This window comes from Oncorhynchus gorbuscha, linkage group LG05 (genome assembly GCF_021184085.1).
Source record: "Oncorhynchus gorbuscha isolate QuinsamMale2020 ecotype Even-year linkage group LG05, OgorEven_v1.0, whole genome shotgun sequence".
Taxonomy (NCBI): Eukaryota; Metazoa; Chordata; class Actinopteri; order Salmoniformes; family Salmonidae; genus Oncorhynchus; species Oncorhynchus gorbuscha.
The window spans coordinates 43,423,510-43,567,688 of NC_060177.1; the positions used below are offsets into that span (position 1 = coordinate 43,423,510).

The 144,179-nt window shown below is 43.0% G+C and overlaps 4 protein-coding genes and 2 non-coding genes across 7 annotated transcripts in view; 2 read left to right on the forward strand and 4 right to left on the reverse strand.

The window, feature by feature from the left end:
• Window positions 1–18,500: 18,500 nt before the first annotated feature.
• On the reverse strand, window positions 18,501–87,976 carry LOC124035950 (bifunctional glutamate/proline--tRNA ligase-like). Its single transcript, XM_046349931.1, is given in 35 exon segments — window positions 18,501–20,628; window positions 22,222–22,286; window positions 22,636–22,714; window positions 24,201–24,361; window positions 24,775–24,948; window positions 25,121–25,318; window positions 28,708–28,863; window positions 34,530–34,631; window positions 35,662–35,741; window positions 35,976–36,048; window positions 36,278–36,487; window positions 36,863–36,914; window positions 38,406–38,674; window positions 38,956–39,148; window positions 39,150–39,181; window positions 40,113–40,331; window positions 40,523–40,738; window positions 40,997–41,335; window positions 41,644–41,755; window positions 42,081–42,193; window positions 42,748–42,955; window positions 56,865–57,001; window positions 57,373–57,483; window positions 60,312–60,371; window positions 60,611–60,695; window positions 60,933–61,166; window positions 68,265–68,436; window positions 68,550–68,742; window positions 72,015–72,141; window positions 72,274–72,362; window positions 72,567–72,712; window positions 77,464–77,620; window positions 78,322–78,421; window positions 78,681–78,765; window positions 87,760–87,976. Coding segments are annotated over 35 exon segments (4,941 nt in total). The 5' UTR covers window positions 87,803–87,976; the 3' UTR covers window positions 18,501–20,477.
• On the reverse strand, window positions 24,518–24,649 carry LOC124036794. Its single transcript, XR_006839043.1, has one exon. It is a non-coding gene; the product is annotated as a small nucleolar RNA SNORA5 (small nucleolar RNA).
• On the reverse strand, window positions 34,241–34,375 carry LOC124036795. Its single transcript, XR_006839044.1, has one exon. It is a non-coding gene; the product is annotated as a small nucleolar RNA SNORA5 (small nucleolar RNA).
• A 24,135-nt stretch (window positions 87,977–112,111) lies between the features above and the next one.
• On the forward strand, window positions 112,112–118,970 carry spdya (speedy/RINGO cell cycle regulator family member A). Its single transcript, XM_046349936.1, has 7 exons — window positions 112,112–112,674; window positions 113,058–113,370; window positions 113,537–113,595; window positions 117,361–117,446; window positions 117,724–117,895; window positions 118,206–118,560; window positions 118,829–118,970. Exons 2-7 carry the CDS (start codon window positions 113,118–113,120, stop codon window positions 118,888–118,890), a joined length of 987 nt encoding a protein of 328 aa, XP_046205892.1. The 5' UTR covers window positions 112,112–112,674; window positions 113,058–113,117; the 3' UTR covers window positions 118,891–118,970.
• A 483-nt stretch (window positions 118,971–119,453) lies between these two features.
• trmt61b (tRNA methyltransferase 61B) lies at window positions 119,454–134,127 on the reverse strand. Of its 2 annotated transcripts, XM_046349934.1 has the most exons (8): window positions 132,442–134,127; window positions 131,137–132,255; window positions 130,723–130,825; window positions 121,379–121,569; window positions 120,902–120,993; window positions 120,486–120,688; window positions 120,175–120,258; window positions 119,454–119,659 (listed from the first exon to the last, which is right to left on the reverse strand). In XM_046349934.1, the coding sequence occupies exons 2-8, from the start codon at window positions 132,049–132,051 to the stop codon at window positions 119,625–119,627; spliced, it is 1,623 nt and encodes a 540-aa protein (XP_046205890.1). In that variant the 5' UTR covers window positions 132,052–132,255; window positions 132,442–134,127; the 3' UTR covers window positions 119,454–119,624. The 2 variants fall into 2 exon arrangements, with proteins under 2 accessions (XP_046205890.1, XP_046205891.1); XM_046349935.1 differs by having other exon boundaries at window positions 131,137–134,127.
• Window positions 134,128–143,734: 9,607 nt separating this feature from the next.
• The window catches only part of wdr43 (WD repeat domain 43), a 34,896-nt gene continuing 34,451 nt past the window's right edge, over window positions 143,735–144,179 (forward strand). The window contains exon 1 of the mRNA XM_046349933.1: window positions 143,735–143,980. Coding sequence (XP_046205889.1) covers window positions 143,744–143,980 — 237 coding nt within the window. The 5' untranslated portion in view covers window positions 143,735–143,743. The remainder of the gene's footprint in view (window positions 143,981–144,179) is intronic.

The following is a 144,179-nucleotide window of genomic DNA, read 5'->3' on the forward strand; positions in this document are numbered from 1 at the left end:
TTGCTTCAATATGTCCTCCATTGTTCCTGTACCCAAGAAGGCAAAGGTAACTGAATAAAATTACTATCGCCCCACAGCACTCACTTCTGTCATCATGAAGTGCTTTGAGAGGCTAGTCACCTCCACCTTACCCGACACCTTAGACCCACTGTATTTTGCATACCACCCCAATAGACCCACGGATGATGCAATCCCACTGCATTCTGCCCTATCCCATCTGGACAAGAGGAATACGTAAGAATGCTGTTCATTGACTAGCCTTCAACACCATAGTAACCTAAAAGCTCATTATTTAGTTGTGGCCCTGGGTCTGAACCCTGCCCTGTGCAACCGGGTCCTGGACTTCCTGACTGGCCACCCCCAGGTGGTGAAGGTACCACTTTGCTGAACACAAGGGCCCCACAAGGGTGCGTGCTCAGCCCCCTCCTGTACTCCCTGCTCACCTATGACTGCATGGCCACGCACGCCTCCAACTTAATCATTAAGTTTGCAGACGACACAACGGTAGCAGGCCTGATTACCAACAATGACAAGACCGCATACAGGTAGGAGGTGAGGGCCCTGATGGAGTGGTGCCAGGAAAATAACCTCTCTCTCAACATCAACGTCAACAAAACAAAGGAGCTTCTGGAAAACAGCAGAGGGAGCACTTCAGGAAACAGCAGAGGGAGCACGCCCTCATCCACATCAATGAGAAGCTGAAGAAGCTTTCGGTTCTTCAGCTTACACAGCACTGACAATCTGAAATGGTTCACCCACATAAACAGTGTGGTGGAGAAGGCCCTCTTCAAACTCAGGAGGATGAAGAAAGTCGACTTGGCCCCTAGTAACTTATTTTTTTACTTACTGTGTACATAATGTTGCTGCTACTGTCTCTTATGACCGAAAAAAAACTTCTGGACATCAGAAAAGTGATTACTTATCGCGGACTGGAAGAAACTTTTTTTTCCGTTAATTAACGAGTCCGACAAGAAGGATATCCTGCTTTCAGTGGAACAGTCCCAGATCCACTCCTTTTGCGTGAAGAAAAGACGCCGGAAAAGGGGATTCTTCTGAGAAGCCGGAGGCGAGCGAGTAAACTCCCAATGCCTTCCATTCTCCTTGCTTCATAAAATTGATGACCTACTATCAGGATTATCCTACCAACGGGACATTAAACACTGGAACATCTTATGTTTCACCGAGACGTGGCTGAACAAAGAAACTGACAATATAGAGCTGCCGGGATTTTCCATGCACCGGCAGAACAGAGACGCTACCTTTGGCAAGATGAGGGGTGGGGGTGTGTGTCTATTTGTCAATAACAGCTGGTGCGTGATGTCTAATATTAAAGAAGTCTCAAGGTATTGCTCACCTGAGGTAGAGTACCTTGTGATAAGCTGTCGACCACACTATCTATCAAGAGAGTTCTCTTCTGTATTATTCGTAGCCGTCTATTTACCACCACAAAGCTAAGCTGGCACTAAGACTGCGCTCAACCAACTCTATAAGGCAATAAGCAAAGCAGAAAATGCTCACCCAGAAGTGACGCTCCTAGTGGCCAGGAACTTTAATGCAGGCAAACTTAAATCAGTTTGACCAAATATTTACCAGCATGTCACATATGCAACCAAAAATAAATAAATCCTAGACCACCTTTACTCCATATACAGAGATGCATAAAAAGCTCCCCCCCGTCCTCCATTTGGCAAATCTGACCACAATTCAATCTTTCTGATTCCTGTTTACAAGAAAGAGCTAAAGCAGGAAGTACCAGTGACTCGCTCAATACAGAAGTGGTCAGATGACGCGGATGCTACACTACAGGACTGTTTTGCTAGCACAGACTGGAATATGTTCCGGGATTCATCCAATGACATTGAGGAATACACCACCTCAGTTATCGGCTTCATCAATAAGTGCATCAATGACGTCGTCCCCACAGTGACTGTACGTACAGTGGGGAGAACAAGTATTTGATACACTGCCGATTTTGCAGGTTTTCCTACTTACAAAGCATGTAGAGGTCTGTCATTTTTATCATAGGTACACTTCAACTGTGAGAGACGGAATCTAAAACAAAAATCCAGAAAATCACATTGTATGATTTTTAAGCAATTAATTTGCATTTTATTGCATGACATAAGTATTTGATACATCAGAAAAGCAGAATTTAATATTTGGTACAGAAACCTTTGTTTGCAATTACAGAGATCATACGTTTCCTGTAGTTCTTGACATGGTTTGCACACACTGCAGCAGTGATTTTGGCCCACTCCTCCATACAGACCTTCTCCAGATCCTTCAGGTTTCGGGGCTGTCGCTGGGCAATACGGACTTTCAGCTCCCTCCAAAGATTTTCTATTGGGTTCAGGTCTGGAGACTGGCTAGGCCACTCCAGGACCTTGAGATGCTTCTTACGGAGCCACTCCTTAGTTGCCCTGGCTGTGTGTTTCGGGTCGTTGTCATGCTGGAAGACCCAGCCACGACCCATCTTCAATGCTCTTACTGAGGGAAGGAGGTTGTTGGCCAAGATCTTGCGATACATGGCCCCCATCCATCCTCCCCTCAATACGGTGCAGTCGTCCTGTCCCCTTTGCAGAAAAGCATCCCCAAATAATGATGTTTCCACCTTCATGCTTCACGGTTGGGAGGGTGTATTTGGGGTTGTACTCATCCTTCTTCTTCCTCCAAACACGGTGAGTGGAGTTTAGACCAAAAAGCTCTATTTTTGTCTCATCAGACCACATGACCTTCTCCCATTCCTTCTCTGGATCATCCAGATGGTCATTGGCAAACTTCAGATGGGCCTGGACATGCGCTGGCTTGAGCAGGGTGACCTTGCGTGCGCTGCAGGATTTTAATCCATGACGGCGTAGTGTGTTACTAATGGTTTTCTTTGAGACTGTGGTCCCAGCTCTCTTCAGGTCATTGACCAGGTCTTGCCGTGTAGTTCTGGGCTGATCCCTCACCTTCCTCATGATCATTGATGCAAATTAAATACTTAAAAATCATACAATGTGATTTTCTGGATTTTCATTTTAGATTCCGTCTCACAGTTGAAGTGTACCTATGGTAAAAATTACAGACCTTTACATGCTTTGTAAGTAGGAAATCCTGCAAAATCGGCAGTGTATCAAATACTTGTTCTCCCCACTGTATATGAGGCATACAACAATCTCAGCTCTGTAGATTTTGCTGCGAAGAGACAGCATCAATAGATAATTTATTCTGGTATTGTCCCTATGTAGATTGTTTCTGGTCACAGGTTCAGGAATGGTTAAAAAAATCACAACATACACTTAAAATGAACGTTACAAATAGCAGTGTTGGGTGATTTGGAAAGCCATAGTCAGTCAATAAATAATATAATAATACTCGTAGGAAAGGTTTTCATCTTTAGCTCACAATCTCTGGATCTATACAATTAAAAATGTTAAAACATTTGGTAAAACATCACAGCACAATTTAAAAAATATATGGCACAATGAAACCAAACGAGGGTGGTCTATGCTGATAGGTGTGATGGGTTGAGAATGGCTGAGGGTTGGAATTAAAGAGTTTATGTTTGGTAATGTATTATTTTTATGTGAATGCTTTGTATAAAAGTGCCATGTACAGTTGGGCCAAAAAGTATTTAGTCAGCCACCAATTGTGCAAGATCTCCCACTTAAAAAGATGAGAGAGGCCTGTAATTTTCATCATAGGTACACTTCAACTATGACAAACGAAATGAGAAAAAAAATCCAGAAAATCACATTGTAGGATTTTTTATGAATTTATTTGCAAATTATGGTGGAAAATAAGTATTTGGTCACCTACAAACAAGCAATATTTCTGGCTCTCACAGACCTGTAACTTCTTCTTTAAGAGGCTCCTCTGTCCTCCACTCATTACCTGTATTAATGCCACCTGTTTGAACTTGTTATCAGTATAAGTCGCTTTGGATAAAAGCGTCTGCTAAATGGCATATATTATTATTATTATTATTATAAAAGACACCTGTCCACAACCTCAAACAGTCACACTCCAAACTCCACTATGGACAAGACCAAAGAGCTGTCAAAGGACACCAGAAACAAAATTGTAGACCTGCACCAGGCTGGGAAGACTGAATCTGCAATAGGTAAGCAGCTTGGTTTGAAGAAATCAACTGTGGAAATCAATTATTAGGAAATGGAAGACATACAAGACCACTGATAATCTCCGATCAAGGGGCTCCACGCAAGATCTCACCCCGAGGGGTCAAAATGATCACAAGAACGGTGAGCAAAAATCCCAGAACCACATGGGGGTCCTAGTGAATGACCTGCAGAGAGCTGGGACCAAAGTAACAAAGCCTACCATCAGTAACACACTACGCCGCCAGTGACTCAAATCCTGCAGTGCCAGACGTGTCCCCCTGCTTAAGCCAGTACATGTCCAGGCCCGTCTGAAGTTTGCTAGAGAGCATTTGTATGATCCAGAAGAAGATTGGGAGAATGTCATATGGTCAGATGAAACCAAAATATAACTTTTTAGTGTTTGGAGGACAAAGAATGCTGAGTTGCATCCAAAAAACACCATACCTACTGTGAAGCATGGGGGTGGAATCATCATGCTTTGGCGCTGTTTTTCTGCAAAAGGACCAGGACGACGGATCCGTGCAAAGGAAAGAATGAATGGGGCCGTGTATTTTGAGTGAAAACCTCCTTCCACCAGCAAGGGCATTGAAGATGAAACATGGCTGGGTCTTTCAGCATGACAATGATCCCAAATACACCGCCCGGGCAACGAAGGAGTGGCCTAGCCAATTGCATTTCAAGGTCCTGGAGTGGCCTAGCCAGTCTCCAGATCTTAACCCCATAGAAAATCTTTGGAGGGAGTTAAAAGTCCGTGTTGCCCAGCAACGGCCCCAAAACATCACTGCTCTAGAGGAGATCTGCATGGAGGAATGGGCCAAAATACCAGCAACAGTGTGTGAAAACCTTGTGAAGACTTACAGAAAAGGTTTGACCTCTGTCATTGCCAACAAATGGTATATAACAAAGTATTGAGAGAAACTTTTGTTATTGACCAAATACTTATTTTCCACCATAATTTGCAAATAAATTCATAAAAATCCTACAATGTGATTTTCTGGATTTTTTTTCTCATTTTGTCTGTCATAGTTGAAGTGTGCCTATGATAGAAATTACAGGCCTATTACAGGCCTCTCATCTTTTTAAGTGGGAGAACTTGCACAATTGGTGGCTGACTAAATACTTTTTTGCCCCACTGTATGTAAAATGTACAGTTAAGGTCAGAAGTTTACATACACTTAGGTTGGAGTCATTAAAACTTGTTTTTCAACCACTCCACAAATTTCTTGTGAACAAACTATAGTTTTGGCAAGTCGGTTAGGACATCTACTTTGTGCATGACACAAGCAATTTTTCCAACAATTGTTCAAACTCCCTCAAGACGCCAGGACAGCGGAGTCAATCACCACCTTCCGGAGACACCTGAAACCCCACCTCTTTAAGGAATACCTAGGATAGGATAAAGTAATCCTTCTCACCCCCCCCTCCCCCCCCTTAAAATATTTAGATGCACTATTGTAAAGTGGCTGTTCCACTGGATGTCATAAGGTGAATGCACCAATTTGTAAGTCGCTCTGGATAAGAGCGTCTGCTAAATGACTTAAATGTAAATGTAAATGTAATTGTTCACAGACAGATTATTCCACATATAATTCACTGTATCACAATTCGAGTGGAAAAAAATTCCAGAAAATTATGTTATGGCTTTAGAAGCTTCTGAGTTTAAATGTATTTGGCTAAGGTGTATGTAAACTTCCGACTTCAACTGTACATGTAGCAGAAACGCTGAAAATAAATACAAATTTAGTGAGCACAAACTATCCTTCATCGGATTACTTACGATTTCTAGAAAGTGTTTTACTCAATTATTTATATCAATGTTGAGCTGACCTGTGACGTTATGAATTCTAAATAGTAATTGCTATGAGCTAATTCATGGTTTCAGTCAGCCGAGAGTTATCTAAATATTACTGCTTGTGTAACGTCAATATTTCCTCAAGACTACTGTAGCTTACATTTTACAGGTTTGGGTGATTGTGTTTGCTGTTGCTACATCTGTGAATGTCTGAACATTGCATGCAAAAATAAACTTGTCACATTCAGGACATAACTTTGTAAGGACTGTGTTTGTGCAAAATGTTTCTGTGAAAAAACAGTGTGCCTAGTTCAAATGCTGACTGTTGCTGATCGTACGCTCCAGGGACGACTGTAGAATGATCACACCCGTTTGTTGGTACATGTGAAAAGCTTAAACCTTACAATAGGAGTAAAAGCAGTACATTATTTGAGAGTGGTCCGTGTGTATTAGCAGTAGTGATTGGGAGGGTCGTGAGCATTTTAGTTGAAGGAAAAATATGGAGACTAATGAAAGTAACAAAGTGAATGGTAATATTAGTGGCTTTCAGATATCACTCCAATAATGCAATATTTTAGTAATTTGAAGAAGTAAATGTTTCAATACAAGGTCCCATGACGAACAGAGCGATTGAGTCTTGGGGCATTATATTAGAGGCTGCCATCTGGTGTTTGGGTTCGAGATAAGCTTCCTGTGGACAAACAGATAATGTGCCATTGAACTCATACAGGCTGTGAGGGACGCAGCGGGACATTTGGGTATGAATAATTGAATGAGACGTTTTTGACTATTTCCAATTATTATTACTCAAATCTATAGTTTGGGTAGCACCGGTGATTTCAGTAAGTAGGTCATGTCATCTAAAACAATCTGTTTCCATTATGTGGAACTGTGTCCAAAATTGAAGTAGATCCAAGTAAATGCACCAAATTTTTGAAGGACCTAGCAGATTTGTTAAGCAACAGGTTCCGTATTTTGACAAGTTGATGTCACAGGGACAGTCAGTACAGGACATCTGTCAATCCAACAGGTCAAAATTACAAGAAAGGGACTCTGGGATTGTTTACTTTAGAAGGTGCCTTTTCTGCTTAACGCGACAGTATCATCTGATGTGTCTGAAGTATGATTCTGTTTACGCATGGTTATCAATAATTCCTGACCAAGACGCAGTAAACTCGATTATGATTAAGATTTTTTAGGACTGATTAATATGTAGCATATTTATTTTCTTTCTTCCAGGACAGTTTGAGTTTACCAATGATTCTGTATCTCTCCCTTTGAAATGCTTTCTGAGGCAGGTGTCTTGGGAGAACAGTTAGTATAAAGGTACCCGGATCCGGTTGTTCAGGGAGCTCCCAAATTATTTAAGGTCTGGCCAGTTTGTTTTTACCCTACGTTTTACCACACATACCAGCAGCCACATAGAACCCACCTGTTATGAATATTTGTTAGTGGTGTCAATACTGTGTTCGATTTACTGTTTGGTGTATTTTTATTGGGGTTTTAGTGGGGTTTTCCACAGGATAGATAGATGCACATTAGAGGGTACACAAATGACAGTTTCGAAAGTATCTATTGTCCGAGTGTTGGTTGCACACATGGAAATTCTCTTGATAAGAAATACACTGAAAAACCTAAATGTAAACCTGGTACACAGAATATTTGAAATGTCTTTAAATAATGAGTGTTACGTACACCTCTTGGAGGAGGGAACGCAATGCCCTGCTACACTCAACTCCCCATGGGGTGAAAGAAGTATGGGATTGTAAGTGCGGGTAAGGATGACAGAGGCAGAGAATATTATCATTATTTCCATTTCCTGAACACGTTAAATGTGGGGAAAAGGGGCTGGACGGAACCAAAGAAAGTTAAAGTTAAAGAGCCCCCTCTCCTACCTTACCTGCCTACCCACTACTTACCTATTCTTAACGCCACCTGGCGCGCTAACCAAAATAGAGGGGGTGGTCCGCCCAGGTATCTTGCCTAAACACTCCCAAGGTGCCTTCCCCTTCCCCCCTGGAAACAAAAACAGAATAAATCACCAAACTCAGTGAACAACTTGAATAAACCAAAAACACTAAGTCCTATGGCATACACATACCTCTGTAGGACCGGCTACTAAATACTTTACCACAACTTATACAGACCAACAATGAAACACAGTACATACAAAGAAGCTCTCTCGCCTAACAAAGGAACACTGGCTTTTAAAGCTGCAGAAGGAGTCGGTAATTGCAGACAGCTCTATCCCCTGACGAGAGGGCGGGTCAGAGCTCCAATCTGCAATGGGGCCGACCAATCAGCTGCTTGGAGTCCAGGAAGCCATCCTGAACATATACACATACATACAATCCTACAACACAGAAACTGGGGAATGTAACACGCCCACCCCAAAACCTGCAAACTCCCAGTTTGCAACAATAAAAACCATCACGCATCCCCAGTTACTAAACCCGTGCTAGAGCGTCGGTAATCACATTCGCCGAACCCTTCACATAGTCAATCTGTATATTGTATCCTTGTACAATCAGAGCCCAACGCATAAGGCGGCGGTTCTGATTGTACATTTGCCTAAGAAAAACGAAGGATTATGGTCTGTGAAGACCAGTACAGGCAAAGCACTGGAGCCCACAAACACCTAAAAAAACTGTAAGGCTAGCAATAAAGCCAGCGTCTCTGGTGGAGTACCTTGACTGACACGAGTTGAACTTATGGGAGATTTGAAACTGACGGGCCGATCCACTCCCTCTTCATTTTCCTGCAAGAGAACCGCACCCACCCCCACTACACTAGCGTCTACCTCCAACTTAAAAGGTTTGTCAAAGTTGTGGGCTGCAAGCACTGGGACACTACAAAGTAGTGCTTTGGCGGACTCAACAGCATAGTTACAGTCCTGGGACCACTTCAATGGTACTTTGGGACTAAGCAGAGATGTAAGGGGAGCTACGACCATCAAAAAAATCTTAATGGACGTACAATAGTACCCTACCATCCCCAGGAATCTGCGCAACTGGTGGCGAGTCGTGGGAGCAGGAAAAGCAACAATTGCTTCCACTTTGTCAGTTACTGGGCGCACTTGACCTCGTCCCACCTGCTTCCCTAAGTCACAGTAACCTTCCCAAACTCACACTTGGCCAAATTGAGGACTAAAGAAGCATTCTCCAACCGCTGAAACACACTTTTCAAGGTGGTGAGATGATCAGACCAAGTAGACGAATGTATCACCACATCGTCAAGGTAAGCAGTACAATTGGGCACATCTGCAAACACAATGTTAACTAGGCGCCGAAAAGTAGCAGGCGCATTACACTTTCTAAAGGGCATCACGGTGTATTGTACGAAGTAATCAGGCATAACGAAAGCTGAGATGTCAGAAGCTCAAGAAGTCAGAGGCACCTGCCAATAACCTTTTCGCAAATCTAACTTTCTAACGTAAGCAGCAGAGCCAATTCTATCAATGCAGTCATCTAAGCGAGGTAAAGGAAAAGAATCAGACTTTGTAACAGCATTTATGCGACGATAGTCCATACATAAGCGGGACGTACCGTCAGGCTTAGGAAGGAGAATACACGGGGAACTCCAGGAGCTGTTACTAGGTTTTGCCATGTCATTTGATAATAAATAAGCTACCTCACTTTTCATTACCTCCCTTTTCTCAGTGTTAACCCGGGAATGGATGCTGACGTATAGGAGCAGCGTTCCCCACATCCACATCATGTTCCAAGATGGACGTGCGACTTGGAATGCCCTGAAACACATTGAGAAAACTATTTATCAATAGGATAAGATCCTTAGTTTGATCGTTATCCAAATGTTTCATTTGAGAGGGTAACTTTTTCAGCGTCTCTGAATTATATAAGCGTTCACACTGCTGTATCATATGGCGTAACTACAACCCGTCCTCCTTATCCTCTTCTAGGTCCCAGTCTGGCTTCAGCACCACCACAGCCACACTGGAGACGGTGGGATGGACCGGCTTACCTGTGGAACTGTCTGGGGAATCACGCACGTAATATGCTTTCAGCATGTTAACATGACACACATGGGAAGAATGCCCACGATCTGGGGTCTTTATCACATAATTGGTGTCACAGAGTTTCTTTTCCACAAGATATGGCCCAGAAAAACGTGCCGACAGAGATGAGCCAGGGAGCCAGGGATTGGCAACAAAACTAAAACTTGATCCCCCTGGTGCAAAAGATCTACCAAAAGCCTCTTTGTCATAATGTAACTTCATGCACATTTGAGACAAGGAGAGAGACTTTTGGGCTAACGCACATGCGGCGTGCAGTCTCTCCCGCATTTTACTGACATAATCCAGTAAGATAATAATCTCAGCGCTACTGAGTGTAGGAGATAAGATATGCTCCTTCAAAACTTTTAGCGGACCCTGTGGGGTGTGTTCAAATTCAAGGTCAGCAGGGCTGAAACCTGAGGACTCTTGTATTGTTTCCCTGATTGTAAATAGGACAAAGGGCACCCCCTCATTCCAATCGGTACTGGTGTCCATGCAATACTTGCGTAGCATTGCCTTTAGCATCTGATGCCAGCGTCCGAGAGCCCCTTGACTCTCCGGATGATACGGACTGGAGACCTGATGGGAAAGACACAGTGTCTTTACACATTTGAGAACAGTTATGACAAAGTTGGTTCCCTGATCAGTTTGAATTACTTTAGGGAGTTCAAACTTAGAGAAGAACTTCACTAGTGCCTTCACCACAGTCTTAGCCATTATCGTACGGAGAGGGATAGCCTCTGGGTATCGAGTAGCACTGCACATTATTGTTAGTAAGAACTGGTTACCTGACCTGGTTTTTGGCAACGGACCTACACAATCGATTATCACTCGTTCTTACGGTTCCCCGACCACAGGAATCGGGCAGAGCGGCGCTCAAGGAACTGTTTGATTCGCTTTCCCAGTGAGTTGACATACATGATATGTTTCACAAAATTGGACCATGTCATACTTCAAAACTGTCTAGAAAAAATGTTGAAGGACTAGGTTATAAGTCTTCATGATCCCCAAATGTCCGGACCACGTCTAGTCATGGGCGAGTCATAGCAGCTGCTGTCAGAACTGTGTAGGAACAACCATTTGACACACTTCACTCCAGTTACTAACTGTGTTATGACCTGCCCATTTACGCATCAAAACTCCTGCCTCCATAAAGTAGGCAGTCTCCCTAGTCCTTAACCTGTTCAACCTATGGGGGCGCTATGTCATTATTGGATAAAAAGACGTGCTCATTTTAAGCGCAATATTTTGTCACGAAAAGATGCTCGACTATGCATGGAATTGACAGCCTTGGAAAGACAAAACTCTGACGTCTCCAAAACTGCAAAGATATTATCTGTGAGTGCCCCAGAACTAATGCAACAGGCGAAACCAAGATGAAGTTTCATACAGGAAATGGCTGTAAGGTCCATGCGCGTTCCATTTCTTCAGAAGAGAAAGTAAAATGCCACGTTGGATTTTATCATCGATAGATATGTGAAAAACAACTTGAGGATTGATTCTAAACATCGGTTTGCCATGTTTCTGTCGATATTATGGAGTTAATTTGGAAAAAAGTTCACGTTTTAATGACTTAATATATATATATATTTTTTTCCCTCCCCAAATGTGATGAACAAAATGGAGCGATTAGTCGACACAAATAATATTTTTTGTAAAAACGGAACATTTGCTATCTAACAGAGTCTCCTCATTGAAAACATCTGAAGTTCTAAATGATTTTATTTGAATTCTTTTCTGGTTTCAGTGGAAAATGTTGCATGCTGAATGCTAACGCTAAATGCTACATTAGCCATCAATACTGTTACACAAATGCTTGTTTTGCAATGGTTGAGAAGCTTATTTTGAAAATCTGAGATGACAGTGTTGTTAACAAAAGGCTAAGCTTGAGAGCAAATAGATTAATTTCATTTCATTTGCGATTTTCATGAATAGTTAACGTGTGTTAAGCTAATGAGCTTGCGGATAGATTTACACAATCCTGGATACAGGTTTTTTTTCGTAGCTAAACGTGACGCAGAAAACGGAGCGATTTGTCCTAAACAAATAATCTTTCAGGAAAAACTGAACATTTGCTATCTGAGCGTCTCCTCATTGAAAACATCTGAAGTTCTTCAAAGGTAAATTATTTTATTTGAATGCTTTTTTGTTTTTTTGTGGAAAATGTTGCATTTTACATTTACATTTACATTTAAGTCATTTAGCAGACGCTCTTATCCAGAGCGACTTACAAATTGGTGCATTCACCTTATGACATCCAGTGGAACAGTCACTTTACAATAGTGCATCTAAATCTTAAAGGGGGGGGGTGAGAGGGATTACTTATCCTATCCTAGGTATTCCTTAAAGAGGTGGGGTTTCAGGTGTCTCCGGAAGGTGGTGATTGACTCCGCTGTCCTGGCGTCGTGAGGGAGTTTGTTCCACCATTGGGGAGCCAAAGCAGCGAACAGTTTTGACTGGGCTGAGCGGGAACTGTACTTCCTCAGTGGTAGGGAGGCGAGCAGGCCAGAGGTGGATGAACGCAGTGCCCTTGTTTGGGTGTAGGGCCTGATCAGAGCCTGGAGGTACTGAGGTGCCGTTCCCCTCACAGCTCCGTAGGCAAGCACCATGGTCTTGTAGCGGATGCGAGCTTCAACTGGAAGCCAGTGGAGAGAACGGAGGAGCGGGGTGACGTGAGAGAACTTGGGAAGGTTGAACACCAGACGGGCTGCGGCGTTCTGGATGAGTTGAAGGGGTTTAATGGCACAGGCAGGGAGCCCAGCCAACAGCGAGTTGCAGTAATCCAGACGGGAGATGACAAGTGCCTGGATTAGGACCTGCGCCGCTTCCTGTGTGAGGCAGGGTCGTACTCTGCGGATGTTGTAGAGCATGAACCTACAGGAACGGGCCACCGCCTTGATGTTGGTTGAGAACGACAGGGTGTTGTCCAGGATCACGCCAAGGTTCTTAGCGCTCTGGGAGGAGGACACAATGGAGTTGTCAACCGTGATGGCGAGATCATGGAACGGGCAGTCCTTCCCGGGAGGAAGAGCAGCTCCGTCTTGCCGAGGTTCAGCTTGAGGTGGTGATCCGTCATCCACACTGATATGTCTGCCAGACATGCAGAGATGCGATTCGCCACCTGGTCATCAGAAGGGGGAAAGGAGAAGATTAATTGTGTGTCGTCTGCATAGCAATGATAGGAGAGACCATGTGAGGTTATGACAGAGCCAAGTGACTTGGTGTATAGCGAGAATAGGAGAGGGCCTAGAACAGAGCCCTGGGGGACACCAGTGGTGAGAGCGCGTGGTGAGGAGACAGATTCTCGCCACGCCACCTGGTAGGAGCGACCTGTCAGGTAGGACGCAATCCAAGCGTGGGCCGCGCCGGAGATGCCCAACTCGGAGAGGGTGGAGAGGAGGATCTGATGGTTCACAGTATCGAAGGCAGCCGATAGGTCTAGAAGGATGAGTGCAGAGGAGAGAGAGTTAGCTTTAGCAGTGCGGAGCGCCTCCGTGATACAGAGGAGAGCAGTCTCAGTTGAATGACTAGTCTTGATTTCTCCCTAAGAATTAGCCCTCTAACTCCCTGACCCTGTATCTCTGCGGGGAGATCGCCAAGATGATAGTGAGGTATAAGACAATTTGCAAAAATGGTTTCAACTGTGTTATTCTCTTTGACATTTGTCTTCATACAAATGTCTAAGAATATTGGTAATAGTAATAATTTGTCATCCAGACAAACTATTTACTGTATTTCCTGAATCAGAAATGCCCTAAACTAAACTGTTGTTCTGGTCTGTCCTCTCTCGAGGTTATGGCGAAGGTGACCAAAGATGGTGTCAATATGCATGAAAGGATCATTTGATCAAGAACAGTGTGAGCCTCACCCCCTCTAACCGGCTGAAGTAATGGCGACAATGGTGTTCACTATGGTCCTTCACCACTTCTGCCTGAGACCTGAGTCCAAGCCAGCAACCTGTGCACGAACTAAGACACTACCTGAAGAAAATTAAAGAACACCAGAAGAATGAGTGCCTGGAGGGAGGAGTGGTCAACCATGCCCGCAATTGATGTATGCTTGTCCAAAATGGTTTATTTGGTTATCAGGTTAATTGTGGAGGTCTACACACTGCGAAATGTATAGTCATTTAGACAACAAAAAATGCATTAAGATACCGATCTGTCATTAACATGCCACTTGCAACAAAAGCTCCAGCTGATGTCAATGCCATAATTGAAATTGTGTAATGAAGCAAAGGTCTTAAGTTAAAACATTCTACTGCAATGGTTTTATAGGTAAGAGCTATGGAAAGAGTCTACAGATCCCTTGTCTGTATTTTAGATTGTAGAACCCAGAGTGAAGGGTTTGAAAGAATGAAGTTATGGTTTTATGTATTGATTTCACTTACTTTAATAGAAGCTATAATCTAATGCTTACCTTAAAATGTAACGATAATTATCAGTAATAAGAGGGAATGTGAAGGAAAATATGTTTGTGCTTTTCTAATAACCAATTCGACTGGGTTCGTGCAAGTGACTGATTCATCGTGCCTGAGAGGAATCCTCAATATTAGAATAAGCAATTTGGCAGTACACCCAGAACATTGTTTTGAGAACTGAAAGGGGTGTCTCAGTTTCAAGGTCTCAGCTTGGAGAGAAGCCTTGTGAGGTATTGGTCAGTCACATGCATGAAACAAATGTTAATGAGTTTGTTGGAACCTCTCCAGCTTGCTGATAAATTATTAATTTAATATTGACTTCAGGTGTCCCTGATGGTAATTTCCACGACAAGCTGAGACCTCAAGATGTTGTTGCATCCTTTTGTTTACTGGTGATGAATTATGCTGTTTGTTCTCGATAATTCGGTGGTTTGATATAATTCGCTTCAAGGAGTTTCTTTTTTTCAAAGTCGCTGAAATTCTTTGAACGTTTTCTTTTACATCCATCCATTGTTTGGTTTAGGTGACTTGCTCCAATTCCACACAATACTTATGTATTGGTTTTTGAAGCATCGTCAGGTCTGCACCAAGTGCACATTGTTAGTCTAATCAGGATTCACAAAGATTAACTGGTTAGTCCATACTTACCTTATTCTAAAACTCCCTAGTCTAGAACTAATTAATCTGAAGTTAAGCAATGTATCTGAAAACTATTTTTTCAATCTGGATATATTTAAGTAGAATTAGCCTAGTGCAGACCTGACAGTGAAATGCTAACTTACAGGCTCTAACCAATAGTACAAAAAAGGTGTTAGGTGAACAATCGGTAAGTAAAGAAATAAAACAGTAAAAAGACAGGCTATATACAGTAGCGAGGCTATAAAAGTAGTGAGGCTACATACAGACACCGGTTAGTCAGGCTGATTGAGTTAGTATGTACATGTAGACATGGTTAAAGTGACTATGCATATATGATGAACAGAGAGTAGCAGTAGCGTAAAAAAGGGGTTGGCAGGTGGTGGGTGGCAGGACACAATGCAGATAGCAGAGTTAGCCAATGTGCGGGACCACTGGTTGGTCGACCCAATTGGAGGTCGTATGTACATGTAGACATGGTTAAAATGACTATGCATATATAATAAACAGAGTAGCAGCAGCATAAAAAGAGGGTTTGGGGAGGGCACACAATGCAAGTAGTCCGGGTAGCCATTTGATTACTTGTTCAGGAGTCTTATGGCTTGGGGGTAAAAACTGTTGAGAAGCCTTTTTGTCCTAGACTTGGCACTCCAGTACCGTTTGCCATGCGGTAGTAGAGAGAACAGTCCATGACTGGGGTGGCTGGGGTCTTTGACAATTTTTAGGGCCTTCCTCTGACACCGCCTGGTGTAGAGGTCCTGGATGGCAGGCAGCTTAGCCCCAGTGATGTACTGGGCCATACACACTACCCTCTGTAGTGCCTTGCGGTCAGAGGCCGAGCAATTGCCGTACCAGGCAGTGATGCAACCAGTCAGGATAACCTCAATGTTGCAGATGTAGAACCTTTTTGAAGATCTCAGGAACCATGCCAAATCTTTTTAGTTTCCTGAGGAGGAATAGGCTTTGTCGTGCCCTCTTCACGACTGTTTTGGTGTGTTTGGACCATTCTAGTTTGTTGTTGATGTGGACACAGAGGAACTTGAAGCTCTCAACCTGCTCCACTGCAGCTCCGTCGATGAGAATGGGGGTGTGCTCGGTCCTCCTTTTCCTGTAGTCCACAATCATCTCCTTAGTCTTGGTTACGTTGAGGGAGAGGTTGTTATTCTGGCACCACCCGGCCAGGTCTCTGACCTCCACCCTATAGGCCGTCTCGTTGTTGTCGGTGATCAGGCCTACCACTGTTGTGTCGTCTGCAAACTTAATGATGGTGTTGGAGTCGTGCCTGGCCATGCAGTCGTGGGTGAACAGGGAGTACAGGAGGGGACTGAGCATGCACCCCCGGGGAGCTCCAGTGTTGAGGATCAGCGTGGCGGATGTGTTGTTACCTCCCTCACCACCTGGGGGTGGCCCGTCAGGAAGTTCAGGATCCAGTTGCAGAGGGAGGTGTTTAGTCCCAGGATCCTTAGCTTAGTAATGAGCTTTGAGGGTAAGTGTTCCTTTTTTCCAGGTGGGAAAGGGCAGTGTGGAGAGATTGCATCATCTGTGGATCTGTTTGGGCGGTATGCAAATTGGAGTAAGTCTTTGGTTTCTGGGATAATGGTGTTGATGTGAGCCATTACCAGCCTTTCAAAGCACTTCATGGCTACGGACGTGAGTGCTACGGGTCTGTAGTCAATTAGGCAGGTTGCCTTTGTGTTCTTGGGCACAGGGACTATGGTGGTCTGCTTGAAACATGTTTGTATTACAGACTCAATCAGGGACATATTGAAAATGTCAGTGAAGACACCTGCCAGTTGGTCAGCACATGCCCGGAGCACACATCCTGGTAATCTGTCTGGCCCCACAGCCTTGCGTATGTTGGCTACGGAGAGCGTGATCACAGTCGTCCGGAACAACTGATGCTCTCATACGTGCCTCAGTGCTGCTTGCCTCGAAGCGAGCATAGAAGAGATTTAGCTCGTCTGGTAGGCTCGTGTCCCTGGGCAGCTCGCAGCTGTGCTTCCCTTTGTAGTCTGTAATAGTTTGCAAGCCCTGCCACATAAGACGAGCGTCGGAGCAGGTGTAGTATGATTCAATCTTAGCCCTGTATTGACGCTTTGCCTGTTTGATGGTTCGTCGCAGGGCATAGCAGGATTTCTTGTAAGCTTCCGGGTTAGAGTCCCGCACCTTGAAAGTGGCAGTGCATGTAATCCATGGCTTCTGGTTGGGGTATGTACGTACAGTCGCTGTGGGTACAACGTCCTCGATGCACTTATTGATAAAACCAGTGACTGATGTGGTGTACTCCTCAATAACATCGGAAGAATCCCGGAACATGTTCCAGTCTGATAGCAAAACAGTCCAGTAGTTTAGCATCTGCTTCATCTGACCACTTTTTTTATAGACCGAGTCACTGGTGCTTCCTGCTTTAATTTTTGCTTGCAAGTAGGAATCAGGAGGATAGAGTGGTGGTCAGATTTACCAAATGGAGGGCGAGGGAGAGCTTTGTACACACCTGTGTGTGGAGTACAGGTGATCTAGATAGAAATTCGGTTTTACTGATTTAAGTTTCCCTGCATTAAAGTCTCCGGCCACTAGGAGCGCCGCCTCTGGGTAAGTAGTTCTGTTTGCTTATTTCCTTATACAGCTGACAGTGCTGTCTTAGTGCCAACATCAGTCTTTGGTGGTAAATACAGCCACGAAAAGTCTGAATATAAAAAATTAAAAAAACCTCTAGGCAAGTAGTGTGGCGTGCAATTTATCACAATATACTAGACTTCAGGCGAGCAAAATCTAGAACCTTCCTTAGAGTTCATGCACCAGCGGTTTACAAATATACACAGACCACCCCCCTTGTCTTACCGGAGTGTGCTGTTATCTTGCCGGTGCAGCGTATATCCTGCTAGCTGAATATCCATGTCGTCATTCAGCCACGATTCCGTGAAACATAGGATATTACAGTTTTTGATGTCCCGTTGGTAGGATATTCGTGATCGTGCCTCGTCTAATTTATTGTCCAATGATTGCACGTTGGCGAGTAGTATTGACGGTAAAGGCAGCTTTCCCAGTCGCCTTCTCCGGGTCCTGACCAGGCATCCGGCTCTTTGTCCTCTGAACCTGCGTCGCTTCCTCTTGCAAATAGCGGGGATGTCGGCCCTGTGGGGTGTTTGGAGAATATCTTGTGCGTCGTCCTTGTTGTAGAAAAGTCTTTGGCTAATCCAAGGTGAGTAATCGCTGTCCTAATATCCAGCTCTTTTTCGCAGTAAGATATAGTTGCAGAAACATTATGTACAAAATAAGTTACAAATAACGCAAAAATATATATAATAGCACAATTGGTTGGGCACCCGTAAAACTGCTGCCATTTCTTCCGGCGCCATTTTACATGATCTCTGGGAAAGTGGAGTTTCACTTTTCCACACTGACCATAGAACAATGATGTGCACCTGTTTGGACAAGAATCCACACATTTTCATATAAAGTGACCATAATTTACAGATAAAGAAGCACTCAAATGATAACGCATCTCCCCAACAGAAATCACCGGAAACTATACAGTGGAAATTCCCTTTATTATTATAGACAAGTTCTACAATTGCATGAGTTAGAGTAAATCAAAGATTACAGTACAGGTATGTCATAGTACGTATTCCAATTGAATGAGGATGCTAGTATGGACATGAACCTTATGGTGGAACAAAGGTCAGCCATTTTGGTCAGGGAGGTGTTCAACCATGGTTCGCCAGTGCTGTGATAAGTGTAAAATAATGAATTTGAAGAATGTATCTGCACTGTATGTTTGTTAGCTAGCCAGCTTCAGAGGAATGATTCAATACATTTTTCAAATTAACTGCCAATATGACAACATTCCATTCAAACAATGCCGTCAATCCACAGCATGTCTCAAATCAGTTGATGATAGTACTTAAACAAAGTTGTAAATGCAACAAGTATTGATATTGTATCATATAATAACACTCACAGCTTTCCAAGAAAACAAAAATGCAGACATTTATGGTCTTTTTCCATATATATTATAGAGCAGGGCTCGCCAACCATGTTTCCGGAGCGCTACTGTCCAGTAGGTTTTCACTCCAACCCTAATCTAGCGCAACTGATTCAAATAATTAGCTGGTTGATAAACTGAATCCTATTAGTTACAACTGGGGTTGGAGCAAAAACCTACAGGAGGGTGGCTCTCCAGGAATAGTTGGACAGCCCTGTTTTTAGAGGCTATTTATACACAGCATTCACAATAAACCCGTATAAAAACTATACTTATAATTATATTACAATATTTTAAGTTTACAATTCTAATACACAATTTCTGAAATCAAATGCCTTACTTTTATTTTCCTGCATAAGAAAAATCTGGATTATGCCTCTACTGCCATCAATTTCAATTAGACTGGTTTGGATTTCTCCCTGACCAATATAGATGGGGTAAAGAGGTCAATGGAACGCAGACCGTGGGGGAGCACCTTCAAATCTGATCGAACAAAGTGGATATTCATCAAATCCCTCATTATTGATGTATTGTAGCAGGCCCACAATGTGGTTACTAAAAGGCAGATTTGGATATATTTGGATGTTTACGCTGCATAACATTTAGAAGTAGTTCCTTTTCAGCTTTAGAAGAAGTAACTGCTAAATGCTACCTCCCGTTCGTATAAGCTGGTAGCACAGCTAGCATAGAGAAATCGGTGGTGGTAGTCAATTTAACTGAAATCCAGTTGATTATTAATATTTGTTTTACCTCAACAGTGTGAAATACACAATAGCAGCCTAAAAGAAGGAACATTTTGCTGGGGGGCAATGAGAAGAGTTGGGATCTTTTCCCTACGCATTTCCATTGTTTTGGTTGAGATCCATTGACCTCATTACTGCTTCTATGGCTGCTATTTTAACCACATTCTGGAGCTTTGAGGGCTGTTTATGACATAGATCCTATTAAATTACTAGATGGGCTATGAGTATTCCTACGAGTTGGTACACCGGAATAACGAGTCGAAAATCTCCAGGAAACAACCCTCACCACCCCCAATTGCTATGACAGAGAGGGGTCAATGTCAGTTCAGTTAGTGGGGAGGTACTAAAACATCTTGCCTGAGTACAAGGACATCTTTTATACCTGTAAAAGGTCCTGAGATAAGTTAGGGTGGAAGGGAGAAAGGGACAAGACTGTCACCGGGTAAAAAAAACGTGCTTTTTGTGTTACATTTGGGGCAAGTGGGGAGATAAGTTGATTACGGAGAGTGCCTTTCTTTAGTCACTTTCAAGGGGTTGGGCCACCATTGCAACATGGTTAAGGGCTGAAAGAAAGGGAACACACTATGGGGTGTTGACTCGGTATATCTCAATAGTCTGAAGTGACTTCATCTCTGCTCATTCAAAAGAGCATGATGGGGGGGAAACACTCAGAGAATTTCTTGGTTTTCAACAATCTTGTTCTTCACATTTCCCAGACAAAGGAGAAGTGATGAGGAGAGGAAGCCATTTCAGACGATTGAGATACACCCTTCAGGTGTGTATTTAGTAGCTACGGCCAAACAGAGTGTAGTACTGGGCGGCCTCCTTGCCGCTGACGCACATCTGGCCTGGCTGCAGGGGCTTGAGGGGCTTGAAGGGGATACACAGGCTCTTTGCACCCATGGAGGGGGCACCGGGCTCCAGATCCTGGTCCCTGGAGAGGGGGGACAAAGAGACAGGATAGGGAGTTGACAGATTTATTGAGCTTCATTCTACATTTGCTACCGCTTCACTAAGAGACGATAATGCATATTGATGCGATAATAAAAAATTGCAAGACTTGTTATACACATGTACAGCGAGGAGAACAAGTATATGATAACCTGCTAAATCAGCAGTGTTTCCTATTTACAAAGCATGTAGAGGTCTGTAATTTTTTATCATAGGTACACTTCAACTGTGAGTAAAAGTAATTAATTTGCATTTTATTACATGAGATAAGTATTTGATCACCTACCAACCAGTAAGAATTCTGGCTCTCACAGACCTGTTAGTTTTTCTTTAAGAAGCCCCCCTGTTCTCCACTCATTACCTGTATTAACTGCACCTGTTTGAACTCGTTACCTGTATTAAAGACACCTGTCCACACACTCAATCAAACAGACTCCAACCTCTCCACAATGGCCAAGACCAGAGAGCTGTGCAAGGACATCAGGGATACAATTGTAGACCTGCACAAGGCTGGGATGGGCTACAGGACAATAGGCAAGCAGCTTGGTGAGAAGGCAACAACTGTTGGCGCAATTATTAGAAAATGGAAGTAGTTCAAGATGACGGTCAATCACCCTCGGTCTGGGGCTCCATGCAAGATCTCACCTCGTGGGGCATCAATGATCTTGAACTACACGGCAGGACCTGGTCAATGACCTGGTCAATGACCTGAAGAGAGCTGGGTCTCAGCTCCAGACCACAGTCTCAAAGAAAACCATTAGTAACACACTACGCCGTCATGGATTAAAATCCTGCAGCGCACGCAAGGTCCCCCTGCTCAAGCCAGCGCATGTCCAGGCCCATCTGAAGTTTGACAATGACCATCTGGATGATCCAGAGGAGTAATGGGAGAAGGTCTGATGAGACAAAAATATAGCTTTTTGGTCTAAACTCCACTCGCCGTGTTTGGAGGAAGAAGGATGAGTACAACCCCAAAAACACCATCCCAACTGTGAAGCATGGAGGTGAAAACATCATTCTTTGGGGATGCTTTTCTGCAAAGGGGACAGGACGACTGCACCGTATTGAGGGGAGGAGGGATGGGGCCATGTATTGCGAGATCTTGGCCAACAACCTCCTTCCCTCAGTAAGAGCATTGAAGATGGGTCGTGGCTGGGTCAGCTGAAAGTCTGTATTGCCCAGCGACAGCCCCGAAACCTGAAGGACCTGGAAAAGATATGTATGGAGGAGTGGGCCAAAATCCCTGCTGCAGTGTGTGCAAACCTGGTCAAGAACTACAGGAAACATATGATCTCTGTAATTGCAAACAAAGGTTTCTGTACCAAATATTAAGTTCAGCTTTTCTGATGTATCAAATACTTATGTCATGCAAGAAAATGCAAATTCATTACTTGAAAATCATACAATGTTATTTTCTGGGTTTTTGTTTTACATTCGTCTCTCACAGTTGAAGTGTACCTATGATAGAAATTACAGACCTCTACATGCTTTGTAAGTAGGAAAACCTGCAGTGTATCATATATTTGTTCTCCCCAATGTACGTATATATGCATCACGGTCATTGAGAGATACGTACTTGGCAGTGGTCTTCTTGATCCAGTCTTCACACTCGATTTCTCCACAGAAGGGGATCTGGACAATCTGTGGACATCCCCCCCAAAATAAAAATAAAACGGTCAGTGTGTTTGTATTAGTTAAGCCAGCCAGAAGTGAAGAAAACTGACAGGAGTGGGACTGCCCCATTTCCCAAAAAATACTTTATTTTTTCCCCCACTCCTGTCAGTTTTCTTTAGCTTTATTGAAGAGATAGTACAATGTGATATACGGGGAAGGGTGAGTCAAAGGGCAGTGGGCCTGATACGAACCTATGAAGACTCTGGCTTACATGTGTTCCGGGGTGAGCGGCTGTAACCGCTGTACCACACAGGCCATGAAGACTTCATCTCTGATGTAGGTTCAACATATATAACAGATAAACAGTGTAACTCACCATGCCCTGGTCCAGGTCTTTCTGGAACTGTTCCATAGAGTCTGCTACCACCATGTGCTTGTTCAAATCGTCTGATGCCCTGCGACACAGAAATATTTGATATTAGTCCAGTATTCGACAGGTCACACGTGTGTGTGTGTGTGTGGTGTACATTAGCCCCAGTGCAGTAGCTGAGAGAGATACACAGAGACCGAGAGAGACGCACATAAAGAGCGCAAAACCGAGAGCATGTACAGTCGTGGCCAAAAGTTGAGAATGACACATTAATTTCCACAGTTTGCTGCATCAGTGTCTTTAGATATTTTTGGCAGATGTTACTATGAAATACTGAAGAATAATTACAGGCATTTCATAAGTGCCAAAGGCTTTTATTGCCAATTACATGAAGTTGATGCAAAGAGTCAATCTTTGCAGTGTTGACCCTTCATTTTCAAGACCTCTGCAATCCACCCTGGCATGCTGTCAATTAACTTCTGGGCCACATTCTGACTGATGGCAGCCCATTCTTGCATAATCAATGCTTGGAGATTGTCAGAATTTGTGGGGTTTTGTTTGTCCACCCGCATCTTGAGGATTGACCACAAGTTCTCAATGGGATTAAGGTCTGGTGAGTTTCCTGGCCATGGACCCAAAATATCTATGTTTTGTTCCCCGAGCCACTTAGTTATCACTTTTGCCTTATGATAAGGTGGTCCATCATTCTGGAAAAAGCATTGCTGAAAAGGCATCTTCACAAGGTCCTTTGCTGTTGTTCTGGGATGGATTTCCACTTTTCACACCAAAGTACGTCCATCTGTAGGAAACAGAACGCGTCTCCTTCCTGAGTGGTATGACAGCTGCGTGGTCCCATGGTGTTTGTAATTGTGTACTATTGTTTGTACAGATGAACGTGGTACCTTCAGGCATTGGAAATTGCTCCCAAGGATGAACCAGACTTGGAGGTCTACAATTTTTTTCCCCTGAGGTCTTGGCTGATTTCTTTTGATTTTCCCATGATGTCAAGCAAAGAGGTACTGAGTTTGAAGGTAGACCTTGAAATACATTCTCAGGTACACCTCCAATTGACTCAAATGATGTCAATTAGCCTATCAGAATTTTCCAAGCTGTTTAAAGGCACAGTCAACTTCTGACCCACTGGAATTGTGATAGTGAATTATAAGTGAATTATAAGTTAAATAATCTGTCTGTAAACAATTGTTGGAAAAATGACTTGTGTCATGCACAAAGTAGATGTCCTAACCGACTTGCCAAAACTATAGTTTAACAAGAAATTTGTGGAGTTGTTGAAAACTAGTTTTAATGACTCCAATCTAAGTGTATGTATACTTCTGACTTCAACTGTATGTGTGTGAAGCATGTGTATATGCTGATAAGTCTTATAACGTGTGTGTGTGTGTGTGTGTGTGTGTGTGTGTGTGTGTGTGTGTGTGTGTGTGTGTGTGTGTGTGTGTGTGTGTGTGTGTGTGTGTGTGTGTGTGTGTGTGTGTTACCTAGAGGTTGGCCTTGATTTTCGAAAGTGTGTGTCTCCACACTTGTACGAGTGCGTGAATGTACATGCATTCTACCTCTTGAAGAGGTTGGTCTGGATGTCCTCCAGTAGCTGTGTGAGCCTCTTCTCTGTGTCGGCCTCGGGTAGGGTGATCTTCTCCCCCGTGTCTCTCCTCACGGCCACACACTGACCCTGCTTCAGGTCCTTAGGACCCACTTCCAGACGAATGGGCACACCCTTAGAGGGATGGATGGAGAGAGGGAGGGGAATAGAGAGAGAGGGAACAAGAGGGAATGAGCAAGAGAAAAAGAGAGACGGAAATAGAGTGAGACCCTTTCCTTTGATTAGACACTTGATATTGGACTGATGAGAAGTTCAGACCTGAAATCATCTAATTGTCAGTAGTACAAATGTATCCACAGGATCCATGGAGATGGGACAGGAGGCCCATGGACTACAGGTTCACTGTGGCAGTCATTTCGGCCAGTGCGGTCCATTGTAGAGGCACTGAATGACAAGGCTACAAACCCCTAAAAGGGGATTTCTTTTTTTGTGTACGACCCCAGTGGGAATCGAACCCACGACCCTGGCGTTGCTCGAGCCACGCTCTTACAAAGTGACCCAAACATGGCCAGGAGTTGTGGTTTTACCTTGAGCTCCCAGTGGTTGAACTTCCAGCCAGGGGAGTAGTTTTCTCTGAGGTCTGCCTTGACTCGGATCTCTCCCCTCTGCAGCCGAGCCAGGTACTTGGAGCACTGGGCCAAGAGAACCTCTTTCTCAGCCTCGGGCAGGGAGACCGTGATACCACATGGGATGATGATCACCTGAGTTAGAAGAGGAGCAGGAAAAGATGCAGAGTTAAATCAATTTGAATTGGCACTGAATTTACTACATCAACTTGACTCATGCTTATAAGGGTTGTTTTACAAATCTAAATGATTTACTTTTTTCCATCATTATAAATAAGAATTTCCTGGTAAAATAAAAAAAACGTACCTGGAGACATGCGACTTTGGGGGGCAGCACCAGGCCCATGTTGTCACCGTGGACCATGGTGAGCACGCCGAGGGTGCGGGTGGTGATGCCCCACGAGTTCTGATATGCCAGCTGCTTTTCACCTGGCTTCTTGGGGTCCTCGAACACAATCTCAAACATCCGCGAGAAGTTCTGTCCCAAGTGATGGGACGTGGCGCCCTGAGCGGAAGAGAAACATTTAGCTTGGTTGTTTTCTTATTGTTAAAAAGCAGACCTGGGTTAAAATACGGTATAAAATCTTTCAAATATCTATTTTTTCCTTGAGCCTACCTGGAGTGGCAGGTGGGTGGGGTTTGCACTTTGGGAACTTTTCTATATATGTTCATTGCAACAGGTAAGGTCAGTCAAGCACAACTAAAGTATTTGAAATTACATTTGAACCCAGATCTGTAAAAAGGCATGCGAGAGATGTTTCTCCACTGTGTGCTTTAGTTCAACTGCTTAGTACTTGTTGACTCCTTTTGTCTGCTAGATATTTTCCCCCTTTGGTCTGTACATGTCTGAATAAACTTGATAGGTGTAAGCACTCATGTGGAAGGCTCCAGCTATTTTAGAAGAGTTTCCTACATATTGCTTACAAGGGGGCCAGGAAAAGTGGCTTTCATCCAAGGTCCTAGTTTATGTTTGGCTGTTAGAATCTAAAAAATATATGAAGATAGTCTTGCTCACCCTAAATATTCTCCCTAGGCATTTACTCCATAAAATTATAGGGAGCATATAGTGTGTGACTATCCTTATTCATTTTTACATAAGTGTACTACTCTGTTAGTCAGCACTTGTTGACTTCGGCGATGTCATTTACAAAATAGCCTCCAACACTACTCAGCAAATTGGATGCCATCCGTTTTGTAACCAAAGCCACATATAATACCCACCACTGCGACCTGTATGCTCTCGTTGGCTGGCCCTCACTTCATATTCATCACCAGACCCACTGGCTCCAGGTCATCTATACGTTTTTGCTAGGTAAAGCCCCACCTTAGCTCAGCAGGTATATTTCACTGGTCAACCCCAAAGCCAACTCCTCCTTTGGCCGCCTTTCCTTCCAGGTCTCTGCTGCCAATGACTGGAATGAACGGCAAAAATCACTGAAGCTGGAGACCCATATCTCCCTCACTAACTATAAGCACCAGATGTCAGAGCATCTCACAGATGCCTGCACCTGTACATAGCCCATCTGTAAATAGCCCATCCAACTACCTTATCCCCATACTGTTATTTATTTTGCTCCTTTGCAGCCCACTATCTCTACTTGCACATTCATCCTCTGCACATCTATCACTCCAGTGTTTAATTGCTATATTGTAATTATTGCACCACTATGGCCCATTCATTGCCTTACCTCATATGCACACACTGTATATAGACTGTTTGTTTATTCCATGTGTAACTCTGTTGTTTGTGTCGCACTGCTTTGCTTAATCTTGGCCAAGTCGCAGTTGTAAATGAGAACTTGTTCTCAACTAGACTCCTGGTTAAATAAAGGTGAAATAAATAAAGTGTCTGGGTTAGAGTCCCACTCTTTAAAAGTGGCACCTCTACCTTCTATCTCACTGCGGATGTTGACTGTAATCCATGGCTTCTGGTATGTACGTACAGTCAATGTGGGGACGACGTTGTCGAGGCACTTATTAATGAAGCCAATGACAGAAGTGGTGTACTCAATGCCATCGGAAGAATCCCAGGAACATATTCCAGTCTGTTCTAGCAAAACAGTCCTGTAGTTTAGCATCTGACCACTTCCGTATTGAGTGAGTCATTTACTTCCTGCTTTAGTATTTGCTTGTAAGCACAAGTGAGGAGGATAGAGTTATGGTCAGATTTTTCAAATGGAGGGCGAGGGTGAGCTTTGTATGCGTCTCTGTGTGGAGTAAAGGTGGTCTAGAGTTTTTTTCCCCCTGGCTACACATGTAACATGCTGGTAGAAATGAGGTGAAACAGATTTAAGATTGTGTGGCCACTAGGAGCGCCACTTCTGGATGAGAATTTTCTTGTTTATTGCCTTATACAGCTCGTTGAGTGTGGTCTTAGTGCCAGCATAGGTTGAAAGATAATGATAAAATAATTCCACTCTGAAACCTTATAACTGTATGAAATTGATTAGAATCATGAAATTATAATCGTATGTGTGTAGTTTTATCGGAATTAGGTAAAACAATGTATCTGTATAGTGGAAAAACAGACTGTCTGAGCAAGGTGTTGCTTAGGATTTGAACTTGTATGTGGGTGCCTAGGAAAATACCAAAGAACAATTAAAACTGTTTCTACCGACCTGGCTAGGCCTCTGAGGAACCTATGAGAGCATAGGGAGTACTTAAAGGTTTCCCTAATCTCGGGGGAATGGAACTGTCGGCTGGGCAGGGATACACAGTGGTGAGAACTATGGAGATAAATCTCACCTACTGTTTGTGTGAAAGTATGTGCACAACTATGGAATGGATGTCTTTGTATAATGGACTTTAGAATGTTCTCTGAATAAACTGTACTATCTTTTTGCATAAACTGAGTCTTTGACAAATTATTATTAAACCCATGGTCTTACAGATCTCGGGGATTGGTCAGAGCTATTGATTGTCAGTTATTATCATTGGGATTGAAAATTCTCGTAACAGTTTGTTATGGTAAATAGTAGATAAGCTGTAGACCACACTATTTACCAATAGTTTATCACGAGACTACCTCAGGCGAGCAAAACCTTGAGACTTAATTAATATTAAATTTCATGCACCAGCTGTTATTGACAACTAGACACAGGCCGTCACCCCTTGTGTTACATGAGGCAGCTGTATGTTGTCCATGTCGTCGTTCAGCCACGACTAAGATTTTACCGTTTTTAATGTCCCGTTGGTAGGATAGTCTTGATCGGAGCTCATCCAGTTTATTATCCAATAATTGCACGTTGGCCAATTGGACAGATGGTAGAGGTGGCCACTCACCGTCATGGTAGAGGTGACCCACTCACCGTCGGATTTTTACAAGGCACCCCAACCTACATCTCAGTCTCTTCTTCATGTAAATGACAGGGATTTGGGCCTTGTCCGGTCTTTATAAATAAATTAATTTCCGTACGATGTTTTAAAGAAAAAAATATTTGTCCAGTAGGACGCTAGTAATCACTTTTGATATCCAGAGGCTCTTTTCGGTCATAAGAGAGGGTGGCAGAAACATTATGTACAAAATAAGTTACAAATGATACGGGAAAAAAAACACAATATCACAATTGGTTTGGAGACGGTAAAACGGCAGTCATCTCCTCTGATGCCATTATGTGCATCAAGTACGGAAAATGCAGGTAAGACATTCGGCAAAACAAAACGCATGTGCATTTGGTGGACATCGGGCATCAAAGGGCTCTAGCGTATTGTTATTCGTACACCTCTGAACGTAATTTGCAAACCAAGTGCGCACCGATTTTACATGTAGAATCGAGTAAAAAATTGTGAGTCAGACGTCTACAGTGGGTTGTCCCTAAAAACCACTACGCTGAACGATCGGCATACGAACGCTAGATCCACATTCAGTGCGATGTGTGCAAACCTCAAGAGTACCTGGATGGCTCTGCCACTGGCAGAGATGAAGGCCTCCACGGTGGTAGTGTAGTCACCTCCGGCAAACTTCTCCTTCTCAGTCTTCCTGCCCTTTACCACGGGGATGGCCATGAGCTCCTCGTACACCCGCGCATACAGGTCCAGGATCTGTAACACCTGGACACACGCACAGGAGGAGGGACAAGACAAGTCAGTTTTTATTACAAATACTACCATATTCAGAAGGCATGTAACTGGAAAATAATTCTGAAACTGGGAGGTATTAGCTACCCTAACATTAAGTTATCACTGAAATCATCCACCAACAATGTCAATCTCTGTGCAAATGGACAATAATGGTAATTGTATTAGGCCTAATTAACCCTTCACTAAACTCCGCTCTCGAACAGCAATTGTCCAATCAGAGCTTAACAACCGCAACCAACCAACCACTCGGACACGTCAGAAAAAATCCTCACGGCTTCCATGAGCTCTAATGGAGAGACGTGTAAATTGTGGAAAAAGCTTTGTGGACAACTTCATGCAGTCGAACACAAGCAAAATAATGAAGGATGCATATATGTTTGCTCCAAGGTAAGCAACTATGTTAATCTTTTGCATAATGTGTGATATCACAATAGATTAAAAAAAAAATGGCTAGACAAAGTCAGCAACAACTTTAACTTTACACAACTAAGCTAAACATTGCTAACTTAGCTAGCTACCTTGTTAACAACATTAGCTAGCTGGTTAGCTTTGTTAGACTACATGTATCACAAATCTTTAGCTGGCTAATTTCATTCCGCAATGTGTTGATGGGAATCCAAGTCTTCAGTACCCAAATCCAGCTGCTTTACTGTAATATGAGGTTTTGCCAAACCTATCATACATGACCAAATATCAACAGACACCAGGGGTCAAGTTTATCTCACATATACATAAATTATACACAACTTACATAACTCATACATAAGTTAATGTAATCACAAGTACAATGTAGGCAGCAAATGTCTGATTTACACATTTGATTCAGAAGACCACTGAAACAATATAACCCTAACACTATAAATATCTGGATGAATAACATTACATGTATCATCCCGTATCTACAGATAGGGCTCTACAGTGCGGCCATTTTACTTGCATATGTGCTTAAATATTTTACTGTGCAACCTGGAATTTTTATTTAGGAATTCCAGTGCATTTAGAAAAATTAAAGATTCTAGCTTCAACATCTCACAATTTTCATTGTGCTCCTAAATTTGTGCATGCCTATTTAAAAAAAAATAATTAAGGCACACGTGCTCCTTGTAAAAAAAAAAAAAGTCAGCGTAGAGCCCTGTGCAAGATGCAGCTTCCACTAACACCACAGGAGAGATAGCAACCAAATCACCAGAGGATACCGGAGATGATAGTTCAACAAAGGAGGAATTATCTGCACAGGGCCGGCAAGAAAAAAATATATTTAAAAAAATCAGCAGTCCAGCTGGCTTTTCATGCTATCCCACTTTTCTGCATTAAAGTGGACACACTCCAGGTGAAAGTCATTTTTACACATGACAAATACAATCACACCACGGCATCCCTGTAATTCCCATTTGTCCCATACTATGGTAGAGGAACTCATGATTAGGTTTGTAAGCATAGGTACCATCAGCTCTTTGACAGAGAGATTTACTACCAGTAAAGTTGACTTTGTTTGGGCACTTTACTTCCAGAAGCCATGGCTTGGGTTCTCATTACTCTAGACTTTCCTGTCAGGAGATGCCTAAATGGAGGGAGTGGGGGTTGACAACAAAGCCACATGGGAACACTTTGTGCCCAGTGACTTCAGTATACGGTGCTGCTGTCAGCAGCTCAAACTCCAGGTCTATCGTCATTGCCTTGGTCTGCACGGTCTTCTTCCTCTGCATGCTGGTGGCAAGACTGTCAGTCTGCTACCTTGGAGCACAACCTCTTAAAAAGACGAAGTAAGTGGCTGGGAGCAGACACCATGGCGGGTGTTGTTGCTCTGCCATCTTGTATCTTTTTCCAGTGCTTCAGACTGGGAGATCATTATATCACTGTTGTAATATCTTATTTTCATTCAGAACTGTAGAGATACATCTTGGTTGTTGATGCAGAGGAAATGTTGGGAACTCATCCATAGGGTTGGAGGTGGATGGTGGTGGTGCTGTTCTCCAATAGTGGGAGCTGCAAAAGAACAGAGAAAAACAGCTTTTACAAAGCACCAACTTGTTTAAATCATGTATGGTAGAATTCAATTTTTTTCATTGTGTATTTTGTGTTTCCAGAGTACATAGAGGAGCATCCCCAGTTGGAAGAAGAAAAGGAAGGGATGAGCTTAAAGATTCTACTAGCTCAAAAGTATGAGGAAATGGACTAGTATTAAGAAAAAGCATCCATGCTCTTCAGGAAACTCAAACCCCTAACCGGTTAACGCCAGAGTCAGTAAATAACAGCAGTGTCCCCCCAACTTCTTCCAATACTGCACTGGGTTTACTTATGGTCAGTTTAATAACTTGTGCACATTTTTCACATTACCAAATCAGAAACATATCCCCACAGACAACTATCCCCTTGACATACAAGAGTAGATTGGCAGATGCAGTTTGCTTGTGCCGATGAAACTTAAGACAATTTTGATCTGAACGATCTTGGCTTGTACATTTCATATGGATTTACAAAGTGTTAGCACTTTATTCAATGGACTTTATTTTGGACAGGCTCAGTTGTCTGTATGGCCTCACAAGGACAACATCACAGAAAACATGCCAGACAACTACAGGAGAGATTTTCCAACGACCTTTGAAATACTAGATTGCACTGAGTTAAAGATGGAGAAACCAAGCTCATTGCTCCTGCAAAGTAGGCTTGGGTGTAGATATACCAGGGTATTTGGAAATAACCATGGTATGGTTTTTCAATACATTTCAAACTATTTATTTGAAGTTTTAATACATTTTCATATTTGTAGATACTTTCAGTAAATATATGCAGTGAACTTGTTTATCTCTTAACGTATTGCACAACATTGTATTCTTTCACCAGTCACATAATTTTTCATTATGAAGCTTACCAGTAGTCCCCAGTCACATGGTGTTTGTTCACAAGCATACAACTAGGAGACTGGAGCCTTGTGAGTCACTCACTGTTGTGCAGCATGTACCAGGTGATCTAATTACAGCATGGAATTCACAACTAAATGTTTGCCAGCTAGTTAGATATCTTATAACTAAGTTAACTGTATAACATGTGCTAAATGCTTAGCAGTTGTGCATTTGGTTTGTCAATTTATTACCTAGTTAGCCATCTAACTAAGTGGTTAGCTTCTTCAGAAAAAGAGAAAGCTTTCCTTGGTAACAGCAGAGAATCCCCTCCTGGATCAAGAGCCTTGCCGTCTAATATTTATTTTGTGCGTGCAGCAAACTGTTAGTAGAATTTCTTTGTTACTTTTATAACTTTGAGCTGGGTTTCCTGTCCTGCAGTATCCTGTCCCGCAATACTTCAGGTCAGAGACTGTACAAAAAGTTTACAATGAGCTTGTTGGCATTGTTTAAGGGATTTTACATGTATTTGTTAACATAGCTAACCTTCGGATTACTGAGACTCGGTGAAGGTTGAAAACTTCAAAGCCAAACTTATTCCATCTACAAGTCTATCAACACACATAATTATCTTGATAGTATGTGACTGATGTGGCTCATTTGTTTGCATTCACCCTTTAAAATACTTCTCTCTCAGAAATGGATCCTGTGTAAACAGTAACATCGTAGAGCTACTGCAAAATTTGCTTCAATGTGGCTACCTTAAGAGAGGTGATGGGCCTATGGCAGACGAGGGGTTTCTCAATGAGTATGTTTACATGCACAGTGATAATTCAATATTAAACTGACTATGGAAGCAGGCAGATTATGCAATAGTCATGTAAACATCTTACTCTGCTTATCTTGAATAGTCTTAAGGTACAAATCTAAGTAAGCATACGCTGATTAAGTCACATGTTTTCTGAGCCCTCTTTAGAATGATTCGGACATGTAAATAGTTTAAGTGGGCGTTCCAGTGGTGGGTTTGATCTGCGCATTTGCTAGCACCAGCCGAGCTAGCCTCCCTCTTTAGTGTGACTGAAGTGAGTTCGGAACGAATGCATCTTAGAAGTAATTTTCACAAACTTGATATGTCCAAACAGAATCCAATATGCTTCCTGAAAATAACATGGTGGAATGTTTATGTTGGTTGCCAATTGTCTGCATTTATCAGAGTGCCATCAGGTAGCCTGATTTCAGAGTTATTAGGGAAATCGTTCTTCTTGAAAAGAATGTAAACACTTTAATCAAACTATTACATAAATCTGACTATCCACAATAATCATATTATGTGCATGTAACTGAGAAAGACAGAGGAAATTGGCCTTAGACTGAACATTCCTCCCTACAAATACCGAGATGACAAACATTTTGAAGCATAGGGTGCACGTGGAAAGGGAAATAGCCAAAATTAAGAAGTTTAAAGTAGTATCATGTAAGATCCCCAATTCCAGATGAGGAAACATAAAACAAGATATGCTTTGTGGTTAGTATGCTGTCCAACTTCCAGCTACACATTCATCAGTAAATGTAAATGTGTTCACTTTGACACTGTCCTAGGAACATAAGCATGCAAACATGAAGGTGAAAACATGACGACATCTGTTTATGCATACCCTACTGTTTCTGCTGCACACCATAGATTTATGCCAATACAGTAAGTACCTGCCCATGTCTAACATGGGTTTCTTTGATATGTAGCTAACAGTGAAAGATAATGGACTTGCCTAGGTTAATAATACCCTCTTGGTTGGATTGATTACAACATGCATTAGAGATTGTAAACAAGACATTCACGTGTAGCTCACCTATCAGTTGTAACTGCAGTAGACAGGTCTTCTTTTCCGACTCACTTTTGCCTTTGCCACCCCGACCACTGTAATAGGCTTCAATAGGAATCAATCTTCTTGCCTCTTGACTTATGCAACTGTTGTGGCAAGCTTGTAGTGGACATTTTATCTGGGGCTCTCCAGAGGTCCAAGGTGTGGATCAGCCCAACAACATGCGAGCAGTAACCTGTGGAGCTAGCATAGAACAGTATATTTGTTGAAGCGAGGGCGTTGGTTGTTTACGTTAGCATAACAGCTAGCTGAGTTTGTATGAGTTTGGTTTTTAAATGATTGTGAGACCTACCCTGCAGTTTAGGAACAATATTGCTCCTTTGTCATCTGCCTCTGCCTCGATGGTCAGCTAGTGGTGGTTCTCCCTCTTCCACTGGGATCTGTAGACTATGCCTCTATCCTAGTCCTCTTGCTTGCTGTGTTAAGCTCCTGCATAATTTTTTCGTGAATACAGCCTTCAAAAGGCATACTGAGGATCCTTTAGTTTGCTCCAATCTGATATAAGTGATGGTTGTCTCCAAAAGTAACTTAGTACCTCATTGGGGAGTTCCCTTAGCATTATTACTATGCACTTCTCCATTTTCACAGGAAAATAAAAGGCAAAGCTTGTCAGTTAGCAACAGTAACCAAGGTGTAGTACAAATTTATCCACAGAATCCATGGAAAAGAGATCCAGGGCCCATGGACTACAGGTTCACAGTGGCAGCCATTTTGGTCAGGGCGGTCCATTGTCCAGGAAACAATGAATTTGACAAGACTGCAAACTTTCAAATACATGCGTCTAAATCCAACTTACACAAAAAAAACAATGTTAAGCATTGTTTGAATGCACTCCCCAGACATGACAAGTTCTATGTTTTTTACTCAACATTCACAAGAGAAAATGGACTGTTAAATAATACATTGGCCTCGTTACCTCTTCGGTGGCCTCCTCTTTGGTGGCGAAAGCAGTGTGTCCCTCCTGCCACAGGAACTCTCTGGTCCTCAGGAAGGGTTGGGGGTGCTTGAACTCCCACCTCTGGGGATGAGTGAGAGAAAGCAAAAGAGAACTTGGAGAAATAGTAAAAATCACGATACATTCTGAAAAGATCACATTCGCAGTCAAACAGCAAGCATTACTTAAATTCAACATTAACCTAATACAAACAATTCAGTATGAATGAGGTTTGGGCAGTAGGCCTTATACATTATCAAAGCATATTGGATATATCCCTGGCCTGCAAATATTATTATTCTCAGACCATATTACACTTAAACTCAAGTTTTAATAAAATAGATCAGTTGGTGTAGCACTTGCAAGGCACTGCGAGGCATGAATTGAAATAATTCGCTTTTTATTTTACTAGACTGATTGTAACTGTATCTGATGGTCATGGTGCTTTCAAGACAACTGGGAACTCGACATCAGTGATCTTCAGGTCGGAAAGTCAGAGCTCTAGAAAGACACCCCAGTTTCCGACTTGGAATTCAAAATGATCCCAGTCAGATCACATTTCCCCCTGTATTATTTGACAGTCTCTCTGGGGTCATGGTTTTAAGTGCTTCAATCTTACGTAGGCTAGTAGCCTATCAAACTTTGCTGTGGCCAGGGTCGTGGAAGCTCTCCAGGTACGATAATTTGAGTGATCCGATTGGCCAGCGCTGTAGGCGTACTCGAGTTCGCCACAGATCTCCCGGTCCATCGGGTAGGCGGAGTTTGACTTTTTGGGAAAATAAAATGATTCAAAATGGGAAAACTGTGCTTACAGTGTGCAGGGCTTCTGAATCAAGTGCAACTATTCACAATGCAACACAAATAAAACATTTAAAAAAGGAGCGCAAGCCTTTATTGTTGGCTTTATACAGAAATGTTTGGTGATCGACTGGGAATGCCTTGCGATCAACTGGTTGGTGACCACTGTCCTAAACAGTTCTGACAAAAAAGACAGTGGACATACTAGACAGGGTTGAAGTCTTCTATTTTCAGTAGGTTTTTCCATTTTGAAATTGTACTGACCCTAACAGTGATGGTGAATATGACAATTATCATTCGTGGATTGGACACTGACCACAACGTTGCACCACTGGTTGAGTTTGATGGGGAGGTCTCTGTGGGACTGGACCCATTTGGCATAGGAAGGGTACATCACTGTAAAAAGAAAAGACGAAGAATGCATTGGTCAGGGTGTGAATTAGTAAATTAATACATATATGGCATAGAGAGGGTAGAAGTAGTAAGTGCCTTGCATGAAAATATCCATAGATACGTTGTGTCGTGAATTACACCTGTACAATGTAGTTCTTTGAGACCTAGTGAAAAGCATCTGGCATCTGTCAAGTTTAACTTTAAAGTCTGACAGAAGTGGTCAGGTGTGTTTCTTACCAGTTTCACTAGTGGGTCGGATAGCGACGGGTTCGGCAAGCTCAGTGTTCCCTGACCGCGTTACCCAGGCGACCTGGAGGCAGCACACACACAGTTCACTACAAATGTGTCAAATCAGTTAAAGGGGGGGGATCTTCAGTATGACAAGAAATATGGTGATCACACATCACTTGAGAAGCGAGGACCAGGATTTCCAATAGAGAAAGATAAACACTGATACCACATCTCACCACTAGATGGTGTCAGGAACACCCCCCAGTCCCCCTCCTTCCAAACCCACACACACACTTCGCAACACCCACCTCAGGGGCAAAATCTGCGATGTGGGACTTCTCCTTCTCCAGGGCAGCCTGTGAGACAAACATGGGGAAGTAGCAGTTCTCCACGCCCAACTTCTTGATCTCACGGTCAACAAACTCCTTGATGGACTCCCAGATGGAGTATGACCAGGGCCGCAGCACATAGCAGCCGCTCACATCGTAGTACTCAATCATTTCTGCCTTAGTGATCACCTGGAGGGGCAGATGTGAAGGTAGACACTTGTCTTGAGCACTATACCATGGCTGCATTCTGATTCTCCGCCCTTTTTCCAATCCTCTAATGGATCTAAAACCACTAGATTGGTGTTATCATTGGCTGGAGGGACTTTCCACGATTGTTAAGTCAATGACAGGAAGTGTGCAAGTGCACACCCTAGCTCCAGGCCCTATTCCCAATTACTTTTTCACATCCTTTTAAATCCACCAGGGGAGTGTACAAGGAGTAGAAATGGAATTGGGCTTCAGTCCAAGAGGTTTGTGACAATCCCAAAACTACTGGCTTTAGTAGAGTTTAGACTGCTAGTCCAAAAACTGGGGCAATAGTCACTCGCACAGGTGTAGACTCACCTGAGAGTACCAATCAGACAGGTTCTCCTCCTTCTTAGCCTCCAGTCCCAGTCTACATGAGGAAAATACACAGAAATCAGGTGTGAAAACCACACAGTATACTACGGATGAGTTCAACAACCTTTTCTATTTTATTGATTAGTTGATGGTTGCTGGGGCCACAATATAGGAAGAGCTGTGCATGCATACTGGACATGGTGACTTGTCTATTGCAGAGGGAAAGCCATGTTTTGTATCTAGAGAAGTCAAATCTATGCCCACTTTGCCCAGCAATGGAAAATATCACTTCATTTGGTGTTTTTCAATTCCCTATTTCAAATAGATACGAATGAATTCGACAGACTAAACAATTAATCAAACTCATCCCTACAGAACAGTGCAGACACTCAGAAATCCATCTTCTGGTACAGTTAAAATGGTGAATCATAAGATGTTTGTCCTATGCTTTTAAATCCAAGATAAAAATCATGCTAATTGTAGAAAGTAATCAACAGCCAGCCATGAATAAAATAGTCTATCATAAAAGAAAGTCTATCATGTTGTAGCGTCTACTGTAGCCAGCTAGCTACCTAGCTCTGGGCCTGGGAAAACTGCTCAACTTCAGCACCAACCCGTCTGCTTGCCAGGCCCTGAATCCATGGGAATGCACCCATGGGGGACACCAAAACGACGTACAGAAATTAGATTGAGTAGAGACTGCAAATGGTGTCACTAACAAGACAGTCGAGAAATGCCATGACAAAATATGCATGTCCATTGAAAATGTAAAAAAACTGTTCCACTGCACTACATTTACATGATTTCAATTTTAGTCATCATTTAGCAGTCACTCTTATCCAGAGTGACTTACAGTAGTGAGTGCATATCATTTCATACTGGTCCCCCGTGGGAACCGAACCCACAAACCTGCCGTTGCAAGCGCCATGCTCTGCCAACTGAGCCACAGGGCACTACATATCAAAATCGGATTGGCTAATCATGCCGTCAATCCAAGGCCCTGCTGGTAGGATCAGGGGAAGATTTCTCCTCAGATACCAATATGGAAAACCCTGATTGGATAGCTATTCCTGTTTTCATTTTTCCCTCCAGACACCAGTCTGAACACAAGAGACGAATCATGATCATGATTGACAAGACTAATGTAATTTTCAATCACTTAAACCTTTAATTTTTGGTTTAAATATTCTTAGGCTTCCTCTGAAGGCTCTGAAGGTACAGCACTGTCCAAGGGAAATGGTTTGGGCCTATGGCACAGCAGATCAAACCACACAGGTAAGAATATCATAACACGTGCACACATTCTCGTATTGCTGACCCCAGTAGGAAATCGAAAGCACTACTCTGACATTGCAAGCACCAAGCTCTACCAACTGAGTCACACAGGACCACATCCACATTCAGCCGGCATTCATCACCATCTCCCTTGATTTCTGCCATCTATCATTCCATTTTCAAATCTCCACTCCATTAAAGTACCAATGATCTCTATTCATCCATCTCTGCTTCCCACTCTCTCCTTCATCCACCCATCCAACCCTCTCACCGTGTCTGTTTCTTGGGACCCCCCTCTCCTCCTCCCCCTGCGCCTCCCGACAAGACCTCCTTGACTTTGTCTCCTTTGGGCTGCTTCTTCCCTCCTCCTCCGCCACTACCACCTCCCTGTTTCTCAGACTTGTTCTCTCTGTCTTTGCGGTTCTTGTCCTCTCCGCCCGAGGCTCCGGCGGAAGCCACAGGTTTATACTCCTCTCCTGTGAGGGCCTTGTACTGGGTCTTCAGGGCCAGAAGCTGCTTCACGGCACCGTCCAGCTGGTCCTGGTTACAAGGATGCCATTTTACATTGGTTGTGTTATGCGGTCTGTTGCATTTAATTACTCAACAATCAGGACTATCCCTGAATAACAAGATTAAGATTGAAATCTGATTATCATTTAACATTGGTACAAGTAGCTACAGTTGCCAACGTTAACTAGCTATTCTAAGTTGTACATGCACCAACATTTCAGCATTCCTCATCTGAATAGCTTGTTCTGGTCAACATGTTTTCAGCACTTTTGGGCATAGATTTACGTGAGGTGAAATGAAATCTCACTAACCTTAGGAGCCTTCTCCGACTTCAGCTTCCTCACTAACTCCCCCTGATGGGATACCTGGGAGAAGAGCGCCTTAACGGAAGAGATAGACTGGGCCTCGGGGGCGGGGCTAGCCTGTACAAGGGCAGGGCTGGTGGCTGGGGCCATGCCTGGTTTGTAGTCCTGGCCAGTCACCTGCTTGTACTCTGCTTTGAGACAGCAGATGCTTGATGGCTGCGTCCATCTGGTCCTGAGAGGGAGTGGACAAAAACAGAAGGGTTCATGTCACTTTCTTTTAAACTACCGTAAACGAATTAATAAAGCTGTTAATGCCCAAAATATGGGGTTAAGTACATAAGAAAGATCAGGATACTTAAAAAAAAAATCTCTTAGATATAATAGACACTTCAGAACAAACTTCCTTTCGATATGTTGTCGGGACTATTTGTTGTTCCATGTGGTACAATGCCTTTGTATGGGCTAATAGCAGTAAGATGTGATTAGTGTATATATTTATGGGGATACTTCAAGGGGCCGTAAAATTCAAAATCAAATAGCTAAATGATCCTTGGTATGACCTTAAAACGCCATATAGTAGAACCCCCCCCCACCTCCTCCCCTGGCTTAGACAAGGCTTAGACTGATGGATTCATATTACAAATAGTCCCGACAACATATCGAAAGGAAGTTCAGCCCAGTCAAAACTGTTCGCTGCCCTGGCCCCCCAATGGTGGAACAAACTCCCTCACGACGCCAGGACAGCGGAGTCAATCACCACCTTCCGGAGACACCTGAAACCCCACCTCTTTAAGGAATACCTAGGATAGGTTAAGTAATCCCTCTCACCCCACCCCCCCTAAGTTTTAGATGCACTATTGTTAAGTGACTGTCCCACTGGATGTCATAAGGTGAATGCACCAATTTGTAAGTCGCTCTGGATAAGAGCGTCTGCTAAATGACTTAAATGTAATGTAATGTAATGTAAATGTAATGTAAATGTAAAGAATGTTGAAATGGAGCAGGCATGTCAATTCTCCCCTCCAGACTAGTGTGTGTATGTATATCGGAGGGTTGGGTTAATACAGAAGACACATTTCCATCATCTATAATCATTTATGAATAATTTTATCCAACTTGTGCCTAATGAATGCCAGCCTATCATTCCTTCCTGTTGGCCTCACCTTGGGGGCCTTCTCGGTTTTCAGCTTCCTCACCAAGTCACCCTGCTGAGTCACATGTTCATAGATGCCTGAGCCAGATGTGACTGTGGGGGCTTGGGTGCTCTGGACTGGGGCAGCAGCAAGGACTGGGGCAGTTCCTGGCTTGTAGTCCTGACCTGTCGCCTGTTTGTACTCTGCCTTCAAGTCCAAGAGCTGCTTCACTGCAGCATCAACCTGGTCCTTTGTGGAGAGATTGATCAAATACAGTGGTTAGAGGGATGTAATGTTGTATCAATGGTAAAATGTAGAGAACAGTTATGAACAGTTGGCGCAAATAGAGATGAGACAAGTCTTACAATGTACTATAACCGCATAATTCCCAATACCTGCAGGCTAAAAGTAAAGCATTATACTGAACTTGTCTTCCTTACCTTTGCTGATTTCTCAGATTTAAGCTTCCTCACAGTGTCTCCCTGTTCGGTCACACGTTCGTATAGGACTGAGGGAGAGGATGAGGGGGATGAGGCAGAGAGAGCAGTCTTGGCTTGGGCAGCAGAAGGAGGGGTCATCCCTAGCTTGTACTCCTTGCCTGTGATCTGATGGAACTCTGCTTTAAAATCTGGCAGCTGCTTGACTATAGCATCAACCTGGTCCGGGAGAGAGAAAAAACAAGAGTGTTTTAAAAGTAACCTATTTTTTATTTCTACAGGTAGAAAATATTTTAACTTGTGACTAGGAGGAATCAAAAACAAAAATGAAATGAATAATGTTTAATCTTCCACTCGTGGAAGAAAGTGGAACTACTTCTAATTGTGTAGCAGGCTATTTCAACTCAGGATTCAAAATCGAATCCATAAAAATACAAAAAAAGAGCCAAATGATAAACAAGAAAAATATACTCAAACCTTGGAAGCCTTCTCTGACTTCAGCTCCTCCTGCTCGGTGATGCAAGCAAAGGGGCAGGAGATGGAGTCAGCGGAAGGTGCGGGGGTTGCGGCCTTTTGAGTGGTGGAGCTGGCGGGTGGAGCCATGCCTGGTTTGTAGTCCTGGCCAGTCAGCTGCTTGAACTGGGCCTTGAGTGACAGTAGATCCTTTACCACTTTGTCCACCTTCTCCTTGGAGGCCTTGGCGGTTTTCAGATCGCGTACCTTCTCACCTTGAGCCACGATGCCGGAGAAAACGGCGCAGGCATCGCTAGCTGGGGCAGAGATGGGAGCGCCTTTGCACGTGGCTGGGAAGGGAACCTAAGAGGAGACAAGGAGTTTATTCCTTATATTACAGAAATGTAACAAAATCTACAATAATCAATTATTTACATGAATCTATAAGAATACAGGGTGTTTCAGAAAAATCAGGTGGAAGCGCATCGCCAGGTGAGCCTCAGCTATATTGATTTTACTTTTCCTATATTTTCGGATCAGTGCAGATAAATGAGGAGACAAGTAGAGGAAGCCACTTCAGACTATTGAGATGAGCCCGTAGTTATTTCCTTTCTGTTGCAGTAAAGGAGAACTCTAGAAGAGGGGAAATAGGAGTAAGTATTAAGACTCACTGTGGTGGTGGTGGCCTTGCACTTCTCCTTGGAGCCGGTGGTGGGCATCTCCTTGGTGTGGCCATCGGGGATGAACAGCAGCACACAGGGACTCTCCTTACAGCTGTGGGGACTGGGTGACAACACCAGGGCACGTTAGTAATACAGACACTGGAACGACGTGCTTCTGCATTTAGGAAATGTAGCACTCATCCAATCCTCTGGCCCAAGTCTAGTCTAGTTACCAGGGACAGTGTATTAATACAGACACACTCTGGAACAATGCAGTAGTACTTCATTTTCAAGGGGCATTGTGCTTTTCCTTTAGAGAATATCCATCCATTGATTTATTATCTCATCCAACTATCAAACCATCAACCCATCCACCCACGCATCCCTCCCACTGGCCCAAACACAGTCAAATCAACTAGTCAAATATCTTGTAGAGGAGACAGAACCTGATTGGCTCGTAGGGCTGGTCACAGATGTAGAAGCCCCGCCTCTGCAGCTGGATGATGTCACCCTTCTTCAGGTCCTTCAGACAGGGGTCTCCCAGCATCTTCTCCTCCAGCTGACAGAAAGAAAGGATGTGAGACAGATGTGAAGAAGAGAAAGAATGTGATAGAGGGATGTGAGGAGAAAAAGGAAAACCCTTTAAGTCTTCCCGAAGGATTAGAAGTGTTCCTCTATGCTGGTCAGTGATATCTGCTCTATTCAGAATGATATGCTTTAATAATAATACATTACATTGGTAAAGCACATTTCATTATACAGAATATTCCAAAAGTGCATAAAATAAACACCAAATCCAATATATTTTTAAACTAGACAGGCCAGCTGACACTACAAGGGATAACACCACCAAGGAGCACCGCTATCAACAGAAAGCCTTCCTAAAGCCTTCCAATGGTCATTAGGCCACTTTTTAAAGGAAGTGGTCCGGGAGGGCATTCCAGAGGCTGGGGGCGGTCAAGCTGAAAACCTGATCCCCCAAGGAGGAATATACTTAATTCTCATAACATTTTTACAAATAAAAACACTCCCTCACACGACACACATCGCATAGACAAACACCCTTGACACACACACACCTATTCTTGACCCATCCCACCCGTGCTCACCCACCTTGCTCTGTTTGTTGATGTACTCCTTAAAGTCGTCCTCCTTGCCTATGACAGGCTTGGTGATGAGGTGCTGGTAGTTGACGCAGACGGTGGGCAGCAGGGGCGCGCGGGGGGTCTCGGCCAGCCACGTGATCTTGGTGGTCTTCTTGTAGTCCTTGTTCTCCAGGTTCAGTTTTCCATCCAGGGAGGTGACCTTACCGCTGGCATCTCTGGATGACAGAGATCAAGTGAGGTAGAGTGTGTGTGTGTGTGTGTGTGTGTGGGGGGGGGGGGGGTAGGAGTTAGGAAGTTGACATGTCTTTTTACCATCATTGTACATTTGGCAAAAAAAAAATTCAACATGGAGTCAATGCATTTTAATGTGTCACATCAGTTACATTGAGCGAGAGAAAGACAGAAGGAAAATATACAGTGCCTTCGGAAAGTATTCAGACCCCTTGATTTCCCACCCTCGATCGACACACAATACCCCCTAATGATAAAGCAAAAACAGGTTTACTAATTTAGAAAATAAGTAAGTATTCAGACCATTTACACAGTACTTTGTTGAGGTACCGTTGGCAGCAATTACAGCCAAGACAACGTAGGAGTGGCTTCCGGACAAGTTTCGGAATGTCCTTGAGTGGCCCAGTCAGAGCCCGGACTTGAACCCGATCGAATATTTGTGGAGAGACCTGAAAATGGCTGTGCAGCAACACTCCCCATCCAACCTGACAGAGCTTGAGGGGAATGGGAGAAACTCCCCAAATACAGGTGTGCCAAGCTTGCAGCGTCATACCCATGGATGTTCTTAGGGTCGTTGTCCTGTTGGAAGGTGAACCTTTGCCCCAGTCTGAGGTCCTGAGCGATCTGGAGCAGGTTTTCATCAAGGATCTCTCTGTACATTGCTTTGTTCATCTTTCCCTCAAACCTGACTAGTCTCCCAGTCCCTGCTGCTGAAAAACACCCCCACAGCATGATTCTGTCACCACCATGCTTCACTGTAGAGATGGTGCCAGGTTTCCTCCAGACATAACGCTTGGCATTCAGGCCAAAGAGTTCAATCTTGGTTTCATCAGACCAGAGAATCTTGTTCCTCATGGTCAGAGTCTTCAGGTGCCTTTTGATAAACTCCAAGCAGACAGTCATGTGCCTTTTACTGATGAGCGGCTTCCATCTGGCCACTCTACGATAAAGGCCTGATTGGTGGAGTGCTGCAGAGATGGAATAACTTTCCAGAAGGACAACCATCTCCACAGAGGAACTCTAGAGCACTGTGAGAGTGACCATGGGGTTCTTAGTCACCTCCTTGACCAAGGCCCTTCTCCTCCTTCTTGGAGAACTTCAACACTGCAGAAGTGCTTTGGTACCCTTCCCCAAATCTGTGCGTCGACACAATCCTGACACTGAGCTCTACGGTCAATTCCTTTGACCTGACCTCATGGCTTGGTTTTAGCTCTGACATGCAGTCAACCGTGGGATCTTTATATAGACAGGTGTACCTTTCCAAATCTCATGTCCAATCAATTCAATCTACTACAGGTAGACTCCAATCAAGTTGTAGAAACATTGAAGAATGAGCAACGGAAACAAGATACACCTGAGCTCAATGTCAAGTCTCATAGCAAAGGGTCTGAATACTTAAGTAAATGCAATATTTAATTATTTTCATTTTTTATACATTTGCAAAAAACCTGTTTTCGCTTTGTCATTATGGGGTAATATGTGCAGAATACGCAGGATTTAAAAAAATATTTAAACCATTTTTGAATAAGGCCTTAACATAACAAAATGTGGAATAAGTGAAGGGGTCTAAATATTTTCTGAAGGCACTGTATATTAGTTACATGGTGTAGCTATAACATCTAGGCTAGTGCATGTGGAGAGCCACATAAAATGAAATATTTACATTTATTTAACTAGGCAAGTAAGTTATTAACAAATTCTTATTGACAATGACAGCCTACTAAGAAGGAAAAAGGCCTCCTGGGGTAACGGGGGGCTGAGATTAGGCTCAGTCCCTTCCCGTACTTCCGCTTCACTCATGACTGCATGGCCAGGCACGACTCCAACACCAACATTAAGTTTGCTGTTGACACAACATTCGTAGGCCTGATCACCGACAACGATGAGACAGCCTATAGACATTTACATTTAAGTCATTTAGCAGACGCTCTTATCCAGAGCGACTTACAAATTGGTGCATTCACCTTATGACATCCAGTGGAACAACCACTTTACAATAGTGCATCTAAATATTTTAAGGGGGGGGAGGGAGGGGGGGTGAGAAGGATTACTTTATCCTATCCTAGGTATTCCTTATAGGGAGGCCAGAGACCTGAACGTGTGGTGCCAGGACAACAACCTCTCCCTCAACGTGATCAAGACAAAGGAGATGATTGTGGACTACAGGAAATGGAGGACCGAGCATGCCCCCATTCTCATCGACGGGTCTGTAGTGGAAAAGTTGAGAGCTTCAAGTTCCTTGGCGTCCACATCACCAACAAACTAACATGGTCCTAGCACACCAAGACAGTCGTGAAGAGGGCACGACAAAACCTATTCCTCCTCAGTAGACCGAAAAGATTTAGCATGGGTCCTCAGATCCTTAAGGTTTTACAGCTGCACCAGAGAGCATCCTTTCCAGAGGTCGACCGATCATGATTTTTCAATGCCGATACCAATAATTGGAGGAAGTCATAAACAGCGCAATGCTTGACGCACAACGAAGAGCTGCTGGCAAAATGCACGAAAGTGCCGTTTGAATTAATTTTTACACACCTGCTTCTGCATACCACCGCTCAGTCAGATACTTGTATGCTCAGTCAGATTATATGCAACGCAGGACACGCTAGATAATATCTAGTAATATCAACCATGTGTAGTTAACTAGTGATTATGATTGATTGTTTTTTTATAAGTTTAATGCTAGCTAGCAACATACCTTGGCTTACTGCATTCGCGTAACAGGCAGTCTCCTTGTGGAGTGCAACGAGAGAGAGGTAGGTCGTTATTGTGTGTGACAAGTTAACTGTAAGGTTGCAAGATTGGATCCCCCGAGCTGACAAGGTGAAAATCTGTCGTTCTGCCCCTGAACGAGGCAGTTAACCCACCGTTCCTAGGCAGTCATTGAAAATAAGAATGTGTTCTTAACCGACTTGCCTAGTTAAATAAAGGCATTTTTAAAAATACCTATTTCCGATTCTTATGAAAAGTTGAAATCGGCCCTAATTAATCGGCCATTCAGATTAAAATCGGTCAACCTCTAATCCTGACTGGTTGCATGATAGAGGAAAATATAGTTTAGATGATCAATTATGTATACTTTAATGATTAGAACCATTCATGCTAATACTATTATGTTATTATTTGAAAAGTATGAGTTCTTAATTGTACTGTTACTAAAAATGTAAGCAGAAATTAATTGTGTCTGTGTCTCCTGGGAAAGTTGAGGAAGGAGGGATAAGATAGGTTTTCAAACAGATAAGAATGTTTTGGTTGGATTCCATTAGCAGAGAGAAGTATATCCTTTAGACAGGTTGGAATGTAGTTTATGTGGGGAGTGAAACTATCTCCAGGATCGAATACTACGCCATTGTAATGCTGGGAGAGGGTGTGAAACTGATGACGTCATTTTATGTCTTCTTTCTTTTAAAATGTAATGTTCTTTGTATTTTGGGTCAGTACTCATCAAGAATAAATGCTGAACTTGTTTTTTAAGACTGGTCTCTTACTAATTCATGCAAATGATAAACTTACAACTTATCATGAATTAGAAATGAGTGCGCATTAAATTGGTTTTGGCAATAAAACATAAGGGAATTTAAAATTCCTCTATCAATTTGGTCCTTCGAGCCGGATCTAAATATCTTTATCTGTTATCTGAAGGTAATACGCTGAAAATCGTGCACGGACGAGTTTGACTCGTTTTACTAAAGACCTGACCTCTGAATTGAGGTTAATTTAAACAGGCCTGCGTATTATCACAGAGAACAGAGAGAGTGACTAGATACAACGAACATTGCTTTCCCAGTCGGCGATAAGGTCAGTATGTTTTATTCTTGATTAAGGGGGAATGATTTAAATTATCATAGAGTGATTTAAGTTGTTCTCAGTTTAAAAGTCAACTCTACAAATAGGCTATGCTTGGAGCGACATTGTAGTTCAAAGACCTATAGAGAACAGGGATTACTGTATAGTCCTACAGTGATCACTGTATACGGGTGAAAACTAATGTTAGATTGAGCGATGAATGGACGGGGGGGGTCTTTCCCGGTTTTTAGTAGTCGGTGTTCTTGATAGTGAAAAGTGATCGTGTGGTTGAGGTTCCGTGGGAAGAAACGGAACAGGTGATTTTATGCCATCAGCTTTCAAGAATAGACACTGCAGGATTGGTTTTGGGACTGGCCTCGGTCCATTTGTTTTCGGTCAACTTTACAAGTAGGCTAGGTTTGGAGCGACAGTTTAAGTTAAAAGGCCTAAAGGAACGAGGATTACTGTATACGGGTGAGTTAAATGTCAGATTGAACAATGTATCCAGCGGAGAGACGGAACAAGTGACCCCATAGATATATAGATCTTGGAAATAGACACTGCAGGTTGGTGGTCCTTATTTTTTTAGATTATGGGGAACAATTGAGTTGCTTTTCCGTTGGTCATTTTCAATCAACTCTACAGATTAAGCTATATTTGGGGCGATATTTTAAGTTCAAAGTCCTATAGGAACATTGATCGCTGTATACGGGTGAAAACTAGTATCAGATTGAACGACGAGTGGACGGAGACTCTTGAGACTCGGTCTATTTGTCTTCGGTCAACCCTACAAGTAGGCTGATTTGGAGCGACGATCTTAGCAATAGTCCTAAAGGAACAGTAATGTATCGTATACGGGTGAGACTTAATGTCAGACTTTAGTAGATGAGGATCCCAATAAAAGAGATATTAACCATAAGGTGTTAAATATTGGAATTATTAGGCGTAAGTAGATAAGGATTCCAATAAAGAGAAATTAACATAAAGGGTTGGAGATTGGAATTATTTTGGGGCAGGAATGTATTATAATGGGTAGTAAACCCTTCTAAACTGCTTTCTGAAGAGACGGAAGATTACCGTTATATGAAAAAAAAAAAAGATAGAAGGAATGTAGATTTCTGTCCTAAATGGGGAAAAGGGTATGGTTTTGACGGACGCCTAGATGTCGAAAAGTTAGAATTCCTGGTAAAACAAATACATAAGGAATGTGGTAATAATGTGAAAAAGAAAAATACAAGATGTTTTAATTGTAACAAAATTGGGAGTGTAACACTCCACGAAAAAATCATCAACAGGTTGTAATTTAACTGTGGGGAAGTCAGAGGCGACAATCGAGTAAAGAAAGGGAACTGAGGGAAAACTTTGGGCGTTCAAATTTGGGCTATTTTCTGTTGTCTAGATGTCGGAGTAACAAATACAATTAACTGTGAAAAAGGGGATAACGGAGAGATACAATACAATTCCAGCCTGCCTGGACGTTATGGCTATTTATGGCTATTTATGAATTTATGAATCAATTGAGAAGTTTAACACAAAAACAGGGTTCGTTAAATGTTAGGGTAAATTAAATTGAGAAGTTCGGTTGGGTTTACTCTGATTATAATTTAAAACTGAACTCAATCGGAATAGGGAATATATATTTTACAAAGGCGGGCAGATTTGTGTCTATAGCCAAGCAACGGAATTGCTAGACACTCAAATGGGGCTATATAGTGCAACGCTTTTGACTATAAATTAGGTAAGAATAGTTTAATCGTAAGAAGTTGTGATTGTTTTTCTGATTATTGATGTTTGGTTAAGGTAACGCCAGTGAATTTGAACAAAAAAATAACGTATTCTAAAAACGATCTGGTTTCCGTTCTCATTGCGGGGAACAAAGGAAAAGTCTTATCTTAAAGGGACAGTGCACGGTAATCACAGTGGTTTGAGTTGTAATTAGACAAGTGAATAACGTATTGTGAATAGAGTTGTAATTAAAATACTAAGTCAAAGACGACAGGTATTTAGAGCAAATTGGATTCTAAATGATAAGAGACAATCATGATTTATGCCCATCGAAAAGATTTTATAAAATTGGCGAATTTAGAGATGATTGGTTGGGGTGGTAAATTATAATTCAGAATTTGAACAGATGTGACAAATTAGGTTTGGTTAATCGAACAATAATTATTTACAATTCATTTGAAGTCGCTACGAATTGGCAGATTGAGAGCTTGATGATGACGTCACTAGCGCGACACTTTTGTCACCAGAAAACTGGAAATAACGGAGCAAACTGTATGGCTATTAGAGTGCGTGGCTTCGAGTAAAACTTTCAGAAGTTGAGATAAAAGTTTTTGTTTATTTGTTTATTGGTTATAGTCAATTTTTGGGTTTGATTTAACTTAGTTGAACAGTGTTTTCTGGCGGGTTTAGGTAGAACTCTTTGTTCCGGAACGGATGAAAGTTACCCAAGATAAGTAAATGAAAGGAGCCATGAGAGAATGCGAATGCATATTTATTAAATATCGGGGATTAAATTACGAATTCCTTACACTGTGAAATGTATGACATTTGCGGCAGAGAGAAAAAGTAATTCATTGGATAATAATGTTATCGGGTTAATTGTATCTAAAAGTAGCATGGTCATTTAAGTAAACATATCCGTAGACGATGTTTAAAACTTATGATTAATGATTTGAGTCAAAGGGGAATTATCATTAGGTTTAGTTATAGTTCACCTATTGAGTTTCTGATTCGAAATAGCATTAGTGAATGATAGTTAGGGGTGAGGTGGCTCACTTTAGAGGCCTCCTGGGATTATAACTTTGGGGAGAGATAAGCTTTAAAAAGGTCTGCAAATTATACACATGGAACAACTGTTAGAACTGTTTGTTTAGTGCAAGGGTATTTTAGAGGCAGGCTCACATATGGAACCTTATGAGATGTTTTTTTTATGGGTTTGAATTATACAGGTGACTATTTCTATTCAAATGATGTGGTATAATTGATGCTGATGTGGTATAATTGATGCTGATGTGTGTCTGTGGTATAAATTATGCTGATGTGGTATAATTGATGCTGATGTGGTATAACTGATGCTGATGTGGTATAATTGATGCTGATGTAGTCTGTGGTATAATTGATGCTAATGTGTGTCTGTGGTATAAATTATGCTGATGTGGTATAATTTATGCTGATGTGGTATAATTGATGCTGATGTGGTCTGTGGTATAATTGATGCTGATGTGGTCTGTGGTATAATTGATGCTGATGTGGTATAATTGATACTGATGTGGTCTGTGGTATAATTGATGCTGATGTGGTCTGTGGTATAATTGATGCTGATGTGGTATAACTGATGCTGATGTGGTATAATTGATGCTGATGTGGTCTGTGGTATAACTGATGCTGATGTGTGTCTGTGGTATAACTGATGCTGATGTGTGTCTGTGGTATAAATGATGCTGATGTGGTATAATTGATGCTGATGTGTGTCTGTGGTATAATTGATGCTGATGTGGTATAATTGATGCTGATGTGGTCTGTGGTATAACTGATGCCCAATTTGTAAGTCGCTCTGGATAAGAGCGTCTGCTAAATGACTTAAATGTAAATGTAAATGTAAAAGATAAAGGGTTCTTTATGCCTAATATGGTATGACCTTTTGACTTTATCATGACTGGCTCCCAAGGTCTGATCAGCCTCGGGGGAGAGTCATTTGTATAATGAATGGGGTCATATTGAGTTACTAGTATTAAGGTAAATTAATTAGAAATGAAGCAGTTTTGGTTGAGGGTTAGAATTACTGTTTGAACCGCAAATGAGAAAGTGGTTCAGGATTCTGTCTTATAACATTAGCTGTGAAGTTTTTTGAATGGGCTATTAGGGATTTGGTATTGTAACAGAGAGAAAGTCATATTTATCATTGAGAATAAATAGTGGAAGATAACATATTTAGAGCCAACAGGGCAGGGAAGAAATTGAGATATTTTTGTTTGGTTTTAACACTCGGTTACAGGAGTGTCAAAAGACGGGAGACATTACCTGTGTAATGGGGGAGGGTGTCCGTATGATAACCAACTTGGGACAGTTTTGGGACTGGAGAAAGGGGATCCCACAAAGGTGGATAGGCTTTCCATGATATGGGGGAAACTTGGGAGCACTGTTGAACTTTGTAAAGGTGATGAAATCCTACTAACCATCAAAACTATTAAGCTCTCTGATGCAGGCACTTGCACCCCCGGACTACAAAGGACCGGGACAGACACGGTGGGTGTGTTTTCTATTAAGGTACTGCCAAAACCGGAGGTCTCAGACGGACCGGGGCCAGACACACTCCTCTATCACCCCTGGACCGAACCTGTCACCACTATGCTAAAAATCCCATTCAGGTAATTAATGCTAGACTATTCAGCTATTGATCAATGAGGCACGGAGACTGGTTTTGATGGTAAGGACAATTTGTGGCTGTCTTATACAGAATGGACTTGCTTAGAATATGCTTCTTGCTAGTCAGGGGGGAGTCTACAAAATGTTCAGTGAACAATGTTGTACGTATATCCCTAATAACACCAGTCCAGATGGTAGTATATCTAAGGGCCTTAAATGGGCTATCTGCTGAGATGAGGACCATGGCGGGGGTAGAGGAGTCTGACTGTCCACCCTGGTTGGGAGACTGGTTTGGTAAGTATACCGGTATGGTGGTTACTGGATTTCTGACCCTAATTCCTGTATTATTTACTGACTGAGGATGACCCATGTATGTTTGTTCTCCCTGTCGTGAAGGGTGGCATGGTGCCCACCTGATGCTGGATAAGAATAGCTGAGAGGACCAGATGGGTTATAAGAATGCTTTGTTCTGCTTTACTCTGTTTTCCAGGACCAAAGTTTTATTCCACACTTTGCAACACATATTAAACCCATGTTATTGTCGGATAGAATACTGAGGGTCCCCAAGGAGAGGGCTTGTTAGTGAAGGAAGGATTTTTAATATGGTTAGCATCTATTAGATTATACGTTTTTAAATAGTATTATATTTAACAGGAATATAGGACATCTATGAGGAGTTAGGATTGTTGGGATTAAGATAGATTGATTAAGGAATTTGAAGAAAAGCCGCTCATAGACATTTTTTTTTCCTAAAAGAGGGTCCATGGGTTTGTAGTTCCCATGTAGTTCAAATTTGGAAAACATGAGAAACATACAGAGGAGCCCTCCCACGCACCGCAGAGACCTTGAAGGTGGGAGAGCAGAGAAGTTAGAGGTGGGTGCAGGAAGAGCAAAGATAACATAGTGGGTAAATAAGTTTCTAAATGGGTCAGAATGGGAGCTGTAGATAGGAGGTATTTGGCATAAAGGGAATCTACCTGTTTTACCTAAGTCACTGTTTAAATATGCTGCTGTATTGATACATGGGCAAAGCCATGTATCAACAGGGGGGATGGTAGGAATGGTTAAACAGCACTTTGTAGCATATGGAATAACTAACTATTTTAAAAACTTTTGCTCACGGTGTACTATATTGAATTAACTAAGAGTGAAAACAAGAAGTGGTGTTTAACAATAATTGATAAATATACCAAATGGGTAGAAGTGTTTCCTACATCCTCAGCAGACGCAGAAACAGTGGCTAGAGCATTATGTCAGGAGATAATTCCGCGATTTGGATTACCAGAAGTAATTGAGCATATAGGTCAGAAATTGGATATAAATATGAAGAAACATTGTTCTTATCACCCCCAAAGCGCTGGACTTATCGAGAACATGAATCGATCGGTAAAAGGTCGATTAAGGAAAACACACCTAAGTACTGGAATGAACGGGATAAAATGCCTGCCCATAGTGTTAATGACTATTAGAATAACCCCTGATAGGGAGGGGCTATCTCCATTTGAGAAAGTTTTTGGTAGACCCTATAGAATGCCCCAATTAGGGCGATTAGAAATAGAAAGCAGTATGGTGGGACACATGAGGAGGTTGTTCATTAATCAAACACGTATGTCAAAAGTTTTATGCCCAGCAGGAGAATTAGAGGGAGGTGGCACACGAGATTCAACCAGGAGACTGGATCTGGATCCAATCATTGAAGAAAAAAAACTGGAAGCAGCCTCGGTGGGAGGGACCATTCCAAGTACTACTGGTGACTGCCTTCGCGGTGAGAATAGCCGAAAGAGCTACCTGGGTACATGTCACACATTGTAGGGGGGTGAGTCATACTGGCACTGTCGATCGGTCACAGGGGAAGGAGAGGAACCGTGACCCATATGGAACGGGGGTCAAACTCCTTCTGAAGATTCCCTATACCTGACCTTTCCCCAGCTGTGAGCGTTCATAGAAGTGAAGTGATGGCTTGGCCTCTGGCTGTTGATATGTTCTCAGGGAGAGGGTGGGGCTTCACGTGTGCACTGACCGTCCTGAGCTGTTTTATTGTGGGGGCCATATTCCTGATTCACCATGATACCCCGGAAAGTGCCAAAGAGGATAATTTGACTCATGTGCTAGATGAGGGAAATGGGATGTTACCTAAGATTCTCTGAAGGTCACTGAAACAAAATACATTTACATTTAAGTCATTTAGCAGACGCTCTTATCCAGAGCGACTTACAAATAGTAAGGAAGTGAGGGTGGAATTGGGCAAGGATCTCTCAGTAGAATTTTGTGTAGATTAATTGGGGTCATTCGCCCCTTGGCAGTCTAGAACCATGGGACTCTATGGGAAGTATTTGTGTAAATCACCGTGTAAGTCGTGGAGCCAGGTCATAGCTCACACTGAAAGGGATGGCTATGTAAACCCATACACTCAATTTGGGACCAGGTAAAGTATAGTAAGGGAATGGCATGTATGGTAAAGCTGTTCATGAAAGCAGGAATGCCAAGTAATGATAGCTGTATTGATTTACACTATTTATATCCCCAGGTTCCATTTAAATCAAGACTTCCTCCCTTTACCGTGACGAGAGGAGAATATTACTGTTTTGCCAGATACAGTACACACGGGAAATACGCGGGGGAAATTGGTACCTGCAATAAGACAGAGAATATTACCACTGACGAGACCATGTCTGATTTGACAGGCTGGTTGAACTCTGGAGATTTCAAAATGTTGAAGGTGGCCAGGGCTGACATCTGGTGGTTGTGCGGGGAATGAATTTGTGGTCGGTATTACCGACTGATTGGACTGGGCTATGCGCTCTAGTACATTTAGGAATGCCTTTTACACTCATACAACACCAAGACGTGAAGTTAGCCAAAACGAGAGAGATGCTCCATCTGGGTCTTTTGACGACAGTATATATTGATAACATTGGGATTCCACGAGGTGTGTAATTATAGTTATGGTAATCAACAGCGCTTTAGCAGGAATACCAAAGGTGTTGTTAAAGGTTTTGTAGAACAGACTGAAGCAACCAGCTGGAAGACCTAACAGAATAGAATTGCATTAGATAAAAGGAGGAAGTGGGCGTGATAATCAGGACCATGTCTTACATCCCAGGTAGCACGGCTCCGGACGAATCAGTGCCCAAAGCCTCAGCTGGTTTGACCACCCTGGCTCACGGGTTGGCAGAAACTCTGGGGTGGATACTTCTCTGAACTAAATTGGGTAGACAGTATTTATGGAAAAATGTGGTGTTTTGGGCTGTATCAACCTGTATGACTGTATTAATTTTATGCGGCTGTTGTCTAATTCCCTGTGTGCGAGGCCTTGTTTCCAGGACTCTGGAAAGATCAATGACCCAACAAATGGTGCGTTATGGGCCGATTCCAGATTCTGACCTGTGGAGGACTGACGGCATGTCTACAGAGGAAGTTGACGAATCCGGATCTGTCATTTGTGGGGAATTTATGTTTGATGAGGCTAGTGTTGAGATAAAGGGGAATTAGATTGTAATTGGTTTCCATGATTAAACTGTTTTTTTAATGAAGGTCGTGACGAAAATCCGGAAGGAAGAGTTATGATTCTGATGTAGGTTTAAAAACAGTTGGAGTTAAGGTTAGAATTGATTAATGAAATGTGGAGGGTTGGATAAACATTTATAATTGATTTGTTGATTATGTGTCTATTCATATGATAATCTGATAAACCTCTATAAAAAGGTTAGTTAAGCTCGTTTATACTTTCATTTTTTATGATTAAATAAAACTAGATGTAGAATTGAATGTATAATATTTGATCAAAGGGAGGATTGATAGAGGAAAATATAGTTTAGATGATCAATTATGTATACTTTAATGATTAGAACCATTCATGCTAATACTATTATGTTATTATTTGAAAAGTATGAGTTCTTAATTGTACTGTTACTAAAAATGTAAGCAGAAATTAATTGTGTCTGTGTCTCCTGGGAAAGTTGAGGAAGGAGGGATAAGATAGGTTTTCAAACAGATAAGAATGTTTTGGTTGGATTCCATTAGCAGAGAGAAGTATATCCTTTAGACAGGTTGGAATGTAGTTTATGTGGGGAGTGAAACTATCTCCAGGATCGAATACTACGCCATTGTAATGCTGGGAGAGGGTGTGAAACTGATGACGTCATTTTATGTCTTCTTTCTTTTAAAATGTAATGTTCTTTGTATTTTGGGTCAGTACTCATCAAGAATAAATGCTGAACTTGTTTTTTAAGACTGGTCTCTTACTAATTCATGCAAATGATAAACTTACAACTTATCATGAATTAGAAATGTGTGCGAATTAAATTGGTTTTGGCAATAAAACATAAGGGAATTTAAAATTCCTCTATCATTGCATCACTGCCTGGTATGGCAACTGCTCTGCCTCCGAGCACAAGGCACTACAGAGGGTAATAGTGCGTACGGCCCAGTACATCACTTGGGCCAAGCTTCCTGCCATCCAGGACCTCCATACTAGGCGGTGTCAGAGGAAGGCCTTAAAATTTATCAAAGACTCCAGCCACCCTAGTCATAGACTGTTCTCTCTGCTTCCGCACGGCAAGCGGTACCGTGGCACCAAGTCTAGGTCCAAGAGGCTTCTAAACAGCGTCAACCGCCAAGCCATAAGACTCCTGAACATCTAATCAAATGGCTATCCAGACTATTTGCATGGTCTCCCCACTGCTGCTACTCTGTTATTACCTATGCTTAGTCACTTTAGTCACCCCTGTATATAGCCTTGCTAAACTCTTTACTGCTGCTCTTTATTTGTTACTTTAATTTATGTTTTTAGGTTTTTTAACTGCATTGTTGGTTAAGGGCTTGTAAAGAAAGCAATTCACTGTCAGGTCTGTATTCGGCGCATGTGAAAAAATTAGATTTCATTTGATGTAATTCCCACGGTTGGGTGAAATCCCAAATGTGGCATAATGCAGTGGTTCTTAAGCCTGTTCCTGGGGACTCAAAGGGGTTCACAATTTTGTTTTTGCCTTAGCACTATACAGATGATTCAAATGATCTGATTCAAAGCTTAATGATGAGTTGGTGTGTAGGGCCAAGGCAAAAACATTGAACCACTGACATAACACACTGTTTATTAGGGATGTAATGATTCACCAATAGGCATCGGTCCCCAGTCCAAATGTTTAAGGTGAGTGCATTGGTCCACGGAACCCCAAACTGATCCAAATGTAGCAAGCATCGGTCATAACATCGACTGAAACATTACTTTGTTGTTGTTGCTTGTATTACTTTCTTTCAACCTTCCGAAAATATCCTTAATCTTCTGTGACAACTGATGTGTCCTCTACTTTAGTGTCAAACTAAGCATGTAACTGTGTTGACAGTTATTGATCTACAAGTCATTTTGCATCCCGAACAACCCAGGCAATATCAGTAGCCTAGTCAAACTGCGCACTGTTTCGCATGCTGACCAATGACAGGTTGGCCGCGAGTCACTTTCAGCATTCAAACATTCGTAAAATAGCTTGCACAAAATTAGGCTTTATCAGTTGAGTGACAACCAATGTCATTTATTATGTTATCGTATCGGAGCCCATGTATCTAGATACGTATCAAATGGTCTTGAAAGGGAAATATGCACATACATAATGTTTATAGACAATTTTTAAAGTATGACATGCTCATATAGATGATTTGAGAAGCATTTGTATGGTGCTTATGAAGCCTGTATGTATGTTTTATAAGTTGAACTTCAAGGTGGGATCACAATCTTACTTGTGGATCTGGGTGATGATGATGTTTCCCCAGTTGATGAAGGTTACTATCTCTCCCTTTGTGAAGGTCTCTGCATCTGCCCCCTCCACCAGCACCCTGGGTCCGTACCACACCTCTTTCATCCCCACCTCTGTGTTCTGGGAAGGTAAAAAATTAATTTGCCAGGTTTAGTAGCAGGTGGTATGATTGATTGACTATATTTGGTTGAGTTGGCGGTTTATTTGACTATATTAATTTGGGAAAGATTTAAGTTGGTTGATAATGTACATCATATACACTCAACTCGACTGAGGTATTGATTGTGAGGGGAGCTCTTAACATTGTCAGAGTAATATACATGTCATACTATGGCTGCTGAAAACTAGATTGGAGTGCAATACTTCTATCTTGTCAGGCTTTCTCCAAAATGACACCATAATGCCTATATTGTGCACTACTTTTGGCTTTTGTATTGTACTTTGTCGGGAATAGTGTGCCACTTCAGTGCAAATAATTGGAATCAGGGTACCTTGGGGTGTTTGACGGCCTCCTTCATCTCCTCTGTTGCCTCAGAGATGACAACAGGGACTGAGTAGGATCCTGACAGGGCCGTGTATCTGGGGGCCACTGGGTCGATAATCTACAGACACACAGAAATGGAAGAGGTTCATTATTGCAATGATTTCCTGTGTAGACATAAAAACTCATTCAAAATCCTGACTGAAGACTAGTCCACAGAGGACAGTTCAATTGGACCGGAACATCTTCAACTTATTTCACACTAACCAGCTGAGCCTACAGAGCAGAGGTGTACTGTGCTGGCCTAGTTAAGCATCCACCATAGTTGTTGGAACCATGCTGGAAACAACAAGTGAAAGGAAAATACCCAACCCAGCACAGTACAGCTTGGCTCAAGTGTCAAAATAGTATTTGTCTGGGCAAATGAACAGAAACACTTTCACCATACACACCATTGAAGGAAGAAAAGAAGGGGTGGATGGTGGTGGCAGAGTACAGGGACGACATGGAGGATAGAACATAGAGGGGGATCCAGTTTTGCAGTATGTATTGCCAACTACACAGACTAAAGGCAAAATGGGAGCATCTATAACCATGGGGAAAGGAGGACCTTTGAATGTTTCACATCCTGTAGCCAAGTAAAAGCAGAGCCTAACAATGCACTGCTGTCATGTTATATACAGGTATGGCGGTGCCACCAAAGGTTTTCCTAATCAGAGTTTATAGATACTAGTAGTCTTCCAAAATATGTCTGCCAAAAGCAAGTGAATAGTCACTTTTCGAAGACTACTGGAATCCACTGTTTTCCTTGTGCTTAGTCACCTCTACACCTCAAAGCTACCAGTTGTGGGAATAAGAGGTGGCCGGAAAATCAGGGACACATAAGCAATGGGACAGGAGTGTCTAGGAGAGCAGTATGGGGGTAGGGGAAGAAAGTTCACTTTATAGGGATGTTCTTCTCAGAAGTGACTAGGAGTCAGACTCCAGAATGAGCTTAACATTTGCTCCGAGTGAGATTTAAGCAAAATTGTTGTAGAATGAATGAAAATGCAGATTGAAGAAGACGGGGGAGGGACAGGATGGAAAGCACAAAGATGGAGGGAACGAGGAGGAGTACCTTGATACAGCTAATTGGCAGCTTGGAAACAGAAAGTGAGATGCAGTTCACTGTCAAACGAGAGAGACTGAAGGTTCGGAGTGGGTAAAACAAGTTCAGACAGGATTGGGTACATCTACTACATCCCTCCCCTCCTCATTGCAAATATCATGGGCTTAGAGGGGAAATAAATGTCTTCCCTAGATATAATATATGACATACATAGCAATGTTTAAATCATTAATGATTTAGAAGAATGGGGTGTTTTTATATTGGACACAAAAAAATGGCACCTTGACAACACCTAGCCCCCCCTGACCATGGAGGAGCACTTTTGCATGACGTCATCCAGCCCAGATGCATAGGTGTGCAAATTTAAGAGGAGGCAGTTACTGTATGCAGACAGACAATGGAATGCCAAGATTTACATTAAATTCTGAAAGGTAGCAAGGAGTGTATAAATTAGGGGGATATGATTGCAATGAATGTTAGAGTCTCCCAGATGGGGCTGCATTGTATTCTGTGGCAAAAAAAAATATTATTTTTTATTATTTTTTAAATACAAATAAATAAATAAAAATCGGCCAAATAATTCCACAACTTTAATCAGTTTGTGACACCCAGTATGTATAAGGTATGCTGGACAGTGACATTCACGTTTATTTTGAGAGAAACTTGTTTCATGATCACATCAATCAAACGTAAAGGCTAATGATTTGGACAGGAACCTAGAGTCTCCTCAAACAGTAGAGTCGGTTTCCATGGGCCTTAAGTCTATTCGTGGAATAAAAATAAAGTTTAGTGGAGATTCTCCATTGACCATTCTTTTTAGTCCAGAACTACACTTAATCTAGGTCTATGAAACCGACCCTTATAGTTAAGGTAAGAAGAAGAAGTACATTCTTCATTTAACGGCCCCTCTAAGTTTAAGCCACTAACAGAGCGAAGTCATGAAGAGGGAATGTGAAGGAAAATATGTTTGTGCTTTTCTAATAACCAATTTGACTGGGTTCATACAAGTGACTGATTCATCGTGCCTTAGAGGAATCCTCACTATTAGAATAAGCAATTTGGCAGTACACCCAGAACATTGTTTTGAGAATCAAAGGGTTCTCTTAGTTTCAAGGTCTCGGCTTGGAAAGAAGAAGCCTCGTGAGGTATTGGTCGGTAACATGTATGAACCAGTATTGGCCGGTCACATGCATGAACCAAACGTTAATGATGAAGAAGCTAAATCATGCAAATGTAGCTTGTCTGTGTAATCAGTATATAAGAGATCTAACGGGACTGCCCCGGTGGAGCTCATTTCAGACCAGTACTTTATGCATCTAAGTTTGACTGTTACATCTTCAGCTTGCTGACAATAAAGAATAATTCATTTAAGATTGACTTCAAGTGTCCCTGTGTAGAATGTCCTGGACAGAAGGATGGAAAGCGGGGGATGAAGGGAGGAAAATGAGTAAACCAGAGGAGAAAAAGAGCAGCACAAGGAAGGCAGCAATGCAAGCTGTGAGTAGGCACCCTATCAAAGGAACCATGTGTGTGTGCACGTGTAACAAGCTTACTTAGGGATTCAGAGCATTTCATTTTGCGCCAACCAATTTGGGCAACCAAAACCTTGAATAACTGAACATTTCTAAAAACCTACAATACAGTCTTGTCAAATCTACCAACAATGTATTTTCCCCTCATGCCACCGATTTTCATATATGGGATGGGTGTGAGGTGACCAGCTTCACCCCTACAGTGGGTTTCAAAGTGGCAGGCTTTAATTAGGATCAAGGGGCAGGATCAGTCCAAATGGGTATGTATGGAGTATGTGGATGGGAATATCAGTGTTCATGCATGCATACCTTCTTGTTGAAGGCCCAGATCTTGTCCCATTCCATGTTGACCACGGACCTGGATCCACCCTGGGTGAGTGGGGGGAAAAAAACAAAATAAGGTTTCAAAGACGGAATCAACAAGGGAATAAAAAAGGGGGGGGGGGGGGGGGTACAGGCTAAAAACATGAAAGATGGGATGAACATCAACAAGGTTCTTAGACACACACACACACACAGTTCATTAAGATCTGAGGAACCACTGAGTACTAGAAAGCAGTTGACAGTCACTTCTCAAAACGGGGTTGTACATAGCAACACACACACACCTGGGCAGCAATGAACTGCTTGAGGCCCTCAACGGTCATTCCTCTGCGCAGGACACCTCTGACAGTTGGGAAGCGAGGGTCGTCCCTGAGGGAGAGGGGAAAGAAAATAGTGAAGATTCTTATACCAACGGATCTCAAAAATCTACTTCATCAGCGGAAAGTGACAATTTATTCCAGAGATTGTTTTTTTAAACAGAGTGGTACTTCCTGTACTTGTCAAATTAGAACACCGGTCTTCATTTACAGTTACATACAATTTTGCTATGGTGTGTCCTAGTGAACCCAACACCCTGTCGTGTAGAAAGGATATTAGTGGACTCACCAGCCATCGACGTAGCCCTGGTTAACGAACCAGGTGAGCTTGCGCTTGGAGAGCACAGTGTTGTTGAGGTTGAGCCGGGCGTACTCCCAGATGTAGGGCTTGCGCAGACGCAACGCCTCGATCACCCAGTAGAACTGGTCGTCGCGATCATGGTACTCTGTTGTGCGCAGCGCATGAGTCACGCCCTCCACACTGTCAACGATGGGGCAGGCAAAGTCGTACGTGGGGTACACCCTGGGGGATGTGTATAGAGAGGGTTGAGTCACTATTTTGGAAAGGAGGATGCTTCTATACTGTCCCCATGTATGTCTTTATGAAATGTGTGAAACCTGTAATGCACCTTTGTGAGCTGCTGCACAGGATATACCATATTTGCCAGGCGTGAGCCAAGAGTGATACCAGTGTTTCCCCTACATTCATTCAGCAGCGGTGGGCAGGAAAAATATTTCAGTATAACCTTGAAATGACTAAAACCATACAAAGTATGTATAAAAAATTATGGAGCTATACATTTTTTATAAGATCATCTATAAGGGAATTAAAACTAGACAGTTGGGGAGAATCAACAATTTGTTGCATAGGGTGCCCCACTGATTTTGTTGCGCTTGATTGAGTGACAGTATAACATTGCAAAATGTGTTGATTTGCAGGAAGTTAGCTTTAAAACAGCAAAATTTCACCCACGCCCAATGAAACAATTTTTATCATTGTTTGAAACTTATTTTTTACATAATGTTGCTGCTACCGTCTCTTATGATCGAAAATCAATTCTGGACATCAGAACAGCGATTAATCACCTTGAAATGGAAAAAAAACTAATTAATGAGTCCGGTGCGAAGGATATACTGCTTTTTTGGGAACAGGCCCATTTGCGTGAAGAAAAGACAGAGAAAAAAGGGGGCAGAGGTCAGGCTGCCTTCTCTGAATTCATAGGCAAGTGAGTAAACCTCCAATACCATCCATTCTATTGGTCAACGTGCAATCATTGGAAAACAAAATTAATGATATACGATCAAGACTATCCTACCAACGAGTAATATCTTATGTCCCACCAAGTCGTGGCTGAACGACGACACGGCAGGCCTGACAAGCTACGTCTGGTAAGACACGTCTGGTAAGACAAGGGGCGAGGGTGTGTGTCTATTTGTCAATAACAGCTGGTGCACGATGTCTACTATTAAAGAAGTCGAGGTATTGCTCACCTGAGGTAGAGTAACTTAAGATAAGCTGTAGACCACACTATCTACCAAGAGTTCTCATCTATATTATTTGTAGCAGTCTATTTACTATTCACTTAGAAGAGACTAAAGCGGAGAACACAGACCTGCTGCTGCACACGGTTCAAATCAAATCAAATTTTATTTGTCACATACACATGGTTAGCAGATGTTAATGCGAGTGTAGCGAAATGCTTGTGCTTCTAGTTCCGACAATGCAGTGATAACCAACAAGTAATCTAACTAACAATACCAAAACTACTGTCTTATACACAGTGTAAGGGGATAAGGAACATGTACATAAGGATATATGAATGAGTGATGGTACAGAGCAGCATACAGTAGATGGTATCGAGTACAGTATATACATATGAGATGAGTGTGTAGACAAAGTAAACAAAGTGGCATAGTTAAAGTGGCTAGTGATACATGTGTTACATAAGGATGCAGTCGATGTTGTAGAGTACAGTATATACATATGCATATGAGATGAATAATGTAGGGCAAGTAACATTATATAAGGTAGCATTGTTTAAAGTGGCTAGTGATATATTTACATCATTTCCCATCAATTCCCATTATTAAAATGGCTGGAGTTGGGTCAGTGTCAATGACAGTGTGTTGGCAGCAGCCACTCAATGTTAGTGGTGGCTATTTAACAGTCTGATGGCCTTGAGATAGAAGCTGTTTTTCAGTCTCTCGGTCCCAGCTTTGATGCACCTGTACTGACCTCGCCTTCTGGATGATAGCGGGGTGAACAGGCAGTGGTTCGGGTGGTTGATGTCCTTGATGATCTTTATGGCCTTCCTGTAACAACGGGTGGTGTAGGTGTCCTGGAGGGCAGGTAGTTTGCCCCCGGTGATGCGTTGTGCAGTCCTCACTACCCTCTGGAGAGCCTTACGGTTGAGGGCGGAGCAGTTGCCGTACCAGGCGGTGATACAGCCCGCCAGGATGCTCTCGATTGTGCATCTGTAGAAGTTTGTGAGTGCTTTTGGTGACAAGCCGAATTTCTTCAGCCTCCTGAGGTTGAATAGGCGCTGCTGCGCCTTCTTCACGACGCTGTCAGTGTGAGTGGACCAATTCAGTTTGTCTGTGATGTGTATGCCGAGGAACTTAAAACTAGCTACCCTCTCCACTACTGTTCCATCGATGTGGATAGGGGGTGTTCCCTCTGCTGTTTCCTGAAGTCCACAATCATCTCCTTAGTTTTGTTGACGTTGAGTGTGAGGTTATTTTCCTGACACCACACTCCAAGGGCCCTCACCTCCTCCCTGTAGGCCGTCTCGTCGTTGTTGGTAATCAAGCCTACCACTGTTGTGTCGTCCGCAAACTTGATGATTGAGTTGGAGGCGTGCGTGGCCACGCAGTCGTGGGTGAACAGGGAGTACAGGAGAGGGCTCAGAACGCATCCTTGTGGGGCCCCCGTGTTGAGGATCAGCGGGGAGGAGATGTTGTTGCCTACCCTCACCACCTGGGGGCGGCCCGTCAGGAAGTCCAGTACCCAGTTGCACAGGGCGGGGTCGAGACCCAGGGTCTCGAGCTTGATGACGAGCTTGGAGGGTACTATGGTGTTGAATGCCGAGCTGTAGTCGATGAACAGCATTCTCACATAGGTATTCCTCTTGTCCAGGTGGGTTAGGGCAGTGTGCAGTGTGGTTGAGATTGCATCGTCTGTGGACCTATTTGGGCGGTAAGCAAATTGGAGTGGGTCTAGGGTGTCAGGTAGGGTGGAGGTGATATGGTCCTTGACTAGTCTCTCAAAGCACTTCATGATGACGGAAGTGAGTGCTACGGGCGGTAGTCGTTTAGCTCAGTTACCTTAGCTTTCTTGGGAACAGGAACAATGGTGGCCCTCTTGAAGCATGTGGGAACAGCAGACTGGTATAGGGATTGATTGAATATGTCCGTAAAACACACCGGCCAGCTGGTCTGCGCATGCTCGGAGGGCGCGGCTGGGGATGCCGTCTGGGCCTGCAGCCTTGCGAGGGTTAACACGTTTAAATGTCTTACTCACCTCGGCTGCAGTGAAGAAGAGACCGCATGTTTCCGTTGCAGGCCGTGTCAGTGGCACTGTATTGTCCTCAAAGCGGGCAAAAAAGTTATTTAGTCTGCCTGGGAGCAAGACATCCTGGTCCGTGACTGGGCTGGATTTCATCTTGTAGTCCGTGATTGACTGTAGACCCTGCCACATGCCTCGTGTCTGAGCCATTGAATTGAGATTCCACTTTGTCTCTGTACTGACGCTTAGCTTGTTTGATAGCCTTACGGAGGGAATAGCTGCACTGTTTGTATTCAGTCATGTTGCCAGACACCTTGCCCTGATTAAAAGCAGTGGTTCGCGCTTTCAGTTTCACGCGAATGCTGCCATCAATCCACGGTTTCTGGTTAGGGAATGTTTTTATCGTTGCTATGGGAACGACATCTTCGACGCACGTTCTAATGAACTCGCACACCGAATCAGCGTATTCGTCAATATTCCCATCTGACGCAATACGAAACATGTCCCAGTCCACGTGATGGAAGCAGTCTTGGAGTGTAGAGTCAGCTTGGTCTGACCAGCGTTGGACAGACCTCAGCGTGGGAGCCTCTTGTTTTAATTTCTGTCTGTAGGCAGGGATCAGCAAAATGGAGTCGTGGTCAGCTTTTCCGAAAGGGGGCGGGGCAGGGCCTTATATGCGTCGCGGAAGTTAGAGTAACAATGATCCAAGGTTTTACCACCCCTGGTTGCGCAATCGATATGCTGATAAAATTTAGGGAGTCTTGTTTTCAGATTGGCTTTGTTAAAATCCCCAGCTACAATGAATGCAGCCTCCGGATAAATGTTTTCCAGTTTGCAAAGAGTTAAATAAAGTTCGTTCAGAGCCATCGATGTGTCTGCTTGGGGGGATATATACGGCTGTGATTATAATCGAAGAGAATTCTCTTGGAAGATAATGCGGTCTACATTTGATTGTGAGGCATTCTAAATCAGGTGAACAGAAGGATTTGAGTTCCTGTATGTTTCCTTCATCACACCATGTCCCGTTAGTCATGAGGCATACGCCCCCTCCACTCTTCTTACCAGATAGATGTTTGTTTCTGTCGGCGCGATGCGTGGAGAAACCCGTTGGCTGTACCGCCCTGGATAGCGTTTTCCCAGTAAGCCATGTCTCCGTAAAGCAGAGAACGTTGCAGTCTCTGATGTCCCTCTGGAATGCCACCCTTGCTCGGATTTCATCAACCTTGTTGTCGAGAGACTGGACATTGGCAAGAAGAATACTGGGAAGTGGTGCGCGATGTGCCCTTTTTCGGAGTCTGACCAGAACACCGCCGCGTTTCCCTCTTTTTCGGAGTCGTTTCCTTGGGTCGCTGCATGCGATCCATTCCGTTGTCCTGTTTGTAAGGCAGAACACAGGATCCGCGTCGCGGAAAACATATTCTTGGTCGTACTGATGGTGAGTTGACGCTGATCTTATATTCAGTAGTTCTTCTCGACTGTATGTAATGAAACCTAAGATGACCTGGGGTACTAATGTAAGAAATAACACGTAAAAAAACAAAAAAACTGCATAGTTTCCTAGGAACGCGAAGCGAGGCGGCCATCTCAGTCGGCGCCGGAAGTCACGAGGCGGTTGTGGGAGTTTCAGTGAGTTGTTGCCTGAAATCAAGGAGTTTCTCGAGGTTTCCAAACATGCATAATATGCACAGCTAGAGGACACACAGTGACTCCTGGATTGAGCATTTCTCATTGACATAACTTACATGCTTAATGAATTGAATGTAGAACTGCAAGGAAAAGGAAAAGATGTAACTGACATGATCAGCTCTGAACATTTAAATGCAAACTACGACTGCTCACAGGAAAGCTGAAACGTAAGGACCTGCACTTCTGTCAACACATGCATTCAGAACTTGAACGACAAGGCAAGGACACAGCACAGCTTTACAATGCACGTTACGTGGAGCAAGTCCAGAGTATCTTATCTGAGTTTGACAGTAGTTTCTCTGACTTTGCATCACTTGAGCCTATTGCCACTTATATGTGCTTTCCATTTTTCACAGACATAAATGTGGAAGTCATAGCCTCCAAAATGGGATCACTTTTTCAGTTGGACACAACTAAAGCAGAAACTGAATTTCTCACCATTAAACATGACATTCAGGCCAGCCACTGAGATGAAGGAAGAGTTCTGGGAGCTACTGCAAGAAGAGAAGTATCCCAACATAACAAGATGTGCTCTCAACTTATCAGCCCTTTTTGGATCAACCTACCTCTGTGAGTCTGCATTTTCTCACATGAAGATAATAAAGTCCAAGTAGAGATTTACTATGACTGAGGACAAACTTGTGGCCTGCATGAGACTTGCAACAAGCTGCTACAGACTACTTGCCTCCACCCAATGCCAAAAACTACTTGCCTCCACCCAATGCCAAAAAACACACTAAGGTAGGAAATTAAATGAGTTGCATTAATTGTGGAAAACATGTTTTTGGTCCACATTATATTTGGGTATCAAATAGGTATCATAGCAGCAGGTCCATACTCAGTGGTGTGTTGCGTTTCATACATTTTGTTGGTTGGTTTAGAGACTGGTAGATCTCATCAGGATGGCAATTGAAGAAGTAGATCTCACGTCAAAGAAGGTTGGGCACACCTGCCTTAGACCCACTCACACAATTCTCATACCGTCCCAACAGATCCACAGACGACAATCTCAATCGCACTCCACACTGCCCTTTCCCACGACAAAAAAGACAGCTATGTGAGAATGCTATTCATTGACTACAGCTCAGCGTTCAACACCATAGTGCCCTCCAAGCTCATCAATAAGCTAAGGACCCTGGGCCTGAACACCTTCCTCTGCAACTGGAACCTGGACTTCCTGACGGGCCACCCCCAGGAAGTAATTGAGGAAACAACACATCTGCCACGCGGATCCTCAAGACTGGGGCCCCTCAGGGGTGCGTGCTCAGTCCACTTAGTCCCTGTTCACCTACGACTGCATGGCCAAGCACAACTCCAACACCATCATTAAGTTTGCTGATGACAACAGTGGTAGGCCTGAATATTTCGACAACGATGAGACAGCCTATAGGGAGGTCAGAGACAACAACATCTCCCTCAATGTGAGCAAGACAAAGGAGCCGATTGTGGACTGCAGGAAAAGGCAGGTCGAACAGGCCCCCATTAACATTGTCAGGGCTGTAGTGGAGCGTGTCGGGAGCTTCAAGTTCCTTGAAGCATGGTCCAAACACACCAGGACAGTCGAGGAGATGGCACGAAAACACCTATTCCCCCTCAGGAGACGGAAAATATTTGGCATGGGTCCCCAGAAAGTTCTACAGCTGCACCATCGAGAGCATCCTGACAGGCTGCATCACCGCCTGGTATGGCAACTGCTCAGCCTCCGACCGCAAGGCACTACAGAGGGTAGTGCGTACGGCCCAGTACATTCCTGAGGCCAAGCTTCCTGCCATCCAAGACCTTTATACTCGGTGGTGTCAGAGGAAGGCCATAAAAATTGTCAAAGACTCCAGCCACCTAAGTCAAACTGTTCTATCTGCTACCTCATGACAAGCGGTACCAGAGCGCCAAGTATAGGACCAAAAGGCTCTAACAGCTTATATCCCCATGAGACTGCTGAACAATTCATCAAATGGCCACCAGACCATTTACATTGACCCCCCACCACCATTTGTTTTTACACTGCTGCTGTTCACTGTTTATTATCTATGCAGTCACTTTACCCCGACCTACATGTACAAATTACCTCAACTAACCCCTGCACATAGACTCGGTACAAGTACCCCCTGTATATAAGCTCGTTATTTTATTGTGATAATATTTACCAAATAAACTAAAGTAAAAAGTTTCTTAGCTCTTTCTTGAACTGCATTGCTGGTTAAGGCATGTAAGTAAGCATTTCACAGGAAGGTCTACACCTTCTACATCTGGTTTTCAGCTCATGTGACAAATAAAGTTTGATTAGTTTTTTGGTATTGTAAAACCTGTCCTTAACACTTTATAAAAAAATAAGCAGAATTTGTTTATTTGCTAGTGCATTAGGTGAAATCATTTTAAAAAGTGCATTAATTCCATTTAAAAAAATGTTGGTAGCATGCCGTGTCCCCCTACCTGTAAGTGCTGCCAGTGCGGGGTTGGGGGGCATTCTTACAGCGGTAGAGGGTGGGGTCGCGCATGCAGCCGTTGTTGGAGGCCATGTCAATCTTGGCCCGCATGCAGCACGTCTGGCCGTACTCCGTGCCTGCCTTCATCTCCTCCCACATCTTCAGGTTCTCCTCCACCGCTGGGGGAGAGCGAGAGAGGGGTGAAGATGATCATATGAAATAGTTTCAGATCTAACAGTGCCTATGGATTGAGGGTGAAATTCAGCCATTGCTCCACTCCCATTCCCCTTACAGTTGCTGCGGTGGCGGGACTCGGTGCGCTGTTCCCTCGCCGCTTTCATCTGCTCTGGGGGTGTGTCGTCGATGTAGGCCTTGCCCTCCCTCAGCAGCTGCTCCGCCATGCCCTGGATGAGAGGGAAGTGGTCGCTGGTGTAGGTGAACTGGTCAGGCTTGATCTGCAGCATGGCCACGTCCTCCAGGATCACCTGTGATAAAACAGAGTGAACAGGTGGATAGAGTTGTCAGGGGTTTCATTACAACCAAAGTCCTCAAGGCACACAGAGTCTTTTTTCAGGTCAGTTATACTCAGAGATGGAAACACAAGTCTGTCTTTAGGCCAAGCAATTCTTACGGTGGAAACGTGCCATTAGAGTCCAATTCCGAGTTTAAATAAACATGTGAAACGCACACTTTCAGATTTATGTCAATGGAGACGAACATTTGAGTAAGGCACAAGGATCTCAGGTCAGAATATCACTAGGGTTGGGCGATGCCAACCTTTGTCCTATTGTGATTATGGACCCAGACAGCATTGATATATGAATGTATTGCTTCTTATTGGCCAACCCCTCCCCCAAAACTCAATAGCCAGTTGGCCTATTACCCCAAAAGGAATGAACTGAATGAATCATAATGTTGTCGATAGCCTGGGCAGAGGCTAAGTGGCGGCACATCTTTTTTAATATTCCTTTCTGGTGGAGGAGCTTCTGCATGAAACGGAGGGTGTTTGTCTTCATGGGGCGCACATGATGGAGCAGTGACAGTCTGATAAGTAACAGCCTTAGGTTATACATCATGGGCTGGATAGAAGCAGTTGACTGTATTCACAACTAGAGAGTTGCTTTATTTGCCTCATAAAATAATAGTAAATAAACAATATTGTTTGTTCCATCTCTCAAAGCCGTGATTTGAAAATAGCCTATAGGATTAGACTATAAAATTCTTCGGGATCGGTGTCCCTTGCACGGGATGGTTGAGCTAACTTAGGCTAAAGCAATTAGTTTGAGGGTTGTAAGTAACAAGAAACTTTCCCAGGACATAGACATCTGATATTGGCAGAAAGCTTAAATTCGTGTTAATTTAAAAGCACTGTCCAATTTACAGAAGCTATTACAGTGAAATAATACCATGCTATTGTTTGAGGAGAGTGCACAATTTTGAACATGAAAAGTTAAAAATAAACAAATTAGGCACATTTGGGCAGTCTTGAGACAACATTTTGAACAGAAATGCAATGGTTCATTGGATAAGTCTAAAACCTTGCACATTCACACATTGCACCTGGGCTGGAATAATACATTATGGCCTTTCTCTTGCACGTCAAAGATCGTAATTGTTTATTTCATCGTATCATCTTCTACCAGATCTATTGTGATATATTCTGCTACATTCCTTTCACATTTCCACAAACTTTAAAGTGTTTCCTTTCAAATGGTACCAAGAATATGCATATCTGCAGATCCTTAAGAGTTAACTTATATTTTATGAAGAGCCTAGGAGGAGGATAGGTTATTGGCCATTTGGTTTTCACCCTCGAACATGGAGGGATTTTATAGGCCGCATTAATCATTTTTCTTAATAAGCATAGACTTGAATGAACTTGGAATTTCATTTTTCTATAGGCTATTGATATTGTTTGTTCGCTCTTATTATTAGTCCCATGGCTACTTTACATTTTTAGGCTAGTCAAACAGATGGAACTCCGTTACAATCATTGTTTGATCAGGAGAAAGCCATGCATAAAATAATAAAAGCGTAGCCTGTAGCCCAAAGTCCAATTAAGAGAGAAGAAAATATAGGCCACGTTTCTTTAAAACAGCTAGAGAAAAGAGAGTTAACTTCTTCGATATAGGGGGCGCTCTTAATTTTTTGATAAAAAAAACGTTCCCGTTTTAAACAAGATATTTTGTCACGAAAAGATGCTCGACTATGCATATAACTGACAGCTTTGGAAAGAAAACACTGACGTTTCCAAATCTGCAAAGATATTATCTGTGAGTGCCACAGAACTGATGCTACAGGCGAAACCAAGATGAAATTTCAAACAGGAAATGCCCCAGATTTTGAATGCACTTTGTTCCAATGTCTCCTTATATGGCTGTGAATGCGCAAGGAATGAGCCTACACTTTGTCGTTTCCCCAAGGTGTCTGCAGCATTGTGACGTATTTATAGGCATATCATTGAAAGATTGACCATAAGAGACTACATTTACCAGGTGCCCCGCTTGGTGTCCTCCGTTGCAATTATTGAGCAATCTCCAGCTGTGTGCATTTTACCATGTGGTTCAGAGGAGAAACCAAAATGCCAGGAATGACTTATCATCGAATAGATATGTGAAAAACACCTTGAGGATTGATTCTAAACAACATTTGCCATGTTTCTGTCGATATTATGGATTTAATTTGGAAAAAAGTTCAGCGTTGTAATGACTGAATTTTCAGGGGGTTTTCTTAGCCAAATGTGATGAACAAAATTGAGCTATTTCTCCTACACAAATAATCTTTTGAAAAACTGAACATTTGCTATCTAACTGAGAGTCTCCTCATTGAAAACATCCGAAGTTCTTTAAAAAAAGGTAAATGATTTTATTTGAATGCTTTTCTTGTTTTTGTGAAAATGTTGCCTGCTGAATGCTAGGCTTAATGCTATGCTAGCTATCAATAATCTTACACAAATGCTTGTGTAGCTATGGTTGAAAAGCATATTTTGAAAATCTGAGATGACAGTGTTGTTAACAAAAGGCTAAGCTTGTGAGCCAACATTTATTTCATTTCATTTGCGATTTTCATGAATAGTTAACGTTGCGTTATGGTAATGAGCTTGAGGCTATAATTACGCTCCCGGATACAGGATTGCTCGACGCAACAGGTTAAGGAGTGTCCATTATAATAAAAAAAAATATTAGGTTAGGTTTAGGATATAGCTTACGACTGATAATGCATCAGACAGCGGGGAAAAAAATATATTTTCTGAATGGACATTTTGTGCCGCTTTGGTGGATTTCTCTGCTCCGTCTGGCCTAGATTCCTCTCTTGCGTTCTCTAGCCTATAACATATTTATTGAAATAGTAATTTTCCTATTTCTATTAGCTATAGCCTTTGTCTGCTGCCCTGCACTACGAGACTCCGTTCTTTACTGTGCAGACCAATTCAAGTTCAAATAGGCTAAACACTAAATGATCACCTGTCACATCGATGTTGTCACCATCAAAGACACAGTCAATCATCACCGATGCTATCGTAATATCGCCCAACCCTAAATACCACCGTGTATCAGCATGGAGATTTTCCCAAATGCGTTGTAACTAACGTGGTACTTTATTTCTCTCGTTATATTGCCTCAATGTGTAAGCAATTCTTCAACGTGCATGTAGACATTATTTTCACACTTGATGGTTTATAAATCAAGAGAAAATAACTGATATGAAACAATTTAGCTAACCAAAATAAAATAAAAATGGACATTTGGGGGAATACCTTCTCAAAGTCCTCCTTCTCCTTCTCGGGGTTGGTGTCGTCAAAGCGCATGATGAGCTTGCCCTTGAATGTCGCCTGGTAGTGCTGGTTGAGCAGGGCAGCCTTGGCGTGGCCAATGTGCAGGTACCTGAGAGAGAGGAATAGACATTAATACAAGTAACAGCTATACATTTCCCCTTTTAAATGTTAAAAATACATTCTGCTGTTTGTTCCTAATGAACACGACACTGTTGTTTTTGTGCCAAGTGGTGACACTCACCCGCTGGCCTCAGGGGGGAAGCGAACCACCACTTTTCCCATCTCGGCTCCCGGCAATTCCACAAACTTGCCCAAGTCCTGCTTCTTCTCCTGTTCCTCAGAGAGTAGGGACAGAGAAAGGAGGATAAAGTCAGAGGGATTTGGGAATGCATGCATGGTTGATTTAAGTGTGTGAAGTGTGCAGATTTCAAGGTAGGACTCCACTCTTTACATTGGATTTACAAACAGAAATCCATTATTTCCAATGCAAAGAGGAGACATACAGAGAGTTAACAACTGCCAAAGGTTACTTACATCGGACTTGCGAGGAGGGGCCTTGCTGTTGGCATACTTGTTGCCCACTGCAGTAAAGGGTACCTGGGAGCCCAGGAAGGAAAACCAGCGAGCCACGTGAGAGAACGCCCCCCCCTGCTTCTGGATTGACTGCCACTCGTTGCTACCTGTACAGACACACGTGTGAATGTGTGAGAGAGCAAGAGAGAGGGCAAGAACATACAACTGTCAAGTCCAAGATCAATGCCTAGCCTTGACCCCTCAACATCAGATAGATGGTATCAATATAGCTCTGTGCATTTAGTACAAGGTGCATCTAAATAGTTTAGTTTTTAGATATACATTTGCCTGCGCTATTGTGTATGACTGTCTACCCTGTCATGACGTTGCCCTGTTGGGTGAGGTTTATGACCCCCCCCCATAAATAACCTTTCCCCCTTTTCTCTCCACTCTACAGAATGGACTATTGGAAAACCCTGTGTAACCACAGAGAAAGTACGGTATCATCACAAGGTTGGAGAATGGAACAATATTTCCCTTTCTCAACCAGTTGAAAGTGTCCGTTGCTACTTAAAGAAAACGATGTCAGATCAGTTGTTGTCTGGAACATTATATATGATGATATGAGGACAAATTGTATCTTGGAAAATCAACACATTCTAGTTAGCAGATTCACATGGAATTGTGCAATTTAAATATGAAACTATTTGGGAGGAGATGAAAAGTGATTTTAGCTTCTCAATGAGAGAATTGTTTTCATAAGTAAACTTATGCTCACTCAGCGGCCACGCCCAAGTGTACAGACATTGGTTGAGAACAATGAAACACACCCTTCTCTCCCCCAGTACAAAAGCTTGTTGACAGAAGTCAACCTCAGTTCCCAATGACATGAGGACTGGTGTTCATACGTTTAAAAGGGCGAATTTCAACATGGAGCTGACAATCACCATGCAGAAATGGTTCATTTCAACTAGACCAGCCAGAATACATCGAGAGCTGATTGTGGCAACTTGGTATGAACTTTGAATGATTATTCCCTAAAGAAGAAGTGATACCTCCTAGACGTACGCTTTCAGCTGGAGCTGATAATTCAACATGGCCTAAGAAAGGACAGAATCTCCTAATAACAACAAGGTACATTAACGGATCCGCTCTACAACATTACGACCAGAAAGATTCTTCCAAAAGGACAATGCTGGGAAAACCAGTCTTCAATCTTCGACCCATCTATCGAAGCGCAGCTCAGAGTAAATATATATATTGCATTTTCCTTTTCCGAATGGGTAGTTATTAGAATGCATAAGATTGTATTTACGCTCTTTCATTGAAACCCAACCCCCTTCCTTTGCGTAACCAGCCATCATATTGGGTTAGCCCACTAAGGGCTTTTCATGACAGGAAAGATCAAACTCAGCAAAAGAATTGAAACGTCCTCCCTGTCAACTGCATTTATTTTCAGCAAACTTAACAAGTGTAAATATTTGTATGATTTAACAACAGACAAACTGAATATGTTCCACAGACATGTGACAAACATAAATGGAATAATGTGTCCCTGAACAAAGGGGGGTCAAAATCAAAAGCAACAGTCAGTATCTGGTGTGGCCACCAGCTGCATTAAGTACTGCAGTGCATCTCCTCCTCATGGAATGCACCAGATTTGCCAGTTCTTGCTGTGAGAGGTTACCCCACTCTTCCACCAAGGCACCTACAAGTTCCCGGACATTTCTGGGGGGATTGGCCCTAGACCTCACCTGCTGATCCAACAGGTCCCAGATGTGCTCAATGCGATTGAGATCCGGGCTCGTCGCTGGCCATGGCAGAACACTGACATTCCTGTCTTGCAGGGAATCATGCACAGAATGAGCAGCATGGCTGGTGGCATTGTCATGCTGGAGGATCATGTCAGGATGAGCCTGCAGAAAGGGTACCACGAGGGAGGAGATTGGGAGGAGATTGTCTTCCCTGTAACGCACAGCGTCATTGCCTGCAATGACCACAAGCTTAGTCCGATGATGCTGTGACACACCGACCCAGACCACGACGGAACCTCCACCTCGATCCCGCTCCAGAGTACAGGCCTCGGTGTAACGCTCATTCCTTCAATGATAAACGCAAATCCGACCATCACTCCTGGTGAGACAAACCGGGTGACCGGAAACATGACCGAATACAAACAGTGTAGCTATTCCCTCTACAAGGCAATCAAACAAGCTAAGCGTCAGTATAGAGACAAAGTAGAATCGCAATTCAATGGCTCAGACACAGGAGGTATGTGGCAGAGTCTACAGTCAATCACGGATTACAAAAAGAAAACCAGCCCAGTCACAGACCAGGATGCCTTGCTCCCAGGCAGACTAAGTAACTTTTTTGCCCGCTTTGAGGACAATACAGTGCCACTGACACGGCCCGCAACCAAAACATGCGGACTCTCCTTCACTGCAGCCGAGCTGAGTAAAACATTTAAACGTGTTAACCCTCGCAAGGCTGCAGGCCCAGACGGCATCCAAAGCCGCGCCCTCAGAGCATGCGCAGACCAGCTGGCTGGTGTGTTTACGGACACATTCAATCAATCCCTATCCCAGTCTGCTGTTCCCACATGCTTCAAGAGGGCCACCATTGTTCCTGTTCCCAAGAAAGCGAAGGTAACTGAGCTAAACGACTACCGCCCTGTAGCACTCACTTCAGTCATCATGAAGTGCTTTGAGAGACTATCACCTCCACCCTACCTCACACCCTAGAACCACTCCAATTTGCTTACCGCCCAAATACTGCGACCCCGCCCTGTGCAACTGGGTACTGGACTTCCTGACGGGCCACCCCCAGGTGGTGAGGGTAGGTAACAACATCTCCACCCCGCTGATCCTCAACACTGGGGCCTCACAAGTGTGCCCTCCTGAGCCCACTCCTGTACTCCCTGTTCACCAACGACTGCGTGGCCACGCACGCCTCCAACTCAATCATCAAGTTTGCAGACGACACAACAGCGGTAGGCTTGATTACCAACAACGATGAGATGGCCTACTGGTAAAGCAACTGCTCCGCCCACTACAGTAAGGCTCTCCAGAGGGTAGTGACGTCTGCACAACGCATCACCGGGGGCAAACTACCTGCCCTCCAGGACACCTACATCACCCGATGTCACAGGAAAGCCATAAAGATCATCAAGGACAACAACCACCCGAGCCACTGCCTGTTCACCCCGCTATCGTCCAGAAGGCGAGGTCAGTACAGGTGCATCAAAGCTGGGACCGAGAGACTGAAAAACAGCTTCTATCTCAAGGCCATCAGACTGTTAAACAGCCACCACTAACATTGAGTGGCTGCTGCCAACACAATGACTCAACTCCAGACACTTTAATAATGGGAATTGATGTAAAATATATCACTAACCACTTTAAACAATGCTACTTAATATAATGTTTACATACATATGAGATAAATAATGTAGGGTATACATATATACTGTACTCTATATCTACTGCATATTTATGTAATACATGTATCACTAGCCACTTTAACTATGCCACTTTGTTTACATACTCATCTCATATGTATATACTGTACTCGATACCATCTACTGCATCTTGCCTATGCCGCTCTGTACCATCACTCATTCATATCTTTACGTACATATTCTTTACCCCTTTACACTTATGTGTATATGGTAGTAGTTTTGGAATTGTTAGCTAGATTACTCGTTGGTTATTACTGCATTGTCGGAACTAGAAGCACAAGCACATTTCGCTACACTCGCATTAATATCTGCTAACCATGTGTATGTGACAAATAAAATTTGATTTGAAACCCGCCACTCGTCAGTGAAGAGCACATTTTGCCAGTCCTGTCTGGTCCAGCGATGGTGGGTTTGTGCCCATAGGCGACATTCTTGCCGGTGATGTCTGTTGAGGATCTGCCTTTACAACAGGCCTACAAGCCCTCAGTCCAGCCTCTCTCAGCCTACTGCGGACAGTCTGAGCACTGATGGAGGGATTGTGCGTTCCTGGTGTAACTCGGCCAGCTGTTTTTGCCATCCTGTATCTGTCCCGCAGGTATGATGTTCGGATGTACCGATCCTGTGCAGGTGTTGTTACACGTGGTCTGTCACTGCGAGGACGATCAGCTGTCCGTCCTGTCTCCCTGTAGCGCTGTCTTAGGCGTCTCACAGTACGGACATTGCAATTTATTGCCCTGGCCACATCTGCAGTCCTTATGCCTCCTTGCAGCATGCCTAAGGCACGTTCACGCAGATGAGCAGGGACCCTGGGAATCTTTCTTTTGGTGTTTTTCAGAGTAACTAGAAAGGCCTCTTTAGTGTCCCAAGTTTTCATAACTGTCACCTTAATTGCCAACCGTCTGTAAGCTGTTAGTGTCTTAACGACCGTTCCACAGGTGCATGTTCCTTAATTGTTTATGGTTCATTGAACAATCATGGAAAACAGTGTTTAAGCCCTTTACAATGAAGATCTATGTGTAATTCTGTGTGATTATTTTGGTATTTAGTAAATAAATAATTCAGCCAATTTGTGTATTGCTGATTCAACTTCTTAGCCAGGGTTCGTGCAGATAACCAAGTACTTACGACAATCAGAATGAGACCAATCGAGGTGACGATTAATAATGAACTGCTATTGATATAAAAGATATTCATATCTTTAAGAAAGTGGATTCAGGAGATAACCACTCTATATAAATTATTATATAACTTAATGCTTCCGTGGTGCTCCAGGTTATTAATGGTTTAATTGTTGCATTGTTTAATTCAATCACGTAATCAATTAAACGTTAGGTAATCAATTTGATAAAATTGCATGTCATATTATTGAATCATAGTCAGAGACAAGACAACACCCCATCAATCTTTGGTTATATAGTTAGACGCCCGCTGGGGTCAGCTGAGTCACTGGGACTGACTGACCTTTGAGCGCGGCCCACACACACAGGTCGGCCAGAGTCAGGCTGTGGCCCACCAGGAATGTGCGCAGAGCCAAGGCCATGTCCAGCTCCCCCAGGGCCGTAGCTAGGCCCGACTGGCCACACACGCGCCGCGTACTGAACTCCATCCAGTGGTCCACCTGGAGAGAGACAGAGGGGATGAAGGGAAGGGTATTGAAAAGTAGACCGGTTGAGCAATAGTAAGGAGGGGGGGACCGAATGGCACACAATCTGAAATGCCTTGGATATAGCTGCATCGCAACTGATAAGGCTCAAGTAATAATAAGTTGAATGGCTGAATTAATTTAGTGAGGGCCTCCCGAGTGGTGCAGCGGTCTAAGGCACTGCATTACTACAGATTCTTGTTTGATATCGAGCAATGTCTCAGCCGGCCGCGACTGGGAGATTCATAAGGCGACGTACAATTGGCCCAGCGTCGTCTGGGTTAGGTCGGCAGGGATGTCCTCGTCCCATCGGGCTCTAGTAATTCCTGTGGCGGGCCGGGCGCATGCACGCTGACATGGTCGCCAGGTGTACGGCGTTTCCTCCGACACATTGGTGTGGCTGGCTTCTGGGTTAAGTGTGCATTGTGTCAAGAAGCAGTGCGGCTTGGCGGGGTTCTGTTTGAGGACCTTCGCCTATCCTGAGTCCGTACGGGATTACCAATTGGATATGAAAATTAAGGAGAAAAAGGGGGTTAAAAAAATATAGAACAATGTATTTAGTGGGGCCTCCAAGCTCTGAGTTGAGTAGCCATAACACAGCGAGAGCTAATAATGCTGGGTAAATTTTGGGCAAGCCCAAGCACTTGGGAATCAGTGTGGCAGTGCTAGTCTATCACCTCAGTTTGTTCCAGCATGTTGGAGCCGTACAAGCTCAGAGTAGGAGTCACACGGGCAAGGTAGCGAGTGATTGAGTTCACATCACTGAACTGCACTGACCTGAGGGAGAGAGGGGGAGAATAACCACTGTCAGCCAGACAAATCGCTTGATTATTGCACAGTCAGTGTCTTATAAAACGTCCTTATATAAGCCTAGTCACTATTAGTACCTCGGCAAAAACCACTAAACAGTGTCAAGCAGCTAAATGTAAAATGTAACAAATCCTTTACTCTCTCTTCACACATCAATGACACATTGTCACAAGAACATTTGTGAAGAAAAAGCCATTGCTAGGTGTTGTGGTAGTTGTGTACTCACTCTGAGACACGGAGCTTGTTGTCTTTGCCCTCATCCACAGACAAGTTCACGCTGCCCTTCACATGCTCGGCTGCCAACAGCGCCCCTGCAGGCAAAGAAAGTAATCAATGTAATTGCAAACTAAAGACCTCACCAGTCCTATCACGCATCCATTACTTGACAGAGTGCCTAAATATAAAGTGGAAAGTGTGTGTGTGTTGATTTCATAACCCTTAGTTACCAACTAAACAGGGGGCACCCCAGAGACTAAACAAGTTCCAAAACACACAAAATGTTATGTTCTCACATTGTTGTGCGTCAGACAATGGATAGGATAATGGATAGGCTGGACATTCCTAGAAATGAGATCGGATTGGTCTGCCATGTAGCGCGCTTCGGTCTATAACCAGTGATGCAAATGTAGCAATTTTGTTGCTAGATTAGGCAACTTTTCAGACTACCCTGGCAACAATTTTAGCAACTTTTGAAAAGGGACTCAAATGCTAAAATGCACGCCTTTTCCCTCTAAATGACACAAAAACTATTTTCTCTGTCACACACTCAGTCACATGCCTGGCTGAGAAAGTGCATTGTGAGTGAAGTCAGCAGCAGGCGCTCAGGTCGTGCACAGGCAGCAGCAGGCCAGCAGCAATTTCAGCAAATTGCAAATCATTGTTGGCTGACAGCAGCAGTAGTACTGGTTCGACGAGCCATACCCAATGAATATAGTTCGTCATGAATGTTCGATCTTGAACAGAACATGAATCAACATGTCTCAATCAAAATTGTACAGAAAAGAGTCGCTGTCTGTACCTGAACAAATGTCAAATCATATTTTTTTGCAGAGATGACCAGTCAATTTGAATAACGTTATTGTGTATTCTACGTAATGACGCAGTTTACATTGTCACGCAATGACATCACAACATAATTTAGCAACAAATCAACCTGTCTCAAGCAACTTACCCTGAAAATTAGTTGGCAACCCTGTCTATAACATTAGCTGCTCAGTATGTGTAGACAATCGTTGCTACTGCAGCTTTTTTGAAAAATATAACATTAGCCATGGAAAACTGCATTAGTGTTGCTACTGCGCTCAACATTGCTGCCCAGAAAAGACACGCTGCTGTGAAGTATTCATCCATGTGTATGGGTAAGAAAGAGTCTTACTACATTTTCAGATATGAGTTTCTAATTTTGTCAGAAAGTTGTTTTCCTTGCAAGTTAAAGCGTACTGTTAGCAAGTTAGCGAACGTTAGCTAGTTAACACTGAACCTAGTTGGTTAACTTTTACCTACCTGCAGATTCATACTCCAGCGTTACATGCATGGTGGCTAGCTATGACAATGCGTTCATACTGTAGGTGTGGGTTAGGATTGTGGTTTACCGTTTAGCTAACTACCTACACCTACTTAATAGGTGTAGACAAAGAAGAGCTCTCCAGTAGGCGTACTAAAACATTCAAGAGCCATTTTATCAAAAGGAGGTTTACAAGTTCATTACCTTTCAAATCAGAATTACTTTCCCACTGTTCCTCAACTGCAGTGTTTGATATACCATTTTGTTGATCTGAATCTACTTTTACCCAATGTAAAAACAAAAAGAAAAAAAAGAAACATGATTTCAAATGTTGCAACATAAGACCGAATTGAGGCGGTCGGTCTAATTGACAAATGTCTGTCAACTAGGGCCGGGATGATACCAGTATCACGATCCTCGTTAGTATCAAGGCAAGGAAACAAAACATGAAGCAGAACTGACTTCTTGATGAAAAACAACCCTAAATGTTGGAAACAAACACGATTATGATATCATCCAGAATGCTTGCGTTTGGCATTTTAGACTAGCTAGTATGCGTACTTAAGAAACTTGCCAAAATTGTTCTGTGACAAAAGTCACAAGAGTGGTTTCTCAGTTTTTGTGTACTCAACAGCTTTGAACTGTGAATAACTTCCCATCAACAGGCCAATGATAAATTCTGATTGGAATGCATAAACCAGTTCAACCAGCTGGTCTCTTATGTTGTTTGCATCAGCAAGTTATCCTCTGCTCTCATCCTTCTAGACCTATCGGCTGCCTTCGATACTGTGAACCATCAGATCCTCCTCTCCACCCTCTCCGAGTTGGGCATCTCCGGCGTGGCCCACGCTTGGATTGCGTCCTACCTGACAGGTCGCTCCTACCAGGTGGCGTGGCGAGAATCTGTCTCCTCACCATGCGCTCTCACCACTGGTGTCCCCCAGGGCTCTGTTCTAGGCCCTCTCCTATTCTCGCTATACACCAAGTCACTTGGCTCTGTCATAACCTCACATGGTCTCTCCTATCATTGCTATGCAGACGACACACAATTAATCTTCTCCTTTCCCCCTTCTGATGACCAGGTGGCGAATCGCATCTCTGCATGTCTGGCAGACATATCAGTGTGGATGACGGATCACCACCTCAAGCTGAACTTCGGCAAGACGGAGCTGCTCTTCCTCCCGGGGAAGGACTGCCCGTTCCATGATCTCGCCATCACGGTTGACAACTCCATTGTGTCCTCCTCCCAGAGCGCTAAGAACCTTGGCGTGATCCTGGACAACACCCTGTCGTTCTCAACTAACATCAAGGCGGTGGCCCGTTCCTGTAGGTTCATGCTCTACAACATCCGCAGAGTACGACCCTGCCTCACACAGGAAGCGGCACAGGTCCTAATCCAGGCACTTGTCATCTCCCGTCTGGATTACTGCAACTCGCTGTTGGCTGGGCTCCCTGCCTGTGCCATTAAACCCCTACAACTCATCCAGAACGCCGCAGCCCGTCTGGTGTTCAACCTTCCCAAGTTCTCTCACGTCACCCCGCTCCTCCACTCTCTCCACTGGCTTCCAGTTGAAGCTCGCATCCGCTACAAGACCATGGTGCTTGCCTACGGAGCTGTGAGGGGAACGGCACCTCAGTACCTCCAGGCTCTGATCAGGCCCTACACCCAAATAAGGGCACTGCGTTCATCCACCTCTGGCCTGCTCGCCTCCCTACCACTGAGGAAGTACAGTTCCCGCTCAGCCCAGTCAAAACTGTTCGCTGCTCTGGCTCCCCAATGGTGGAACAAACTCCCTCACGACGCCAGGACAGCGGAATCAATCACCACCTTCCGGAGACACCTGAAACCCCACCTCTTTAAGGAATACCTAGGATAGGATAAAGTAATCCTTCTCACTCCCCCCCCCTTAAAATATGTAGATGCACTATTGTAAAGTGGCTGTTCCACTGGATGTCATAAGGTGAATGCACCAATTTGTAAGTCGCTCTGGATAAGAGCGTCTGCTAAATGACTTAAATGTAAATGTAAAATTATTGCAAACGCCATGACAGCAACTATCCAAAGAAAAATATAGACTCAAATTAAATGTTATTTGTTACATGTGAATACAAAAAGTGTAGTAGACGTTACCGTGAAATGGTTACTTACAAGCTTAACCAACATTAAGAAAATATTTACCAAGTAAAACTTTTTTTTTAATGTTAAAAAAAAGAGTAATGAGGCTATATACAGGGGGTAACGAGTCAATGTGTGGGGCCATAGGTTAGTTAAGGTAATTGATGTAATATGTACAGTAACAGTCAAAAGTTTGGACACACCTACTCAGGGTAGCCTAGTGGTTAGAGCGTTGGACTAGTAACCGAAAGGTTGCAAGTTCGAATCCCTGAGATGACAAGGTACAAATCTGTCGTTCTGCTCCTGAACAGGCAGTTAAACCCAATGTTCCGAGGTAGTCATTGAAAATAAGAATTTGTTCTTAACTGACTTGCTTAGTTAAATAAAGGAAAAATTTAAATAAAATTCAGGGGTTTTTATTTTTTATACATTGTAGAATACTAGTGAAGACAAACTATGATAACACATATGGAATCATGTAGTAAACAAAAATGCTTCACCTGGAATGCTTTTCCAACAGTCTTGAAGGAGTTCCCACATATGCTGAGCACTTGTTGGCTGCTTTTCCTTCACTCTGCGGTCCAACTCATCCCAAACCATCTCAATTGGGTTGAGGTCGGGCGATGTGGAGGCCATGTCATCTGATGCAGCATCATCCCTCTCCTTGGTCAAATAGCCCTTACACAGCCTAAAGGTATATTTTGGGTCATTTTCTGTTGAAAAACAAGTGATATCCCATCTGGTTTGCGCTTAATGGGACTGGCAAATCACTGAAGAATGCTGTGGTAGCCATGCTGGTTAAGTGTGCCTTGATTTCAATTTATAAAAAATTAAAATCACTGACAGTGTCACCAGCAAAGCGGGCCCACACCAAAAATCTCACATTTGGACTCATCAGACCAAAGGACAGATTTCCACCGGTCTAATGTCCATTGCTTGCGTTTCTTGGCAAAAGAAAGTCTCTTCTTATTGGCGTCCTTTAGTAGTGGTTTCTTTGCAGAAATTATACCATGAAAGCCTGATTCATGCAGTCTCCTCTGAACAGTTGATGTTGAGATGTGTCTGTTACTTGAACTCTGAAGCATTTATTTGGGCTGCAATTTCTTAGGCTGGTAACTCTAATGAACTTATCCTCTGCAGCAGAGTTAACTCTGGATCTTCCTTTCCTGCGGCGGTCCTCATGAGAGCCGGTTTCATCACAGCGCTTGGTGGGTTTTGCGACTGCACATTTTCCAGGTTTAAGACATGAATGTCAGTCAAGTAATGGACTGTCGTTTCTCTTTGCTAATTTGAGCTGTTATTGCCATAATATAGTCTTTCACCAAATAGGGCCATCTTCTGTATACCACCGCTACCATGTCACAACACAACTGATTGCCTCAAATGCATTAAGAAGGAAAGAAACTCCACAAATTAACATTTAACAAGAAACATCTGTCAATTGAAATGCATTCCAGGTGACCATCTCATGAAGCTGGTTGAGAGAATGCCAAGAGTGTGCAAAGCTGTCAAGGCAAAGGGTGGATACTTTGAAGAATCTCATAAAATATAGCATTCCAGGTTAAGCTTTTTTGGTTAGTACATGATTCCACATGTGTTTACATACTTGATGTCTTCACTATTATTCTACAATGTAGAATTCATTTTTATTTTTAACTCTGTTATGAGTAGATGTGTCAACTTTTGACTGGTACTGTACATGTAGATAGTCACTTAACACATACGCATAGATAATAGATAATAAAACAGCGAGGAGCAGCAGTGTAAAAATGGAGGGGGGAGTCAGTGCAAATAGTCCAGATAGCCATTCAATTAGCAGTCTCATGGCTTTGGGGGTAGAAGCTGTTAAGAAGCATTCTGGACCAAGACTTGGTATTCAGGTATCGCTTGCGGTGCGGTAGCAGAGAGAACAGTCTATGATTAGGGTGGCTGGATCATCTTGAACCATGTGCGAAAATGACTTAAGATGCAGCCATCTTATGACCTTGCAAGAAAAATTTCACAAAATGTTTTAATTAACCATATAGCCATTTACTCACCAAATATGCAACTGAGGTACCTACAGTTGAAGTCGGAAGTTTAGATAAACAAGTTAATGACTCCAACCTATGTGTTTCAACCACCTCACAAATTTATTGTTAAAACTATAGTTTTGGCAAGTCAGTTAAGACATCTACTTTGTGCATAACTCATTGTTCCAACAATTGTTTACAGACAGATTATTTCACTTATAATTCACTGTATCACAATTCCAGTGGTTCAGAAGTTAACATACATTAAGTTGACTGTGTCTTTAAACAGATTAGAAAATTCCAGAAAATGATGTCATTGCTTTAGAGGCTTCTTATAGTCTAATTGACATTCGAGTCAATTGGAGGTGGACCTGTGGATGAATTTCAAGGCCTACCTTCAAACTCAGTGCCTCTTTGCTTGACATCATGGGAAAATCTACAGAAATCAGCCAAGACCTCAGAAATAAATTGTAGACCTCCACAAGTCTGGTTCATCATTGGGAGCAACTTCCAAATGCCTGAAGGTACCACGTTCATCTGTACAAACAATAGTACGCAAGTATAAACACCATAGAATCACACAGCTGTCACACCGCTCAGTTAGAAGACACTTTCTGTCTCCTAGAGATTATCATACTTTGGTGTGAAAACTGAAAATCAATCCCAGAACAACAGCAAAGGACCTTATGGAGATGCTGGAGGAAAACATTAGAAAAGTATTGATACCCACACTAAAACGAGTCCTATATCGACAGCAAGGAAGAAGCCACTGCTCCAAAACCACCATAAAAAAACAGACTACGGTTTGCAACTGCACACGAGGACAAAGATTGTACTTTTTGTAGAAATGTCCTCTGGTCTGATGAAACAAAAATATTATTGTTTGTCCATAATGACCATCGTTATGTTTGGAGAAATACGGGGCGGCTTGCAAGCTGAAGAACACCATTCCAACCGTGAAGCAAGGGGGTGGCAGCATCATGTTGTGGGGGGTGCTTTGCTGCACGTGACAAAATAGACGTCATCATCAGGAGGCAGGAAAATGATGTGAATATATTATAGCAAAATCTCAAGAAATCAGTCAGGAAGTTAAAGCTTGGTCACAAATGAGTCTTCCAAACGGACCAAGACCCAAAACATGCTTCCAAAGTTGTGGCAAAATGGCTTCGGGACAACAAAGTCAAGGTACTGAAGTGGCCATCATAACACCCTGACCTCAATCCCATAGAAAGTGTGGGCAGAACTGAAAAAGCATGTGCGAGCAAGTAGGCCCACAAACCTGACTCAATTGCACCAGCTGTCAGAAAACCTCTCTGGTGTGTGTGGTTGAATCTGTGCTTGAAACTCCCGGCATGACTTTGAAGGGACTTACAGATATTTGTTAACTCATTAAAAAAAAAAAGGTAAGACAGGACCCTGTCTTTCAAAGACAATTTGGAGGATTTAAACACTGTTCCCATGCTTGTTCAATGAACCATAAACAATTAATGAACATGCACCTGTGGAACGGTCATTAAGACACTAACAGCTTACAGATGGTAGGCAATTAAGGTCAATTATGAAAACTTAGGACACTAAAGAGGCCTTTCAACTGGCTCAGAAAAACACCAAAAGAAAGATGCCCAGGGTCCCTGCATGAATGTGCCTTAGGCATGCTGCAAGGAGGCATGAGGACTGCAGATGTGGCCAGGGCAGTAAATTGCATTGTCCGTACTGTGAGACACCTAAGACAGCGCTACAGGGAGACAGGACGGACAGCTGATCGTCCTCGCAGTGACAGACCACGTGTAACAACACGTGCACAGGTTCGGTACATCCGAACATCGCACCTGTGGGACAGGTACAGGATGGCAACAACTGCCCGAGTTACACCAGGAACGCCCACAATCCCTCCATCAGTGCTCAGACTGTCCGCAATAGGCTGAGAGAGGCTGGACTGAGGGCTTGTAGGCCTGTTGTAAGACAGGTCCTCACCAGACATCACCGGCAACAATGTCGCCTATGGGTACAAAATCCACCGTCACTGGACCAGACAGGACTGGCAAAATGTGCTCTTCACTGACGAGTCGCGGTTGGTCAGATTCGTGTTTATCATTGAAGGAATGAGAGTTACACCGAGGCTTGTACTCTGGAGCGGGATCGATTTGGAGGTGGAGGGTCCGTCGTGGTCTGGGGCAGAGTATTCACAGCATCAGTGGACTTTGCTTTGTTGTCATTGCAGGCAATCTCAACGCTGTGTGTTACAGGGAAGACATCCTCCTCCCTCATGTGGTACCCTTCCTGCAGGCTCATCCTGACCTGACCCTACAGCATGACAATGCCACCAGCCATACTGCTCGTTGTGTGTGTGATTTCCTGCAAGACAGGATTGTCAGTGTTCTGCCATGGCCAGCGACAAGCCCGGATCTAAATCGCATTGAGCACGTCTGGGACCTGTTGGATCGGCAGGTGAGGGCTAGGGCCATTCCCCCCAGAAATGTCAAGGAACTTGCAGGTGCCTTGGTGGAAGAGTGGGGTAACATCTCACAGCAAGAACTGGCAAATCTGGTGAAGTCATGAGGATGAGATGCACTGCAGTACTTAATGCAGCTGGTGGCCACACCAGATACTGACTATTACTTTGATTTTGACACCCCTTTGTTCAGGGACACGTTATTCTATTTCTGTTCATCACGTCTGTGGAACTTGTTCAGTTTATGTCTCAGTTGTTGAATCTTGTTATGTTCTTACAAATATTTACACATGTTAAGTTTGCTGAAAATAAACACAGTTGACAGTGAGGGCCTTTCTTTTTTTGCTGTGTTTGTGTGGGGTACAGAGATGGGGTAGTCATTAAAAGAAAATCATGTTACACACCATTGCACACAGTTAGTCCATGCAATTTATCTGACTTGTTAGCAAATTTACTCCTTAAGTTATTTAGGCTTGCCATAAAAGGGGCTGAATACTTAGATTCAATATATTTCAGCATTATTTTATTTTGTAAACATTTCTAAAATATAATTCCCCATTGACATGATGGAGTATCGTGTGTAGATCAGTGACAAAATATAAACGTATTCCATTTAAAAATGTCGGTAACAACAAAATGTGGTTAAGGTCAAGGGGTGTGAATATTTTAAGGCACTGTACCGGGCGAAACAAAAGTAAATGAAGATAGTTGTAGGCAGGGCAGGTATTTTGTGAGTAACGAACGCGTTGACATACAGTAAGTCAACGCTTGCAGAGCTGTCTAATGGTTAGATGACTAGAAGCATTCTGGGCAGAAAGATCATCTCGTCATATTCATCGTCGGTCCAAATACTGGTTCACTTCCCATCTAGCGTAGCTTCATTATTAAGCTGGCTAGCTACGTTAGCTGTGTTGTGACTTATTTAGCTGACATTTCCAACGACTATCGTTTCAGCATGCATTAAGAACTTAAAATATCTAACTATAGCTAGGATAATCAATTTACGACATTAAAATATCAACATATCTATAATTACTTATTTCCTGGCGATAGTTTCGACATTGTGTCACGACAACAGAAGTCTAGCTAGCTCTCAGTAGGTATAATGAACTGTCATCACGGACCCTCATTGTCAGGCGACACATGATAGCTTACTTTTACTAGCCAAAGATTCTTATCCATATTTTAGCTTTACCTAGCAAACAATACTATCACGCTTACCTAAAGGAGGGTTGCTACTGTTGATGGTAAGGTTTAAAGCCATGCTTTCTCTTCCCTTTCTGTTCGTGGAGGCTCTCGCACTGTCCAAAAGCTTTTCGAAAGTCTGCTCTCTGACAACGTTCTCTTCAAGCAAAGATTGTGGATATTATGACAAGAGACTTGTCTATCCGCCCGAACAATGGCAGTCATTGTCCACAAAGCGGCACGGCGCACCGTTTAGCTCCCGCCTATCCTTTCTTTGGATTGGTGGATACATCTAATTATTGTAACCTATTTTGAATTATAAACTGTGTGGTTCGATCCCTGAATGCTGATTGGCTGACCGCCGTGGTATATCAGACCATATATAATGGGTGTGACAAAACATGTATTTTTACTGCCCTAATTACGTTTATGATAGCAATAAAGAACCTCGGGGTTTGTGGTGCATGGCTAATATGCTTAAGAACAGCCCTTAGCCGTGGTATATGGGCCATATACCACACCCCGGTTGGGCCTTTAACTTAAATATTCGATGAGGGTTGTTGACGTCAACCTCCTGTGTTCATTGGAGAGAGACACTATGCTACTTGCCTCAATCATGAATATGCATTCTCGAAACAACTCCGAAATTAAGTGTTTTTTTCTCAGTTGCAAGGATGTCACGTTTTTTATTAATAACAAATCAATACATAAAGCACGAGGGAACACAAGCATACATAGATTACAAACAATAGACAATCGAGCTAGGGGGTACAATATCACATTACAATTACACAAGGGCCTTAAGGGACATGCATATACTTACAATTCTAACAGCTTTTTTGTTAGTAGAGCATTTAACCATCTTAAAACACAGTTCAATTTCTTTTTGTAGGGTACGAAAATGTGGTTTTCTGTTTGTAAATTTACATTTGTGTATATGAAATTTGGCCAAAATAATAATGAAATTAATTACGTAAAAATGATTCCGCTTATTTCTATTGTATGTAAAGAATCTAAACAGTACATCTCTCCACAATAGTGTAAAATCTTCATAAATGTGTTCAATTATAAACCTACTGATGTCTTGCCACAGTTTTCTTACATGCATACAATGCCAAAAAAGATGCACAACTGTTTCTGGGTGGTCATTACAAAAGGAGCAATTTGAGTTGATGTTTTCCTTAAACTTCTTCATATAGTGGTTGGTAGGATAATATTTATGAATAATTTTAAAGGAAACTTCCTTAATTTTGTTAACAAGTAGGTATGTGTGTGGCAACATCCAAACTTCTTTCCAACAGATATTATCAATAAATCCATTCCAATAAGGCATGACATAAGGTATAGATACAACATCCTGCTGAAACAAGGATCGTATCGCTCTGTTGTTGAATGGACCAAAAGAGAAACAAATCTTTCCTACTGATGAGTCAACAGGGTCAATAGAGGGTAGGCTCTGAGGGTCAGGTCTTGACATGTTCCTGAATAACATAGCAACACCTGAGGGAATGGCATCTAAAACAATTGCAAAATCTTTAGGTGTTACAGGGACCTTGTAAAGTGATAAGAATTCTTTATAACTGAGTAAACGACCCTCTGCATTTACCAGTTGGCTCACCAATAGGATATTATTTCTGAGCCAATATTCTAAAAACAGAGAGGTATTTTTATACAATATATCCCGATTATTCCATATATAATATATGTGTGGAGAAAAATTGTGTTTATAAATTAAGGACCATGACAAGAAAACCTGCCGATGAAAAGCAGAAAGTTTCACTGGAACTTTGTCAATATTATAATTGCAAAACAATATTAAGTTAAGGCCACCAAAAGTAGAGAAGACATGAGGAATAAAATTCCAGATAGAAGTGGGTCTTCTTAGAAATGGTTTTATCCAATTGATCTTGAAAGTATTATTTAAAGTAGTAAAATCCAGTCCACCATTCTCATAAGTATTCATTACAACAGTTTTCCTAATGTAATGGGTACGGTTTCTCCACAGAAAGTTGAAAAGCATCTGGTCTATCTCCTTGCTTATTTTACGGTCAAAATATAAAGATAGAGCACCATATGTTAGTCTAGAGATACCTTCAGCCTTGGTTATTGGGACTCTACCTTTTAAAGATAAGTCCCTCTGTAGCCATTGATTTAGTTTCTTCTGGGTTTTTTTAATAAGAGGGTTAAAATTGAGTAAGCCTCTAGACTTCTGATCCTTTGTAATGATTATGCCTAAATATGTAAGTTCGTCTTTTACTGGAATACCATAATATGAAGGTGTCACAATCTTTGACAGCCATGAGTTCACATTTCTTAATGTTAAGATATAGACCAGACGCTTTGGAAAATGATTGTAATCACATTGATGGTTATGGGAATTTGGTTAGCGTCTTTCAGAAAAAGTGTAGTATCGTCAGCCAGCTGGCTTAAAATAATTTCTTTACCAGCTATGGAAATATCTTGTACAGGACTATTATTTAAAGAATTTTCAAGAAGTTGGGTGATTAATAAAAACAGGTACGGAGAGATAGGACAACCTTGCCTAATTCCTCTCTTTAACTCAAATCTAGGTGAGGTGTCATATTTCAATTTGATAGAGCTGTTACCATTTGCATAGAGAGTCTTAATAGCCTTACAGAAAAAATCCAAAGCAAAGTCTCTCAAGGGAGTGGAAGAGAAACTGATGCTCTACTGTGTCAAATGCTTTATAAAAATCTAAAAATAATATGAAGCTATCCTCAGTTATTAGGTCTGAGTAGTCAAGTACGTCTAATACTAGTCTGACATTGTTAGAAATATGTCTGTCCCTCTTGAAGCCAGACTGTGTTTCATCAATGATTGCATCCTGTACTTCTTTAATTATTTTTGCAAGTAGTGAGGCTAATATCTTATAGTCATTATTAAGAAGACAAATTGGACGCCAGTTATTGATGAGCAGCACTGTCACGGTTTTCCTTAAGTGAAAGAGAGTCAGACCAAAATGCAGCGTGGCTATTGCGATTCATGTTTAATGAAACAAAGTAAACACGAATCAAAAACAATAAACGTAACACGAAAACCGAAACAGCCTAATACTGGTGCAAAGTAACACAGAGACAGTAATAGGACAATCGCCCACAAAACCCAACAGGCTACCTAAATATGGTTCCCAATCAGAGACAATGACGAACACCTGCCTCTGATTGAGAACCATATCAGGCCAAACATATAACTAGACAAACTTTACATGTAACATAGAATGCCCACTCAGCTCACACCCTGACCAACCAAAACATACAAATTAAACTATGGCCAGGGTGTGACAGTACCCCCCCCAAGGTGCGGACTCCGGCCGCAAAACCTGAACCTATTGGGGAGGGTCTGGGTGGGCATCTGTCCGCGGTGGCGGCTCTGGTGCAGGACGTGGCCCCCACTTCACCGTAGTCTTAGTCCCCCACCTTGTCCGCTTCCGTGGCATCCAAGCCACAGCGACCCTATTAAATGACACGGGACAGAGGGGCGGAAGCTCGGGCGCCTCCGGGCTGAGGGGCTCGGGCGCTTCCGGGCTGAGGGGCTCCGGCAGCAGTGCCGGACAGGCGGGAAACTCCGGCAGCAGCGCCGGACAGGCGGGAAACTCCGGCAGCAGCGCCGGACAGGCGGGAAACTCCGGCAGCAGCGCCGGACAGGCGGGAAACTCCGGCAGCAGCGCCGGACAGGCGGGAAACTCCGGCAGCAGCGCCGGACAGGCGGGAAACTCCGGCAGCAGCGCCGGACAGGCGGGAAACTCCGGCAGCAGCGCCGGACAGGCGGGAAACTCCGGCAGCAGTGCCGGACAGGCGGGAAACTCAGACTGCACTGGGCAGACGGGAATCTCAGACTGCGCTGGACTGAGTAGCTCTGGCGCCTCTGGACTGAGGGGTGGTAGCGTCGAACAGGCGGGAGACTCCGGCTGCGCTGGAGAGGAGGAAGGCTCTGGCAGCGCTGGAGAGGCGGAAGCCTCTGTAAGGATGAGCCGGAGAGACAGCCTGGTGCGGGGGGCTGCCACCGGAGGGCTGGTGCGTGGAGGTGGTGACAGACAGACCGGACCGTGCAGGCGCACTGGAGCTCTTGAGCACCGAGCCTGCCCAACCTTACCAGGTTGCCCTGCCAGTGCGGCGAGGTGGAATAGCCCGCACTGGGCTATGCAGGCGAACCGGGGACACCGTGCACAAGGCTGGTGCCATGCAAGCCGGCCCACGGAGACGCACTGGAGACCAGATGCGTAGAGCCGGCTTCATGGCACATGGCTCGATGCCCACTCTAGCCCGGCCGATACACGGAGCTGGAATGTACCGCACCGGGCTATGCACCCGCACTGGGGACACCGTGCGCTTCACAGCATAATACGGTGCCTGCCCGGTCTCTCCAGCCCCCCGGTAAGCACAGGAAGTTGGCGCAGTTCTCCTACCTGACTTCGCCACACTTCCTGTGAGCCCCCCCCCCAATACATTTTTGGGGCTGACTCTCGGGCTTCCTTGCCAGCCGTGTTCCCTTATATATCGCCGGCTCCTCTCTCCAGCTGCCTCTGCTCTCCTAGCTGCCTCCACCTGTTCCCATGGAAGGCGATCCTTTCCCACCAGGATCTCCTCCCATGTGTAGCAACCCTTGCCGTCCAATACATCGTCCCATGTCCATTCCTCTTTGCGCCGCTGTTGCCCGTTACCACACCGCTTGGTCCTGTTGTGGTGGGTGATTCTGTCACGGTTTTCCTTAGGTGAAAGAGAGTCAGACCAAAATGCAGCGTGGCTATTGCGATCCATGTTTAATGAAACAAAGTAAACACGAATCAAAAACAATAAACGTAACACGAAAACCGATACAGCCTAATACTGGTGCAAAGTAACACAGAGACAGTAACAAGGACAATCACCCACAAAACCCAACACCAAACAGGCTACCTAAATATGGTTCCCAATCAGAGACAATGACGAACACCTGCCTCTGATTGAGAACCATATCAGGCCAAACATAGAACTAGACAAACTAGACATGTAACATAGAATGCCCACTCAGCTCACACCCTGACCAACCAAAACATACAAAGCAAACTATGGTCAGGGTGTGACAAGCACTTCTTTTTTAGGTTTAGGTATCAGTGTTATTAACCCCTGACTCATTGTAGGAGGGAGAACATTGTTTTTAATACTCTCTAAAAAGACTTCAAATAGGAAGGGAGCTACTTGTTCAGAAAATAATTTGTAAAATTCTGATGTAATTCCATCAACACCTGGTGATTTATTGTTCTTTAGATGTTTGATAGACTCTATAATCTCTTCAACTTTGATGGGTTCATCCCACTGTTTAGATTCTATATCACTGATAGTGAACATTATTCAGTGAGTTAAAGAAAAACATATCTGTGGATTCCTGACAGTACGTAGAGCTATACAATTTTCTGTAAAAATTGCTGCAGTATTTAGCGATTAATTTTTGGTCATCTGTAATAACACCATCAATGTTTAACTTATGGATAGTGTTATTTTTAGAGTGAAATTTCTCAAGTCTAAAGAAATAGGATGCATTCTGTTCTCCCTCAATCCATGTTTTCCTAGATCTAATAAAGGCTCCTTCTGCTTTTAATTTATATATATATTATCCAGTTTATTTTGTAACTCAATTAGTTCCATCTTCTCCTCCCCCAAGAGGTCAGCTGGGGACCTCTGAGAAAGGGAAGTTATCTTAATGATCACCTTTTCCTCCTCAGCTCTTCTGGTCTTAGCAAGATAACTACCATATTTTCTAAGATATTTGGACACCTCAAATTTAAAGAGCTCCCAGTTCTTGCAATAAGATTTTTCTTCACAAGCCCTTTCCCAAAAGTGTGAGAGCAGATCTTTAACCTCAAATGTAACTATATCATTATAAATGACTTAAATGTAAATGTAATTTAATAATGAGCTATTTAGCTTCCAGTAGGATGCTCTACCAAGGTTCGTATCAATGTAAATAGCCTTATGGTCTGTGAGGGGAGTAGTACAAATATTTGTAGTAACACACTCACTATCAATACATTTGGATATAAGCCAAAAATCTATTCTGGATTGTCTGGAGCCCGTTTTGTTACTCCAAGTGAATGATCTTTCGGCCGGAAACCTCTCTCCATATATCAGTAAGATCAAACTTTTCCATAAAAAGTATTAATATTAGTTCTTTCAAAATCAAACCCAGAAGCAGACCAGGACAAGGAGAGTAGGAAGAAGGTGAGTATTTATTTACAAGTGAATGTGAATGGGTAGATATATCCAGGTGGCGTAGCGGGCAGCGGTGGTGAGTTGATGGGAGTAAATAGGTGGATCCAATGGGGTAGCGGAATCATACGACGACCAGGCGGGAATGGGGTAAATGATCCGGGTGAGTAACTGAAGACAGAACAAACGGAGGTAAGTTTAAGGCAAGCAATATGTAAAAAATTATATCCAACTTGAGGCTGATACTATGGCACAACATACTGTTCATGGCTAACGATCCGGCAGGGAATGGATGTCAGGTCAGAGCTTTTGAAGGGGAGAGGTGATGATCAGGACAGGTGTGCAGATTACTGATGGGATACAGGTGCGGGTGAACATCGATCTCCAGGACACCGGGAACACACTCCAGGACAGAAACACAGGCAAACACAGACTCAGGAAGCGGGATTCGTGACAATTAAACCCAAATTCTGATTGGTTGGCCTACCTGGGAGCCATCTATCAGTTGAATTATCTATTGTAATGCTAAAGTCCCCTCCTATCAATAATAACGAATTGGGAAATTTAGATAACCAATGAAGTATATGTTTCTCTATAGATTCAAGCAACTCATCATTCTCATATTTGGTGTTGTACCCGTAGAAGTTTACAGTAATGAGTGTAATGTCATTGTAACTGATCACAAGACAAATAAAGTGACCAAAGGGGTCACATTCCGAGTGTAGAATATTACCACCAAAGGTATTTTTCATTGTAGTGACACCAGCAGAGCGTTCAGATCCATGGGAAAGCCTAATATTGTTGCCCCACTGTGACCTCCAGAAGTTGGCATCAGCCAAAATTGAGTGAGACTCTTGAAAAAAGCAAAAATCTGTTCGATATTGTTTAGCAAATAAAAATAAGGCCTTGCGCTTCACACTGTTTCGTAACCCCCTAGCATTAAGAGATAATATAGACAAAGACAAAACAACAAAGATTATATAAAAGTATAAACTGCAGTAGGATGAGTCAAAGACGTAGGAGCAGTGAACATAAACGACAAGGAACCGAGATCTGCACCATTTAAGTCAATTTAAAGTGAAAATAGTTTATTCCATAACCTTTGAAATTCAACTCAACTGGAAATTATGTTCAAGACCAAACCAAGGGTTCTTGTAGTAAGAGAGACTAAAAACCCTCTTTAGTGTAATCAGGAACTATTCTGAGAAATAAAACAACAAATAATAATTTAAATAAAAGGGTACCTACTATTTTAAGTACGTATGAAAACTGATCATAAAATAATTGAATAACAAAATGTTTTACATATAAACGTTCCTAAGACCTTTTTTGGAAATAAGTATTAATAACTAAATAGAGCAATAACCGTGTAAAGTCAGAGCAGACCTGTATGCCATTTAAAACAGTATCTTAGTTACTGTATACATAAAACATAAATTCAGCTTTCAATCTTCTTCGTAAGTTTGTAAACAAAATAGGACTTCTGGTCATACATGAAAAAAAACTAATGAATTGAAATACCTGAGTATTCCTGTAAAATATTTTTTTTTCAAATCAAATCAAATCAAATTTTATTTGTCACATACACATGGTTAGCAGATGTTAATGCGAGTGTAGCGAAATGCTTGTGCTTCTAGTTCCGACAATGCAGTGATAACCAACAAGTAATCTAACTAACAATACCAAAACTACTGTCTTATACACAGTGTAAGGGGATAAGGAACATGTACATAAGGATATATGAATGAGTGATGGTACAGAGCAGCATACAGTAGATGGTATCGAGTACAGTATATACATATGAGATGAGTGTGTAGACAAAGTAAACAAAGTGGCATAGTTAAAGTGGCTAGTGATACATGTGTTACATAAGGATGCAGTCGATGTTGTAGAGTACAGTATATACATATGCATATGAGATGAATAATGTAGGGTAAGTAACATTATATAAGGTAGCATTGTTTAAAGTGGCTAGTGATATATTTACATAATTTCCCATCAATTCCCATTATTAAAATGGCTGGAGTTGGGTCAGTGTCAATGACAGTGTGTTGGCAGCAGCCACTCAATGTTAGTGGTGGCTATTTAACAGTCTGATGGCCTTGAGATAGAAGCTGTTTTTCAGTCTCTCGGTCCCAGCTTTGATGCACCTGTACTGACCTCGCCTTCTGGATGATAGCGGGGTGAACAGGCAGTGGTTCGGGTGGTTGATGTCCTTGATGATCTTTATGGCCTTCCTGTAACAACGGGTGGTGTAGGTGTCCTGGAGGGCAGGTAGTTTGCCCCGGTGATGCGTTGTGCAGTCCTCACTACCCTCTGGAGAGCCTTACGGTTGAGGGCGGAGCAGTTGCCGTACCAGGCGGTGATACAGCCCACCAGGATGCTCTCGATTGTGCATCTGTAGAAGTTTGTGAGTGCTTTTGGTGACAAGCCGAATTTCTTCAGCCTCCTGAGGTTGAATAGGCGCTGCTGCGCCTTCTTCACGACGCTGTCAGTGTGAGTGGACCAATTCAGTTTGTCTGTGATGTGTATGCCGAGGAACTTAAAACTAGCTACCCTCTCCACTACTGTTCCATCGATGTGGATAGGGGGTGTTCCCTCTGCTGTTTCCTGAAGTCCACAATCATCTCCTTAGTTTTGTTGACGTTGAGTGTGAGGTTATTTTCCTGACACCACACTCCAAGGGCCCTCACCTCCTCCCTGTAGGCCGTCTCGTCGTTGTTGGTAATCAAGCCTACCACTGTTGTGTCGTCCGCAAACTTGATGATTGAGTTGGAGGCGTGCGTGGCCACGCAGTCGTGGGTGAACAGGGAGTACAGGAGAGGGCTCAGAACGCACCCTTGTGGGGCCCCCGTGTTGAGGATCAGCGGGGAGGAGATGTTGTTGCCTACCCTCACCACCTGGGGGCGGCCCGTCAGGAAGTCCAGTACCCAGTTGCACAGGGCGGGGTCGAGACCCAGGGTCTCGAGCTTGATGACGAGCTTGGAGGGTACTATGGTGTTGAATGCCGAGCTGTAGTCGATGAACAGCATTCTCACATAGGTATTCCTCTTGTCCAGGTGGGTTAGGGCAGTGTGCAGTGTGGTTGAGATTGCATCGTCTGTGGACCTATTTGGGCGGTAAGCAAATTGGAGTGGGTCTAGGGTGTCAGGTAGGGTGGAGGTGATATGGTCCTTGACTAGTCTCTCAAAGCACTTCATGATGACGGAAGTGAGTGCTACGGGGCGGTAGTCGTTTAGCTCAGTTACCTTAGCTTTCTTGGGAACAGGAACAATGGTGGCCCTCTTGAAGCATGTGGGAACAGCAGACTGGTATAGGGATTGATTGAATATGTCCGTAAACACACCGGCCAGCTGGTCTGCGCATGCTCTGAGGGCGCGGTTGGGGATGCCGTCTGGGCCTGCAGCCTTGCGAGGGTTAACACGTTTAAATGTCTTACTCACCTCGGCTGCAGTGAAGAAGAGACCGCATGTTTCCGTTGCAGGCCGTGTCAGTGGCACTGTATTGTCCTCAAAGCGGGCAAAAAAGTTATTTAGTCTGCCTGGGAGCAAGACATCCTGGTCCGTGACTGGGCTGGATTTCATCTTGTAGTCCGTGATTGACTGTAGATGTCATGCAGGTGAATGAGGACCCAAAAGCGACTTGGCGAAAACAGAGTATTTAATCCAGAATAAACTTTACAAAACAAAAAGCATAATACTACACGTAAAGACAAGAACAGACTGGAGACTTGATCGAGAACTGCAGGTTGCCTCGGGAAGGCACTTGAACCTAGCAGACTCAGACACCTGCTCACCACGCAGCATCTGAGGGAAACACGACACGACAGGGCAAAACATTGACACAGCACGGTGAATTATAAATGAGGATCCGACAGGGCAGGTACGGGAAACAAGGAGTGAAATAGGGACTCTAATCAGGGAAAAGGATCGGGAACAGGTGTGGGAAGACTAAATGATGATTAGGGGAATAGGAACAGCTGGGAGCAGGAACGGAACGATAGAGAGAAGAGAGAGCGAGAGAGTGAGAGAGGGAGGGGAGAGAGAGGGATAGAAAGAGGGAAAGAACCTAATAAGACCAGCAGAGGGAAACGAATAGAATGGGAAGCACAGGGACAAGACAAGATAATAAATGACAAAACATGACAGTACCCCCCCACTCACCGAGCGCCTCCTGGCGCACTCGAGGAGGAATCCTGGCGGCAACGGAGGAAATCATCAATGAGTGAACGGTCCAGCACGTCCCGAGACGGAACCCAACTCCTCTCCTCAGGACCGTAACCCTCCCAATCCACTAAGTATTGGTGACCCCGTCCCCGAGAACGCATGTCCATGATCTTATGTACCTTGTAAATAGGTGCGCTCTCGACAAGGACGGGAGGGGGAGGGAAGACGAACGGGGTGCGAAGAAAGGGCTTAACACAGGAGACATGGAAGACAGGATGGACGCGACGAAGATGTCGCGGAAGAAGCAGTCGCACAGCGACAGGATTGACGACCTGGGAGACACGGAACGGACCAATGAACCGCGGAGTCAACTTACGAGAAGCTGTCGTAAGAGGAAGGTTGCGAGTGGAAAGCCACACTCTCTGGCCGCAACAATACCTAGGACTCTTAATCCTGCGTTTATTGGCGGCTCTCACAGTCTGTGCCCTGTAGCGGCAAAGTGCAGACCTCACCCTCCTACAGGTGCGCTCACAACGTTGGACAAACGCTTGAGCGGAGGGAACGCTGGACTCGGCAAGCTGGGAAGAGAATAGAGGAGGCTGGTAACCCAGACTACTCTGAAACGGAGATAACCCGGTAGCAGACGAAGGAAGCGAGTTGTGAGCGTATTCTGCCCAGGGGAGCTGTTCTGCCCAAGACGCAGGGTTTCTGAAAGAAAGGCTGCGTAGTATGCGACCAATCGTCTGATTGGCCCTCTCTGCTTGACCGTTAGACTGGGGATGAAACCCGGAAGAGAGACTGACGGACGCACCAATCAAACGACAGAACTCCCTCCAAAACTGTGACGTGAATTGCGGGCCTCTGTCTGAAACGGCGTCTAACGGGAGGCCATGAATTCTGAACACATTCTCGATAATGATTTGTGCCGTCTCCTTAGCGGAAGGAAGTTTAGCGAGGGGAATGAAATGTGCCGCCTTAGAGAACCTATCGACAACCGTAAGAATCACAGTCTTCCCCGCAGACAAAGGCAGACCGGTAATGAAGTCTAGGGCGATGTGAGACCATGGTCGAGAAGGAATGGGGAGCGGTCTGAGACGACCGGCAGGAGGAGAGTTACCCGACTTAGTCTGCGCGCAGTCCGAACAAGCAGCCACGAAACGGCGCGTGTCACGCTCCTGAGTCGGCCACCAAAATCGCTGGCGAATAGACGCAAGAGTGCCTCGAACACCGGGATGACCAGCTAACTTGGCAGAGTGAGCCCACTGAAGAACAGCCAGACGAGTGGAAACAGGAACGAAAAGGAGGTTACTAGGACAAGCGCGCGGCGACGCAGTGTGCGTGAGTGCTTGCTTAACCTGTCTTTCAATTCCCCAGACTGTCAACCCGACAACACGCCCATAAGGAAGAATCCCCTCGGGATCAGTAGAAGCCACAGAAGAACTAAACAGACGGGATAAGGCATCAGGCTTGGTGTTCTTGCTACCCGGACGGTAAGAAATCACAAACTCGAAACGAGCGAAAAACAACGCCCAACGAGCTTGACGGGCATTAAGTCGTTTGGCAGAACGGATGTACTCAAGGTTCTTATGGTCTGTCCAAACGACAAAAGGAACGGTCGCCCCTCCAACCACTGTCGCCATTCGCCTAGGGCTAAGCGGATGGCGAGCAGTTCACGGTTACCCACATCATAGTTGCGCTCAGATGGCGACAGGCGATGAGAAAAATAAGCGCAAGGATGAACCTTATCGTCAGACTGGAAGCGCTGGGATAGAATGGCTCCCACGCCTACCTCTGAAGCGTCAACCTCGACAATGAATTGTCTAGTGACGTCAGGAGTAACGAGGATAGGAGCGGACGTAAAACGTTCTTTTAGAAGATCAAAAGCTCCCTGGGCGGAACCGGACCACTTAAAACACGTCTTGACAGAAGTAAGAGCTGTGAGAGGGGCAGCAACTTGACCGAAATTACGAATGAAACGCCGATAGAAATTAGCGAAACCTAAAAAGCGCTGCAACTCGACACGTGACCTTGGAACGGGCCAATCACTGACAGCTTGGACCTTAGCGGAATCCATCTGAATGCCTTCAGCGGAAATAACGGAACCGAGAAAAGTAACGGAGGAGACATGAAAAGAACACTTCTCAGCCTTTACGTAGAGACAATTCTCTAAAAGGCGCTGTAGAACACGTCGAACGTGCTGAACATGAATCTCGAGTGACGGTGAAAAAATCAGGATATCGTCAAGATAGACAAAAACAAAGATGTTCAGCATGTCTCTCAGAACATCATTAACTAATGCCTGAAAAACAGCTGGCGCATTGGCGAGACCAAACGGCAGAACCCGGTACTCAAAATGCCCTAACGGAGTGTTAAACGCCGTTTTCCACTCGTCCCCCTCTCTGATGCGCACGAGATGGTAAGCGTTACGAAGGTCCAACTTAGTAAAGCACCTGGCTCCCTGCAGAATCTCGAAGGCTGATGACATAAGGGGAAGCGGATAACGATTCTTAACCGTTATGTCATTCAGCCCTCGATAATCCACGCAGGGGCGCAGAGTACCGTCCTTCTTCTTAACAAAAAGAACCCCGCCCCGGCCGGAGAGGAAGAAGGCACTATGGTACCGGCGTCAAGAGACACAGATAAATAATCCTCGAGAGCCTTACGTTCGGGAGCCGACAGAGAGTATAGTCTACCCCGAGGAGGAGTGGTCCCCGGAAGGAGATCAATACTACAATCATACGACCGGTGAGGAGGAAGGGAGTTGGCTCGGGACCGACTGAAGACCGTGCGCAGATCATGATATTCCTCCGGCACTCCTGTCAAATCGCCAGGTTCCTCCTGAGAAGTGGGGACAGAAGAAATGGGAGGGATGGCAGACATTAAGCACTTCACATGACAAGATACGTTCCAGGATAGGATAGAATTACAAGACCAATTAATAGAAGGATTATGACATACTAGCCAGGGATGACCCAAAACAACAGGTGTGAAAGGTGAATGAAAAATCAAAAAAGAAATAGTCTCACTGTGGTTACCAGATACTGTGAGAGTTAAAGGTAGTGTCTCAAATTTGATACTGGGAAGATGACTACCATCTAAGGCAAACATGGGCGTAGGCTTGTCTAACTGTCTGAAAGGAATGTTATGTTTCCGAACCCATGCTTCGTCCATGAAACAACCCTCAGCCCCAGAGTCAATCAAGGCACTGCATGTAGCACCCGAACCGGTCCAGCGTAGATGGACCGACATAGTAGTACAAGATCTAGATGAAGAGACCTGAGTAGTAGCGCTCACCAGTAGCCCTCCGCTTACTGATGGGCTCTGGCCTCTTACTGGACATGAATTAACAAAATGTCCATCAAATCCGCAATAGAGGCACAGGCGGTTGGTGATCCTCCGTTCCCTCTCCTTAGTCGAGATGCGAATCCCTCCCAGCTGCATGGGCTCAGTCTCAGAGCCAGAGGAGGGAGATGGTTGCGATGCGGAGCAGGGAAACACCGTTGATGCGAGCTCTCTTCCACGAGCCTGGTGACGAAGATCTACCCGTCGTTCTATGCGGATGGCGAGAGCAATCAAAGAGTCCACACAGGAAGGAACCTCCCGAGAGAGAATCTCATCTTTGACCACTGTGTGGAGTCCCTCCAGAAAACGAGCGAGCAGCGCCGGCTCGTTCCAGTCACTAGAGGCAGCAAGAGTACGAAACTCTATAGAGTAATCCGTTATGGATCGATCACCTTGGCATAGGGAAGCCAGGACCCTAGAAGCCTCCCCACCAAAAACTGAACGGTCAAAAACCCGAATCATCTCCTCTTTAAAGTTCTGGTAATTGTTAGAACAATCAGCCCTTGCCTCCCAGATAGCTGTGCCCCACTCTCGGGCCCGGCCAGTAAGGAGTGAAATGACGTAAGCAACCCGAGCTCTCTCTCTAGAGTATGTGTTGGGTTGGAGAGAGAACACAATCTCACACTGGGTGAGAAAGGAGCGGCACTCAGTGGGCTGCCCGGAGTAGCAAGGTGGGTTATTAACCCTAGGTTCTGGAGGCTCGGCAGGCCAGGAAGTAACAGGTGGCACGAGACGAAGACTCTGGAACTGTCCAGAGAGGTCGGAAACCTGAGCGGCCAGGTTCTCCACGGCATGGCGAGCAGCAGACAATTCCTGCTCGTGTCTGCCGAGCATGGCTCCTTGGATCTCGACGGCAGTGTTACGAGCGTCTGTAGTCGCTGGGTCCATTCCTCGGTCGGATCCTTCTGTCATGCAGGTGAATGAGGACCCAAAAGCGACTTGGCGAAAACAGAGTATTTAATCCAGAATAAACTTTACAAAACAAAAAGCATAATACTACACGTAAAGACAAGAACAGACTGGAGACTTGATCGAGAACTGCAGGTTGCCTCGGGAAGGCACTTGAACCTAGCAGACTCAGACACCTGCTCACCACGCAGCATCTGAGGGAAACACGACACGACAGGGCAAAACATTGACACAGCACGGTGAATTATAAATGAGGATCCGACAGGGCAGGTACGGGAAACAAGGAGTGAAATAGGGACTCTAATCAGGGAAAAGGATCGGGAACAGGTGTGGGAAGACTAAATGATGATTAGGGGAATAGGAACAGCTGGGAGCAGGAACGGAACGATAGAGAGAAGAGAGAGCGAGAGAGTGAGAGAGGGAGGGGGAGAGAGAGGGATAGAAAGAGGGAAAGAACCTAATAAGACCAGCAGAGGGAAACGAATAGAATGGGAAGCACAGGGACAAGACAAGATAATAAATGACAAAACATGACAGTAGACCCTGCCACATGCCTCTTGTGTCTGAGCCATTGAATTGAGATTCCACTTTGTCTCTGTACTGACGCTTAGCTTGTTTGATAGCCTTACGGAGGGAATAGCTGCACTGTTTGTATTCAGTCATGTTGCCAGACACCTTGCCCTGATTAAAAGCAGTGGTTCGCGCTTTCAGTTTCACGCGAATGCTGCCATCAATCCACGGTTTCTGGTTAGGGAATGTTTTTATCGTTGCTATGGGAACGACATCTTCGACGCACGTTCTAATGAACTCGCACACCGAATCAGCGTATTCGTCAATATTCCCATCTGACGCAATACGAAACATGTCCCAGTCCACGTGATGGAAGCAGTCTTGGAGTGTAGAGTCAGCTTGGTCTGACCAGCGTTGGACAGACCTCAGCGTGGGAGCCTCTTGTTTTAATTTCTGCCTGTAGGCAGGGATCAGCAAAATGGAGTCGTGGTCAGCTTTCCCGAAAGGGGGGCGGGGCAGGGCCTTATATGCGTCGCGGAAGTTAGAGTAACAATGATCCAAGGTTTTACCACCCCTGGTTGCGCAATCGATATGCTGATAAAATTTAGGGAGTCTTGTTTTCAGATTGGCTTTGTTAGAATCCCCAGCTACAATGAATGCAGCCTCCGGATAAATGTTTTCCAGTTTGCAAAGAGTTAAATAAAGTTCGTTCAGAGCCATCGATGTGTCTGCTTGGGGGGGGATATATACGGCTGTGATTATAATCGAAGAGAATTCTCTTGGAAGATAATGCGGTCTACATTTGATTGTGAGGCATTCTAAATCAGGTGAACAGAAGGATTTGAGTTCCTGTATGTTTCCTTCATCACACCATGTCCCGTTAGTCATGAGGCATACGCCCCCTCCACTCTTCTTACCAGATAGATGTTTGTTTCTGTCGGCGCGATGCGTGGAGAAACCCGTTGGCTGTACCGCCCTGGATAGCGTTTTCCCAGTAAGCCATGTCTCCGTAAAGCAGAGAACGTTGCAGTCTCTGATGTCCCTCTGGAATGCCACCCTTGCTCGGATTTCATCAACCTTGTTGTCGAGAGACTGGACATTGGCAAGAAGAATACTGGGAAGTGGTGCGCGATGTGCCCTTTTTCGGAGTCTGACCAGAACACCGCCGCGTTTCCCTCTTTTTCGGAGTCGTTTCCTTGGGTCGCTGCATGCGATCCATTCCGTTGTCCTGTTTGTAAGGCAGAACACAGGATCCGCGTCGCGGAAAACATATTCTTGGTCGTACTGATGGTGAGTTGACGCTGATCTTATATTCAGTAGTTCTTCTCGACTGTATGTAATGAAACCTAAGATGACCTGGGGTACTAATGTAAGAAATAACACGTAAAAAAACAAAAAACTGCATAGTTTCCTAGGAACGCGAAGCGAGGCGGCCATCTCACTCAACGTCACCTGATGCTTGTTAGGTAAACCACATAAGGAAAATGAGAATACCATGGCTGAAACCATCAACCTGTTCCTTCTGGTGAGATTTTAGGGAGATTTTACTTCCTCTGACGAAGTAAGCAGCCTTCCCCTCACTTCGTGCTATCTTGATCGTTGGCCACAACTTGTTCCTTCTTTCTATGTCTTCCGGGCTGAGATGCTCGGCGAAACGCATACCATGGCTCTGAAGGAAGGCGTTCTTCCTAGCAGATTTCCAGTCAGCATCCCTGTAGAATCTGGTAGTGAATAGGATGATGATACCCCTGGGTCTTGAATCGTTTTGCTGTTCCTTCTTGCCGAGGCAAAGTACAATGTCGATATGTTGGTATCACCAACTTTGTTCTTCTCTGCAGGCAAAACTTCTTGGCAGATACGGATAGCCTCTCCTTGCACATCTTCATTCTCCACCTCTGGCAAGCCGAAGAGTCTCAGGTTCCATTTTCTTGTGTATTGTTCCAGATCAGTGAGACGTCTATGGTAGACATTGTTATTCTTTTCCACCCTTTCCACATTTTTTTTCAACTTTTGCCACTCTCGTTTTCACATCATTAATTTCACCACATGCAAACTCCACAGTCTTTTTCAAGCCTTCGATAACCATGGTGTTCGCGCCTACCATTTTCTCAATGGCGTCACACCTGGAGTTGATGAGTAGGGAGAGGGTAGCCACGATGTCAGAGTTCATGTTGGGTTTTTGGAGGGTGGAGGTTTGCACAGAGTAACCGGTAAAGAGGGGAATTCGTCAACTTCAGCATTCGAAAGCATGATATTATCCATAGGCCAAGTGTAGTTATGGCAGTTGTCTATAAGCACGTTTCTCTCTTGTTTGATTAGCAATAGAACGGCTAACTTTTTCCTTTCTTTTTTTGTCACGACTTTGCATGGACATGCTGAAATAAATGATCCAATTATCATTCCAGTCACAGGAAAGGTCTTATATCTTGAACAAATAAAAATAATAATGACTAAACTTTTTTTAAATGTAATTTTCACAATCTTGAGCTCGGTAAAAAAGCGTCTGTTCAAGCAGCCATCTTGGCACATCCCGTCCTACTTATGTCAGTACTGTTATGCAGGTGAGTGAGGACCCAAAAGCGACTTAACAGAAACAGAGTTTATTCAAGTCCAAACAGAAAATAACAAATCCTTAACAGGAACTGTTCAAACGGGGAATAACAGAAATCCTCTAGTCTGTAGAGGGGAATAACAGGATAAGCGGCCACAGATTGCAGGTCGCTTCGAGTAGGCGCAGGCCGTAGCTGACAGAGACACCTGCTCACACGCAGCATCTGATGAAGGCAAAAACACGACAGGACGGAACAAGAACACTGCACAGCAAACAAGGATCCGACAAGGACAGAAGCAGAAACGGAGAGAAATAGAGACTTAATCAGAGGGCAAAATAGGGGACAGGTGTGAAAGAGTAAACGAGGTCGTTAGGAGAATGAGGAACAGCTGGGAGCAGGAACGGAACGATAGAGAGAGAGAGGGAAAGAGAGAGGGAAAGAAACCTAATAAGACCAGCAGGGGGAAACGAATAGAAGAGAAAGCACAGGGACAAGACATGACAATATATGACAAAACATGACAAGTACACTCGTATTATGCGTTACGGAACGTCTATTCGATCAAATAAACCTCACGTTGCAAATAAACCATACATTTTTTGGTGACCAAATTCGACACTCTCTCATCGACCTGCATTCAAAAACTCCTTCCTTAGTCGGTGAAAAAACACCACCTACTGTGGAGGGAGACAAATCTTCAGACGAGTTTGGGCTCTCTCTTCCTCTTCGTCTCTGCTTCAACCAAAAGCCACTCAGGCTACGAGCAGCCCGGCTTCTTTGAGTGCAATGGTTTTAGGAACCCTCTTGGAATTGGTGTAGAGAAGAACCGTCCCACTACTTTAAGTCATGGCCAAAGAGTTTGGCCTCTTCCCCGGGTATGGTTTAGGAATAATATAATTACGAAAAGGCATATTACTTATGACTGTTAGCTAACTATCTATGCCAAGAGGTCGTCACTGGTTACCACAGTCAAAGTCATAAACCCCGCACATTTCTACGATTTCTCTTCTTAATATCTGATTTTAAACCTAATCTCAACCCTAATCATAACCACACTGCTAATCTTATGACTAATCTTAAGTATTTGTAACTTTTTAAATAAATAAAACTGGAGAAAGAAAAGCTATAGCCTTTAGTTTAGTTTTAGCAAAAAGTATGAATTGTGTTGTAAAAGCAAAGGTGTGTGGTATTTTAATCAAAGGTGTAAGGATATTTCTACAGTAGTGGCCAAATATATTGGCACCCTTGCACTTTTCTTAAATAATTCCCTGTTTCTTCTCAAATAAATTGAAATAAAAAAATACCAAACTTTGGTCTCCACACCTTGTTATTGGAATTTCAGCATTGCCGAATCCATTTTATTTTTGTAAACTGAAGTTTAGAATTTTTATTTTGAAAATAACAGTGGGGTAAATGTCTTAAGTAAACATACTTTGAACTAATATTTAAGGAATTTTGGGGGGTATCAGAACTTTACTTTGCTATTTATATTTTTGACAACTTCTACTCCACTACATTCTAAAAGAAAATATGTAGTCTTTACTCTCATAGATTTTACCTGACACCCAAAAGTACTCGTTACGTTTCTAATGCTCAGGCAGGACAGCAATATGGTCCAATTCAAGCACCTATCAATATAACACATTGTCATTCCTGGGGTGGCAGGGTAGCCTAGTGGGCGTTGGACTAGTAACCGAAAGGTTGCAAGTTCAAATCCCCGAGCTGACAAGGTACAGCATCTGTCGTTCTGCCCCTGAACAGGCAGTTAACCCACTGTTCCTAGGCCGTCATTGAAAATAAGAATTTGTTCTTAACTGACTTGCCTAGTAAAACAAACGTAAAATACAATTTTAAAAAATCCTACTACCTCTGATCTGGTGGACTCACTCAACACAAATACTGCGTTTGTAAATTATGTCTCGGTGTGAGAGTGTGCCTCGGTCTGTCCGTAAATAAATAAAAACAAGAAAATCATCCCGTCTGGTTTGATAAATATAAGGAACTTGATGTATAGCATTTACTTTGACTTTTTACTTGTATTCAGGTATCACAATTGAGTACTTTTTCCACCACTGTGACTTGTTAATAGTTTACTCCATGTGTAACTCTGTGTTGTCTGTTCACACTGCTATGCTTTATCTTGGCCAGGTCGCAGTTGTAGATGAGAACTTTTTCTCAACTAGCCTACCTGGTAAAATAAAGGTGAAATAGATAAATAAAATAAAAAAAGATAAATGGCATGGACAAAATTATTGGCACCCTAGGCTTAGTTGCACAGCCTGTGTGTGTGTGTGTGTGTGTGTGTGTGTGTGTGTGTGTGTGTGTGTGTGTGTGTGTGTGTGTGTGTGTGTGTGTGTGTGTGTGTGTGTGTGTGTGTGTGTGTGTGTGTGTGTGTGTGTGTGTGTGTGTGTGTGTGTGTGTGTGTGTGTGTGTGTGTGTGTGTGTGTGTGTGTGTGTGTGTGTGTGTGTGTAATGTTGTGAAGCCCTTCATTGCTATTTACTGTTGTGAGCTATCAAGGTCATTTTAGGGAATAGAAATGAAGGAAGGCAGGAAATAAAGTTAATATTTTCTGTTTTTATTTGAATGATGTGGAGGGAATTGACCTCACTAAACAGATAAGAGAAATGAGAAAGGCAAGGAGAGGTAGACTGTCAGTTAACTTTTTCACCATTTAAGTTAAGCCTACTAATAATAAGACCATACATTTTGATGTAGACACCAACAGGACTTCTTGTCCCCTTTGCCAGACCTATATGATTTTCATATACAGTTGAAGATGGAAGTTTACATACACCTTAGCCAAATACATTTAAACTCAGTTTTTCACAATTCCTGACATTTAATCCTAGTAAAAATTCCCAGTCTTAAGTCAGTTAGGATCACCACTTTATTTTAAGAATGTGAAATGTCAGAATAATAGTATAGAGAATTATTTATTTCAGCTTTTATTTCGTTCATCACATTCCCAGTTGGTTATAAGTTTACATACACTCAATTAGTATTTGGTAGCATTACCTTTAAATTGTTTAACTTGGGTCAAACGTTTTGGGTAGCCTTCCACAATAAGGTGGGTGAATTTTGGCCCATTACTCATGACAGAGCTGGTGTAACTGAGTCAGGTTTGTAGGCCTTCTTGTTCACACACGCTTTTTCAGTTCTGCCCACACATTTCCTATAGGATTGAGGTCAGGTCTTTGTGATGGCCTTGACTTTGTTGTCCTTAAGCCAGTTTGCCACAACTTTGGAAGTATGCTTGGGGTCATTGTCCATTTGGAAGACCCATTTGCGACCATGCTTTAACTTCCTGACTGATGTCTTGAGATGTTGCTTCAATATATCCACATCATTTTCCTTCCTCATGATGCCATCTATTTTGTGAAGCGCACCAGTCCCTCCTGCAGCAAAGCACCCTACAACATGATGCTGCCACCCCCGTGCTTCACAGTTGGGATGGTATTCTTCGGCTTGCAAGCCTCCCCCTTTTTTCTCCAAACATAATGATGGTCATTGTGGCCAAACAGTTCTATTTCTGTTTCATCAGACCAGAGGACATTTCTCCAAAAAGTACGATATTTGTCCCCATGTCCAGTTGCAAACCGTAGTCTGGCTTTTTTATGGCAGTTTTGGAGCAGTGGCTTCTTCCTTGCTGAGCGGCCTTTCAGGTTATGTCAATACAAGACTCGTTTTACTGTGGATATAGATACTTTTGTACCTGTTTCCTCAATCATCTTCACAAGATCCTTTGCCGTTGTTCTGAGATTGATTTCTACTTTCGAACCAAAGTACGTTCATCTCTAGGAGACAGAACGCATCTCCTTCCTGAGCGGTGTGACAGTTGCGTGGTCTTATGGTGTTTATACTTGCGTAGTACTGTTTGTACAGATGAACGTGGTACCTTCAGGCATTTGGAAATTGCGCCCAATGATGAACCAGACTTGTGGAGGTCTACAATTTATTTCTGAGGTCTTGGCTGATTTCTTTTGATTTTCCCATGATGTCAAGCAAAGAGGCACTGAGTTTGAAGGTAGGCCTTGAAATACATTCACAGGTACACCTCCAATTGACTCAAATGATGTCAATTAGCCCACCAGAAGCTTCTAAAGCCATGACATCATTTTCTGGAATTTTCTATGCTGTTTAAAGGCACAGTCAACCTAGTGTAAGTAAACTTCTGACTCACTAGAATTGTGATACTGTGAATTATAAGTGAAATAATCTGCTTGTAAACAATTGTTGGAAAAATTACTTGTGTCATGCACAAAGTAGATGTCATATCCGACTTGCTAAAACTATAGTTTAACAAGAAATTTGTGGAGTGGTTGAAAAACAAGTTTTAATGACTCCAACCTAAGTGTATGTAAACTTCTGACTTCAACTGTATGCATTGTAGATGACCTAACTGAGAAAAAATAAAAAATAATAATTATATAGCTGGCGACTAGATCAGCTGTGTTGGGCGCAGTTTATTCACCACCATGCCACGGAGCTCCACTATGTGTTTCCAAAAGTTGGTCCTGGGGCCACCATTGTTAATGATGTAAATGACTATTGTAGCAGGAAACGGCAGACTTTTTAAGGAATATCTACATATGCGCACAGAGGCCCATTATCAGCAACTATCACTCTTGTGTTCCAATGGCACGTTGTGTTAGCTAATCCAAGTTTATCATATTAAAATGCAAATTTATCACTAGAAAACCCTTTTGCAATTATGTTAGCACAGCTGAAAACTGTTGTTCTGATTAAAGCAGCAAATAAACTTGCCTCTGTCAAGTGTCTGTGGTCTTTTGCCCATCTTAATCTTTTATTTTTATTGGCCAGTCTGAGATATGGCTTTTTCTTTGCAACTCTGCCTAGAAGGCCAGCATCCCGTAGTTGCCTCTTCACTGTTGACGTTGAGACTGGTGTTTTGGCGGTACTATTTAATGAAGCTGCCAGCTGAGGACTTGTGAGGCGTCTATTTCTCAAACTAGACACTCTAATGTACTCTTGCTCAGTTGTGCACCGGGGCCACCCACTCCTCTTTCTTTTCTGGTTAGAGCCAGTTTTTGCTGTTCTGTGAAGGGAGTAGTACACAGCATTGTACGAGATCTTCAGTTTCAATTTCTCACATGGAATAGCCTTCATTTCTTAGAACAAGAATAGACTGACGAGTATCAGAAGAAAGTTATTTGTTTCTGGCCATTTTGAGCCTGTGATTGAACCCACAAATACTTATGCTCCAGATACTCAACTAGTCTAAAGAAGGCCAGTTTTATTGCTTCTTTTATCAGAACAACAGCTATCAGCTGTACTAACATAATTGCTGAAGGTTTTCTAATGACCAATTAACCTTTTAAAATGATAAACTTGGATTAGTTAACACAACGTGCCATTGGAACACAGGAGTGATGGTTGCTGATAATGGGCCTCTGTATGCCTATGTAGATATTTAATTAATAATCAGACGATCTCAGCTAAAATAGTAATTTACAACATTAACAATGTCTACACTGTATTTCTGATCAATTTGATGTTATTTTAATTGGCAAACATTTTTGAATGGCAGTGTATGCCTTTTATTTCAATGCATGTGTAGGATTTATCTGGCATAGTTTGCATTTGCGGTCAGCTGTTTTATTCACTGGTTATTTTCACAGTGATGGCGGTATTTGAAGTCAGCCTTGTTGTGACTTGGTAGCGTGTATTATGCATCTATTTCATGTTGCAGTTCCACAAGAAGAGTTAATGTATGAGGAGGTTGATTAGTGCTTGAAATTGTACACAGAGTTCCACAGGCTTTAAAACTAATATATTTCATGCTTGGAGTAATTTTTGTTTGTTTTTGCTGTTCTCCAAAAATAATTTGAGAGATTTTGCCATTCCCTAGGTTTAGCTTAACTGATGCCACCACATTACAGATTACCATAACAGTGAAATTAAGCAAAGATCTTTTAAAATTATCTTAAACAGGCCCTTGGACCATCGACAATGTAACCTTTTTCATTGTTTTATTTGAGTTGATTTACATTTTTTTGTGGGTGTCAATTTCCACGAGCCCACACAACACAAAAATGGTCCAGCCCATCTGTAATTTACCAGAATTGCCAAATGGCCAATGTGCCCCTGGCTGTGATAGTTGTAAGCCTAATTTATATTTTTTTCAGTAAACTAGTGCAATTTTGGTTTCATATATTGGTATGAAAATAAACACATCTGAACAACTTGCTATTTAGAGCATTTCCCCAAAATACATGTCCTGATTTTGGCTTCAAAGACTATAATAATTGTTGGTTATAATAAATGTTCAATGTCATGCAGTGACATAATTATAATTGAGATAATGCAAATCTTTAATTATTACTTAGTTGGGCTATTTTTTACTTCTTGCTATAGGCCTACTTCATCAGCATCCTCTGCTTGCATCCCTAATTCCTACCTGTAGCCTACAACAACAACAAAAAACATACATTTCGGGGGGCACACCGTTCTTATTGTACTTCAGTGGGACACACTTGTGACTTGAATGATGCAATTAATGTTGCACATTTAAATTATAAAACGAGAATGCAATGAGAATGAGAAAATTCACCCTGATATTTTAAACATTTAATTTGGTACTCGAGGTACTTCACGTGACGTGCCAAGCCTCGATATGAAACACAAACAAATACTGGTTGATCATAATTAGGCATGTCTCTCCATTACTTTGTGTGAAATTGCGCAAACTCAAAAAATGATGAATGGATACCACTGAAGTGTCTAATTATCCGTACACAATGTTCAAGCCCCAAGTTCTGGGACATTTGTGCATATGGCGGAGGCGCACTAATGGAAGGCCGAGGTGAAATTGAAGGAGGCGATTTGGACCTAGGTCTCTGCACATCGTAGGCGGGTTTTCTCCCTGTTCAATTGTCCGTCTGTAAACGACATTGCGCGGTTCTGATAAAAATCAGTTCCATTCTTCGACGTGTCTTCAAGCGCGCTCCCGTCAAGCAGTTAGTCGCCTGCACCTGTGTGAGAGGACGAGGAGACACCTTTCATTTCACCATTGACAGTTTCCCCCTCATTAAATAATTGTTTACTGAAATAACCATACACATACCAATTACCCAGTTGATACACTTTTACTCGAATAACAACTGTTTTCCTTGCCCTGTCACAACAACATAGCAGCTAGCTAGTTACTGTAGCATAGGACGATCTGAGGAAACCTTTCAGATTTCTTCAAGTCTTGATTTCCACGTCTGACTCTGACACCACACTACTATCTGTTCTAAGCAAAGGTAAGATATGGCTACTTCATCTGTAGACCAACATATTCGTAAGTCAACTAAATGAATTGTGTGGTTGTCCCCCATAGACTTTTGGCTGTCGGCTCCTGTCATAGCCAGCCGAAGTGACCACTTCTGTCGTTAGCCAACGGAGCCGGCTAACTAGCTGTGCAGTAACGTAGTTGTTTATGTTGCTAGCCAGTTAGCTACAAAATGAATGTCTATGCTTGCTGACCTTCTAACTCGCTATCATTTCTCCAGCGTAGCTAGTTTCAAAGCAATTGGTTCTTAACTAATTTATCTACGTCAACTAGCTACTAAAACATGTCAAAATAGAATTGTATCACATTGTTGCCAGTCATTAATTTCTCCCACACTACTTATGTCACTACCAGGTCAGGAACACTCCCTCAGAAAACATTTCACTAGTGACCATTCATGAACAAATCAGCAGCATGATGAAACACACACACAGCTGGTGCCAGACACCCCCCTCAGTCACTGTGAGAATCAAACCCAACACAGCACACACCCTCCAGATCAAGAGAGGCCTGAGGCTGAAGAGACCCAACCTGCAAGTGGCCCAGGGGCCTCCGGGCAAGAGTCAACCCAGCCAAAGTCATGTCGAGGCCGCAAAGGGCAAAATCATATGGGGCCCGACACTTGTCATTCAACGAGAAGAGATGGCAGCCTTCTTCAGACTTTTTGGTGAGCCAAAGAGAACAGTCCAGTTACACCAGTCATAATATCTGAGGTTGTTTGTTAAAAGTTGATAGAGCCCAATCAACAATTTGTTTGTTTTATTGATGCTTGGCACATCTCAGATTAGAGACAATGAGCAGTCAGTTTTTCATGCAATTTTATTTGATTACAGATGACGATTTGATACAAGACTTTCTGTGGATGGACTGCTGTTGCAAAGTCACAGACAAGGTAAAAAGCATTGCTTTGGAGGGTACCAATTTTATTTGTGTAGTGATTAACGTATACAACTTCGGATGGACATGAGTACTCGAACGGACATAAACTTTATCTTTAACCAGGGATAAATAAATAAAAATACTGTAATTCTATTTGGTCAACATGTCTTGAAGATCACGTTAATTTTCTCTGAATCTAGTGTTCCATTTGTACATGTGCATTTACATGACAACAAAAAGGATCCAAGCCAAGCATCACAGTTCTTTCTAAATTCCCTTCTCCCTCCCTTTAGGCCTACAGAAATAAATGCCTATAAAAACATATCTGATGGGATACACAAGCTACATTCCTTGCCAAATTATTACAGTTTTATCACAAATTCAAAATGGACTGGTTGACTGAAGTAGGGAAATATTTTACAACAACTAGCTGGAGTTTTGGACTAATTGCGTCCAGTCTATTCAATTTGTAAGTCGCTCTGGATAAGAGCGTCTGCTAAATGACTTAAATGTAATGTAAATGTAATGCTTGGACTACTTTGCGGTTGTCATTAGTTACCACAGCCACAAAGTCAAACTTGGCTATATTGAAGACATTCCTGAAAACAAAAAATAGCTTTTTGGTCTTAATGTTAGGCATAAGGTTAGAAGTGTGGTTAGGTTTTAAAGAAGATAAATTGTATAGGTCAGGTTTGACTTTGTGGCTATGGTAACTAGTGCCGACCGTACTTTTGCGAACTGCTATTGCCATTTAGAATTGGTTAGCCTAGGCTATAAACTCCCTAAACATAGACAGGTTCCACACTGACAATATGCAAAATCATCTGTTTGATAGAGACGGAGTGTATTTTCATCAGAATCATTACGGTAAGCCTAGGCCTACTCACCAAACAGATGCCATGACTGTAATTCATCCCCATGAAGTGTGTTCAATGTGGAATTGTTAATCCATTTAGAAAATTCCAAAGAACAGGCAGAATTAACTAAGTCAAAAGCAAGACAGATGTTGGTTTGTAACCCTGAATATTTTTTATTTAGACTTGCCATATTGAGCCCAGTTTCAAATGATCACTAATTGAGAACTATTCGAGATGCTCATCAATTCGCACTATTTTATTCTGGTATATTACATGTTTTTTTACTATAAAATAGGTGTATTGACCGTAGTAAGGGCTCAGGAAATAAGAGCATCATGTCTGCTAAATTAACAAAACAAGGCCATAGGCTTCTACAAGCATGCGTGACTGAGGTTACTACCTCTTTGAAGATTGTGTTCCACGATATAATGTAACCAGTTGATATTGCGGTTTCAATAAATTAATCTTAAAATGGCACTTGTTTTTTTTGACTGAATTATAATTTCCGCAAATAGGATTCATAATGGTGATAAATTATGCATTGTTGCGCATGGTTTGCATATACAGTACCAGTCAAAAGTTTGGACACCAACTCCAAGTGTTTTTCTTTATTTTTACTATTTTCTATATTGTACAATCGTGGCCTAAAGTTTTGAGAATAACACAAATATTAATTTTCAGTCTGCTGCCTCAGTGTCTTTAGATATTTTTGTCAGATGTTACTATGGAATACTGAAGTATATTTACAAGTATTTCATAAGTGTCCAAGGCTTTTATTGACAATTACATGAATTTGATGGAAAGAGTCAATATTTGCAGTGTTGACCCTTTTTCAAGACCTCCGCAATCCGCCCTGGCATGCTGTCAATTAACTTCTGGGCCACGTCCCGACTGATGGTAGCCCATTCTTGCATAATCAATACTTGTAGTTTGTCAGAATTGGTCAGTTTTAGTTTGTCCACCCACCTCGTGAGGATTGACCATAAGTTCTCAATGGGATTCAGGTCTGGGGAGTTTCCTGGCCATCAATGTTTTGTTCCCCGAGCCACTTAGTTATCACTTTCCTTATGGCAAGGTGTTCCATCATGCGGAAAAGGGCATTGTTCGTCACCTAAATGTTCCTGGATGGTTGGGAGAAGTTGCTCTCTGAGGATGTGTTGGTACCATTCTTTATTCATGGCTGTGTTCTTAGGCAAAATTGTGAGTGAGCCCACTCCCTTGGCTGAGAAGCAACCCCACACATGAACGGTCTCAGGAGGCTTTACTGATGGCATGACACAGGACTGATGGTAGCGCTCACCTTGTCTTCTCCGGACAAGCTTTTTTCCGGATGCCTCGAACAATCTGAAAGTGGATTCATCAGAGAAAATGACTTTACCCCGGGCCTCAGCATTCCAATCCCTGTACCTTTTGTAGAATATCAGTCTGTCCCTGATGTTTTTCCTGGAGAGAAGTGGCTTCTATGCTGCCCTTCTTGACACAGGGCCATCCTCAAAGTCTTCGCCTCACTGTGCGTTCAGATGCACTCACACCTGCCTGCTGCCATTCCTGAGCAAGCTCTGTACTGGTGGTGCCCCGATCCTGCAGCTGAATTAACTTTAGGAGACGGTCCTGGCGCTTGCTGGAATTTCTTGGGTGCCCTGAAGCCGCCTTAACGACAATTGAACCGCTCTCCTTTAAGTTCTTGATGATCCGATAAATGGTTGATTTAGGTGCAATCTTACTGGCAGCAATATCCTTGCCTGTGAAGCCCTTTTTGTACAAATCAATGATGACGGTGTGTGTTTCCTTGCAGGTAACCATGGTTGACAGAGGAAGAACAATGATTCCAAGCACCTCCCTCAGTCTGTTATTCAAACTCAATCAGCATGACAGGGTGATCTCCAGCCTTGTCCTCATCAACACTCACACCTGTGTTAACGAGAGAATCGCTGACATGTCAGCTGGTCTTTTTGTGACAGGGCTGAAATGCAGTGGACATGTTTTGGCGATTCAGTTCATTTGCATGGCAAAGAGACGTTGCAATTAATTGCAAATCATCTGATCACTCTTCATAACATTCTGGAGTTTATGCAAATTGCCATCATACAAACTGAGGCAGCAGACTTGGTGAAAATTAATATTTGTGTCATTCTCAAAACTATTTGCCACGACTGTAGAATAATAGTGAAGACATCAAAACTATGAAATATCACATATTGAATCACGTAGTAACCAAATAAGTGTTAAACAAATATATTTTATATTTGAGATTTTACAAAGTAACCACCCTTTGCCTTGATGACAGCTTTGCACACACGTGGCATTCTCTCAACCAGCTTCTTAATGCGTTTGAGCCAATTAGTTGTGTTGTGACAAGGTAGGGGTGGTATACAGAAGATAGCCCTATTTGGTAAAAGACCAAGTTCATATTATGGCAAGAACATCTCAAATGAGCAAAGGGAAACGACAGTCCATTACTTTGACATGGTCAGTCAATCCGGAAACTTCATGACTGTTGGAAAAGCATTCCAGGTGAAGCTGGTTGAGAGAATGCGCAAAGCTGTCAAGGCAAATGCTGGCAACTTTGAAGAATCTCAAATATAAAGTATATTTTGATTTATTTAACACTTTTTTGGTTACTACATGATTCCATATGTGTTATTTTATAGTTTCTCTTAACTATCATTCTACAATATAGAAATAGTAAAAATAAAAACCCAGAGATGAGTGGGCATGTCCCAACTTTTGACTAGTACTGTCGATGAATGTGCACATTTTTTTCCCCAGTGCGGGACTTGTTCTAAAAATGTTTCTATTCAAGTACAACTGAGTATTTGAACATTTTTTTTTTCAAAAGCCCATCCCTGTATACAAGCCATGATGATGCATCATATATAAACTAATTTCAATTTCAATTCAACCTCTCTTCCCTATTTCAGTACCTTCTAGCCATGGCGTTTGTCTACTTCAAGAGGGCACGCTTCACTATTGGCGAGCACAACAGAACAAACTTTTTCATTGCACTGTAAGTTCTGTAAATCTACTACTCTGAAATAAATAGTTGACTCGCTGTATTCTGAACATCTCAGTAACTTTCAATAGATGCATTTGTATCAGTCCACAAGTCCTAAATGTATCATTTGTTGAGAATCGAATGGACCGGTGCGGACTGTGACAAACAACCGTTGTAATTGTAGAGCAACTTATCCCCCCCAAAGAGGGAGAGAATTAATTGTACAACTGGCAACAAAAAGCTAGGAATCCTATTTCTGATATTTCATGCCACTTTTTTCTTTTCACAGATACCTAGCCAACACCATGGAGGAGGACGAGGAGGAGAGCAAGTACGAGATCTTCCCATGGGCGCTTGGCAAGACCTGGAGGAAGCACTTCCCTCGCTTTCTCAAGCAGCGGGACAAGCTGTGGGCTCGCATCGAGTACCGGGCTGCCGTCAGCCGCCGCTGCTGCGAGGAGGTAGGTAATACAAAACCATTACATGAAATGATGGTGTAGGTCTTCGGCATTCTCTTGACCTGGATGGTATTCTAACTTGATGCATCAGTGCATAACTCAAGCATGCTGTCAGTCAGATTTGGGCCAACATTTCAGATTCATGTGGGTCAAGTTACTAGGATTCGTTCCTGTGTCTTACTGCTATTGTCAGCCGCAATGTAAATGTATCTATGATCTCTGACAATACAAAATGTACCATCTCTCCTCTTGAATTGGCTGTGTCTTTAACAATGTCTATTTATCCTTGTCTGGGTACACGCCCTCCTTCCAGGTGATGGCCATCGTGCCTACCCACTTTATCTGGCAGCGGGAGCGTGCCGAGCACCACAGCGGCGCTCAGCGTTTCTACATTGGTGACCGGGAGAAGGTCCACATGCCCCGTGGGCCCTCCGCCTCCCCCGCCCCCTGTGCCCTCTGCGCCAAGAGCTCCGGCCTGGGCCTCTCTTCCTCCTCGGCCTCTGGATCCTCAACCTCCCTTACCCCCTCCTCGTCCTCCCCACTACCTTTTGCCCTGGCCCTCTCCCTGGAGACTACGCCACCCAGGTCCCAGGTTTCATCCTCCCGCAGACCGGGCCAAAGAAAGACTAAGGCCCAGCGCCCCTGCTGCTGCACAGAGGAGGCCCCAAGTGAGTGCAGGCGTTGGTTACAGGACGGCTGTGCTATGTGCTATGGTTAATTTCTTAATCATAATTTGGAAGCAAAAGGATGACAACATATTGATTGGCAAGGCTTGCTTGAAGTTACATTAAAATAGAATCAATGTAGAGTGACAGCAGCCAAGTTTTAACTTATGTTCTGAAGTAAAACACCCAGCAAAAATTTGTTAGACACAAGTTATCTTGCTCCTTTAACAACACTCATGTCTTAGCTAACAATTTGAATGTGTTTCGTCAGGGAACGAGTCTTATTGTGGAGCAGGACACGACCCGTCTATGGACTGGATCAACGAGGAGTAGAATAGTACTACAAAAACCATCTCAGGACTACATTTCCCAACCCTGGTCCTGTGAAACATATATTTCATAACATATTTAGAATGCCAATTTACTGCTCTACCACGATTAGGTGGTTTAAATGGAAACTAGCATTCACAGGGGAATAAATCCTATCTTGAGGATTTGTGTAACTCGAGTAGTTTTGTCTCATTTATCAAGTTAGGAATTGGTTCAGGGCTTAACTTTGGATAAAGGCATGTAATATTTCCCTCAACTGTCCTGACACATGTCATGAAATGTAAAACATTCGCTTCACATTGTTCTGTGTATACTCTTTATGTACAAGGACTTAAGTCAAACTCTCGGGCCTCTGTGCTATTATTCCTTAAAGTGGGACACTTAACAGAACTGATTAATCCCTCGAAACACGTATTTATTTGCTATAGCACTTCAAGGTCTTGCACATGGGGTGGGAACTGTTGACTAATTCCTTAAATATAAATCAGCTGGAAGGATCTGTAGAGCATTTGATCCATGAGTGAAGGCTTGGGTATGTTCTGTAATACTGACAATAAAGGCTTATGTCCCCCTTAGTTTGGTGTTTTATTGAGTCTTTATATTTGGCGTGTTGTCAAACAGTATGAATTTCAATTTCTAGACTGATTTATAGGGCAACTACATTTCTCTGCATTACCAAATCACATTTATGAATATAATACACCCAATCGCTCTTCTGATGGGTCTTCGGAGGCTAGTTACCCCTGACTCTTCCTCAGTTTCACCAGGAATGCTGAAAGAACAAAATGCCACAGTGAACAACACAATACCATGGATGTATTCTGAATGTAGCAGATGAAGAGCTGCCCAATTCTCCATAGCAGAAAATCATATCTATCCCAACAGACCCCACATCGAATAGGTTACGTAGTGGTTTCATGCTCATTTGATCAAATATGCACATTTTCCATCAAACTGACTTAAGGCTGTGCATGATGACGTAGGGTACATAAACCACTTGGCGCTTATGTGGTTCAATGTGTTCCCATTGCATTATCCAAACTACACATAAATATCAAACTTGCCCAATCTGGATTTGGCGCATGCTCTAATCTAGACAATGGTTTGCTGGTAAAGTGGACACGGTAGATTATGATGAGAGCAATATTTAATAATTAGCTTTCAAATAATGAGCTTGTTGCAAATTTCCAATAAATATCATCACTTAACCACCATTAAAGGAAGTCCAGTATAAATCTGATTTGTCATATGACTTAACTTTATGGAAATGTGGTTATTGACACTAACCTGTGTGGCTAGCTTGCTCCGGGTGAGGTCGAGCAATGTAAGGGACACTCCCATATGGTGCGGGTTCCGGACTGCTTGTGTATTCTGAAAGAATAACAAAATGTGTGTTAACACACAATATTACCAAATGGAGGGCTTTTATTTTGAAAATGTCAGTGGCCATGTGAAAGACATAATCAGAATAACACATTTCTGTATAAGGGACTCATATAATGCAACTGCAGCGGGATATTGTAATTGCCTTTAGTTTAGACAGACATTATGACATCCAAGGATCCCCATGTGACCGGATGATTTGAACAAGAAATCACCTTTTTCTTCATCCGACTTGTTATTCTCCCCTTCCTCCTGGTTTCTCGCTGAGGGAGGAGCTTTCCTGCGGCAGAACCGCCCATCTTTCTGGATTGCCGGAGCCAACAGCCAATCCCTGAGCTGCACTTCGATGATGCGTTCACACAGCAGGGGGAGGGCAGAGCATCGGAGGCCCTCCAGTAGATCAATGACCTGCGTTATACTAAATCACACAGAAGAGCGTGAAGGAGACACGTAAAGTACCTCAAAAATGGAAAACACACTTGAAAGCAAAGTATATGAGGAAATGAGGGCCCTGTCCAGAAATAACCTGTGAACCCCTTCACACTTGAGATCTGAAAAGACTGGACAGGTGTAGGCAGTGTTTATGGGGTATGGGCTAGGGGTTGTTTATGGACGGGTCGAGGTTACTCACTTGGCTAGGTAGACAGCACAAACTGCTCCAGGATGGAGATGTGGAGTCACAGTGGGCAAAACCAATTGAGGGTTTATCATATCCAGAGCAATCTGAAACACACACACACACGTTTCTGAAGGTTAATGACTGGTCAAGGGAGGGTTTCCCAGACACAGATTCAACTCCTGGGCTGAAAACCATTAGTGCCGGAATCTGGCGCAGCAGTAATGCTCCCGAATCGTGACCCGCATACCCCCATGGTGACGGGGTTCAAGCCCTGTCTCGGCCACGCAGTCTTTGCCCCCAGGATTAGGGGCCCTACTTCTGCCCCTCTATTTCTCTGTGTGCCCTATCATAAATTATAAGATTTCCAAGGTGATTTGCTTTGCACTGCAAAAAAACAATTATACAAAAATACACCAGTTTACAGAATTGCTCAATGAAAACTATAAGTGAAATGCACTCAATTACAAGCAAAAAAATACATATCCTTACAGAGTGAAACCCTCGCCCGGCGAGGAGCAAGGATGCCCCCTGCAGGTCAGAGTTATGAAACTGGACGTTGTCGGGCCATTCCTCTCCTCGCCGCAGGATCCAGGACGAACACCAGCGGTTGTAGTTGAGCACGGCTCGTCTGTGGTGGTCCTCCCTGATTTCCACACTCATAACACTGCCCTTGGAGCCCACTGGGGAGAACAATAATAATAATAATATATGCCATTAAGCAGCCACTTTTAGGGTGTTTTCACACTTGGTCCCTTTCAACCAATTTTTGTAAACTCAGTAGGGGTCGCTGAATTTTTTGTGCAGTGTGAACACTCCAAAGTAACTCAGACCACTCAAAAGAGCCCCTGAAGTGAACCAAACTGAGACCATATCGAGAGGTGGTCTGAGTTCGGATCGCTTGAATTCCGCGTCTGGTTCCCTTTTTTAGGGCAATGTGAACTCAAAGCTCCCCAGGTTTGCTTGTCATTATTCCCGCACCACACACTAGACTACTGCAACATCCTCATATTGGTGCCACAAAAAGAGAGAAGATGATGATGTGCAGGTTCGCTGGAAAATGTGTGCTGTTTTTGGATATTGATTACCAATTGTCAAGGACTCACAAAAATTCCAACATTTGTGGAGTTTGTAGTTAAGATTGGTTTGCAATATGTGATCTGTAGGCTAAGGTAGCTTCCTAAGCTGTTTATTGATTGTAGAGTTTGAATAGTGTGAGAAGACAACCTATTTGGTGAGAATCACAGAGTACACAATCTATTTTAGCTCTTAAAGGGGCAGTAGCTTACCTTGGGTGTACACTTTTCAATTATAGCATTATTTATTCTGCAGTTATCCTGCTATTTATTCTGTTAGCAATAAAATGTACATGTTAATAGCATCTTCTGATTAAAATTATGTATCTTATTTTAATTAAATGCAATCAATTAGTAGAGTGGTGCCAGGAAAATAACCTTCAACGTCAACAAAACGGAGCTGATCGTGGACTTCAGGAGACAGCAGAGGGAGTACTCCCCCATCCACATCGATGGGGCCATAGTGGAGAAGGTGAAAAGTTTCAAGTTCCTTGGCATACACGGACAATGTAAAAATGGTGCTCCAACACAGACAGTGTGGTGAAGAAGGCGCAACAGTGCCTCTTCAACCTCAGGAGGCTGAAGAAATTTGGCTTGGCCCGTAAGACTTAAAACATTTACAGATGCACCATTGAGAGCATCCTGTCAGGCTGCATCACCGCCTGGTACGGCAACTGCACTGTCCTCAGGGCTCTCCAGAGTAGAGGTCGACCGATCAATCGGAATGACAGATTAATTAGGGCCGATTTCAAATTATTGAAGTTATTCAAGGTATTTTTGGGAGCAGATTTTGCAGATAATTTATTTTATTTTAATTATACCTTTATTTAACTAGGCAAGTCAGTCAAGAACACATTCTTATTTTCAATGACGGCCTAGGAACGGTGGGTTAACTGCCTTGTTCAGGGGCAGAATGACATATTTTCAGCTTGTCAGCTCTGGGGATTCAATCTTGCAACCTTACACTTAACTTGTCCAACCCTCTAACCACATGCCTCTCGTTGCACTCCACAAGAAGACTGTTACGCGAATGCAGTAAAAGCCAAGGTAAGTTGCTAGCTAGCATTAAACTTATCTTATAAAAAACAATCATAATCACTACTAACACATGGTTGATGATATTACTAGTTTATCTAGCGTGTCCTGCGTTGCCTATCATCGATGCAACGCTGGGGGATGATTTAACAAAAGCGCATTTGTGAAAAAAAGCACAATCGTTGGACGACTGTACCTAACAATAAACACCCATGCCTTTCTTAAAATCAATACACAGAAGTACATATTTTTAAACCTGCATATTTAGCTAAAAGAAATCCAGGTTAGCAGGCAATATTAACCAGGTGAAATTGCAACAGTTTTGTCTCATTGCGAACTAATTTGCCAGAATTTTACGTAATTATGACATAACATTGAAGGTTGTGCAATGTAACAAGAATATTTAGACTTAGGGATGCCACCCGTTAGATAAAATACAGAACGGTTCCGTATTTCACTGAAAAAAATAATTGTTTTGTTTTCGAAACGATAGTTTTCGGATTCGACCATATTAATGACTAAAGGCTCGGATTTATGTGTGTTATGTTATTATGTTAGAATTAAGTCTATGATTTGATATTTGATAGAGCAGTCTGACTGAGCGGTGGTAGGCAGCAGCAGGCTCGTAAGAATTCATTCAAACAGCACTTTCGTGCGTTTTGCCAGCAGCTCTTCGCAAGCACAGCACTGTTTATGACTTCAAGCCTATCAGCCTAATGGCTAGCTAGTTAGCGGGGTGCGCGCTAATAGCGTTTCAAACGTTACTCGCTCTGAGACTTGGAGTAGTTATTCCCCTTGCGCTGCAAGGGCCGCGGCTTTTGTGGAGCGATGGGTAAAGCTGCTTCGAGGGTGGCTGTTATCGATGTATTCCTGGTTTGAGGCCAGGTGGCGGCGAGGAGAGGGATGGAAGCTATACTGTTACACTGGCAATACTAAAGTGCCTATAAGAACATCCAATAGTCAAAGGTATATGAAATACAAATGGTATAGAGAGAAATAGTCCTATAAATACTATATTAACTACAACCTAAAACCTCTTACCTGGGAATATTGAAGTCTCATGTTAAAAGGAACCACCAGCTTTCATATGTTCTCATGTTCTGAGAAAGGAACTTAAACGTTAGCTTTCTTACATGGCACATATTGCACTTTTACTTCTCCAACACTTTGTTTTTGCATTATTTAAACCAAATTGAACATGTTTTCATTATTTATTGAAGCCATCAGACTGTTAAATAGCCATCACTTGTCGGACTCCACCCAGTACCCTGCCCTGAACTTAGTCACCGTCACTAGCCGGCTACCACCCCATTACTCCCCCCGGCACCTTAGAGGCTGCCCTATGAACATAGACATGGAACACTGGTCACTTTAATAATGTTTACATATGGTTTTACCCATTTCATATGAACAGTATGTAACCTTTATTTAACTAGGCAAGTCAGTTAAGAACAAATTCTTATTTACAATGACGGCTTACCCCGGACAAACCCGGACGACGCTGGGCCAATTGTTAGCTGCCCTATGGAACTCCCAATCACGGTCGGATGTGATGTAGGCTGGTAGCCAGTACCAGTCAAAAGTTTGGACACATCTACTCATTCCAGGGTTTTTCTTTATTTTTACTATTTTCTACATTGTATAAGAATGTAGAAAATGTCAGTATATATAACCCTTACACAGCCTGGAGGTCCACTGACACTCAATATTATTCTACAATTGTAGAAAATATTATTTCAAAACTATGAAATAACACATGGAATCATGTCGTAACCAAAAGAGTAAAACAAATCTAAATATATTTTATATTTGACTCCTTAAAGCTTTGCACACTCAAATCAAATTTTATTTGTCACATACACATGGTTAGCAGATGTTAATGCGAGTGTAGCGAAATGCTTGTGCTTCTAGTTCCGACAATGCAGTAATAACCAACAAGTAATCTTGCTAACAATTCCAGAACTACTACCTTATAGACACAAGTGTAAGGGGATAAGAATATGTACATAATGATATATGAGTGAGTGATGGTACAGAGCGGCATAGGCAAGATACAGTAGATGGTATTGAGTGCAGTATATACATATGAGATGATTATGTAAACAAACTCTTGGCATTCTCTCAACCAGCTTCGAGGTAGACACCTGGAATGCATTTAAATTAAAATGTGTGACTTGTTAAAAATTTATTTTTGGAATTTCTTTCCTTCTTAATGCGTTTGAGCCAATCAGTTGTGTTGTGACAGGATAAGGGTGGAATACAGAAGATAGCCCTATTTGGTAAAAGACCAAGTTCATATTATGGCAAGAACAGCTCACATAAGCAAAGAGAAACGACAGTCCATCATTACTTTGTTGGGTTCTAAACAAACAGAGTAAAACTCCTGTATGATTAATTAGTAAAGCTTAAACCAAGTTTATTCACCCATTGGGTCAGACAGCTGCATTAGACAAAGACATATTTCCACCAGTGGTAGTATATATACCCCAATTTGGGTGACATCTCTCTAAACATTACAACTTTATTGCTAGGCAGGAAATTAAGTGATGCGGGCAATCAACTGTTCCTTCTCCCTTAAATGTGACCTGACCTCATCCCTCACTAAACCACATCTCTCCATCAGTGCCTGTCAACATGTGATTGCCTTTCCTTTATTCAGCACATTCCAAGCTTAATTGACACCATATACATTCCTCCTACAGATAATCATTCACTTCTGGTGTAGAAACCAGAAGAAACCAGGCACTCAATATTTCAACAGGATACCTGATAATTAACAATATTTCAAGTTTAGAGTCCTCATCAGAACTCATCAACTTTAAGACATTAAGGTCAGTCAATCCGGAAAATTTCTTCAAAAGCAGATGCGAAAACCATCAAGCACTATGATGAAACTGGCTCATGAGGACCGGCCCAGGAAAGGAAGACCCAGAGTTATCTCTGCTGCAGAGGATAAGTTTATTAGAGTAAACTGCACCTCAGATTGCAGCCCAAACAAAAGCTTCACAGAGTGTGGTCCAGTGCGGCAAGGAAAGACCTACAGTGCCTTGCGAAAGTATTCGCCCCCCTTGAACTTTGCGACCTTTTGCTACATTTCAGGCTTCAAACATAAAGATATAAAACTGTATTTCTTTGTGAAGAATCAACAACAAGTGGGACACAATCATGAAGTGGAACGACATTTATTGGATATTTCAAACTTTTTTAACAAATCAAAAACGGAAAAATTGGGCGTGCAAAATTATTCAGCCCCCTTAAGTTAATACTTTGTAGCGCCACCTTTTGCTGCGATTACAGCTGTAAGTCGCTTGGGGTATGTCTCTATCAGCTTTGCACATCGAGTTCTTTCCACAGATTTCCACAGATTCTCGATTGGATTCAGGTCTGGACTTTGACTTGGCCATTCTAACACCTGGATATGTTTATTTTTGAGCCATTCCATTGTAGATTTTGCTTTATGTTTTGGATCATTGTCTTGTTGGAAGACAAATCTCCGTCCCAGTCTCAGGTCTTTTGCAGACTCCATCAGGTTCTTCCAGAATGGTCCTGTATTTGGCTCCATCCATCTTCCCATCAATTTTAACCATCTTCCCTGTCCCTGCTGAAGAAAAGCAGGCCCAAACCATGATGCTGCCACCACCATGTTTGACAGTGGGGATGATGTGTTCAGGGTGATGAGCTGTGTTGCTTTTACACCATACATAACGTTTTGCATTGTTGCCAAAAAGTTCCATTTTGGTTTCATCTGACCAGAGCACCTTCTTCCACATGTTTGGTGTGTCTCCCAGGTGGCTTGTGGCAAACTTTAAACAACAGTTTTTATGGATATCTTTAAGAAATGGCTTTCTTCTTGCCACTCTTCCATATATTATTATTATTATTATTTGTACAATATGACTGATTGTTGTCCTATGGACACCTCAGCTGTAGATCTCTGCAGTTCATCCAGAGTGATCATGGGCATCTTGGCTGCATCTCTGATCAGTCTTCTCCTTGTATGAGCTGAAAGTTTAGAGGGACGGCCAGGTCTTGGTAGATTTGCAGTGGTCTGATACTCCTTCCATTTCAATATTATCGCTTGCACAGTGCTCCTTGGGATGTTTAAAGCTTGGGAAATCTTTTTGTATCCAAATCCGGCTTTAAACTTCTTCACAACAGTATCTCAGACCTGCCTGGTGTGTTTCTTGTTCTTCATGATGCTCTCTGCGCTTTTAACGGACCTCTGAGACTATCACAGTGCAGGTGCATTTATACGGAGACTTGATTACACACAGGTGGATTGTATTTATCATCATTAGTCATTTAGGTCAACATTGGATCATTCAGAGATCCTCACTGAACTTCTGGAGAGAGTTTGCTGCACTGAAAGTAAAGGGGCTGAATAATTTTGCACACCCAATTTTTCAGTTTTTGATTTGTTAAAAAAGTTTGAAATATCCAATAAATGTCGTTCCACTTCATGATTTTGTCCCACTTGTTGTTGATTCTTCACAAAAAAATACAGTTTTATATCTTTATGTTTGAAGCCTGAAATGTGGCAAAAGGTCGCAAAGTTCAAGGGGGCCGAATACCTTCGCAAGGCACTGTAGTTAAGCTGCAGCTGGCCCAGCACGTCTTGCTCTTCATTGTAATCAGAGGACTGATATAAATACTATGCATGCCAGTCTCTCTTGGCTAAGAGTTGATGAGAGACTGATTGCATCACTTCTAAGAAACATTAATGTGTTGAAAATTCCTAATTGTTTGCATAGTCAACTTACACACAGCTCTGGCACACACTTGTCCCACCAGACATGCCACCAGGGGTCTTTTCACAGTTCCCAAATCCAGAACAAATTCAAGAGAGAGTAGAGTATTATTTAGACCCATCATTGCATGGAACTCCATTCCATCAGCCAATGGGGATCCAAATAAAATACCAAGTTACAGACACATCTCAATATCAACTTTTCAAAGGAGTTTGTGAATCAGGCCTTCGTGGTCGATACCTGCAAAGAAACCACTACTAAAAGGACACCAATAAGAAGAGACTTGTTTGGACCAAGAAACATGACCAATGGACATTAGACCGGTGGAAATCTGTCCTTTTGGTCTGGTGAGTCCAAACGTGAGATTTTTGGTGAGATGCAGAGTAGGTGAACGGATGATCTCTCCACCATGAAAGATGGAGGAGGTGTGATGGTGTGGAGGTGCTTTGCTGGTGAAGATGTCATCCAATCATTTAGTATTCAAGGCACACTTAACCAGCATGGCTACCACAGCATTCCGCAGTGATACGCACTCCAACCTGGTTTGCTCCCTCAAGGCTGTGTAAGGGCTATATGACCAAGAAGGAGAGTGATGGTGCTGCATCAGATGATCTGGCCTCCACAATCACACAGTCTCAACCCAATTGAGATGGTTGGCGATGAGTTGGACTGGAGAGTGAAGGGAAAGCATCCAACAAGTGCTCAGCATATGCGGGACTATCTTCAAGACGGTTGGAAAAACATTGCAGGTGAAGCTTTTTTGGTTACTACATTATTCCATGTGTTATTTCAAAGCTTTTTCTACAGTGTAGAAAAGAGTAAAAGAAAGAAAAACCCTTGAATGAGTAGGTGTGTCCATATAGATATATATATATATACATACACACAAAATTGAAGTAGGAAGTTTAAAAACACTTAGGTTAGAGTCATTAAAACTTGTTTTTCAACCTCTCCACAAATTTATTGTTAAACTATAGTTTTGGCAAGTCAGGTAGGACATCTACTTTGTGCATGGCAAGTAATTTTTCCAACAATTGTTTACAGACAAATGATTTCACTGGATCAGAATTCCAGCGGGTCAGAAGTTAACATGCACTAAAAATTCCAGAAAATTATGTCATGGCTTTAGAAGTTTCTGTTAGGCTAATTGACATCATTTGAGTCAATTGGAAGTGTACCTGTGGATGTATTTCAAGGCCTACCTTCAAACTCAGTGCCTCTTTGCTTGACATCATGGGAAAATCAAAAGATATCAGCCAAGACCAATAAATTGTAGACCTCCACAAGTCTGGTTCATCCTTGGGAACAATTTCCAAACACCTGAAGGGACCACGTTCATCTGTACAAACAATAGTACGCAAGTATAAACACCATGGGACCACGCAGCCGTCATACTGCTCAGGAAGGAGACGCATTCTGTCTCCTAGAGATGAACATACTTTGGTGTGAAAAGTGCAAATCAATCTCAGAACAGCAGCAAAGGACCTTGTAAAGATGCTGGAGGAAACAGGTACAAAAGTATCTATATCCACAGTAAACCGAGTCCTATATCAACATAACCTGAAAAGCCGCTCAGCAAGGAAGAAGCCACTGCTCCAAAACCGCCATAAAAAAATCCCGACTACGGTTTGCAACTGCACATGGGAACAAAGATCGTACTTTTTGGAAAAATGTCCACTGTTCTGATGAAACAAAATAGAACTGTTTGGCCATAATGGCCATCGTTATGTTTGTAGGAAAAAGGAGGACGCTTGCAAGCTGAAGAACACCATCCCAACCGTGAAGCACGAGGGTGGCAGCATCATGTTGTGGGGGTGCTTTGCTGCAGGAGGGACTGGTGCAAGTCAAGATATTGGAGTGGCCATCACAAAGCCCTGACCTCAATCCTATAGAACATTTGTGGGCAGAACTGAAAAGATGTGTGTGAGCAAGAAGGCCTACAAACCTGACTCAGTTACACCAGCTCTGTCAGGAGGAATGGGCCAAAATTCAACAAACTTATTTTGGGAAGCTTGTGGAAGGCTACCCGAAACATTTGACCCAAGTTAAACAATTTACAGGCAATGCTACCAAATACAAATTGAGTGTATGTAAACTTCTGACCCAGAAGTGAAAGATATAAAAGCTTAAATAAATCACTCTCAACTATTATTCTGACATTTCACATTCTTAAAATAAAGTGGTGATCCTAACTGATGTAAAACAGGGAAATTTGACTTTGATTAAATGTCTGGAATTGTGAAAAACTGAGTTTAAATGTATTTGGCTAAGGTGTATGTAAACTTCAACTGTGTGTGTGTGTGTGTGTGTGTGTGTGTGTGTGTGTGTGTGTGTGTGTGTGTGTGTGTGTGTGTGTGTGTGTGTGTGTGTGTGTGTGTGTGTGTGTGTGTGTGTGTGTGTGTGTGTGTGTCCGACATCGCTCACCTTAAGAAAAATGTATTCCATTCTTTTACATTTGTGTGTACTGCACTGTTGGAGCTAGGAACCCAAGCATTTCGCTAAACCCACAATAACATCTGCTAAACACGTGTATGCAACAAATAAAATTAGATTTGCTTCCATCATCTAAGTAGGTATATCTAGCCGTATGATAACACACTGATTGAATGGCTTGTCCTGCACTTTGTGAAACCCCAGAGTGCATCCAGGTGACATACAAAAATGTATACATGCATGACTGTTTGTTTGGCCCCAGCAGGAATCAAACTCATAACCCCTGGCGTTGCAAACGCTATGCTCTTACCGACTGAGTCACACAGGACCAAGACAAGAACGAGGGGTATCGGGGACACCCCAAATTGCCAATCTTGGACTATTCACGTTGAGAATAAGGCTTTCTGATTCATCCTAGTGAAGGCTTAAGATATGGATGCAGTTTATCTTTCCCTCTATTGTATGAAAACCAGCCACACAAGCATTTGTCCACTTCCACTCATCATGACTCATAGCAAACAGGTGATAAAATAAATATACAAACCAGCTCGGGACAGGAAAAGCGACATGGCCCCTGACCCGGAGCCTGACTCCAACACACAGTCTCCCTCTGTGACGTCCATCATCATCAGCATCATACTGGCATCCTGGAGAGAGGAAGAAAGAAGAGAGTGTGAAAGAGACAGAAAAACTCATAGGATATAAGTCTTTCCTACAATGAGCTGTTGTAGCTTAGTATGTATTGTGCAGTTAAAGTATAATCTCTGATATCAAATCATGTAATGTTTGATTCCACAAGCCAAGCAAACACAGTCAAGACTATACCATTGTGCTGGTGATAGCACTGCATGCACTCTCCATAAGCAACAATAATACTGCTCAGTAGCATGATGTATTCTGGGGAAAAAAGGTTATGCCTCTTCCAGTGCCAGAAAGGAGCATCTGCTACATACAATACCTTTGGATAGGCGATTGCCGGCCCCCTCTTCATATAAAGCACGTATTCCTCCAGGTTGGGCCGCCGTATAAGGATGGGTGTCCCGTGGATGGTCCGAATGAAGTCTCCTGCGTGGCGGCCGACGATGTCACTGTGTCCGATGGTGCCCCAACTGCTCTGGAGACGTTGCCCATCCTGCAGCTGAAACATCTTCCTAAACTCCACGCGGCCCTTCTTCCGGTACTCCGCCAACAGTAGTTCCCCAAAAGTGAGTAAATGCTCCCCGGGAAGAAGGGTGGGAGTCATAGGAGTCACGTATCCCTCCTCTTGTGAAGAATTTGTTACCTCTCTGAGAATCGGGCAACCATTTGGCTCTAGTACTGTGTCATCAATGACAGTACCCTCCTCTTTTTCTTCTCTCGGTCTAACTGTGTCATGTCCTATGTGCACCTGTGGTTCTGCACTTTCTACTTCTCCTTGTGAGCTGTGGGTCTTAGTCTCAGTCACAGAGGCTGCTGAAGTGTAGTGGTCTTTTTGAACCCCAACCCTATCAGGTTTCCTCTGTTCCACTTCCGGGTTCTCCTCCTCTCTCAGCGCCAACAATTCTGGGGCTAGTGAGTCCTGAGGCAAAAGGCGGCTAATCCTCTCCAAGGGTGAGAGTGGTCGCCTTTTACCAAACAAACCTCTTCCCTGGGTGTGCATAGGGGTTAGAGTTGGGGGTGAGGGGTCAAGGTTGTCTGTTGTTTTGCTCCCGTTCTCATTTTCCCCTTTCTCCCCCTTAGGATCAGTCCCAAAGCTCCTTGTGTACAGTGTACATGTAGGGAGTCGACTTTTGGGAAGGAGCTGCCTGTATCCCTGCTGGCCAATGCAGGTGACACATATCCGCACCAGTCTTTGTGTGAAAAGAGACCCACCTAACTGAAATCCAACAGACATCTGTGCGAAGTGGAGTAAAGCTGTGTGTGCTGAATTGGTACCATGTAGACAGTGTTTTCATGACACCCACATGTTGCATTCAGTGTTCAATGCTTTTTCAAATCACTAAGTGACACTTGACAAGTGACATATGATGATGACAGTGACTCGATTTCACAACGAACTTTGATGGAGAATAATAACCCACATTTGAAAAGTCCGGTCCTTCACAAATGAGAGAAGGCAGAGACGAGAGTAATTATAAATATACAGTATACTATACTATACTATTTACATCAAGAATCATGAACAAAATTGACAGCGCGTTTTCATTTAATGAGGTAATGGCAGATAGCTTACAGAAGACGTTGTACATAGATCACCTATTTTTTTTAAATGTCATTAAATTACCGTTTCGGTCTTTGCCTGTTGCTTTACACTATGGATGTCGCCATGCTGGAAAACGAATGTGTTCTACGTCAATGCAAAGCGACAGACCACGGATGCCGTACTTTCTATTTACCACTAGATGGTGCTGATTAAATAATTATTTCCTGGCGATAAAATGCACATGTCCTCTCCAAAAACTGATGTACTCAGTTGCTAATGTTTACAATAAAAAGGCCATGCCACCATGCAAAAGAGAAATAAAAAGGTAATGTCATGCCACCATGCAAAGGAGAAATAAAAAGGTAATGTCATGCCCCCATGCAAAAGAGAAATAAAAAGGTAATGTCATGCCACCATGCAAAGGAGAAATAAAAAGGTAATGTCATGCCACCATGCAAAAGAGAAATAAAAAGGTAATGTCATGCCACCATGCAAAGGAGAAATAAAAAGGTAACGTCATGCCACCATGCAAAGGAGAAATAAAAAGGTAATGTCATGCCACCATGCAAAGGAGAAATAAAAAGGTAATGTCATGCCGACATCCAAAAGAGAAACAATTGCTATGGCATTCACGCATAATTTGTTGCTCTTTGCACGGTAGTTGGCAACTATAATACTGCCACAGATAGACCTATACATTTCTTTGTGACATTAATTTGTCTCTAGTTGAACTCGTTTAATAATTGAACTAATAGCCAGAGCCACTTCAAGGTATCAAAGACATAGACTGTTTACTTTTCATACGGAATTAGACACCTGGGCTTCGTTGAACGACTGGTTGAAAAACTGGTAGCTGGGTTCTTCTTCTTCGATTATGTTTAAAAGCGGTTGGCACCCAATATGTTGCATTACCGCTAACAACTAGAATGGAGAACAACTCCATTATTCTTTGCTTGAAAAAATAAATAAATACCCTACCTATTCTAACACTACACTCACAAATAAAAAAGTTTTTTATAAAAATAAAACCACCCTACTACACTATTTAAATCTATTTAGTCCTACCTCAGACAAACAACCTGAAAGGATGGGACACCACCACCTCATACACCCTATAACTCTTCTGATGTCAAGTCTCGCACACCAAAATACCTCTCTGCAGTTGCCGCCAGAACCTCAATTTTCTGCAACCTACGTTCCATCCCTGCTGTACAGTTGATAAGCATTGCTATAAATTCTAAAAATCCAATCGTACTGAAACATATCACTTGTTGGCCTATCCCTCTGTACTGGTACAGATCTACTACTCATACCACTCCTCTCAGGATCCCTCCCCCTTGATCCATCTTCCTCTACTTTCTTCACTGCCTCAGCATATGACAACTTCTGCATTACTCTCAAAACCTCATTACTCTCAAAACCTCAACCTGCCTCTCTCGCACGGGACATTTCAGATCCCCTGGCCACATCGGCACCCCTACAATTAACACATACCACTACTTTCCCCAATGATACACATTCCTTTATCTCATGCCCATCTGCACACTTCTCATACCTAGGAACCTCCCTCCTACACGCTGCTGCCACATGCCCATAAGCTTGACATCTGTAACAACGTAATGTATTTGGCACAAAAGCTTGTACAGGATAACTTACATATCCTTACATCACTGTCAGGCAAAGACTCAACATCAAAACTCAAAAGAACAGACAATGACCCTTCTGTTTCACCAGTCTCACCACCCTGCCTGCGTCGCACCAAAAAACGAGCATCACAAACCCGGAATCTTCCCCTTCAGTTGTTCAACTTTTACATGTACTGCTACCCCAGTAATCACTCCTTTCAATGGTGCCCTTTTCTTGAGAGCAAAACAATTAACATTTCACAATTCCTTCTGTCCCAGACTCATCTTTATCCTGACACTCGGTGCAAGCCTCGGGCTCTGAGAACTTCACCACACCTACCACCTCCAATAAGTCGCCCTCATTCACACCCTCATTCACATCCATTTATCCTCCTGTCTTCAGCTCGCTCTGCTTACACTTTCTACCATTCTTCTTTAACAAACATCTCCCTTTTCCTCGCCATTTATAACTGCCTCAAGCTCACCGTCTTCCTCCCGCTCTCTCGTAGACCTCCTCTGGGAGCAGGGTTGCCAGGTCAAGCTCATATTTCTTGCCCAATTACTACTTAAAAACCCACCCAAAAGGCCTGAAAACTTGTCCTCCAAAAATGTCGCAGCAAGAGAGGAGTTGCCACATTTATACAATAAACAATTTTTCCATAAAGTTTTTTTGAGTCAATTAAGGAGTATCGTAATAACAACGTTAGAAGCAAAATTTGTTTTTACTCAAAGTAATAATTATTGCAAGCTATGTGTGACATGACGTAATAAAGGAATATGAATATGTCACAAGAGAAAAGATAATTAACCCTTATTAAACTCACCAGATCATTTTCCATCAATGGATATCAATTTAACTTGTTTGACTGCTATGATTAAGCAATATGATTAAGCAAGAAGGCACAGGGGTTAAATCTTTTTGTTGTATGTATGCCAGCTAAGTCACTACACAACACTAAATAATACACTCATTGCACTATAATGGTGATAAACGGTGTCCACAGACTGTTAGGGCCTACATAAAGCTGTACCAACAGCAGAAATTTATTTTCAGCACCATGGAGTGAATCCTTACCACCACTATACCTGGCTATCAGCGAAACAGTTAATTCAGTCTCTTTTTCAGCCTTCCTTTAAAAAAAACATAGCTGATATGGCTGACTTGCTTTATTAAACAAATGTGGTTTCTACTGACAATTTAGATGTACAAACCATGGCATAATGGAACGATGAGCGGATAATAGGCTATCTGTAATTTCGATAAAGACATTCATGAGTGAGCTAAAATGGACGTAGTAAATATAACTATTTGTTCAGCACTTTAGAAATGGACAGCGACAGAATTGAGAACATGGGCCGTTCTTACAGTATTCTCCCTGTACACCAAGTCAGAACCATACGATAAATAAAGGGGGCATATAAGCAGACAATGAAAAGTCTTACAATATTCAATGATGACATTTCTCTAAAACATGATAAAGGCAACACGTGCACCACCAAGTCAGAACAGTAGGCTAAGTTATCAAATCAAATCAAATTTGATTTGTCACATACACATGGTTAGCAGATGTTAATGTGAGTGTAGCGAAATACTTGTTCTTCCAGTTTCGACAATGGAGTAATAACCAACGAGTAATCTAACCTAACATTTCCACAACAACTACCTTATACACACAAGTGTAAAGGGATAAAGAATATGTACATAAAGACATATGAATGAGTGATGGTACAGAACGGCACAGGCAAGATGCAGTAGATGGTATCGAGTACAGTATATACATATGAGATGAGTAATGTATGGTATGTAAACATATAAGTGGCATAGTTTAAAGTGGCTAGTGATACATGTGTTACATAAAGATGGCAAGATACAGTAGATGTTATAGAGTACAGTATACACATATACATGAGATGAGTAATGTAGGGTATGTAAACAGTATATTAAGTGCCATTGTTTAAAGTGGCTAGTGATACATTTGTTACATCAATTTCCATTATTAAAGTGAGCTGGGGTTTAGTCAGTATGTTGGCAGCAGCCACTCAATGTTAGTGATGGTTGTTTAACAGTCAGGTGGCCTTGAGATAGAAGCTGTTTTTCAGTCTCACGGTCCCTGCTTTGATGCACCTGTACTGACCTCGCCTTCTGGATGATAGCGAGGTGAACAGGCAGTGGCTCGGGTGATTGTTGTCCTTGATGATCTTTATGGCCTTCCTGTGACATTGGGTGGTGTAGGTGTCCTAGAGGGCAGGTAGTTTGCCCCCGGTGATGCATTGTGCGGACCTCACTACCCTCTGGAAAGACTTACGGTTGTGGGTGAAGGAGTTGCCGTACCAGTCGGCGATATAGCCCAACAGGATGCTCTCGATTGTTTGTGAGTGCTTTTGATAACAAGCCAAATTTCTTCAGCCTCCTGCTGCTGCGTCTTCTTCACAACGCTGTCTGTGTGGGTGGACCAATTCAGTTTGTCCGTGATGCGTACGCCGGGTAACTTAAAACTTACTACCCTCTCCACTACTGTTCCGTCGATGTGGATAGGGGGGTGATCCCTCTGCTGTTTCCTGAAGTCCACAATCATCTCCTTTGTTTTGTTGAGTGTGAGGTAATTTTCCTGACACCACACTCCGACGGCACTCACCTCCTCCCTGTAGGCCGTCTCGTCGTTGTTGGTAATCAAGCCTATCACTGTGGTGTCGTCCGCAAACTTGATGATTGAGTTGGAGGCGTGCATGGCCATGCAGTCGTGGGTGAACAGGGAGTACAGGAGAGGGCTCAGAAAGCACCCTTGTGGGGCCCCAGTGTTGAGGATCAGCGGGGTGGAGATGTTGTTACCTATCCTCACCACCTGGGGGCGGCCCGTCAGGAAGTCCAGTACCCAGTTGCACAGGGCTGGGTCGAGACCCAGGGTCTTGAGTTTGATGACGAGTTTGGAGGGTACTATGGTGTTAAATGCTGCGCTGTAGTCGATGAAAAGCATTCCCACATAGGTATTCCTCTTGTCCAGATGGGCGACGATTGCGTCGTCTGTAGACCTATTGAGGCGGTAAGCAAATTGGAGTGGGTCTAGGGTGTCAGATAGTGTGGAGGTGATATGGTCCTTGACTAGTCTCTCAAAGCACTTCATGATGACGGAAGTGAGTGCTACGGGGCGGTATTCGTTTAGCTCAGTTACCTTAGCTTTCTTGCGAACAGAAACAATGGTGGCCCTCTTGAAGCATGTGGGAACAGCAGACTGGGATAAGGATTGATTGAATATGTCCGTAAACACACCAGCCAGCTAGTCTGCACATGCTCTGAGGACGCGGCTGGGAATGCCGTCTAGGCCTGCACCCTTGCGAGGATTAACACGTTTAAATGTTTTACTCACGTCAGCTGCAGCGAAGGAGAGTCCCCAAGTTTTGGAAGCGAGCCGTGTCAGTGGCACTGTATTGTCCTCAAAGCGAACAAAGAAGTTATTTCGTCTGTCTGGGAGCAAGATATCCTGGTCCGTGACGGGGCTGGTTTTGTTTTTGTAATCTGTGATTGACTGTAGACCCTGCCACATACCTCTTGTGTCTGAGCCGTTGAATTGCAACTCTACTTTGTCTCTATACTGACGCTTAGCTTGTTTGATTGCCTTGCGGCGGGAATAGCTACACTGTTTGTATTCGGTCATGTTTCCGGTCACCTTGCCCTGGTTAAAAGTAGTGGTTCGATCTTTCAGTTTTGCGTGAATGCTGCCATCAATCCACGGTTTTTGGTTTGGGAATGTTTTAATCGTTGCTGTGGGTACAACATCGCCAATGCACTTTCTAATGAACTCGCTCACCGAATCAGCGTATTCGTCAATGTTGTTGTTGTACGCAATGCGGAACATATCCCAATCCACGTAATCGAAGCAGTCTTTGCCATGTAAATGAACTGAATCCCAAAAACATTTCCACTGCATTTCAGCACTGCCACAAAAGGACCAGCTGACATCATGTCAGTGATTCTCTCGTTAACACAGGTGTGAGTGTTGACGAGGACAAGGCTGGAGATCACTCTGTCATGCTGATTGAGTTTGAATAGCAGACTGGAAGCTTCAAAAGGAGGGTGGTGCTTGGAATCATTGTTCTTCCTCTGTCAACCATGGTTACCCGAAAGGAAACACGTGCTGTCAACATTTCTTTGCACAAAAAGGGCTTCACAGACAAGGATATTGCTGCCGGTAAGATTGCACCTAAATCAACCATTTATTGGATCATCAAGACCTTCAAGGATAATGGTTCAATCGTTGTGAAGAAGGCATCAGGGTGCCCAAGAAAGTCCAGCAAGCACCAGGACCGTCTCCTAAAGTTGATTCAGCTGTGGGATCGGGGCACCACCAGCACAGAGCTTGCTCAGGAATGGCAGCAGGCAGGTGTGAGTGCATCTGAACGCACAGTGAGGCGAAGACTTTTGGAGGATGGCCTGGTGTCAAGAAGGGCAGCAAAGAAGCCACTTCTCTTCAGGAAACACATCAGGGACAGACTGATATTCTGAAAAGGTACAGGGATTGGACTGCTGAGAACTGGAGTAAAGTCATTTTCTCTGATGAATCCCCTTTCCGAATTGTTTGTGGCATCCGGAAAAAAGCTTGTCCGGAGAAGACAAGGTGAGCGCTACCATCAGTCCTGTGTCATGCCAACAGTAAAGCCTCCTGAGACCGTTCATGTGTGGGGTTGCTTCTCAGCCAAGGGAGTGGGCTCACTCACAATTTTGCCTAAGAACACAGCCATGAATAAAAAATGGTACCAACACATCCTCAGAGAGCAACTTCTCTCAACCATCCAGGAACAGTTTGGTGACGAACAATGCCTTTTTTCAGCATGATGGAGCACCTTGCCATAAGGCAAAAGTGATAACTAAGTGGCTCGGGGAACAAAACATAGATATTTTGGGTCCATGGCCAGGAAACACCCCAGACCTTAATCCCATTGAGAACTTGTGGTCAATCCTCAAGAGGCAGGTGGACAAACAAAAACCCACAAATTCTGACAAACTCATGCATTGACTATGCATGAATGGGTTGCCATCAGTCAGGATGTGGCCCAGAAGTTAATTGATAGCATGCCAGGGCGGATTGCAGACAATTTGAAAATGAAGGGTCAACATATTGACTCTTTGCATCAACTTCATGTAATTGTCAATAAAAGCCTTTGACACTTATGAAATGCTTGTAATTATACTTCAGTATTCCATAGTAACATCTGACCAAAAAATATCTAAAGACACTGAGGCAGCAGACTTTGTGAAAATTCATATTTGTCTCATTCTCAAAACTTTTTACACTTAGTATTACTTTCTTAGCTACAGTATACATATCTCTCTGGCATTTTACATTATTAAATTATTTATGCAGCAGCATATGTAACTGATGTGAAATGGCTAGGTTCACCTTCCAACAGGAAAACGACCCTAAGCACACCGCCAAAAACAATGCAGAAGTAGCTTCGGGACAAGTCTCTGAATGTCCTGAAGTGACCCATCCAGAGCCCAGATTTGAACCCGATTGAACATCTCTTGAGAGACCTGACAATAGCAGTGCAGCAACGCTCCCCATCCAATATTTCAGAGCTTGAGAGGATCTGCAGTGCAGAATGGGAGATACTCCCCAAATACATGTGTGCCAAGCTTGAAGCGTTATGCCCAAGAAGACTCAAAGCTTTAAATCGCTGCCAAAGGCGGCTCCATTTATTCCATTCCAGCCATCACAATGAGCCCGTCCGCCTATAGCTCCTAAGTAGCTAGTGTTGTACTAGCTAGCTGCACAAGCAACTGTGGTTAACATAAAGCCCTGGACAAGAGCATAGCACACTGACGCCCTGGACTCACACGATACACAAGATCAACAAACATCTACAGGTTGCACATCAGTGGCGGTCGGTGTCGTTTAAGATAAGTGAGGATGATTTTTTAAAATGACAATGGTCTTATTTCTATTACAGCATATTATTTCTATTACAGCACACACTCCCAGCTCAATGTAATATCAATAGTTTTAAGTTACTGCATGATACTTGAATATTCCCAGTACCCATCATGAGGTGGCTACAATCTAGCCTATGAATTAAAGTTTACAAAGTAGATGCACAGGTCGAGAGAACATTGAGTAATCAAGGTGACAGACAGTGACACATTCAACACTGCCTGTCACACTCTTGCCTGCATCTAGCTGATCTAGGGTGTAATCATTAGTCCAACAGTTGCAAATGAGAGTTTCCATTGGACAAATTCAGGTATATTTATCCCCGTTTCGAAATCGGGGATAAACGAGTTAGTCAACCCACTACAATCATGCAGTATAGTCAGAAATCAGTTTAGCAGTTACACCGGCGGCCCCGATGGCAAAATATTAATAAAACCAAAAGCTTACCTTAACTTGGAAGAGTTCCAGTGTTGGATAGCCATAGCCATCTAGCTAACATAACATCACTCTCTGTTTGAGCCGGGTGTTTGAGTAGGCTAAACTAGCTAGCTGCATTCAGCTAGCTAAGTGAAAGTGAAAAAAAATACAACCAAATAGCTAGCTGAGACATTCTTTAGAAATTTATTTTTAATTTTTATTTGTTTTGTATTCTATCAGAAAAAGGACATATTGGTCAAGCTTAAGCACTTAAATCCTAATAAATATATGCCGTTTGTTCTCACATGGGATATTTCCACCCTGTTAGAGACAAATATCCCATGGCCCATGTGTGAACAATCTGCCTATATTTATTAGGACATACACATGGCTGTCTGAAAGTGTTAACAATGCATGTATATATCTAGATTTTGATTTTCAAAGAGATAAAATGTCCCAGAACAGTGCTTCATTTGCACCACATTTTTGCTAATAAGAGTGAATAACAACAGAATTTGGTCAACATTTTTGCATAGGTAGTATCTTGACTTTATATTGCGATTGGCAAATTTCATAAATTACGGCAATGACCTTGTTCGCCTCTCAGTCACCCATGTGGGTATAACCAATGAGGAGATGGCATAATGAGATGGCATAAGGAGGCAATCGCAATATAAAGTCAAGATAAGAAAAAGCCTGGAAGGAGGACAGATGACTAGAAACGATTCGGTTGACCGTTTTATGTGTGGATGTGTGAGATGGCACATGGGTACAAGCTTCTATAAACCAATGAGGAGATGGGAGAGGCAGTACTTGCAGCGAAATCTGCGTCAGAAATAGAACTGACTTCTATTTTAGCCCTTGGCAGCGCAGACACTCGTTAGTGCAATATTTGAAAACATGTATGTCAAAATGTATTTTGCAACACTTGCACACGCAACATGAGCGGTGTAGTCAGCATGTCAAATTGGTCCTCAGCATGAAATGTTGCACTGTCTCATGCAGCCATCTTGAGCACCCACATTCCTCCCTCGCCCCTTGTCTATTGAACGCTGTTTGGGTCGTTGCGTGTCAAAAAAGATACACATTGAATAACACTATTTGACACATTAAATAAGCTTTAAATTTGACACGTCAAATAACACAGTTTAATTCTAGAATGTTGTGTTGGACTGCAACTTCTGGTATTAACTAGGTAGCCACTTGTTGTTAGCCTATTAAAATTGAAAACTTCAATTCATGAAAATAAATAGCTAGCCAGCTACTAAACCCTGTTACCCAATGCTAACGTTATAAGCAGCCAGCTAGCTTCATGATGCTTGACCAAACAGGGTTATGTGTTAAGAAACTTGCCACAATAACGAATAGGCACAATATTGGAATTTGCTGTTTGCCTTCAAAATAAAAGTACCTATTTGAAAGTGATGCAGACGTTTACAAATGGTGGAATCATGTAACATTTAGTTTAGATCATGTTAAACAAGGTTGGAATGTGAAGAAGAACACAACTGAGTAGAGTTTACACAAATATTAGAGGTGTAGCTCTTATGGTTACAGTGTTGGGCCAGTAACATAATGGCTGCTAGATCGAATCCCCAAGCTGCCAAGGTAAAGAAAAAATATGTTGTTCTGCCACTGAACAAGGCAGTTAACCCACTGTTCCTACGCCTTCATTGTAAATAAGAATTTGTTCTTAACTGACTTGCCTAGTTAAATAAAGGTTATATATATATATATATATTTTAATAAATACAAATACTGTACAGTGAAATAAGTATGCCCCTCATGCAATTCTAAAGTCTAATACATCCAGTGTAATTTCAACAGATTTTTGTCAAATTAACAAATTGTCTTTTGTTGATTTTATATAACAATTCAACCTCGTTTAGCATGATCTATTCAATTATGTCATAATTCTACTATTTGTATTCATTTGCATTACTGTCAATGACACTTATTTTGAAGGCTAACCGCAAAGTCGATTGTTGTGGCTAATCCTTATTGTGGCTAGCTTCACATAGATGGGTCCGACCACCAGGGATCAAATAAGAAGATTAGAGTTATTTTAGATGACACCTAGGTAACTATAGCTACTGAAACAGATTGTCGTTTTGCTATGTTTTTGCGGTAGAACATTGTTTGCATCATGAACTAGCTATCTTTTTTTAATGACCAGCGCTGTAGGTGCGCGTTTACCAGCATCATAGCATACATATCGATGAATCGTGACATATGAAATATGAGTGAAAGTGTAATCAATGAGTAATAACTACGTAAAACATTTATGAATGCGTTAAATGTATGTGACGTGCAGTCATATTCAGGTCCTGATTGGTCAACAAGCTTATTTGGTACGTCAATCGTGTTATTTGACGTATCTCTTTTGACATTCAAAAATCCAAACGGCGTTTCACACTTGTCCTGCAAGTGTATGCTCGTCAGACGTCATGGGACGTCATCAGAAGTGTCCACTTAATTTGAGGGCTGAGGGGAGTGGGTGTCCTAAGTGTTTGGAATGCTCCCGAAGTATACTAAGTAGTGGACAATTTTTTGATTTCGCTAACCTTACACACCACATAGATCATCATCACAGCAGTACTAGGTACAGGTATGTTGGCTAGCTACGTAACATAGTTACCTAACGTTAGCTGGTTACTAATACATCGAATTTGCCAGTATATTAACTGTATGATTTCTAACTAACTACCCAACGTTTAGCTTGATTATTAGTGCGTTCTCAATGGACATAAATCGCTGTGTGTCAGAACGCAGCATAACTGACGAATTTACGAATGCTCAACACCAGTTGATTATGTCCGGTGTCAGTAAATTTAGGGGGGAAAAAATAATTACATTTTTGCCCGCAGCACAGTTACAGTCACCAACGCTCTGGATAACATGAAAACAGCCTATCCAGCTCTGATAGGACCAGTAAAATTGTCATTGAGATGTTCTATCATTTGTGTCGACGTAGCTAACCATTTAGCTTGTTGTGACGGTCAGAATGCTCGGATCACTCCTACACCTCCGCTCTGAATTTATGAACGCCCAGAGCGCACTCTGGCACCCCAGATTGAATTTACGCACATACGTAAAATGTCTAGCTAGTAATGTGTTATGATGGTAAGAGGTTGCATAGCAACATCATCCATTTCCTGTAGAAAGGCGTAGCGCTAGTATGCTCAACTGAAAGGATACCGTTATTTTACTAAAATGAACTCATTAAGTATGTCGTATACAGCATGTTATTTGGGTATTCGAACACAGCTTGTACTCTTCGTCATTGAATACATATATCCTCCCATTTTCACACTTTTAATTCTAACCACGCCCCAAACATCTCACACTAACCAATGAAAAGTCTCCAACTGATGCACCAACGCGCCTGCTCTGTGGGCAATAAACACGTGGTTCATGGCAATCCACGCAGACATTGGTTCAATAATGGCGGCTGATGGAGGTAGTTTTTCTTTGGGGCTACCCTGCGTTTTCTCTCCAAAGTCACGTCAATACCTTGCTTTATGTGCTCAGGATGGCAGACTTCGTATTTGGAACACAGATATTAAAACACTTAATCAAGAATACGTGCCTTCAGCACACTTGAGTGCCACTTGTACCTGCATATCTTGGGGACCATGCCGAAAGGCCAAGGTATGTGTCGGGGGAGGCGTAGGCCCAGGCGTTCCTGCTAGTAAAACAACTTTCTGATAACTTTAATCAAATAAATGCATTTAGACTTACGTTATATCTACTTGTGATGGAATTATATCTTAAGTCGTTTACAATTCTGTTGTGTGGTGTGTTGTATTTGCCACGTTTAGCTTGTTGAAACGAACGTTAGCTAACGTTA

Bases quoted from the DNA above. Each gene is read 5' to 3' on its own strand.
- spdya (XM_046349936.1), top strand. From the start codon at position 113,118: ATGATGAAACACACACACAGCTGGTGCCAGACACCCCCCTCAGTCACT. The intron at 117,447-117,723 runs GTAAGTTCTGTA...TTCTTTTCACAG, and splicing joins ACAAACTTTTTCATTGCACT to ATACCTAGCCAACACCATGG. The intron at 117,896-118,205 runs GTAGGTAATACA...CCCTCCTTCCAG, and splicing joins GCCGCCGCTGCTGCGAGGAG to GTGATGGCCATCGTGCCTAC.
- trmt61b (XM_046349934.1), bottom strand. From the start codon at position 132,051: ATGTCTGTTGGATTTCAGTTAGGTGGGTCTCTTTTCACACAAAGACTG. The intron at 120,994-121,378 runs GTAAGGATATGT...TGTGTGTTTCAG, and splicing joins CCGGGCGAGGGTTTCACTCT to ATTGCTCTGGATATGATAAA. The intron at 120,259-120,485 runs GTGATTTCTTGT...TTATTCTTTCAG, and splicing joins CAAGTCGGATGAAGAAAAAG to AATACACAAGCAGTCCGGAA.